Consider the following 121896-nt stretch of genomic DNA (forward strand, 5'->3'; position numbering starts at 1 on the left):
TTGAAGCCCAGGGACATAATAGGACTTGGACTTGCATGTGAATTTTGTATTTGACATGCTTTCAAAACTACCAGTGTTGTTACATATATATAATTGAGTGGCTTTGTCTTTCCACAGGCCCAATCTTATTTTCACTTTACTAGGTCATCTGTGGCTAAGGCTTGACACCTACCAAAAATCCAGAATATACACCTGTCAAAACAAGACAATGGCTGTTTCAAGGCTGTTTGTAGTGTCCTATCTTTGCATTTATTTTTTGAAAATAGCTTCCAGTAGTCCAGTGCTGAGCAGTAGCTTCACTGCTCTATCTGGCAACATGACACATGCTAATTCCTGCCTGACCTGGGCCACTCTTGAAGGACAAAAAGGAGCCTTTGCCTCAAACATATGGTCCCATCTTGTACCTTAAAACCACTTATAAAGCAAGGTTCATCTTGACAACGTGTAACTCTTCTTGATTAGCAATGTGTTAACAGTCTCCAGACTGTGTAAAGGAAGCTGTTAAGTTTATTCATCTAGAATTAACAAAGTTCTCCCTACTATTTTTCAAATACACTGAATAGATAATAAAATGGTATTAATAATGATAGCTTTCAGTGGATGTTTACTATGCTGATTATTAGTTTATATGGCAATCATTAAATATTGAGTTCTATACATATTAATTTAATAATCATTCAATAACAGTATGCTTCATATGGCTTTGATTTCCCAGTTGAAAATTCAGAGAACAGAGATCATTATGTAAGGTAGACAGCAGTTTCCTGAAGGCCAGAGCCATCCTTTGGCATATCCTTTTAGCATAGCACCTAGGCTTTTTGGCAATGGATAAGCCAGGCAGATGGGCACCTTGACTTCTCTCACCACAGGACTAAAAATACCAAATGCCTGGCTCGGTTCCAGACTCTTTTGGGCTTTCAGGGGCCATTTGAATTCAAGAAAAAATCATACTTGGCTGGAACAAACAAAAGAAAAATAAGTCACTGGTTTGGTTCTGCCAGAGAGTACCAAGTCTCAACTAAAGCATTGTATAAAGTTTTAGATCACTATCCAAAATAGATTTATATTCTTTTTGATGACATGGAAAATAATGCAATTGTGGTGAATTTTTTTTTCCCATTTTGGTCTGTCACATATTTGACTTTTCCAGAAGAGTGCTAAATCCAATTCACATTTCCGTTTTCATAACAAATAAGTGACCTCATTTATTGCTGTGAGAGGTGGAGCAATATATGCGGTAATAAAAAGTTTCATGGGATAGCTTTTTTTCTGTAACTATTAGGAGGCACCTAATATGGTAATTTGAATATAGCAAAGACCCAAAGTTTCATAATTTACATTATTAGTGATAGCAAAACAGTACTACTTTCAAACTAATTTAGATTTCTCATTTCCAAAACATTAAAATATTTGAAATTTAAAATTAATATATCCATACACAATAATTTCCTTTTTTTAAGATTTTTTTTTTAATTTATTTGTTTGAGAGGTGGTGTTACAGACAGAGAGAGGGAAAGAGAGAGAGAAAGGTGACAGAGAGACAAAGAGAAATGGCCATAACAGCCAGAGCTGGGCCTATCCGAAGCCAGGAGCCAGGAACTTCTTCCAGGTCTCCCATGCAGGTGCAGGGGCCCAAGTATTTGGGCCATCTTCCACTGTTTTCCCAGGCCATAAACAGAAATCTAAATCAGAAGTGTAGTAACCAGGACATGAACAGGCGCTCCATATGGGATACCATGCCACAGCAGAGGCTTAGCCCACTATGCCACAGTGCCAGCCTTATAATGCTTTCAATGGCAGAGAGGAGGATAAAATAAATGTTGATGTAAAAAAATTCTGTGGTTACCACAAAGTGTTAACTTTAGTTATTTATTGGTTCATTTTTATCTTTATATTGCTTATATTTTCTAAAATGAACATATTAAAGATTTACAAAACACAACTTATTCATGTTGTGAGTTCAATATGACATAAGAATTATTTTCTCAGGCTATAATGGGAAGAAAAGTAATACTAAAAGATCTCAAAGCTTTGGAAAATACAACATAATTACCTATAAATTATACATAAACTATAAAATACAAAAAATGTATTTTATATAAAGTAGGTATGTAAATTCATGTTTATTTTTTGTTGTGTTTAATCAAAATTATTTTATTCCCATTATATTATAAACTCATACAAACCACATATTCTGGAAAGAATACCAAAAAAAATAGCTTTAATTATATAAAGCCTTTGTGTTTAAGGAAAGCTCAAGGTAATTTACATGTGCTACTTCTCAAAGGCCATGAGACACTGGAAGTAATAGTTTTCATTTTAGGGAAACTAAATCACAAAGTCATTTTTTAAAAATGTGTTAAATAGCTCACAAAGTAAATGAAAAGAAAGACTATAATTTAGTTCCTACTGCCATTCCACCGATTAGCTGGACTACTCAGACCTGCCTCTATGGACAAGTTGAAACAACAAACTAACTTAAAAATTAAAACAAGTTGAACAGGATAAGTTTGCAAGCAATATACCAGTGATTCAGTATAATAATACCCAACAGCTAGATTGCTTTGTGTTGTTGGTACAGTGTATAACTATTCATTAACCCATGCTGCATCAATGATGGAACCATCCTTTTAATATTGATCATACAGAACTGATCATTCAAAAACACTATACAAGTATAATGAATACAGAGTCAAATAAAAAACCTATAGTCAAAAATGTTCAATGCCTTCCTCCAATCAAGCCTCAATAAAAAAAAAAAAAAAAAAAAAAAAAAAAAAAAAAAAAAAAAAAAAACCAGGATAAATATGTTGGAATGCCAAGCATTGCCATTCTTCCCTCATTATTTTCAGTAACCCTTTTTTTTAATTTTATTTAGGTTATACAAGTTTCACATATTTCATGATACTTCCCCCCAACCCTCCCTCCCATCCAAGCTTCTTCCTCCTCCCTCTCACATTCCCACTCTCAATTTTTACAAAGATCTATTTTTAGCTTACTTAATGATCATATAGTTAACCCTACACCAAGTAAAAGAATTCAACAAATAGTATGAAGAAAAAAAAAAAAAAAAAACACTGTTCCTCAACAGAACAGACAAGGGCTATAAACAATCATTGAATCTCAAAATGTCCATTTCATTTCTAAACATTACATTTTAGGTACCTCAGATCAGCGAAAACATGATATCTGTCTTTTTGGGACTGTTTATTTCACCAAGCATAATGGGTTCCAGTTACATCCATCTTGTTGCAAAAGACAGGATTTCTTTTTTTTTTAACAGCTGAGTGGTACTCCATAATGTACGTATACCATAATTTCTTTATCCAGTCAACATTGATGGACATCTAGGTTGCCTCCATATCTTAGTATTGTGATGCAATGAAAATGGGGGTACAGATAACTCTTTCAGATGCTGATTTCTTTTGGCAGTAATCCTTCTTAAGGTACCATTACATCCCTGTAAGTAACTGACAGGACTGAAGAGATCCTAAAAAACTATTCAGTTTGGGGCCACAGCTGCTGCATAGCAGGTAAAGCCACTGCCTGCAGTGTTGGCATCCCATACAGGCACCGGTTCCTGTCCCAACGGCTCCACTTCCGATCCAGCTCTCTGCTATGGTGTGGGAAAGCAGTAGAGGATGGCCCAAGTCTTTGGGCCCCTCCACCTTCATGGGAGACCCAGAGGAAACTCCTGACTCCTGGCTTTGGATCAGCGTAGCTCCAGCCATTGCGGCCAGTTGGGGAGTGAGCCAGTGGATGAAATTCCTCTCTCTCTCCCTCTCTCTCTCTCTCTGCCTCTCCTTCTCTCTGTGTGTAACTCTTACTTTCAAATAAATGAATAAAGCTTTAAAAAAGAAAAAACACTATTCAGTTCATCCAATTTCCTTTAGAGTAGATAGCATCTAAACTTAGCCTAAACTACTTTTTTCTTAGCTTTTTCATTTTATTTGAAGGGCAGAGAGGCAGAGACTGACATACAGATATGGAGAGAGATCTTCCATCCACTGGTCCACTCCCCAAATGTCACAACTACTGAGCTGGGCTCTGCCAAAGCCAGGAGCCTGGAACTCAATCCAGGTCTCTCATGTGGGTAGCAGGAACACAACTACTTTAGCCATCATCTGGTGCCTCTCAGAGTGCATATTAGTAGGAACCTGGAATTGGAAGCAGAGCCAAGACTAAAACTCAGGCACTCTGATATGACATGCCCTGAGTGGCATTTTAACAACTGTATCGATGCCTACTCCCATAAAATATATTTAAAGAAATTTTATCTTTAAAGATCAATTCCAAAATTAAAAAGAACTAGGGAATATAATGTTCTTTTTACAATCAACAATGTTACTCTCTTCTCTTTGCTCATATACATAAAAGCACTAGATTTAAAATAATAATAATAAATCAAACATGATCCCCTGTAATATGCCAGTTTCTAGGAAGCACAAAAGAATGAATAAGTTTCCAAAATAAGTTATCTAAAGAGTCTAAAATTTATTAAATAAAAGTCATTCAGGGGGGAATGGTGCTATGGCCTAGTGGGTAAAGCCACCACCTACAGTGCCAGCATTCTATATAGGCACCGGTTGGAGTCCTGGCTGTTCCACTTGCATCCAACTCCCTGCTAATGCATCTGGGAAAGCAGTGGAAGATGACCCGAGTCCTGAGCCCCTGCATCCATGTGGGACACCCGGAGGAAGCTCCTGGCTCCTGATCAGCCCAGCGCCAGCCTCTGTAGCCATTTGGGGAATGAACCAGCAGATGGAAGATAGATCTGTGTGTGTGTGTTCACACGTGTGTGTGTATGTGTCTGTGTGCCTGTAACTCATCCTTTCAAATAAATAAATCTTTAAAAAATAATCATTTAGGGGTGGGCATTTGGCCTAGCAGTTAACCACTTGGGATGTCCATATCTCACATCAGAGTGCCTGAGTTTGACTCTCAACTCTGCTCCTGATTCCAATATGTACCCTGGAAGGCAGCAAGTGATGGCTCAAGTAGTTGAGTCCTTGCCACCAACATGAGAGACTTGGATTGAGTTCCCAGAAACTGGTTTCAACCTGGCCCAGCCCCAGTCATTGAAGACATTTGAGGAGTGAACCAGTGAATGAGAGTTCTGTGTCTGTCTGTCTGTCTGTCTCTCTCTCTCTCTCTCTGTACCTCTCAAACCAAAAACATTATGTAGGGGCCAGCACTGTGGTGTAGAAGGTTATGCCTCTGCCTGCAGTGCTGGCATCCCATATGGATGCTGGTTCCTGAGTCCCGGCTGCCCACTTCCAATCCAGTTACCTGCTAATGTGCCTGGGAAAGCAGCAGAAGATGGTCCAAGTACTCGGGCCCCTGCACTCATGTGGGAGACCTGGAAGAAGCTCCTGGCTCCTGGCTTCAGCCTGGCCCAGCCCTGGCTACTGTGGCCTTCTGAAGAGTGAACCAGTAGATGGAAAATATCCTCTCTCTCTCTCTCTCTCTCTCTCTCTCTCTCTGCCTTTCAAATAAATAAATAAATCTTAAAAAGAAAAAAAAATTATTTAACATTTCTCAGCCAGGTTCAAGATATTCCTACTCCTTATTGTTTACCCTGTGACTAGGCAGAACACATTCCTTTTTCCAAATGAATAAATCACCTCTTCTCTTGGAGCTTAGCTTTCTCCCTGGCAAGGTATCACATAGGACAGCTGTTATATTGCCAGTGTAAAAGCAAGCCCATCTGATCTAATTACAAAACATATGGACAGTCTGGAACCACACTTTTTGAGACTCCATATCTGTAAAGAAGGAAACAGTAAAAAAATCCTTTATTGGTAAAAGCTGTGAACAATGCCATGAATGCAAATTTTGCACAATTTAAACAAGATCTATTTCAACAAGCCACCTTTAACTAACTTTAAAGTGCATGTTTTATATTCCCAAGACAGAATGAAATGGAGAAAGAACCAGTTCTCTCTAACCTCTGGTGAAGAAATCAGTTAAATCTTCCCTAAAAGGACCAAATCTTAAATATGTCATCCTTATCCTATATCTAAGACTTGTCAGGCCTCAGGAATAGTCTCCCTTCTTGAAAATTATCATTCACTGAGACTAAGCAAGTATCTCTGATGTAGATCAAACTTGCTGGGTCAGCAACAGAAATTACCATTAAATGGCCCTGGGTAAAATCTGATTTGATCTCAAATAAGTAAAGGCTTACCAAGCTTACCATAACTTTGTATACATTTTTCCTCCCTTTATTTTTATGACTATAAAATTAAAATTAGATATAGCCAAAAAACTTTAAAAATTCAGAAAAACACAAATAAGGTAATTAAAATTGCCTATAACCCCATTACTTGGTCTTAGCCAATTATTTTGGCATGTCTTTCCTGTGTTACATTACTAATTATAATATAAGCATTTTAATGGCCGCATAATAGTTCAGAGAGTGCCATAATTTCTTTATCATAGGATTTCAGTGAAGAATTTCTATTTCAAAAATTGTTACTGAAAGAATAAACCCAATATAAAAATCAGAAGAGAATAGAGTTGATTATAGAGTCTGGATGGTGATATGAGTGTAAGAGGTTGAGTGTTAGGTATGGAAGGTATACAAGAAGGTTTACTTAGCCTCTCCAGTCTCTACACTAGCTCCCAAATCTGTCTGAAAAACAAACAAACAAACAAACAAACAAAAAATCAGGGCTGGCCTTGTGGTGTAGCCAGTAAAGCTGTTGCCTGTGATGCAGGCATTCCATTTAGGTGCCTGTTCATGTCCTGGCTGTTCCACTTCCAATCCAGCTCCCTGCTAATGGCCTGGGAAAACAGCAGAAGATGTCCCAAGTACTTGGGTCCCTGAACCCATATGGGAGACCCAGGAGTTCCTGGCTCCTGGCTTCAGTCTTGTTCAACCCTGGCCATTGTGACAACTCAGGGAGTGAACCAGTGGATAGAAGACCTTTGTTCCTCCCCATCTCTCTGTAACTCTTTTAAGTAAATAAATCTTAAAATACATACACACACACACACACACACACACACACTTCTAATCTCTCATTTTATAGATGAAAATTAATTGCCCAAGATTATCAACCTAGTAAAAACTTTGGATCTCATATCTTACTGACATGTGTTCAACTTTTCCAACTTAGCTACTCTTTCTACAAAAGTCAACAGCTGTTCATTTGTCTATTGTTGCTCTTTTTTTAATTAAAAAAAGTAGAAAGGACAAAGTAATATAGCAAAAAATAAAATGAATACATGCAATATACTATATCTCAAAGAGTTCCATTTTCCCTAAGTAGGTTCCAACATTACTATGTGCAAAGGAGTAAAAAAGGAAAAACATTCATTTCTAAACTAAAAGGAAAAAACCCTATGATTGCATTATTTTTCTCAAGAACATTCTGTATGTCTAGCGTAACTACAAATCATTTCTTCTTCACTTACTGAATCACTGTTGAGAATCTATTTTGGACCAGACAGGAGGAAACAAAAGACACAGATGCATCTGCCTTCATGGAGTCTGTAAGCTTGATAGGCTTGGGCAAACTAATACTTTTAACTTTACGAATTCTAGTATTTGCCATGGGTAAGACAGGGATAATAATATTTAACTACTGCGTTGTCTAAGAATTAACTAACTCAGTGTATATAAAAACAAAATCCTCGGCTAGGTAATCAGGTATACAGTAATATTAGTTAATGTTAATTACCTTCTTTGCCAAAGTGTTAAAATAACAGACTGGAAATGAGAGATGGGAAAGTACTAAGTCTCTTAGAAAATACTAAGCATGCTAAATTGAGACAATAAAAGGTGAAGTAGCAACTTTAGATAATTCCAAAAGATTCCTACACCAAGAAAGGAGAATATTTCAACATGAAGATATGAAATTTACGATAGCCCTCTCAGTAAGTTTCATGGTTCACTTTATCTCTGTCACAATTTACTTTCAATTACTACTGGGCTCTTTCTAAAATATTCAACTCAGTGTAGTGCTTAGGACAGAAAATATTTTTTTAATCCTCTTCTCCAAATACCATTTTTCCATCCTTTAAATATGGGCAAAGATTCACACTCCACCAAATAAGCTTAAAGGACAACAGTTGGAAACGCAAAATATCAAATGTGAAACATATCAAAATTTTGTAAAGATTTGGTCAATATTCTCCAAGAGAAGTACAGGGGACAGAAGCTAAGCCTTTTTTCCACTCATGTAATACCCAGAAATCCACAAAGTATGGAAGGTAAAGTCTTCGGATTTTTAAGAGCAGTTTGTGAACTCTAACACAATGCACAATTGTTAATTATTAGAAGCACTCTGCTCATTATTAACCATAATTATATTTCTACAGGGGAATTCTGTCATTCAAAAGATCAAACATTTGTTTCTCAACCAAATTAAGCCTTTTATATTGGTAAGCATCCCAAATCCACCTACCAACAGAAACAACTCATAATTTTCATACATAGAAAAAGAAATCTGACACTTATTCAAAATACTTGATTTTTTAAGAGGCAGTTTTGCCCCTTGTTTTTTCTCAGGAGAAGAAAAAATAAAAAGCTGGGCAATATAAAGCAATCTCCTCAGAGCAAAAAGAATTTTTTTTTCAAAAAGAGAAAATTAATACCATGTTCTGAATATTGTGTACATGATGACATCTCCTTAAAATTGGGCATAATTATCTAAATTAAATAAGACTAAAAGCAAGTCAATAGGAAAGAAATTGGAGTCACAGAGAAAGACAAGTTTTGTTCTGAGTGCAAAGTGTTCAACCCTGTGCACCCTGATACCAGGACATCTTCAAGGGCTTTTTGTTCCTCAAGAAAGACTTCTTGGAAGAATTGGGCTTTGAGGAGCCACTGAAGGGGGACAAAGTGGTAAATTGTTAAATAGAGAGAGCAATTTGGTTCCTTAAAGAACGTGGAAAGGATGGATAGGGTAAGAATTAGAAACAAGAGAGGGACATATAGAGGAATTTAAATTGAAAAAAATGAGCAAGCAGAATGGAGAAAAGATTTTCTTATTTCGAAGAAAAAGCAATAGGGAAAGATTTCTTCTGACAATAACTAACTGTGGAACAGTGGCATTACTAACAGCCATTATTTTGACATAAATTTATCACATGTACTTAGATATACCTAAAAGAATAGTTATTTTGAGTAAATCTTTACTGTAATTCAAACACATATGTATCCAGACATAACCTTTTTTGTCACAGTTTTTTAAAAACATCTCCCTTTAAACTTCCTAATTCAGTTAGGGTAGTTTCTATAGTGAAAAACATATAAATCAAAATGTATCCTTGTAAAAAGACTAAGTGATCACAATAGAGGTACCTGTAATATAATATCAACATTAGTAACAAATATTTTCATAGCATACCTACAGAAAACAAAAATCAAGATCAAAGCAGAGAAGTATGAATTAAAGCTATTTACAACTAAAAATATCATCTAACATTGTCTTTCAGCTCAACAAGATCTTCTGTTTTATTCTCTTCTGATCTGTTAATGCTTTAGAGCAGTAATCTCGGTACCCATAATTTACTCATCAGTAAAAACAGCACTGTGATACTTTTCTTCCATTCTTTTTATAAGGGTGCCAGGACGTCTGGAAGTTAATGTATACATGTTTAGAAATGCTGAGATGAAAAGTAATGCACACTTTAATTTTATGGTTCTTTAAAAGACTCAAGATAAAAAGACCTAGTCAAATTATTTCAATGTGTAAATTTTCAACTAGCCAGAAGGCTTTCCGGCAGTCATAATTTAGAAGATTTGAAACTAATGTTCTGGAGTTTAACTATGCTGTTTCAAAAACTAATCAGACTAAGAAATTTCTATGGAAAGCTAGGCACTTGGGCCAGGAATAAGATACAGTAAATTTGAGAAATCCCTGGGCCAGGCCTTTAAAAGAATACAGACAAATTGCTCCATCACAAGCCAGAACAGAATCTAATTAATAGAAGAATAAGAGCTATAATTTAATGTCACCATTGCAAAACATGGTAAAACAAAAAATTTGAGGAGGTGGGTGAATGAATAGCATATAATGAAATGAAATGCCAGAAACAAAGAAATTTTCTCACATTAACATACAAAAACTCATATTTTTGCAAAATTGCTTCCTACTCTTCTATTTTAGGCAAGTATTTTCTTTTTTTTCCCCCCTTTCAGAGACTCCTCATTTGAAAAAAAAATCATTTATTTATTTGAAAGGCAAAGAGACAGACACACACACTGACAGACAGACCTCCCACCTACTCAACGGTTCATTCCCCAGATGCCCAGAACAACCAGTGCTGGGCCAGGCCAAACCCAGAAGCTGTGAAGTCAATCCAGTTCTCCCACTTGAGTGGCAAAGACCCAATCACTGCAGCCATCACATGTTAACTTTCAGGATGCACGTTAGCAGGGAGCTGGAATTGGGAGCAGAGGTGGGACTGAAACACAGACAGTGATATAAGACACAGGCTTCCCCAGAAGTGTCTTAATCCCTAAACCAAATGCCCAGCCCAAGCAATTATTTCTTTAAATGCTAATAATACAGATTCTGGAGCCAGAATGATTAGGTTCTACTACAGCTTGGCTTCTCTGGGCCTGGGTTTCCTTATAAAGTCTATAAAACAAGGGGTAATAATAGTACCAAACTGCTCCGATGATTAAATGAGTTACTATACTTAAGACAACTTAGAATAGCACCAGGAACATAGCAAGCATGTTTGCAGTATTCCAGTGGTCCACAGTCCATCAAATCCGATGTTAAAAGTCAGAATCTCCAAAACCAAACATTTTTCTGTAACTCATTTGTTTCATATACCTACCCTGCCCTATATACACCCGGAATCAAAACCTGACCTGATCAAATGCTACTTATAATCTCTATTTATCCCACTCAATATGCATTTTGCTGCAAAAATCTTAACGTGTTTGATTACAGTATGCTGTATCAGCTTCACTGGAATGTATCTGTTAACATTTTAAAATCTGGAAAATTTTCAAGTCTAAAATACATCCTACATCAAAGGTTTTGGATAAAAGACTGTAGACCTGTATTATCTCTGCAGCTTGTGCAGTTTCGGTTCCTTTACAGTATGTGACACCTTAAAAAACCACAAGTAATAAGACCCTGAACCTAGTAGTAAACAATGTTAGGATGAAAAAAAAATTTTCCCAATACAGCTAGGAGGACCCTATATTCCCAGAATGTTCCTTTCAAATAGAATGCATTTATAAGATTTTATTTACATGTTGGAGTAATCGAGAGTTTTCAAACTCTAAATTCTAGGGTTTGCTTAAACAAAATCTACTCTCATAATTTAGATCTAAAATAAATAATTAAAGCTCTTTGGAGAACAAAATGTATGTTGAACATGCATAGCAAATCACAAAACTTTAGAGCTGAAAGAAATCTTTGGGAACTAAATTATTCTCTGTCCCTTTCCAAACTGGTTTATCATCCATAACTCTCCGAAAACTCTCCGATATGAGACAATAATAGCATGCTCTAACTAATCCTTAAATTCTGTCCATAGGATCACCCTATAGGGAAATGTGAGTAAATTGGGAGGAGTACACTGACAGATTGGGATCTACAAAGAATTACTTAAATCTAACACAATCAACCTAAGTTTGGTAAATGTCTCTGGTTATACTTTAGAAAATTACAAGAATTTCCAAGTTGAGAAAAAAGGAAGGACCGTGCAGCACATATTTAGAAGACAAGGAAAAAAAAAAAAAAAGACTCAGCTATCTTAATGGGCTCAGTGAGTCAACAACAGAATGTGGCTGCTGAAAAAGCTACTGTGACAGGGACCAACTACATCGACAGCACTATCACCTCCAGAAAGAACACTCTGGCTCAGCATCTGGAGCATTAGGTTCAGCTTTGCTCCACGTTTTGGAAGAGACACAGAAAGACTGAAAAAGTCCAGAAGAGAGGTGACCAGGATGGTAAGGGAATTTGAAACCACGTCACATAAAAAAACCAGCTGAAGGAGCTGACTTGAGGGAGTATGATCACTGTCCCAAAATCCCTGAAGAACTGTCACTGCACAGAGAAAGCTGACCTGGTCTGCATGGCCCCAAAGGGTAGCACCAGACCGATCAGTGTAACTACAGGGGAAAATATCTCCACTAAGCCCATGGAAAGACTAAGGGCCCATCTAACCTTAAAGGTCCATAATTAAAAAAAAATCAAACATTTATATCAGTATCTTACTAATTATCATGACTCTCTAGTATCATAATATCTTCCTTCACTCTTCTTAAAATGTCCCATCCAGTCAACCAATCAGCAGAACGTTTTGCCAGGTTTGGGAAAAGAAAGTGCCTTCTTGCTGTGCAATTAGTTTCAGCTTGCAGATCAATGTCCTTGTAAACAAAAGAAGGCCCTCATTGAGGGGCAGGCAAGAACTCTCAGTTAGATCTCCAGGAAAGAAATTCTTATTAATTTAAAAAGCAGTTATAAGATTTCTCGAGCTGAATAGTATATTAGCAATAGTACTCTGTCTTTACAGGAACATTGAAACTAACAAATTCCCTACAGCCACCCCCAAATGCCAGGGAATTCAACTTTGCAAGCCAAACTTGCTCTCAAATTGAAATGGAAGCTTTCCCTCTGTTGTCAAAAAGAAATGTTTACTCTGTAAAGTCCAACAGAGCCCTGAGCTCAGGCAGAAAGTCTATACTTGACCATATCATTGGAAAGCCAAGACTGGGCTTACCTATGGCTGTCAATAAGCCTCCAAAATCAGTTCAGCTTCAGGGACCTAGGCACAGGCAACCCAGAGTTTCTTATTCACAGAAAAGACAAACTATAGAATATTTAAAACACAGGAGAGCTTCTGAAGTTGGACAACCTTCTAAAACTTCTGTCGCCCGAAGACCACCACAAACCAAATTTTATGTTAGTCCATAGAAGTTACTAAAAGCCTTGAACAACAGTTCAGATGACAAATATTAACAAATACAGCTTTATTTTAAATCAATTTGGATTCTAAAAAACTTGAGTCAAAGTTTTAGAGACTACAATGAATACATGATGGACTTAACAAGAACACATTCTTCTCTGTTTTTTAAAATGAATCCTAGAAGCAAGCTAAGTGTTCATAACTAGAGGATTGTTAAATAAATTAGGATACATTCTTACTATGGAAAGTGCAAATATTAAAAATAGGAAGACCAGACACCAACCACTGACATTAAAAAAGTCCACAATATCTAGTTAAGTGAATACAGCAAGTTGCAAAACAATATGCATAGAATCATTCATTTTTATTTAAAAAAAAACTATTCAAACTGTTATGTACATGCTTACATATATCCAGAAAAAAAATGTTTGAAAAAAGATCCAACGAACTGACAGTAGTAACTCAGGGACTGACTGGAACTAGCAGGCAGTGAAGGAGTGACTTTCACTTTTTCCTTTGTGGACTTCTGATTGTTCGTATTTTTGAAAGAAAAGGTTATTTTTGCAGTTTAAAAAAAAAAACAATACAAAAATAATGAAAGTTAAATAACATCAGTTAAACAGATTTACTTATGAGATATTAACCAAAATAAGTAATACTGCTGCTTAAATGCTACAGTGTCCTGAAGCGCCAGAAAAACCTAATTCATTCTTTTTCTATTATATTTTACTAAAACAAACAGAAATAACCACAAGTCCCTACTAGGTTTCTCAAACACTTTTCAAGCCACACAAACACAGCCCTTCAGAAGCGTAGCTAACATACAGATGGTGCTTCCTCTGTACCAGGAGCTGTTCTAAGCACTATAAATGTGTAAGCTTAGTTAATCGTTAAAGCACTCCTATGCGGTATTATTACCTCCATTTCACAGTTGAAGAAACTAAGGCCAGAGAAGTTAAATGACCCGCCCCCAAGCTTACGTAGCTCATAAAGGACAGAGGTAGGATGCAAACCTAAGAATGAACCCGAGTCCACATTCTTCAACCACTATGTTCCTGTCTCCCGAGTGACATGTCAGTCTCTGTAAGAAAGTCAAAACGGGTACAGGTAAAACCTTGCTAGCTACTAGACTCCTTGAAACTAGAAGAGATGCAAACTTGGCCCTCCGTGGGTGAATAATTCACATTCCTGCTTATGTCACTGCTAGGCTCCAACCCAAGGTGCAAGACTGTAGTGAGGCTCATAACCATGTGGGAAAATTCTCTACAAACTCAATTATAGTCTATACCTGACTCCCAGTAAATCACTGAGCCCAAGAATTAGGTCAGAGATCCAGCTAGACAACTGGCTTGGACTAATCTGCTCTCTAACTCAAAGCAGAACTCAGAGACTCCGGCTGAAAATGTTGTGACAGGTGAGTCTTATTTGTTTAGTTCCAGGCCCATCCTAGACATAAAGGAGGAAAGAAATGGAGTTGTCTCTAACTTCTCTTTGACTTCAACCAGCAGAAGGAAGAATCCCAGAAACTGGCATTTCTCAGCATTCGTAAAATTGCACACGCCACTGTAAGGGGACAAAAATGGCCACCTTGCTTAACTTGTGTTTTTGTGCAAACACACTGACCCTGGGAGTGACAAGAGAAACAACAGGGTGCATGGAAGGGATTTAACCTAATTTATAAACCAGCTCAACCCAGATACACACCTGTCCCAACTGACCTGCCGAATCCTCCCGTTGGCATGGCAACCATGGTTTACAAAGCCTTTGTTATTTTTTTTATTTGGGGCCTCAAACGGTCTGTGCTACTGTTTGTAAACAAACCCTCCCCCCTCGATATCTCTTCTACTTGTCACACACACCCCTGAGATGTACATACACAAGAAGAGATGCACTAGGAAACTGGGCTTTGGGAGGAACCCCTGATTCTCCGGTTTTGACCTCTGGGTTGACGGAGGTGCAGTGCTGGCTTCCAAACTTCCCCTAATAACCCAGGCGGGGAGGCTGCGTGAGTGAACGGAACCCAAAAGTTTGCGCCCATCCCAGGTCTCTGACCAAGGCCAGAGAGCCCTGCGGGAAAGAGATGCGACGCCTTTCACTCAGCAGCCGTCCCCTCCCGAAGGAGCCAGCCCAGGGGGGACAAAGCGTTTCCATATTGGGGTGGCGGGGGGGGGAGGCTAGGTGGAGCTTGGACCTCCCATTGGGAGCCCGATTCTGGGGAGCCTTGGGGGGCGGGGGAGGAACGAGAAACAATCGATTCCAGCCAAGCGCCTGATCCAGATGCCGGGAGCGGGGTGAGGACCGGCAGCGGCCGGGGAGTGTCCGGCCAGTGAAGCAGGAGGCGGTGGGACTCACCTGGGGGAGGCGGAGAGGGGGCCTCGGTGGCAGGTGGGGTGGGTGGGACGCCGCCGCCGCCGCTGCTGCTGGGGAGAATGGGGGTTGGGGTCCCGGGAGTGGTCGGCGCCAGAACGGTGGTCGCTACGGGGGTGGTCGGCACCCGACCAGTAGTCGCAGAAAGGGTGGTGGGCGCTGGTCTGGTCGGCGCCTGAGGGATGGTCGGAGTGCGTTCCCCCGCCCAGGGGGTGGTCGGCGAGGGGCCGACGGGCGCCTGGAAGGTGGTGGGAGCGGGTCCGGCCGTCGTCTGAAGAGGGGTGGTCTCCGGAGACTGGGCTGAGGAGGTCGCAGCCTGGGGACTGCGGGGAGATCCGGTCGTCGGGGCCTGTGCCTTAGAGAAGGGCTGGCTGGGCTCGCCTCGCAGCCCCGGGCCCGGCGACGCGTCCACCTGCCCCTCGGCCCCGCCGCCACCGGTGACATTCCCCACCGAGGCTGCTGAGGCGGCGGCGCAGCACAGCAGGGCGAGGCCGCACAGGCTCGGCAGGCTCCTCATGGCGCGCTCGACTCCGCCATTCATTCATTCAGCCAGTCGGTTGGTCAGTCATCTTCTCCCTGCAATTCGAACGAGAAAGCCGCCGCAGGCGCCGCCGCCACCGGGCGCACCATCGCCACCTCCCTCTGACAGGCGGCCGGCCCCGCGGGCGGGCCCCAGCGCGGAGGGAGCGACCGGGCCGATCGCTGACAGCCCGCCCTCCTCGATTGGCAGCAGCGCCCCACCAATGAGAGGCCACGCCAGCTCACGTGACCCAGCCTCTTTGTAGCCTCGCGGACCAATCAGAGAACGCCGAAGGGAGGGGGCGGGAAGTAGGGCGGGAGGAGGGTGGCGCGAGTCCCGCTCCAGCCGGCCGGGCTCGCTGCGGCCGCGGCTTTGTCTGCCCAAAGAGCGGGGCGAGGGCCTCGGGCACCGGGCGCAGCGGAGCAGACAAAGGACGTGCCCTGCGAGGCAGACGCCGAGCCAAGTCGTCTGCTCCATTAGGCTGCGAGCGCGACCTGGGGCGGGGAACCCGCTGGAGGGGGCGTCCCCGCCCTCCTGAACAATGGGGCGCCGGCGCCGCACCCCAGCTCGGGCTCGGGCTCGGGCTCGGGCGGGGACAGGACTGGAGCCCGGCGATGGGCGAGGACGACAGCAGCGAGGGTGGAAAGGCCAGAGTTCCACTTCTCTGACCGAAAGAGCCTGGCCTCGGCCCCGCGAGGTCTGACGTGCTGTTCCCATTTCAAGGATAGGGAAACTGAGGTCCCTGCTGGGACCAAGACCCATACCCTGCCCAGGCACCTGCTGCGCCAGGCTGGACTTTGAGGTCTGGAGACCCTCCAGCAGCCTGGAGGAAACAGACTCCCATGCACGCTTGACCCTAAACCCCGGGAAGGTTAGGGTCAGAGGTGACCGGACCTCAGCTTCGTGTCTCTCGCTGAGTGCTTTTGCGGCCTGAGCGCAGTTTTCTGCAAGGACACCCCCTCCCCCACTGAGCTGTTGTAAGAATTAAGTAATGTACGCAAAGGGTTTAACCCAGTGCCTGCCCACGGTGGCAAGCCCTCATTAGAGCTAACTACTCTCAGTGGACTGTGTCGGGACAAGCCTAGGGTTAGAAAGCAGCCCCAGGCCACAGCCCTGCTGGATCCCCAGAGTCTCCTGCCTGCTGCTACGATCCAGGTGGGGCTGATCGAAGAGCTTGACCCTGTGACACTGAACCCGGGACGAAGCTGGAAATCGGGCGCGCAGCCTCCTCGCACCATCCGCCGGGGACCCAGAGCTGGGTCAGGCGCTGCAGCCCTGCAGGGCGGATTTGACATCTGACGGGGCTTAATCGCAGCCCCACCGCCAGCCCAGCCCTGGCTTCCCCCTGAGATGGTTGTTTTCCATTAGTCACTGGTCTCTAACCAGACCGGCAGGATGAGATTTGTGTGTGAACCTGTGCAGTTCATGAAAGCATGCATTTATTTGCTTGCGTGAGTAGTGGGTGGGGGAGGGTATGTATGTGCTTGTGCGTAAAAGCACAAACATGTTGGTGAGGCTGTGTGTCTGAGTGGGAGCTTCTAACTCCTTTAAATATTTTGTTCTTAATAATCTGGGCGTGTGTCCTGGTGTGTGTTTTCTGTGGTTTGTGCATGTGTGGTTATCTATGGGTGTATCTTGACAGGTCTGTCTGAGGATGTAAGGGGAGGGGTGTGCGGGTGTTCTGGTTGCTAGGCCAATGTTTAGCAACGATCAACCAAGATTCTGTTTTTACTTTTCTGAGAAGGGGAGCGGGGTGGCCAGATCATGCCCCCTCCCCATATCCTTTTGCTCATTCCTCCTGACCCTTCACACCCCAACCCAAATGCCACATCCTCTGAGAGCTATTCTGGGATTGCAGAATGGGAACTAGTCTCTCCTTCCCCGATTCCTTGTTGCCCTCTGCTTATTCATTGAGTGCAGCCCTGATCCATCAATCCACCTCTTCCCTGCCTCTTCCTAAAAGGATTAAAGATGGCTTTCGGAAGTACAATGGGATACACTGATCTGCCGGCTTCTCACAGGCTTGCATCAGCCTCCTACTAGAACTTGTGACTGATACATCTGTCTGACCCATCAGGCTGTCTCTCTGTTCTGAGCACTCATCCATGCTGGTTAAAATGAATTGAGTTGAAAAGAGATCCTGTGGAACCCATGGGAAAAACCAATGTCATTGGAGTCAGACAGAGCTGGGTGGTGACTGTCAACCACGTGACCTTGGAGGAAATCTTTCACCTCTCTGAGCCTCAGTTTCCTTGCCCATGAAATCCGGCCAATACATGCTCTTTCATTCCACTGGGGACGGAAGAGAGCATCCTAAAAGAGCTAGCCAGTGTTCGATCTGTGTAGGCTGCCATTTCTATTATGCCATTCTTGTTGGCTGTAGGGTCAGAGCAGAAACCTCTGTCCCATAACTTCCCTGTCAGGTGACGTGGGCTGAGAGTTGCCCTACCTGATATTTCCAGACGATATCTGAAAAATGCTGGGTTGGCCTGACGCTGTGCTGTATCAGAGATTGCCTGGCAGTAGAGAAGAAAAGCTGACACAGCTCCTCTGCCAGGAGAATCCCAGAGCAAAGAACACCAAGACCATGCTGAGGGATCCGGGCTGGCCCTCTGCCTCCGGTGAGCATCACCCAAGCCGGGGCTTCTACGGGGGGATGATGAGTCCATACTGTGTACAGGGAATGTTGAATAATTTTGCAAGCTACCTTAGGTGTATTAACGCTGATGCATTTCAACACTGAGTTCTTAAATTCATTGCTCTGCCTTCATCTTTCAACAGCAAGATGATTTTTAAAAATTTCTTAGGAATAACATGTTACTTTGAGTTTAAAAATTGGCAACTCCTTAAGTAGCCAGTATCACAGAAAGGTAGCATATCTGTTTGATTTGATCATATGAAGTCATTGTGAAGGAGGCAACAGAGACAGTATGGCAAATATTACTAGCAGATAACTGAGGTCTTACTATGTGCTGTGCACTATATGTGCCAAGAGCTACACACGGGTTGTTTTGTTTAATCCTAAGAACAATTCCATAAGTTAGGTACTATTATACCTTACTTAGTCTGCCAGGCTGCGTAACAAAGTACCATAGGCTGGTTGGCTTAGAAGTAACAGAAATTTATTTCTTACAGTCCTGGGTGTGGAGAAGATCAAAATCAAGGCACTGGTAGATTTAGTTTCTGGTTAGGGGCCACTTTCTGGTTCACAGAAGGCTGCCTTTCCCCTACATCTTCAAATAGCAGAAAGGTCTCTTTTAGAAGGACCCTAATCCTGGTTGTCTGGACACTGTCCTCATGAGCTAATCGCCTACCAAAAGCCCCACTTCCTCATCCATCACATGTGGAGTTGGATTTCATCAAAGGAGTTTTGGGGGACACATTCACTCTATAGCATATTATTATCCATGTTTTACTGATAAAGAAAGTAGGGTAGAGAGAGGTTAAACAGCTTGTGTCCAAGGTCACTTAGTAAGTGATAGAGCCAGAAATCAAACTAAGGCAAGCTGGTTCAGGCAGGCACCCTTAATTGTAAAGGGAAAATGCTTATTATATAATGTTAGGAGGAAAAAGAAAATAAACATAACAGCTGTGAAGGTCTGGGTATCAGAATGTTGACTGGCAGTCTTCCTAATGCCCCAAACGGCAGCTAAGGCCAGGAATCCAAAGACAGCTGTCCACCCACCCATTATACCTGGAGCCATTGGGCTTAATGAGGGGGTACAGAAGAGGAGGCCTAGTTGGAGCAGACAAGAAGCCTGGCCTTTCTCCTGCAGGCAACAGAGATGATGTAAAGGGCCCAGCCTGATTCTTCTTTGTATACTCATCACCTAGCCCAGAGTCAAACACGCAGAAGTGGCTCAGGAATTGGTTATTCTGCTAAAAGAAGTCTTCTGATGTGACATTCACGTTCCAGGAATTTTTTTCTTCTTAAAGCATTTATTCTCAAAAGCAGGGCTATCCCATTAGACAAGAAAAAGAAATCAAAGGGATACGGATTGGGAAGGAGGAAGTCAAACAATCCCTATTTGCAGATGACATGATTCTATATTTAGGGGATCCAAAAGGCTCCACTAAAAGACTACTGGAACTCATAAAAGAGTTTGATAAAGTGGCAGGATATAAAACAACACACAAAAATCAATAGCCTTTGTATACACAAACAATGCCATGGCTGAGAAAGAATTTCTAAAATCAATCCTATTCACAATAGCTACAAAAAAATCAAATACCATGGAATAAATTTAATCAAGGATGTCAAAGATCTCTCCAATGAGAATTACAAAGCATTAAAGAAAGAAATAGAAGAAGACACAAAAAAATGGAAAAAGATTCCATGTTCATGGATGGGAAGAATCAGTATCATCTAAATGTCCATACTACCAAAAGCAATTTACAGATTCAATGTGATACCAATCAAAATACCAAGGATATTCTTCTCAGATATAGAAAAAATGATGCTGAAATTCATATAGAAACACAGGAGACCCAGAATAGCTAAAGCAATCTTATATAACAAAAACAAAACCAAGGGCATCACAATACCAGATTTCAAAACATACTACAGGGCAGTTATAATCAAAACAGCGTGGTACTGGCACAAAAACAGATGGATAGACCAATAGGACAGAATAGAAATCCAGAAATCAACCCACACATCTACAACCAACTTATCTTTGACAGAGGAGCTAAAATCAATCCCTGCAGCAAGGACAGTCTCTTTAACAAATGGTACTGGGAAAACTGGATCTCCACAAGCAGAAGTATGAAACAAGATCTCTACCTTGCACCTTACATAAAAATCAACTCAAAATAGATCAAAGACCTAAATCTACAACCTGATACCATGAAATTATTAGAGAACATTGGGGAAACCCTGCAAGACATTGGCATAGGTAAAGATTTCTTGGAAAAAAAACCCAGAGGCACAGACAATCGAAGCCAAAATTGACAAGTGAGATTACGGCAACTTGAGAAGCTTCTACACTACAAAAGAAGTACTCAGCAAACCAACAGAATGAGAGAAATTATTTACAAACTATGCAACTGATAAGGGATTAATAACCAGAATTTATAAAGAGATCAGAAAACTCAACAACAACAAAACATCCAAGTTAAGAAATGGGCAAAGGACTTAAACAGGCATATTTCAAAAGAAGAAATCCAAATGACCAACAGACACATGAAAAAATGCTCAGGATCACTAGCTGTCAGGGAAATGCAGATCAAAAACACAAAGAGATTTCACCTCATCCCCATTAGAATGGCTTTCAGACGGAAATCAACAAACAACCAATGCTGGTGAGCGTGTGGGGAAAATGGTTCCTTAACATAAACTGGTATAGCCACTGTGGAAGGCAGTATGGAGATGCCTCAGACATCTGAATGCAGACTTACGATTTGACCCAGCCATCCCACTCCTGGGAATTTACCCAAGGGAAATGAATCAGCATGTGAAAGCTACCTGCCCCCCCCCCATGTTTATTGCAGCTCAATTCATAATAGCTAAGTATGGAATCAACCCAAATGTCCATCAGCTGATAAGAAGATTATAGGATATGTACACTACGGAATACTACACAGCAGTTAAAAAAAACTTGCTGTTTGCAACAAAATGGATGAAACTGGAAAAAAAAATCATATATAGTGAAATAAACCCTTCCCAAAAGGGCAAATACTACCTGTTCTCCCTGATCTGTGATAACTAGTAGAGCTCCTAAAAAGTAATCTATAGAAGTGATATTGAAACTCTGAGATGCAATGACTTTGAACAGCCCTTGTCTCAACTATTGAGAAAGTTCTTTTTTTAAGATTTATTTATTTATTTATTTGAAAGTCAGAGTTACACAGAGAGAGGAGAGGCAGAGAGAGAGAAAGAGGTCCTCCATCCGCTGGTTCACTCCCCAATTGGAAGCAACAGCCGGAGCCAGGAGCCAGGTGCTTCTTCCCGGTCTACCATGCGGGTACAGGGGCCCAAGGACCTGGACCATCTTCCACTGCTTTCCCAGGCCACAACAGAGAGCCAGATTGGAAGAGGGGCAGCCGGGACTAGAACAAGCACCCACATGGGATGCTGATGCCACAGGCAGAGGATTAACCTGCTGAGCCACGGCACCAGCCCCAAGAAAGTTTTTTCATACAATTTGTTGAACTCTTTACTTAGTATAAAGTTAATCATATGTTGTATAAAGTTAATTGAAAATAGGTCTTAGTAACAAATAAGAATGGGAATGGGGAGGGAGCGGTTGGGGGCGGGGGAGGGCAGGTACAATGAGAAGAATCACTATGTTCCTAAAGCTGTACTTAAGAAATGCATGAGCTTTGTATTCCTTAAATAAAAGGTTTCCTGGGGGTGGGGGGAAAACAAAAAAAAGAAAACAACATAAAACAAAAAACCAGGGCTATCACCCACACTTGAAAGAAGACACAGCCTCCAAGAGGTTAAGTAACTTGCCCAAGATCTGCCCGACGCCAAAGCTCAGGCTCTTGTCTGTGATCACAGTCTACCAACACGGCCACTATGCATTGCATGTAGTAAGATGTGAATCAACTCATACTGAAAGAAAGGATGCACACACACACCCCAAATTTACCCCTCCTGCTAGAGCAGCTTTTAAGGAAAGAGAAAAGGAGACACAATAATACGATAGTCATGGTTTGGCAAAAATAACTTCATCTCCCAGATTCCAGTACTTGGAAAACATGGAAACTTTCCCCCGTCTGATTTCATTGAAATAGTAATGCTGACATGGACTATTTCTAATCCTGCTGGGCCCTGGCCTCCTATCAGATGTGGCTAAATGCAAGGTTTGGCATCTTCTGCAAACAACTATAGGATTATTGGGGCCTCTATTCACAGAGTCTGCCCAGCAAAGGACAGTTACAGACAACTCACAGAAAGGGAAAAACAAATGACTAAGAAACATGAAGTGCTGCAGATGCAACACAAATTACCATAGAGCTGCAAACGGAGAGAATGAATTGCCATTCTTTAACCTTTGTTTGAGCAGAATCAGAGCTTTCAAAACTGGTAATACTTGTTATTGGGGAGGGAATGTCTCTCACTGTTTACAAAAACGCAAAGGGATACAACCTATTTGTGAAGCCTTTGAGAGTTTATACCTTTTGACTCATTATTTCACTTTTAAGAATCCACCCAAGGGGAAAAATATATGTAAATATGTACAAAAGTGTTCATCGGGCCAGTGCTATGGCGCAGCAGGTTAACACCCTGGCCTGAAGCGCTGGCATCCCCTAAGGGTGCCGATTCAAGACCCAGCTGCTCCACTTCCAATCCAGCTCTCTCTATGGCCTGGGAAAGCAGTAGAAGATGGCTCAAATCCTTGGGCCCCTTCCCCCTGTGGGAGACCCGGAAGAAGCTCCTGGCTCCTGGCTTTGGATCGGCACAGCTCTGGCCATTGCGGCCAGCTGGGGAGTGAACCATCGGATGGAAGACCTCTCTCTCTCTCTGCCTCTCCTCCCTCTGCGTAACTCTGAATTTCAAATAAATAAATAAATAAATAAATCTTTAAAAAAATTTAAAAAGTGTACATCAGAATGTTATATATAATAATGAAAACTAGAAAAATCAATACAGATAACAATAAGGGATTGGTTTAAGTTCTTTGTGCTCTATAAAATCTCTACATTGCAATATTATTCCTCTATTTAAAAAATGATATGCAGAAAGAAAATTTTTGTTATAAAACATTTTGAAAAAGTAGTTTATGGAGCCGGCGCCGTGGCACAGTAGGTTAATCCTCCACCTGCAGTGCCGGCATCCCATATGGGCACCGGTTCTAGTCCAGCTGCTCCACTTCCAGTCCAGCTCTCTGCTATGGCCTGAGAAAGCAACTGAGGATGGCCCAAGTTCTTGGGCCCCTGCACCCACATGGGAGACCTGGAAGAAGGTCCTGGCTCCTGGTTTCGGATTAGCACAGCTCCGACCTTAGTGGCCATTTTGGGGGTGAACCAATGGAAGGAAGACCTTTCTCTCTGTCTCTCCCTCTCACTGTCTGTAACTCTCTCAAATAAAACAAACAAAATCTTTAAAAAAAAAGTAGTTTATAAGACTTTGCTATGTGATCATAGTGTTGTAAAATGATAATACGTGCACAGAATTAAAGATCAAAAGGAAAGGGCCAGCGCTGTGGTACAGTAGGTTAATCTTCCGCCCGTGGCGCCGGCATCCCATATGGGTGCTGGTTATAGTCCCGGCTGCTCCTCTTCAAACCAGCTCTCTGCTATGGCCTGGAAAAGCAGTACAATATGGCCCAAGTGCTTGGGCCCCTGCGCCCGCATGGGAGACCAGGTGGAAGCACCTGACTCCTGGCTTCAGATCGGCGTAGCTTCGGCCGTAGCGGCCATTTGGGAGGCTGAACCAATGGAAGGAAGACCTTTCTCTCTGTCTCTCTCTCTCACTGTCTAATACTGCCTGTCAAAAAAAAAAAAAAAAAAAAAGGAAAAACACCAAAGCATTAACATTCTTTGTCTCTGAGTGACTACATTATGAGTATTGAAAATGTTTTCTGCTTCATATTTTTCTGCATTTTTCAAATTTTTTAAATAACAAGTAAGCATTGCTCTCAAAATCAGTAATAACCAACAACGGAACTTCTTTGGACCTAGAGATATGTCTACCAACCACATCCTTGACCTACTCCCATGGCTCCTGGCTCCTGTCTTCTTACAACGAAGGGAAGAAAGAAATTGTAAATCCACAGTCGTTGCAAAGCACTGTCCCCAAATGACAAAGCTAAATGTTCAAACCTTGTTTCAAAGTCCCTCTGATGCTAAAATAAGCCCAGAAAAGCATTTGCTGCAGTTCTTGGAGCTCTATTGAAGGACGTCATTCGCAGTGGGCACCAAGTCAAACCCTGGCTCGTCATCAATGTTGGCTGCAAAGCAAAGATTTTGAACCATCTGAGGGAGGAATAAGGTCCGAGCTTCATGAATACCTCTTCCCCTTAGTTTGCTGTAATTGTCATACGGGGGTTACTGACAGGTGCATAGCCTGCAGAGTTTTCCCAGCCCTTCTCTCATTTGAGCTCCGCAACCCTGGAGGGAAGGTAGGAGTAACTGTAGTAGTTGTTTTAATCATATCAACGGTCACCAACATTTACCGAGCACTTCGATTGTAAACATGTCACATACATTGTCAATTTTAAACTTAGACAGTGAACTAGCAGTGATGATCCCCACTTTATAGGCCAGTATATTGTCACTCAAAATAGTCCAATGCCTTGCCCAAGGTCACCACGCCAATAAATGGAATAACTGGGATCTGTAGGCATTTATTTAGACCTCGTGCCCAGAGTGATTTCCACAACTGCTCACTGTAACTTCCTCAACTTTGCTTGCTTTTTTATTGCTATCATTTTTAGGAAAGACAGTGGTTTAACAATAAAGAGTGCTGGGTTCTATCCTGATCTTTCTAGCTGTGTAACCTTGGATAATTTACTTTAACTCTGTGTGTCAATTTCTTCCTCTTGTGGATAGATCTTAACATCTATGTCCCAGGGCTCAAGGTTAAACAAAACAATGTACACAGAGTGCTGCTCCCAAGGCTGGAGTAAACACTCAAAGGACATTGACACATACCTGATTTTCTTAAGCTGTCTTCTCATAGAAAGAGTTAAGGCTCGCGGGGCAGGGGTACAATGTCCTTGAGAGCTTCTAGGTGCCAGAGGAGCAATACTTCTCACGTCCATGACCTCAGCTCCCTTGAAGAGGCTCCTCCATTGGAGTGTGTACCTATCAGAGGGCAGCATTGAGGGCCAAGAGGGTGCTTGGCAGGAGTGGGCACTTGACTCCTCTTTCTCCCTCAGGGGCCCCTGAGAAACCCCTAGGCCTTTAGAACTAAGATGCCCTTTGTTGAACTATTTTGAAGTCGCCGTATTGATTTCATGCTGACTTCTGAAGGTGGGGTGACAGGGAAACCCAGTTTTACAAGAGCACATGATTCCTGAAAAGGCTGCAAGGAGATCAGAGCTAGAAGGAGACACAGGCATCAGCTCCTCCAAACCTGTCCTTGTACAGATGGTAAACCAAGAGCCACAGGAAGAAAGCATTTTGACAAGAGCTCATCCTGCAAATGTTGACAGAGCCAGGGTCAGAGCCACCATCAGACCCAAATCATTCCTTACCGAGAAGGTGGCTGAGGGCCAGCAAGAGGCCTAAATCTACTGGCTGGACACCCATGGGCCTTTGTACATTCAGACATCTGGCCCCGGGCTCTCTTTTATGTCACCAGCTTCCCTCCCCAGGAACTTTCCTCCCAGAATCACGGAAATGGTGCCCTGCTGCCGGCTTCCAATCAATGGCCAAGACAGATTTTTAAAATAATGACAAGTCATCAGGGTCTGCTCTCAGGCAGCCGTGGGGGCCTTGGGAATGAAAGAAATCTTCCAAATTAGGCCATGTTGGTGTATGGGAACTAGCAGCATCTTGCTCATTCCAGCAGGCCCAAATTAGAACAGCCAATGAAGAGGGTCCTGGGAGATCAGGCCTCCTCGTGGGCCCGTGCATCTGAGTCCCTGTCTCAATCACTACACTGTTCTTAGGATCATCGGGTGTTTGCTGGCAGCGGGCAGTGCCCCAAGTGCAGTCAGGAATTTGGCATCGGGTGTAATCCTTAGCCGTGTGCTGGCAGCACTACTTCTTTAAGAGGCGGGAACACTGGGATCTCTGCCACCTGGTCCCCTGTTGGGGAACTAGCCTGTGAATCAGCCAAGCCAGGTTCCCAGCCCAGACTACTATCAGGTAGAAAAAGCCGGTGGGCCACTTCCAGTTGTGTTACTGAAGCATATATAAGCATATATTACCTGATCTCCCTGCTGTCTTGCTAGGAGTCATTCATTCAGCAAAAATGTATTAAGCACCAATTTAGGGCTATCCTGATGAATAAGACAACAAAAAGAGGGATTGTGTGCCCAGTGCTTACAATATGAGGTTATTTCAAAAAGTTTGTGGGCAAATGAAATTAAAAGACAAATTTACTTTGGTACAAAAACATTTGAGGGGCCGGCGCGGTGGCGCACTAGGTTAATCTTCCACCTATGGTGCCGGCATCCCATATGGGCGCCGGGTTCTAGACCCGGTTGCCCCTCTTCCAGTCCAGCTCTCTGCTGTGGCCCAAGAGGGCAGTGGAGGATGGCCCAAGTGCTTGGGCCCTGCACCCGCATGGGAGAGCAGGAAGAAGCTCCTGGCTCCTGGCTTTGGATCGGCGTAGCTCCGGCCACTGCAGCCATTTGGGGAGTGAACCAACAAGGAAGACCTTTCTCTCTGTCTCTCTCTCTCATTGTCTGTAACTCTACCTGTCAAAAAAAAAAAAAAAAAAAAAAAACTTTTGAAGTCTATGCATGGCTTTTTCATGATACACATTTTCTGGGAACTTTTTTGAAGATTTCCCATATAACAAGTAAGATCATCACCTTACCAACAGAGTATGATAAATGCCACAAGGGTGATTAGAAAGGGTGTTGTAATATTACCTTAGGGTGGGCAGGGAGGTCTGGGTATTCAGCCAAAACCAAAAGAAGGAGCCAGCTCTGGAAAACCAGAAGGAATAGTAAGTACAACTTTGAGGTAGGAAAGGCCCAGGAAGGAGGGAACAGGTGATGCACAAGAAGTGAAGGAGGCAGTGTAAGATAAGAAGACTAGAGCTTTTTTGTTTGCTTTATATTGTAAGTTATCTATTCATTTTATTTGAAAGGGAGAGAGAGAAGGAGGGAAAGAGAGGGAGACAGAGAGAGATCTTTTCATCCAATGGTTCACTCACTAAATGCCTACAACAGCCAGTCCTCTGGGCCAGGCTGAAACCAGGGGCTCAGAACTCAGTCCAGGTCTCCAGTGTGGGTGGCAGGGACCTAAGTACTTGAGCCATCGTCTGCTGCCTCCCAGGATGTGCATTAGCAGGATTCGAAATGAACACTGCAGAGTGCTTTAACTGCTCTGCCAAACGCCTGCCCCAGAGGATTGGGTTTTATTCTGAGAGCAATAGGAAGTCAGCAGAGAGTGTCGGGCAAGAGGACGAAGTGGACCACAGGGCAGCAGGACAGAAGCACAGCGAGCAGTGAGAAGGCTGACTTGCCCTGGTCTAGGGGCAGATGCAAGATCTGCTTTAACAGTGGGATTGCTGAGATCTGCTATTGGATTAGTTCATTCATTCATCGATTCAACACACATCAACTAAGCACCTATAGCCTTCTGATTCTATGGCTGGTGTTGGGGTAAATGTGGAATGAGGATCACAGTCTACTCAGGGAAACAGATCAGAATAGGGAAATGCAATGCATTTAAGTAAGTGCGTGGGGAGCAGGCATCTGGTGCAGTGATTAAGTCACCACTTGGGACGTCTACATCCCATAGCAGAGTGCCTGGCTTGTGTCCTGGCAACTCCGCTTTTGATTGAGCATCCTGCTAATGAGCACCCTGGTAAGCAGCAGATGATAGCCCAAGTACTTGGGTGCCTGCCACCCACACTGGAGACCTGGATTGAGTTCTGAGCTCCTGGCTTCAGCCTGACCCAGAGGATCAGCTGTTGCGGGATCTGGAGAGTGACTCAGCATATGGAAGTCTTCTCTCTCTCTCTCTCTCTTTCTCTGTGTGTCTGCCCTTCAAATAAATAATAACAATAACTAATACATACAGTAAATGTTAGAGAACATCTAACTCTGCTGAGGGGAAAGGACCAAAGTTGTCTTCCTAGCACAGGGGAGCCAGAGCTGAGTCTCGAAAGAAGAACAGGAATAATGAAGAGAAGGCCTTTTGGGGGTCCTGGAACAGAACTCTGAGATAATAGCACAGTAGCAATCTAGTAGCATGGCTAATACCTGGTAAAGCCTAACAATGTGCTAGGTACTCATGGGCACCATCACTGAATCCCATGAGACAGGAACTATTATCACCTCCACTTTACAAATAAGAAAACAGAGGCACAGTTAGGCTCCACTACATGACTTGCCCAGGGTCACCCCACTCACAATGGCAGAGCCGGGCTCATGCAGCTTGGCCGTGAAGGCCACGGTTAACTCGCTCACCATGCTGAAGGGCCAGCCTGCGGGACAGCAGGCGAGCAGGCGCTGACGATAGCATGGAAGGTGTAGGGTATGGGAAAGAAGGAAGTTGATGTGGCCAGTGCAGGGCACCGGGTGGAAAGAGAAATGACATGAGGAGGGCATTTTGCAAACTGTTAAGTACTGTCCTGTTATTATTAAATAACTGCCTTTTCCCTCTGTGAGATACCAAGGTTTTCTCAGCAGCATCTCTGGATTATGGTCTGGATTGTGGCTTCCTGGGGGCCTGCTGGACAAAGGCAATCTGGGAAAGGATGGGCTGCGGTGACCCTGACCCTGGGAAGCAGCAGGCTTGGGCTCCAGTCCTAGCTCTGCCCCTGATGCAAGGCATGGTTCTGCATGAGTCCCTGCCGCAGCCTGGTCTGCAGCTTCCCTGCATCTAGGATGGAAGGAAGGAGGAAGGGGGGCTCCCAGGCCTTCCCAGCCTTCACATTCTGGTGGTGTTCTGCTTCTCTAGACCAGGTGGTGACCTAAATGTCTGCCTGGGACCTCTCACCAAAGCAAAATGCCACCCTGGATAAGAGTGGCGCCTTCCAGGAGGGAGGACTCACACAGGATGGGAAGCCTATGGCCCATGTCCCCCAAGGCCACAGGTGTCCAGGCCAAACAGCTTCTTTCCTGTCCCTGCCAGGACACGGGTTTCAAGGCCCTAGTCCAGGGAGTGACAGCATTCTCCACCCTGCTTCTAAGGATGCAGCCAGAAGACACAGATGTGGTTTATATCCTGGGTGGTCCCATGCGAGTTTTCTTAAGATTTATCTTATTTATTTGAAAGGCAGAGTTATATATATATAGAGAGAGACAGAGAGAGAAGTCTTCCAGCGTACTCCTCAAATGGCTGCAATGGCTGGGACTGGGCTAGCCAAAGCCAGGAGCCAGGAGCTTCTTCTGAATCTCCCACATGGGTGCAGGGGCCCAAGCACTTGGGCCATCTTCCACTGTCTTCCCATGTGCATTAGAAGGGAGTTATACTGGAAGTGGAGCAGCCAGGACTTGAACCGGTGCCCATAGGGATGCCGGCACTGTAGCAGCGGCTTAACCTGCTGTGCCGCAAGGCCTGCCCCTGGTTAGTTTGGACAAAATCCTCAAGGTTTTCTCACTTATCCTGTTCCAGGATCCATCTTGTACAATTATTTTTAGATCCACCCCGTGGAATAAAAAGTGTCTGTCACTTCCTGTTCTGGGTTTAGGACCCCAGGGTGGCCTGCTCTGAGCTGCCACAAACACGGAGGTCTTTGGTATGTTACCCAAAGAGTCCCCACACTGCCAAAGGCAGATTTTCTCTCTGGTCCTTTGGATGAGCAGACCAGTCAGGGGCGCTGGTGAGGCAGCCTCTGGACTAGAATCAGCCCATCTTTCTCATGATGGACAATCTCGGGGCCCTGGCGACTGACAGATCACACACTTCCGTCGTCTGCCCGGCAAGAGCTGTGAATAAACACGGACGCTCTGTGAAGGCGTAAGCCACTGATGACAGAGGTCAGAGGTCTTGGTTCTTTTCCAGGCTGTCAACCAAGAAAAATGACCTGCTGAAGAGCTGGGGTCCGGGCACGAGTCCTGGCCATGAGCAGGATTCTTTTTGCTGTCCAAGATTCACTAGAAGAATCCTAGAATGTTCAAGTCAGAAGAGAACCTAAGCATTTAAGAGCTAATCCAAGCACTCTCAATCTTCCAGAAAAGAAGGAAAGGATGTATTTAAGCTTCCATGATAACTTGGCCGGGAACTCCTTTTTGTTTCTGGTGCCACATTCCAGATTCAGATGATTGGCTTTCCGCACTGAGCAAACAGCAGGTGGGCGGATGTGGTCACCAGCCAGCCAGCGCACTGGCACTGTGGGTCACCGAGCTTCACCCACAGCACACCATGAACAGCTTAGCCCAGCCTGCCACTCTCTCCTCCCTGGAGGTCCTACAGTCCACAGAGTGGCTCAGAGATAAACCAGCTCTTGGGGTGGGCAATTGGCACAGCAGTTAAGAAGCCACTTGGGATGCCTGTGCATCATACTGGAGTGCCTGGTTCGAGTCCTGGCTTCTGCTTCCTGTGAATGTGCAACCTGGGAGGCAGCAGTGGTGGCTCAAGTATTTGGGTTCTTGCCACCCATGTGGGAAGCTAGAATGGAGTTCCAGGCTCCTGGCCTCGGTCTGGCCCAGCCCTGGCTGCTGAGGGCATTTGAGAAGTGAACCAGAAGATGGAAAATCTCTTTCTGTCTCTGCCTTTCAAACAAAGTGAAAATACAGAGAGAGAGGGAGAGAGAGAGAGAGAGAGAGAGAGAGAGAGAGACTGACTTCTCTAAGCCAAGCTCCTAAGATGGGAGATGAAATGGCCTAGGGAGACCATCCCCCCTTTTAGCCTAGTTCCCTCCGTGATGAAGCATCCCCAGCTCTGTGCAGGGACACAGTACCAGAGCTCAGTGAGATCAGTGAGCTGCAGATTGGTGAGCAGGCCACACGGGGCAGAGGGAAGCAGGTGGGTCATGGGACACAGGGCAGGAGTGCAGCTGCCCTCACCCTGTCTCTGGTCAGCTCTGTCCAGAAGTTATTTATTTACTGGAAAGGCAGAGTTACAGAGAGGCAGAGGCAGGGACAGGTCTTCCATCCACTGGTTCACCCCACAAATGGCCACAACAGCTGAAGCTGGGCTGATCCAAAGCCAGGAGTTTGGAGCTTCTTCTGGGTCTCCCATGTGGGTGCAGGGGTCCAAAGACTTGGGCCATCTTACACTGCTTTCTCAGGCACATTAACAGAGAGCTGGATTGGAAGTAGAGCAGCCGGGATTCGAACCAGCATCCATATGGAATGCTGGCACTGCAGGCAGCAGCTTTACCTACTATGCCACAGCGCTGGCCCTGGTTCTTTTTCTATTGAACTAAAGTCTGTCTCTATGAACTTCTGCCCACTGGGTCCAACTTCACTTCCTGGAGTCCCACAGATCCAACACGTTCATTCCTTCTGAAGACTTGGGAGGAGGTATCCCAGATCACACACCCCACAAGGGAAGCTGTTATAGGGCAGAAATCCTGATCAGCAGCCCAGCCCAGCCCAGCCCAGTCCTGCCTGGCTCTCTCTCTTGCCAAGCTGAAATATACACAAGGGTGCCTCTGAAAGTGCATGGGAGACATGCATCCAGAAAAAACCACGCATAGCAGTTCAAAAGTTTTTGCATCAAAATAAACTTTGTTTTTCATCCTATTTTTCCATGCACTTTTTGAAATACCTTCCTGTGTCCCACTTAGGAGGAAAATGATGAAGCTGAATCAAGAAACACGAGGGCCCCTGGGAATCTTTGTCTGGAAGCCCCCCGTGAGTGCCGGCATCACTCTCAGCTCTGAGCAAAGAGCAGACAGCCTCTGCCGCCATCCCAGGGGAGGTAAGGTTCTGATTACCGAGAGGGACACTATCTGGATATACAAGATATTTCAGGAAATAGCACTAAGCATAAAACAAAGGCTGACAGTGAGATAGAAAACAAGTAGGGGGCAGGTGGTTGACACAGAAGTGAAGTTACTGTTTCGGGATGCTAGCAGAGGACCTGGGTTCGAGTCCTGGCTTCACTCCCCAGTCCAGCTTCCTGCTGCTGCTCACCCTGGGTGGGGTTGGGGAGACAGCTGGTGATGGCTCAAGTATTTGGGATCCCTGCCACTCATGCGGGAGACCCAGACTGAGTTCTGGGATCCTGACTTTGGCCTCGCCAAGCCTCAGCTATTGTGGGCATTTGCAGAATGAACCAGTGGATGGGAGGTCACACTCTGCCTTGCTCTTTCTCTGTCTCTTTGCCTTTCACATAAATGAGATAAATAAACAACAATTTTAAACACAAAGGCTCAGGCAGCATGTCACGTTCAGTGGAGTGGCTGGGAAGACCTTTCACAGGAGGTGCTCACTGCGCCAGAGCCAGGAGGCCGGCGTGGGGCAATCCAGGGACGGAGTGGTGAATGCAAACTCTGAGACAGGAATGAGCTTGGAAGAGAAAAGCCCAGCTGTGCAGGGTACCGCAAGCGAGGGGCGGCAGGAAAGGAGATAAAGCCTCTGATTGGAGGCTCTGGCCTGAGCAGAAGATGGATCATGCTGACGGTTCCACTTCCCAAGTGCCAGAGCCCCAGCACAGCAGAAATTACAGCACCGCTGTGCTGAGAACTGTGAGGGCCGGGTGCTCACATGTGTGCGGCTGGGCAGGGGTCCCTGGGACAACGCCGCTGGAACCTGCAGCTCAGATCCAAAGGGAAGCATCCATCCCAGACTTCTGTCCAGGCCAAACAGCCGCAGAGGACTTGTCTGCAGCTCCCTGTCAAAGAGTCTCAAAGGACAGAGGCAACCCAAGAAGGAAGCCGAGGTGTCAGGATTCTGGGTGCAACACAGAAGGGGCTCCTTGCCTTGCTCTTAGGGTCTTCATGGGAGCTCACCACCTTCTTCCCCAATCAGGCCAGCTCTCAGCGTCAAAAATAACTCACCCCGGGATAAAACAGCCCTCTCCTGGGAGTCTGTACTGTATCAAGAATCAAAGTCCTGAGCTGAGGGAGTACAGATAAAATTGTTGGGGGCAGGTGTTGTGGGGCAGCAGGTTAAGCCACTACTTGGAACATCTGCATCCCATATTGGAGTGCCTAGGACCAAACCCCAGCTGCTCCACTTCCAATCCAATTTTCTGCTTCTGCTCAGGTGCTTGGGTCCCTGCCACCCACATAGGAGACCCTGATGGCTTTCGCCTGGCCCAACCCTGGCACCCTGGCTGTTGTAGGCATTTGGATTTGGAGAATGAACCAGTAAATGGAATATTTCTTTCTCTCTCTCTTTCTCTCTCTCAAATTCTTTCTCTCTCTCTCCCTTTAAAATAAATAAAATAAGTAGCCAGCACTGGCAGTAGGCCTGGCCTGAAGCGCCAGCATCCCGTATGGGCGCTGGTTTGAGTTCTGGCTGCTCCACTTCCAATCCAGCTCTCTGCTATGGCCTGGGAAAGCAGTAGAAGATGGCCTACGTTCTTGGGCCCCTGCACCTGCATGGGAAACCCAGAAGAAGCTCCTGGCTCCTGGCTTCAGATAGACACAGCTCGATTCCATCGGATGGAAGACCTCTCTCTCTCTCTCTCTGCCTCTCTTCTCTGTGAAACTCTTTCAAATAAAATAAGTAGGTCTTTTTAAAAAATGAAATAAATGAATAGACTTTTTTTAAAAAAGATTTATTTATTTATTTATTTATTTATTTATTTATTTATTTGAAAGGCAGCACTACAGAGAGGCAGAGGCAGAGAGGAGGGGGGTGTCTTCCATCCGATGATTCATTTCCCAGATGGCTGCAACAGTTGGGGCTGTGCCAATCCGAAGCCAGGAGCCAGGAGCTTCTTCCAGGTCTCCCACATGGGTGAGGGGTGCAAGGACTTGAGCCATCTTCTACTGCTTTCCCAGGCCATAGCAGAGAGCTGGATCGGAAGTGGAGCAGCTGAGACTTGAACTGGCATCCATATGGGATGCCAGCACTGCAGGTGGAGGCTTTACTCGCTACGCCACAGCACCAGACCCCGTGAATAGACTTTCCAATCAATCACCTTTAAAAATAAAATTGTGTGATTTCAGATTTTTAGGTTAAATGCCTGTGTTCCACATCAGAACACCCAGGTTCATTATCTAGCTTCGGCTCCTGACTCCAGGTTTGTGCTCATGCAGACCCTGGGAGGCAGTGGTAATGGCTCAAGTAATTGGATTCTTGCCACTCAGGTGGAGACCTGGATTGAGTTCCCAGCTCTTGCTTTGATCCTGGCCCAGGCCTGGCCACTGAGCATTTAGGGGGTGAACCAGCAAATAGGCTGTGTCTCTCTCATAGATAGATAGATAGATAGATAGATAGATAGATAGATAGATAGATAAATGTGTGTAGTCAGTATTCTGCCACTCCGGTTGGGCAGGCACCTGCTGGATCAGCAGTTTGATGCAGGGCCCTCGTTGGTGTGGGGCTCCCTCCCCCATCTCTGCTGCCTTGCTAAGGTGAAACACTCATTCCTGCCCGGCACAGGGCATTTGACTCTTGGAAACTCATGGGAGCTTCTGGAGCGCTCCGAGCACTGTTAACTGCCTCTGCACAATTCCTGCCAAGGTGGCTGAGGCAGGGGTGGGGTAGCCCTGAGTAAACTGACAGTCAGAGGACACATATCAGTTGAGAATGTTCCCATGGAAAACAAAGTCCAGCCCCTTCCAGCAAGTGCTGCCTGGCTTAGCCAAGAGTGCCCTGTCATCTCATTGGCACTGCTTCTGTATTTCTCAGCAGACCAGAGTCTGCGAGCACGGACAGTCTCTGGGAGCAGGTTTGTTGTTGCTGTTGTTTGTTTATCTTTCTCCAGGATACTCTGACCTTATGTAGCAAGAGCAAGAAAACCCAGTTCCATCCTTAGGTTCCCCCAGCCCACATCTAGTGATTTGTCCTAAGGATATGCTGCACAGACTGGAAGATTGTTTTAATAAAGCTTGATAGTATCATATACAATAGCATAAAGTGGGAATTCTCCAGGTGCCAAATGACCAGAGAAATAAACAGACTCTAGCCCATCCCTTTGGAGGACTTACTAGGACAAGCTTGGAAATGACAAACACGGTGAGGGGTAGGGGTTGGGGGAGGGGCATGGCGGCACTGTGGCTTAGTGGGTAAAACGACCGCCTGCAATGCCAGCATCCCATATGGGCGCCAGCTCAAGACCAGGCTGCTCCATTTCTGATCTGGCTCTCTGCTATAGCCTGAGAAAGCAGTAAAAGATGGCCCAAGTGCTTGGGCCCTTGCTACCCACGTTAGAGACCAGGAAGAAGCTCCTGGCTCCTGGCTTCGGACTGGCCCAGGTCTGGCCGTTGCAGCCACTTGGGGAGTGAACCAGTGAATGGAAGATTGCTCTATCCCTCTCTTTCTCTCTCTGTAACTCTGCCTTTCACATAAAACAAATCTTAAAAAAAAAAAAAAAAAAAAAAAAAAAAAAAAAAAAAAACCAAGAATTAAGGGGCCAGTGCTGTGGCCTGGGAAAGCAATAGAAGATGGCCCAAGTACTTGGTCCCCTGCACCCACACGGGAGACCTGGAAGAAGATCCTGGCTCCTGGATTCGGATCCGCTCAGCTCCGGCCGTTGTGGCCAACTGAGGAGTGAGCCAGCAGATGGAAGACCTCTCTCTCTCTCTCTCTCTCTCTCTCTCTCACTGTTTGTAACTCTACCTCTCAAATAAATAAATAAAATATTTTTAAAAGCCCAGAATGTACTTTAAAAAAACAAAAAAAGAGCTAAATAAAGCCCCTGTTCATTTTGCTTTTCTGTGTTTAAATAATGTAAATAAAATAATTTATATGAAAATTCTAGTTTTTAAATATTTAATACATTCAAATATTTTATAATTATTATTTTAAAATTTTTAATTTTTAATTTAAATTATTTTTAAATATTTTAAAATTAGGGGCTGGCGTTATGGCACAGTGGGTAAAGCCAACACCTGTGGTGCCAGCATCCCATATGGGCACGGGTTGGGGTGTTGGCTGCTCCATTTATGATCCATCTCCCTGCTAATGCACCTGGGAAAGAAATGAAAGATGGCCCAAGTGGTTGGGCCCTGCATCCACGTGCAGGAGCTCCTGGATCCTGGCTTTGGATTGGTGCAGCTATAGCCATTGTGGCCATTTGGGGAGTGAATCATCGGATGGAAGATTTTTCTCTCTGTCTCTCCTGCTTTCTCTCTCTAACTCTTTCAAATAAATAAATAAATATTTTTAAATGTTTTGATTAAATATTAGGCATTAATATTTAAACAACACAAAATTGTTATTCACCTTCTTCAAAAGATAATTTTGGGGTGGATATTTAGACTAGTGGTAAAGCCATCAGTTTGGACACCCACATTCCATACCAGAGAGCCTGTGTTTGTGCCCCAGCTCTGCCCTTGATTCCAGCTTCCTGCTAATACATACCTGGGAGCCAGCAGGTAATGGCTCAAGGAGCTGGATCCTTGCCACACACATGAGACTCAGAACGAGTTCCAGGCTCCCAGTTTCAGCCAGGTCCAGCCTCAGCTGTTACAAACTGAACCAGCCCTCTCTCTCTCTCTCTCTCTCTCTCTCTGAAATAAAAAACAGATATTTTAATTAATTTTTAAAACATAATGAGTTCTTTTAACAACTGCTCATTATGCCATCCTGTGTCAGGTGACCAGCATGGAGAACTGATGGTCTGTTGAATGGAATTCAGGGATGTGGAATAGACGTGGGAGTCTAGCCTTGACCAGGACCCCACCTCCCCATGGATACCCCAAGAGTTAGGTTCTAAAACAGCACACGCTCCCGCCCAAAGGATGGGAGATCACTTTCCCAGGCAGGATTTGTCCTGGACCAGGAAAAAAAAATCCATCTTGCCCAAATGACCGGTCCTCCTACAACACTGTTCTGCCCTCCACCAGACTACCAGCTCTATGGATTCCCAGCTGCAAACAACAAACATCTACTATGAGTAATTACCGCTGCTATCATCACTAGTGGTGATGGTGGATGCAGGGCTGTGCTAAGCTTAGAGGTAAGAGCTTTATATTCATTATCTCTTTTTAACCATAACCTCAAAAAGGAGAGATTTACTCCCTGTTAAAGATGAGATAATTTGGGGCTGGCGCTGTGGCTCTGGGTAAAGCTGCCTCCTGCAGCACCGGCATCCCATATGGGTACCGGTTTGAGTATCAGCTGCTCCACTTCTGATCCAGCTCCCTGCTATTGCGCCTGGGAAAGCAGTACAGGAGACCCAGAAGAAGCTCCTGGCTCCTGGCTTAGGAGTGGCCCAGGTTTGGCCGTTGCAGCCACTTGAGGAATGAACCAGCAAATGGAAGATTTCTCTGTCTCTGTCTCTGTCTCTCTCTCTCTCTTTCTAACTGCCTTTCAAATAAATAAATAAATCTTAAAAAAAAAAAAAAGAAGTAATTGAGGCTAAGAACAGTTGAGAAACTTGCCCCACGGCCACGGATGTAGTAAGTGGTAGAGACAGTTTCAAAACAAGAGCTGACTGCTAAGCTTGAGGGCTCACCCTCAAATGAGTCCTTCATGGGGGCGAACCCTCAAGGCTTCCAGATGGGGGCCTCCATCCTTCGAGGGTCTCCTCTGGCCTTAATGCATCAGGGCAATTTCCAAAGAGCAGGCTGGAGTCAGCTGCTGTCACTCACAGCCATATGGCCTTGAAAGTGGCATTCCCAGCAGCTCACAGGAACTGGGAGCCAAGGCAGCTCCCAAGCAGAAATGCTCTCAGGCCTCCGGAAACATCTGGAAGTCCTCAAGGAGGCAAGACCTGCCCCTTTATCACCTCTCCAGGGGAGATAGCAGGCCTGCCCCAAAGGCAGGGTAAGGACAAACATACCACTTCACTTTTCCAGATAGGTCCCTGCAAACACAAAGACTCACTCCTATTAAGCTTTGAGGATTGGCCGTGTGTGCACAGACCCCATCCTGGGCAGTGGGGTCGCAGTCCAGGAATCAGAGCCCCCGTGTGCCTTGTAGGGCTTGCAGGGTGAAGGCAAGGAGAATGACAAACAGCATTTGCAATCGAAGGTGACTGGTGCAAGGACAGGGATGTGACGCAACAGGGAGAGGATGAACTTTGGAGTCGGAAGGGCCTGTTTCTTCATGTCCTGGTTGTGTGACTGCACAAATGTCCTAACCTCTCCGGGTTGTTTCCTCATCTGGAAGAAGTGTCATGTGCTTTGCTTGCATAATTACCATGAGAATTAAAAGTACATCAATACTTAGAACTGCCTGGCACGCAGGGGGAGCTCACTAACTGAGTACTAGTATTAATAGTACAAGTATGTTTGTAAAGGCTCTAGTTGGGGCATGTGTAACTGCTGTTATCAAGGAAAAACAATAGAAGGGACCTATGAGCTGGGTTTTGACAGGTGAGTAGGAGTTTGTTGACAGCTGGTGGGCGGGAAGGGTTTCCTAGTTAGAAACAACAACAAGGACAGCTTTGCGAGGGACAGTGGAATGTTCAGGCAACTTGAGGAGACCAATCAGAAGCCACTGAGACATTCTCATCAAGCTAGAAGGGCCTTATCTGGGGCAGGATGACTCTCTGAAGTCCACTTTCATCTGTCCTCTAAAGGACCATAAACAACGTCTCAGTGTGACTTCATAAACCAACATTCTTGTAAGCAATGCTCCCTGCTGCACAGCAGCCTCCACGCCTCTGATAATCCCCATGGAACAAACGAAGCTGAGAATTAGACTCCAAGCACCCAAGCCACTCACTCACCTTCTCTAGACTTAGACAGGCTTGAGTTGGATTCCTGTCCTGGCTGTCTGACCTTGGAAACTCACTAACGTCTCTGATCTGTCAGTTTTATTACCTGAAAAATGGGAATCATTATGTTGGTATGTTACATAGAAATCAACGCCCACTATCAGTGTCTGGCACATGGCAGGTGCTCTCCCCGGAGAAGGGAAAGGAAGTGCTGTCCTGCCAGAACGTACTGCGGAGTGAGAGCAGATCTGACCTACATCCTGGGGAAGCCTCAGAATATCAGCCACAAAAGACTGAAAAACGACTTCCACCAAAATGGCATCTTGTAGATATTATTCTGCACTTTGCTTTTTCCAATGAATGCCTCTTTCTTTCTTATTGACATAATTCATATATAATTAAGTTGACCCTAAAACTGAGTGGTTTTTAGTACATTCACAAGGTTGTGCAAACCATTATGCTACCTAATTCCAGAACAATCTCCTCATCCCAAAAAGAAACCCTGTACTCATTTGCAATAATCACTCTCCATTCCCTTCTCCTTCCAGTCTCTCCACCAATAACTACTTATTTTCCTTTTCTGCAGGTTTGCAAACTCTAGACATTTCATTTAAATGGATTCATATTATCTGTGGCCTTCTATGTCTAACTTCATTTACTTGGCACAATGTTTCCAACATTCAAATAGCTTGTACTGTAACTTCTTTCCTCTTTATGGCTGAATAGTAATCCATTGTATAGATATTCCACATTTTAAAATGTGTTCATCAGTTGGTGGACAATGGGTTGTGTCCTTTGGGGGCTATTATGAATAAACTTAATTCTTTTTAACATTTACATTTTGGTGATTTGATGTTGCATATTTTATTTTATTTATTTTTTTATTTTATTTTATTTATTTGAAAGGCAGAGTCACAGAGAGGCAGAAGCAGAGAGAGAAGGGCGGGGGGTCTTCTATCCGCTGGTTCACTCCCCAGATGGCTGCAACAGCCAGAGCTGCGCTGATCCAAAGCCAGGAGCCAGGAGCTTCTTCCGGGTCTCCCATGTGGGTGCTGGGGCCCAAGGACCTGGGCCATCTACCACTTTCCCAGGCCATAGCAGAGAGCTGGAACTCAACCTGGCACCCATATGAGATGCTGGCACTGCAGACAGTGGCTTTATTCACTATGCCATGATTGCGACCCCAGCATATTTAAGCACTTCCTTCTAAAGCATAGTTCTGGTCTTCCTCTAATATAAAAAAAAATAAGTTGTCACAACATTCACCTAGTCTTCCATAAGAGGTGGTAAAAACTTACCCCATTTCCTGAGGAAATGACCCAACAGAAGCAATAAGTTTTATTGACAAAGATATTATTTGCAGCAATTTTGACAGTAACACAAAATTGGGTACAACTTAACCAGTCCATAATTGGGAGCTATTTAGATAAAATGTATTGTTTGAGGAAATAGCGTGCAGTTAATTCTTAATAATTAGGAAGGCCATATAGCGATAAGTAAATTGCTAAAGATCTTAACCCAACTCATCTAAATGTAAAAGGGCATCACAAGCCCATGCTGGTTCTCACAGCAATCTGAGATGGGGCCGGAGGCACCTGCTGGGCTCAAGTCTTGTCAACTGCATCACCAAGATGAACAGAAGCCAGGGGGCCTTGCTGAGGCTGGGGGTCACGGCCAACCTGCCAGGACCTCCCGCACATGCTGTGAGAGGACCCACACAGAGTAAGGAAGACTTCTTCTAAGTGACAAGTGGCAGCTGAAGTCACAGTGTTGGCTTTGTTCATTTGTTTTTAAAGATTTATGGGGGCCAGTGCTGTGGCACAGCTGGTTAAAGCCCCAGCCTGCAGCACCTGCATCCCATAAGGCCACCAATGTAAGTCCCAGCTGCTCCATTTCCAATTCAGCTCCCTGCTAGTGTGCCTGGGAAAGCAGTGGAGGATGGCCCAAGTCCTTGGGCCCCTGTGCAAAGTGGGAGACCAGAGGAAGCTCCTGGCTTCGAATCTGCTCAGCTCCAGCTGTTGTGGCCATTTGGGGAGTGAACCAGCAGATGAAGACCTCTCTCTCTCTCTCTCACTCTCTCTCTCTCCCTGTCTCTCTACCTCTCTCTGTAACTCTTTCAAATAAATAAAATACATCTTTTAAAAAAAAGATTTTTACATTTGAAAGGCAGAGTTACAGACAGAAAGAAAGACAGAGATCTTCCATCTACTGACTCACTCCCCAAATGGCCACAACAGCCAGGGCTAGGCCAGGTTGAAGCTAGGAGCCTAGAACTCCATCCAGGTCTCCCTCATGGGTGCAGGGGCCCAAGCACTTGAGCCATCTTCCACTGCTTTCTCAGGTGTGTTCACAGCGAGCTCGATGGGAAGTGGAGCGGCCAGAACTCTCACAGGGGCTCCTATGGGATGCCGGTGTCACATGTGGAAGCTTAACCTGTTGTGCTGCTTCCTTAGACTTTGGACATCCCAACTCCTTAGGTGCTCAGAGGGTGGCTCGTACTGGTCTGTATAGTAGAAATGACAGTCATGGACCCAAGATCATCGTGATGGCTGTGGAATCAGTTGTTCGTGAAGGTAACAGGTGACCTGTTGTGACAGGCACCTCCAAAAGTCTGTGTGCCATGCTGGAGCCCCTCTCCAGCATTCAGAATCTGGGACAAGGCCGACTTCTCAGAGCATTACCTGACGTTGTACTTTCCATACAAATGTCTTTGTCAAAAGTCCACTTCTAGGGCTGGCATTGTGGTGCAGCAGGTTAAGCCACCATCTGCAATGCTGACATCCCATGTGAGTGCTGGTTCCAGTCCTGGATGGTCCACTTCTGATCCAGCTCCCTGCTAATATGCCTGAGAAAGCAGCAGCAGATGGCCCAAGTGCTTGTGCCCCTGCCACCCACATGGGAGACCCAGATGGAGATTCAGGCTCCTGGCTTCAGCCTGGCCCAGCCCTGACCATCACAGCCATTTGGGGAATGAAACGGCAGGTGGAAGTTCTCTCTCTCTCTCTCTCTAACTCTTTCTTTCAAATAAATAAATTTTAAAATAAAAATAAAAAGTGTGTTTCCTACCACAATCATGTTGACTATAATCACTGCCATTAAAAGGACACAATGTAGCAAAACCCAACTGTGAACACATAGCCTTCAAAGTATCGATATGAGAAATTCAGTCTCAACAGAGCACGTTGGTTGTGACATGGGATAGGCAAGCAGCTAGTTAGGTCTGTGGAGCCAGAAATCACTAATCACTTGCCACCCAAGAACCCTCCTACCTGTCAATCAAAATTCCTGCCTCCCATGATGTATCTGGTGCGTCACGGACCAGGGCACATACAAGATTTTAAAAAGATGGAAGATTGGGGCTGTTGCTGTGGTGTAGTGGGTTGAGCCTCCACCTGTAGCATCAACATTCCATAAGGGTGCCAGTCCAAGTCCTGGTTGTTCCACTTCTGATCCGGGTCCCTGCTAATGGCCTGGGAGAGCAATGGAGGAAGCAAAAGTGCTTGGGCCCCTGTACCCACATGGGAAACCCAGAGGAAGCTCCTGGCTCCTGGCTCCTGGCTCCTGGCTTTGGATCAGCCCAGCTCCAGTTGCAGCCATTTGGGAAGTGAGTGAATCAGTGGATGAAAGACCTCTCTCTCTCTTTCTCCCTCTGTCTGTTAAAAAAAAGGGGGGGGGGGTGAGGGAGTGCTTTCTTTCCTCCCTGGACCTCCGAAGATCTTCCACTCTCCCCACCTCTTATTCTCAGACAGATCTTCCTAATCACAGGTTTTCCTTTGCTCCCACATTTATGGACAACTCTTTGGCCCACTCATGCTGTGTATTTCTCCTTTTAAGGCAGCTGACACTCACTATCAAATAAACTTTATACCTGTTTGCACATGATCCCAGTCTCCACTTAGTATTTCTATCTCTGTGGAAGATAAGAACCTGACCTAAAATATAATAAATCCAGGGCCAGCTCTGTGGCATAGCAGGTAAAGCCGCCGCCTGCAGTGCCCGCATCCCACATGGGCGCTGGTTCTAGTCCTGGCTGCTCCACTTCTGATCCAGCTCTCTGCTATGGCCTGGGAAAGCAGTAGAAGATGGCCCAAGTCCTTGAGCCTCTGCAGCCACATGGGAAACCCGAAAGAAGCTCCTGGCTTCGGATTGGCACAGCTCTGGCCGTTGCCGCCAATTGGAAAGTGAACCAGCAGATAGAAGACCTCTCTCTCTCTCTCTCTCTCTTTCTCTCTCTCCCCCTCTCTTTCTCTTTGCCTTTCTCTATGTAACTCTGACTTTCAAATAAATCCTTTAAAAAAATAATAAATCCATTGCTCACAACCTAAGGCAGGTTATTTTTTAGTATGATTCTGGTCATGACACTTGTATTGTGATTGTGTATTTTGTATCAACTGTCACTTAAATTGTATTTATTTCAAAATTTTAAAAATATACTCATTTAATTTTTGTTGAGTTTACAGGAAGGAATATAAAAGAATATTTTGGAACATGCATGGTGGCTTCCAAGCGCTCTTCTACAAGCCTCCAATCAACTCCACAGAGTGAAATGGTCTCTAAAGTGTCCCCACTCTTAGGGAGAAGTTTGAGGCTGTACTAGTTAAGATCACAGTTATGCTACTCTGACAAAGACAGCCCAAAACACAGTGTCTCCAACATGACCAAACTTCATTTCTCTCTCACCAACCACAGCCAGGCTACTGAAGTGATGCTGCTGTGAACAGGTGCAGTCAACCTGTTGCTCTGCCACCCCCGAGGGTGTCGTCATTTGCTTCACCAAAGCTGGGTTGCTACTCCTGGGAAAGGGGAAAGAGCCAACATACAAGATAAGGAGCTCGGCCGGCGCCACGGCTCACTAGGCTAATCCTCCACCTAGCGGCGCCGGCACACCGGGTTCTAGCCCCAGTCAGGGCGCCAGATTCTGTCCCGGTTGCCACTCTTCCAGGCCAGCTCTCTGCTGTGGCCCGGGAGTGCAGTGGAGGATGGCCCAAGTGCTTGGGCCCTGCACCCCATGGGAGACCAGGAGAAGCACCTGGCTCCTGCCTTTGGATCAGCACGGTACGCACGCTGGCTGCGGCGGCCATTGGAGGGTGAACCAACGGCAAAAGGAAGACCTTTCTCTCTGTCTCTCTCTCACACTGTCCACTCTGCCTGTCAAAAAAATAAAAAAGATAAGGAGTTTATGTTTGGAGATGTCCCAGAAAATGTGCACATCACTCCCTTGTGCATCCTGTCACTCCCCACTCAATCACAAGGCTATGCCCAGCTGCACAGCAAGCTAGGAAATAGAGCTTTCAGCTGGGCTCAGTCAGGGGAGAAGGAAAGGTCTGAGGAAAGAAGTAGTCACCTGTGACAATGAATTTTTTTAATTAAAAAAAAAAAAGAAAAAAAAGATAACTGGGCAGGCATTGTGGTACAGCAAGTTAAGCCACCACTTGGGATGCCCGCACCCCATATCCAAGTGCCTGGGACCAAGTTGCACCTCCATTTCCAATCCAGCTTCCTGCCAATGTATACCCTGGGAGGTAGCAGATGGTGGCTCAAGTAATTAGGTTTCTGCCACTCATGGGAAAGACTTGGATTGAGGGCCTGACTCCTGGCTTTAGCCTGGCCTGTCCCCAGCCATTGCAGGCATTTGCAGGTTCTCTCTGCCTCGCAAATAAATAAATAAGCTTTTACAAGGCTAATCATCACAGCCTTCTTCAAAACACTAAAAAATGGAACCAACAGGAATGTCCAACAACAGAGAATGTTAAAGTCAAGTATGACCCACCCATCGTATGATGGACTGCTGCACAGGCACCAGAATCACACTCCTGATAAACATTGATATGAAAATTTTGATTACCTAAATGTGAAAAGCACATTGCAAAAACAATATATACAGTTTAATTCCAATTTTTGTGGTAAAAATTATCCAACGATATGGGGCAGCATTGCAGCACGGTGCGTTAAGTTGCCTCCTATGATGTCAGCACCGGGCACTGGTTTGTGTCCCAGCTGCTCCACTTCTGATCCGGCTCCCCGCTAATATGCTTGGTAAAGTGCTTGGGCCCCTGCCACCCATGTGAGAGACCCAGCTCAAGCTCTTGGCTCCTGGCTTTCGCCTGGCTCACCCCTGACTGTTGTAGCCTTTTGGGGAGTGAACAAGTAGATGGAAGATCTCTCTTTCTCCCTTTCTCTAATTCTGCCTTTCAAGTAAATAAATATATCCTTTTTTTAAAAAAAAGATCTTTGATATTTGAAAGGCAGAGTATACAGAGAAAGAGGGAAAGAGAGAGAGAAGCCAGGAGCTTCTCTCACATCTCCCACATGGGTACAGGGGCCCAAGAACTTGAACCATCTTCCACTGCTTTCCCAGGCACATTAGAAGAAAGCTGGATCAGGAGTGGCACAACCAAGTCTCAAACCGATGCCTATATGGGAAGCCAGTGTCACAGGCAACAGCTTTACCAGCTACATCACATGCCAGCCCCAATAAATAGACCTTTTTGGAGCCGGCGCCGTGGCTCAATAGGCTAATCCTCCACCTTGCGGCGCCGGCACACCGGGTTCTAGTCCCGGTTGGGGCGCCGGATTCTGTCCCGGTTGCCCCTCTTCCAGGCCAGCTCTCTGCTATGGCCAGGGAGTGCAGTGGAGGATGGCCCAGGTGCTTGGGCCCTGCACCCCATGGGAGACCAGGAAAAGCACCTGGATCCTGGCTCCTGCCTTCGGATCAGCACGGTGCGCCGGCTGCAGCGGCGGCCATTGGAGGGTGAACCAAGGGCAAAGGAAGACCTTTCTCTCTCTGTCTCTCTCTCTCACTGTCCACTCTGCCTGTCAAAAAATTAAAAAAAAAAAAATAAATAAATAAATAAATAGACCTTTTTGAAAGTTATTCTTAAAGGACCAGAAGAACATTCACCAAAGTGTTAATAGTGATTCTTCAGTGAGTGACACTGCTAGTGATTTTTACTTTCTCCTTTATTCTTTCCAGAACTTTTTAGTTTCATTGTAAAGACATGTATGATTTTTTTTTTATTTTTTATTTTTTGACAGGCAGAGTGGACAGTGAGAGAGAGAGACAGAGAGAGAAAGGTCTTCCTTTGCCATTGGTTCACCCCACAATGGCCGCTGTGGCGGGTGTGCTGCAGCCAGTGCACCGCGCTGATCCGAAGCCAGGAGCCAGGTGCTTCTCCTGGTCTCCCATGGGGTGCAGGGCCCAAGCACTTGGGCCATCCTCCATTGCACTCCCTGGCCACAGCAGAGAGCTGGACAGGAAGAGGAGCAACCGGGACAGAATCCGGCACTCCTACTGGGACTAGAACCCCGTGTGCCAGCGCCGCAGGCGGAGGACTAGCCTATTGAGCCACGGCGCTGGCCGACATGTATGATTTTTATAACACAGGTGTCATTTAAAATGTTGGATTTAGTGCACAGAATGCCGTGTAGTAGCAGGATGGACTCTCAGCCCTCAGCAACAACACCCTGTTCCAGGTGGGGAGAGGAAGGCCCAGGGAGGCCAGGGGACTTGCCTCAAGTGCACAACTAGTCAGAAAGGGGATCTGAATGGAGGTAGCCTGTCCTCAGGGCTGGGATTCTTATCAACATCCTGCACCAGAAAGAACAGCTTGATTGCTGGCAGCTTAGTTGGTGTTGAGGTGCAGTCAAAACAAAGTGTCTTCAAGTTCTTAGAGAACTTAAACACACACACACACACACACACACCCCACATTTCTGGCACTAATAAGGAAATAGGCACCGCATAAATTAAGTCCTCACTTTGATAGAGACAGGATATGAACCCTTGTTTCGTTCATTTACAGCATGTTTGTTGAGTACCTGCTACAAGCCACTGTGGACACACCTGTTCCTGGGAATCAGGGCATGACTCTTGCTTGCTCTTGTGGGGCTGTTTCTGTTTATTGAGTCCCTAATACAAACCATACATTTTATTGAACACCTACTACACACTGACAGTGTATACCAATAATAGCAACCTGCACTTGCTCAGTTAGGGTCTAACTCTCAAGCATTGTAACTAAGCATCATTGTCACCTCACAACAACCCTATGACCCTGGTAACACTAACCCCATTTTACAGATGACAGCACTGAGAACCAGAGATATTAAGTGGATATCCCAACGTTTCGCAATAGTCTGTGGCAGATCTGTTTTTCAGTGTATATCCTGCTGCCCTAAAACTCAGGTCCTGTTCCCAGTACCACAGCCTCACCCTCCAGCACCTCCTCATTACAGCCTAATAAAAGACCTCCGACTCAGCGAATTTGGTCCCGGTCAGACTCACTAAACTTCCTGGAATGGATCTCAGGGATATTTCATTCTCAGTACAATACCCTGTATAACTCCCATTGATGCTAAAGTTTGGGAACCATTACCCTAACCTGTAACCTGGAGTGCTATATAGTTCTTTCTCCCAGGCCCCGGGCTGGAAGTACCAAGCCTCATATTCCACTAGGGTGCAGCCTAAGCCAGGATGTCTAGATGAGTGGTACACTGTTGAAGAGTGGTGGAATCGCTGATGACATTCATTCATTCATTTGACCAAAGGTGTGGGCTTACCAGGTGCCAGGGACTGGGCTGGGCCCTGGCGGATGATTTCTGAAACTCCGGTGCTAAACAAACCGGGAAAGCTTCTTTGGAGCAGTGAGGTACATTGATAAGCAGAGCCAGAATATTTTCGGCTTTGCCCATCGCAACCTGCTTGTCTCTGGGTGAAGCCGCATGACGTGCTTTGACCAATATGGTGGAATGACTTTTGGCATTCCAGAACCCAGACCTCACGGCCTTGCCGCTTCTACCTTTGCCCTCTTGAAGGTCTCTACCACTGAGTACAGAAGCCCAGGCTGCAAGTCCAGGCAGAGAGACCCACCTGTCCCAGCTCAGGCCCCAGACAGGTGAGGGAGGCCTTCCCAGGCCACGTATCCCCAGAACAGCTGCCAGGTGACTGTTCACCCAGTCAACCCATCAAACCATGAGAAGTAACAAAATTTTGTTTTAAGTCACTGAGTTTTGGAGAAGATTATAATACAGAAGATTATAGGACAGCTGACGGAAGCAGCAATGCATAGGGGGAATTTTGTTATCTGTTCACAATTATGTTCATTCCTCAGAATCCATGGGGGATGGGTTTCAGGGGCAAATACTCAAATATCTGGGACTTCAAGTCCCTTATAGAAAATGGCATAGTATCTGTATATAACCTACACAATCCCCCAATATACTTTGTCATTTCTAGATTATTTATAATATCTAATATAGCTATGTTATGTAAATGGTTATTATACTGCATAATTAACAGGTTAATGACAACAAGAATTAGCCTGTACATGTTCAATACAGGTGTAAATTTTTTCAAAAATATTTTTTAAAAACTTATTAATTTGTGAGAGACAGCGTGCCCATGCTCTTCCATCTCCTGGTTCATTCCCCAAATGCCTGAAATAGTCATGCCTGGGCCAGGCCTAGGTCAGGCACCTAGAACTCAATCCAGTTCTCCCACTTACTTGGGCCATCACCTATTGGCTCTCAGGGTGCGCATTAGTAGGAAGCTGAAACCAGAAGCAAAGCCAGGACTTGGAACCCAGGCACTCTGATATGGGATGTGGGTATCCTAAGAGGCATCTTAATTGTTATGCAAAACAGTTGCTCCCCCCACAAATATTTTCACTCTGTGGTTTGTTGCATCCATGTATGCAGAACCTGTGGATGTGGAATAAACTATATTTACTGAGGGCCTACGATGCACCAAGTATTACATTACCCCAGGTGTCGGGGAACAAGCTAAGAGAAGCCTCCAGCCTCATGTTGGGGGAAGCTAAACCATAAATAAGTAAACCCATAGATACACAAGTCTAATCTCCTAGGCAGGTAGGTGCTGTGAAGGAAAACAAAGCAATAACTAAAGAATGATGAGCCGGCGCCGCGGCTCAATAGGCTAATCCTCCGCCTTGCGGTGCTGGCACACCGGGTTCTAGTCCCGGTCGGGGCGCCCGATTCTGTCCCAGTTGCCCCTCTTCCAGGCCAGCTCTCTGCTATGGCCCGGGAGTGCAGTGGAGGATGGCCCAAGTGCTTGGGCCCTGCACCCCATGGGAGACCAGGAGAAGTACCTGGCTCCTGCCTTCGGATCTGCGCGCTGCGGCCGGCCGCGGCGGCCATTGGAGGGTGAACCAATGGCAAAAAGGAAGACCTTTCTCTGTCTCTCTCTCTCTCTCACTGTCCACTTTGCCTGTTAAAAAAAAAAAAAAAAAAAAAAGAATGATGAATACTGGAGAAAGGGTGTTTTGGGATATGGTGGTGGTAGGAACCTTTTCTAGAAAGGTGAAATTTGAGAATAGTTCAGAGGACTGAGAAGGAGCAAAACCTGAGACGATTCAGGACAGGTAGGTTCCAGGTAAATGGAACAGGAAGTACAGAGATCCCAAAGCAGGAAAAATCTTAGTACACTCAGAATTCAGCCAGGAGGCCAGTGGGGCTAGTTTAGTGCAACATACACTGATTTGAATTTATTTGAATGTGTTTACATTTGAGTGCATTTAAAATTCTGTGTCTTTCAATTTCCCCTTCACTCAGGACATGGTAATGCCATCCACTCACATTCACCAAATACCAGCTCAATTGGATGCTGTCCCAAAGCATCTGTCAAAAGACATGTAAAAGTTCTTTATTTTTCTGGCTTTTGTTTGTTTGTTTAAATATTTACTTATTTATTTGAAAGTCAGAGTTATACAAAAAGAGGAGAGGCAGAGAGAGAGAGGTCTTCCATTCAATGGTTCATTCTGCAACTGCCGGAGCTGTGCCAATCTTAAGCCAGGAGCCAGGAGCTTCTTCCAGGTCTCCCAAGCTGGTGCAGGGGCCCAAGGACTTGGGCCATCTTCCACTGCTCTCCCAGGCTGTAACAGAGAGCTGGATTGGAAGTGGAGCAGCTGGGACTTGAATCAGTGCCCATATGGGATGCCAGCACTGCAGATGGCTGCCCTACCTGTTACGCCAAAGTGCCAGCCCCTATTTTTCTGGCTTTTGAATCAGCAAGCTACTTTCCACTTTTCTGTAGATCTTCTTGTCTTCAGTAGTTCGGACTAGTCAGTTTGTCAGCACTGAGACCCACGAAGGAAAGGGGTACGTTTTGGCTCACGGTGTTGGAGTCCAAGATCTCGCAGGCCCACTAATGTGGCCTTCGCTGAGGCCGAGCGTGGATCACACCGTGATTCTGGAAGCAGAGAGAGCGTCTGGGCTGAACTCAGTTTTATAGCCACTCCTCTCTTGAAAATGAACTAAGTTCTCTGAGGCCCCCCGACAAGGCCTACCTCCAAAGCATCACAATCGGATTAAGTTTTCATCCTCTGGGCCCACCTTGTGGAGTAGCCTGTAAAGCCACTGCCTGCAGTGCCAGCATCCCATTTGGGCACCGGTTCGGGTCCTGGCTGCTCCACTTCCAATCCAGCTCTACTATGGCCTGGAAAGCAGTGGAGGATGGCCCCAGTCTTTGGGACCCTGCACCCACATGGGAAACTTGGAGGAAGCTCCTGGCTCCTGGCTTTGGGTCAGCACAGCTCCAGCCATTGTGGCCATCTGGGGAGTGAACAAGCGGATGGAAGACCTCTCGCTCTCCCTCGCTCTTTCTGCTTCTCTGTGACTCTGTCTTTCAAATAAGTAAATAAATCTTAAAAAAGGTTTTCATCCTCCAAGTAACATCAATTTACGATGTTGGGATTGAACGGTGTGGGAGCCACATCCTATTCACAGCAGTATTCTCTTACTGTGTGCGGAACATGCTCTTCAGATCTGGACTGTCTCTACAAAGCACAGCAAATGGTTCTAAATCAGATCAATAAATTATGGAGTACTTATTCAGTTGGCAAAGTAATACTGAGTGCTTTCTTCCTCTCCCAAAATCCGTTCTGGGGGAATCACTTAAGTGAAATGGAACGGTGGAGTTGAGGGACTTGCCAAACAAAATGGTCTCTGGGGAGATACAGTCTGTCTGGAACTCCAGGGGTGGACCTGGAGCCGAGAGGGCAGAGCCTGCAGCGCGGGTGAAGAGCTGATGAAGGGGGCAGGGAGGACAGGCTGGAGGACAGGCCTGGAAGGCCAGCTACTGCCTCCCCCAGGGTGTCCTCTTGGATAATCATTGCCTACCCCTTCTCCTGAGCAAGCAGCAGCAAGTTCAGCTCAGCAGGGAAGAAAAAAGAAGAGAAAAATGAAGAGAGATAGAGAGGACTCCCCAGAGAGAGTGGCTCTTCCCAGTGCTGCTGTTCCTAGAAATTCAAAGGAAATTCCTGACCAGAGGATGAATTCCTTCCAGAAAGGTGGTTCTGTAGAGCCTGGGGGTCTACGACTCTGGGCTTATTCTCTCCTCTTCCCCCTAAACACCACCACAGAGAGCAGCTCCACCAGGGAACCCGGGCTCACAGACCAATCTAATTAGCCAGCTGAGGAACGCAACACAGCACAGGGAGGTAGAAGATGGTGTCCACATCTGGAGCAAAAGTGCTGGCCTCAACCAATCAAGGACTGCATGGAAATGAACTCAACACAGCAAGGAGTGGAAAAATGTACCGCAAGAATGAGAAATCATGTTTACCACCTGAGTGAGGGCTAATGAATGTAAGGGAAGCTCCCCATATCTAAAAGGTTCGACTTGATGAGTTTTGACCTAGTGTAACCCCTGAGAAACCACTGCTACGATCAAGATATGAACTCCTCCATCACCCAGAGCTTCCTCCTGCCACTCTGACTCGGTCCATGCAGGCTGTTGTTTTTTATTTTTTTTTTTTTATTTTTTTTTTTATTTTTGACAGGCAGAGTGGACAGTGAGAGAGAGACAGAGAGAGAAAGGTCTTCCTTTGCCGTTGGATCACCCTCCAATGGCCGCCGCTGCAGCCGGCGCACCGCCATGCAGGCTGTTGTAACAGAATACGAGAAGGGGTGGCTTATTAACAACAGAAATGTGTTTCTTACAGTTCTGGAAGCTGGGCAGTCCAGGATCAAGGTGTCTGGTGAGGGCCACTTCTCTGGAGACAGTCGTCTTCTCGGTCCGCAGAGGGTCAGTGAGCTCCCTGGGGTCTCTTCTGCAAGGGCACCAATGGCATTCACGAAGGCTCCACCTCCCTCAGGCCCCACCTCCTGATGCCACCACCACAGAGATTAGGACTTCAGTATCTGAAATTTGACAGGATAGATTCAACCCAGAGCACCCTTGCAATCCATCCTTCTCTCCACCTCTGTCCCAAATAACCACTGATCTGCTTTCCATCACATAAAGAATTTTGTATGGATAAAATCACCTAGCTTACATTCTTTGTTTTCTGGTTTATTTCACACAGAATAATTTTGAAGTTCATCCATGTTATTGATAGTTTTTCCTTTTCATTGCTGAGTAGTATTCCATCGTATGGATATACCTCAATCTGTCTATCCATTTATCTGTTGATAAACATTCAGGGGGGATATTACAAATAATGCAGCTATCAGTATCTATGTACATGCCTTTGTTTAGATGTGTGTTTCTATTACTTTGGGGTAAAAATGGTAGAAATGGAATGGCGAGGTCCTGTGGTACACCTTTCCAAACCGGTTGTACAATTCTGCATTGCCACTAGCAGCGTATGAGAGCTCCGGCTGCTCTACCTCTTGCCAGGACTTGATTAGTTTTCTCATTTTTTTTAAAAATTTGTTTATTTATCTGAAAGTTTACAGAGAGAGGGTGAGACAGAGAGAGAGAAAGAGAGAGAGATCTTCAATCTGCGGTTCAATCCCTAGATAGCTGCAACAGGCATGCTGAGCCAGGCCGAAGCCAGGAGCCAGGAGCCAGGAGCTTCTTCCAGGTCTTCCACATGGCTGACAGGTGCCCAAGCACTTGAGCCATCTTCTGCTGCTTCTCCCAGGCCCTTAGCAGCCAAGACACAAACGTATAGGATGGCAGCATTGCAGGCAGTGGCTTAACCACTATGCCCCAGCTCCGGTCCCAGCACTTGGTTTAGTTAAATCGTTAATTTTAGTCATACTATCCAATTTGTACTGGCATCTCACAATTTTTGTTTGCCTGGTTTACCTTAGTCATTCATGTATCTTCTTTTGTGATGTGTCCGTCCCAATCTTTTGTGTCTTTTAAAATGGAGTTGTCTTTATTCGTGACTTATACAAATTATTGATCTCTTCTGCATGCAGGTCTCATCTGCTCTCTGTGTTGTAAATATTTGCTCTCAGTCTATAGATTGTCTTTTTCTTTTCTTTATTTTATTTTATTTTGACAGGTAGAGTTATAGACAGTGAGAGAGAAAGACAGAGAGAAAGGTCTTCCTTCCATTGGTTCACTCCCCAAATGGCTGCTACGGCTGGCACTGCACCGATCCGAAGCCAGGAGCCAGGTGCTTCCTCCTGGTCCCCGATGTGGGTACAGGGGCCCAAGCACTTGGGCCACCCTCCACTGCCTTTCCGGGCCACAGCAGAGAGCTGGACTGGAAGAGGAGCAACCGGGACTAGAACCCCGCGCCCATATGGAATGCTGGCACCGCAGGCAGAGGATTAACCAAGTGAGCCACGGTGCTGGCCCCACCTTTTTCTTTTCTTAATGGTGTTTTTGGAAGGGCAAAGCTTTCTCATGTTGATACGGTCCAATTTGGAAACCTTTCCATTATGGTTTGTGCTTTTTGTATTCTAGTTTTAAAGGATGTGCCTATGGGGCCAGCACTATGGCGCAGCAGGTTAAAGCCCCAGTCTGTGGTGCTGGCATCCCATATGGGCGCCAGTTCAAGTCCCAGCAACTCCTCTTCTGATCCAGCTCTCTGCTATGGCCTGGGAAAGCAGCAGAGGATGGCCTAATTCCCTGGGCCCCCCAACCCACATGGGAGACCTGGAAGAGACTCTTGGCTCCTGGCTGCAGATCAGCTCAGCTCTGGCCATTATGGCCATTTGGGGAGTGAATCAACAGAATGGAAGACCTCGCTCCCTCTTTCTCTCTCTCTCTGTAACTCTTTCAAATAAATAAACTAATTCTTAAAAAAAAAAAAAAAAAAAAAAAAAAAAAAAAAAAAGATGTGCCTACCCTGGCACTGTGGCACAGCAGGTTAAAGCCCTAGCTTGCAGTGCCGGCATCCCACATGGACGCCTGTTTGAGTCCCAGCTGCTCCAGTTCTGATTCAGCTTCCTGCTAATGAACCTGGGAAAGCAGTGGAAGTAGAAGATGGCCCAAGTCCTTGGGCTCCTCCACCAGCTTGGGAGACCTGGAAGAAGCTCCAGGTTCCTGGCTTCAGATCAGCGCAACTCCGGTCATTGCAACCATCTGAGGAGTGAACCAGCAGATGAAAGACCTCTCTCTCCATTTCTCCCTCTCTCTGTAACTGTCTTTCAAATAAATAAAATAAATCTTAGGGAAAAAAATGTGCCTACCCTTAGATTGCAAAGATTTTCTTCACTATTTCTTCTAGTATCTAGTCTGTAATTTTTTTTCAGTTAAATTTTGTATATGGTATGAAGTAAGGATTGATGTTCTTTTTCTTCCCACCCAATTGTATATCCTGTAACTGCAGCGCCACACATTGAAAATACTCTCCTTTCGCTGTGACTTGGCAACTTTGTCAAAAACCAATCAATCATGTGGGAGGGGAGATGGGGGAGCGAGGGCTTCACCATTACAGAGCCTCCTCTGAAGGGGATGAAGGTGCTCTGAGGTTTGATAGAGATTGCACAGCACCGTGAATGTGCCAGAGGCCATGGAATCACACACCATCAAATGGTCCACTGGTCATTTATGTGAGGGTTTATTTCAGGGCCATCTACTCCGAACTCCTGATCTTTGCATCCATCTTTTCCCAACACCCACCTGGATTTATGGTATATTTTGAAGTCAAGTAGGGCGAGTCCTCAAACTTCGTTCATTTTTTTAGAAAGTGTGGCAGTTCTTCTCATTGGAGGATAATGTATAAACATACCTAGTGTCATTGATAGAAAAACAGGACACTATCGCTTTACACCTGTTTCGTGGCAAACACACATGCACACACAATAATGACAAGCGTTGACAGGATGTGGGAACACAGTCATTGCGGGTGGGAGAGCAGTCACACTGAGCATCCTCACACAGGTCAGAGGGGACATGCGTGACATGTCCATCACAGGCTGGTAGCAAGGAGTTGGAGAGGCCACCCCGCTGGTGGGCAGGTGCCTGCACTGACCACTTCCCAGGGAACTACTGTTACTGGAGAACGGCAGGGTCCTTGTCTTCACACAAGAAAGAATTGAGGCGTGAGACAGAGCGTAAGTAGAAAGCAAATAGCAAGGTTTATTAGAACAGGAACAGGGACATTTTTTTTTTTTTTTTGACAGGCAGAGTGGACTGTGAGAGAGAGAGAGACAGAGAGAAAGGTCTTCCTTTGCCGTTGGTTCACCCTCCAATGGCCGCCGCGGCTGGCGCGCTGCCGCCGGTGCACCGCGCTGATCCGATTGCAGGAGCCAGGAGCCAGGTGCTTATCCTGGTCTCCCATGGGGTGCAGGGCACAAGCACTTGGGCCATCCTCCACTGCACTCCCTGGCCACAGCAGAGAGCTGGCCTGGAAGAGGGGCAACCGGGACAGAATCCGGCGCCCCGACCAGGACTAGAACCCGGTGTGCCGGTGCCGCTAGGCAGAGGATTAGCCTAGTGAGCCACGGCGCCAGCTGAACAGGGACATCTTTAAGAATGGATGGGCACCTCTCTAGACAGAACCTGAGAGAGAGTGCCCAGTCGCTCAGACTGGGGGAGAGCGGGGTTACATGGTTGAGTGGAGAGAGTACACCTGGCTAGGCCAGGCAGTGCCTCAGCATAGAGGCAGAGGGCAGAGCACACAGTCTGGTTGAGGCCAGGGGTTTTTAAGGGGATGGGTCTTGTCTTCCCACATCTTCTCCTCCTGAAACAAAAGACTTTTTTGGAGGTAAATACGAAAAATTCCTATCTGAGATTTCCCCCTGAAGTTATCAGACAGGAGGAAGCCTGGCTGGCGTCTACCCCAGTTAGAGGAAGGATGGGCAGGACCCACTGGAGGATCAGGATCTGGAGCAGGATATTTTAAATGCAGATACTGGACTGCAGCTGGAAGATTATCAGGCAGAAGGGATGGGGACCCCCACCTGGCAGGTTGTCAGGTAGAAGGGGCAGGGCAGGATGCAAATACTGGGCTGCCCTGGAAGATTATTGGGATGACTTTGAGATGCATATGCTGGACCTAGATGTCAACTCTTCAGGCCTTTGTCACACACACATAAGCTCATATCTGACTTCCTACCTAACACTATCACCTGGAGAGACCACTCCTCAGGACTGCTGGGGAGTCTGAGGAGGCAGTGCCCAAACAGCAATCAAGGTGGCTGACCCTCAAGGGATGTCCCCCTTTCTCTGCCTACACACCCATCAGCCGAGGGAGGCACCAGCAGGAGCTGGAGGGAGGCAGCCGAGAACCCTAGCATGGGGGCAAGAGAAACTTGGACTGGAGCTCTCCCCATAACCCACAGCAGTGCTCCACCCAGCTCCACGATGGTCCTCCTCGTCCTAGTTCCCAAGGGATCGTCACTACTCTGACTCGAACACACCAACCTGGTAATGGCATCTCAGGCTGGAGGAATGGGTCCTGGCGCTTGGCCCCTGAGGCTGGAGACAGGGTGCCTGGCAGACAGCAGGAGCTCAATACGAATGCTGCTCTAGCACCTCTCGGACAAACCTTGCTGCTCTAAGCGGACTTCCCTCTGCTAAATCAAAACCTATCTTCCCATAACTCAGGGAAAACTAGTTAAGTCACTGTCAAAATAAAATTTTACAGAGCTTGAAAGGAAAAATAGCTACAGAATAAACACACTTAGAATGAAAGAAAGCACTTATAACCGAAACCAACAGTTCTCTATTCAGCCTCACTTTCGACTGGCTTCGCTGACCCCACCTCCACCTCTATTCCTAAAGAAAAACTTCTACTGTGATTTCTTCCTTAGGAATTTCGCTGCATGGTCCATATTTTGAGGTCTGCCAAAGTAGTGGCCACTCCTCCATACACATCTGGTCTTAATGTCTAAAAATGTTTTGTTTAAAGATTTTATTTATTCATTTTTGAAAGAGTGACAGAGAAGGGTAATTGATCTTCCATTCATTGGTTCACTCCCCAAATGGCTTTTGCGGTCCGAGCAAGACCGATCCAAAGCCAGGAGCCAGGAGCTTCCTCTGGGCCTCCCACATGGGTGACAGAGACCCAGGTACATAGACCATCCACCACTACCTTCCCAGGTGCACTAGTAGGGAGCTGGATCAGAAGTGGAGGAGCTAAGACTCAAATCGGCATTCAAATACGGGATGCCACTGTCGCAAGCTGCAGCTTAACACACTATACCACAACGCTGGCCCCAGTGCTATTAATTTTTTAAATTAAAAAATTAAACTTCAGGTGAAGTACAAGTGATAATCAACTGAATAAATTAATAAAAATACATACCTGAAAATATGTTCCTTAATAGAAGGAACACCATTTAGGGTGTGAACCAGCAGCGGATAGAAGATTCTCTCTCCCTTTCTCTCCTCTTCTTCTGTCACTCTGTCCTCCAAATAAATAAAATCTATCTTTAAAAAAAAAAACTTAATAGCCCTATTTTGTTCCTCTTCCATTTCTTTTCAACGGTTATTAACACTGCCACTAGCCAAAATCACAAAGACTTACTTTCTCTAGGCTGGATCTAATTTTTATTTCTTGAAAAAATAAGCAAGGGGGTAGAAATACTAGGCCCACAGGACCCACAGGTCAATTAAAGAGTCTTGTATTGCCTTGTCTTCTCTATGCAAAACAGTTTTACAAAATTCCAGTATTACCTGCTTGGTTTGGTTTTGTTTTTAAACCGTGTTGGAACAGCTCTAGAGCTTTCCCCAGTTCCGAGGGGAAGACAGGTTTCTTTGTAGTCTACTTCAAAATTGGGGGGAGGTGTCCTGATCCTTTTTTGTAATATCTCCTGAGGCAGAAACAAATCCCAGTAAGTATTCCTGGACTTCATCTCAGGCAGGTCAAACAGGCAGGTCTTTCTTTGCTCTTGGGTAGCTGCCACGAACAGCAACAAGGCACAATTTGGGGGCTAAAATCGCCCAGAAACCTTGCAAACACCCCCACAGCACATTTGTTGTGATGATGTAAAATCTATCTTTCCAAAAAGGGTACCCATCTATTTTTGTTTGATTTGAGAACAATCACAGTTTATGTCCATAAGTCCCTAAGAAACGGGAGAAAACATATGCTGGGGATCATGAAGTTTTTGATATTTAATAAAAGGATTCATGAAAATATTTATGAAAAGTGGTAATTTCCCTTTAAAATAAATTCAAACAAAAGAATAGTGTTTCAAAGTAAAACACAAGTATTAAGTAAGCACAAATGATAACAATTGTATGCTGGTATTGGAATAATAAAGGTTTTGGAAATATTGCTCTAGTTCATTAATTCATGTCACAAATATTTGTTGAGTAGCAGGCAAAGTTAGGTGAGTGCAAAGCTATTCAAAAGTTCCATATCATAGAGCTCATGGAATGTTCCATGAAGACAGGTCCTTTTTAAAAAAATCAAACACATTTTTTTTTTTAATTTGGAAGGCAAAGTTAGAGAGAGAGAGAGAGAGAGAGAGAGAGATCTTCCATCTGCTGGATCTTTCCCCAAATGACCACACGATAGCCAGGGCTGGGTCAGGCCAAAGCCAAGAGCTTGGAACTCCACCCAGGTCTCCCTTGTGAATGGCAATGGCACAAGTATTTGAGCCATCTCCCACTGCTTTCCCAGGCACATCAGTAGGGAGCTGGATTGGAAGTGGAACAGCCAGGACTCAGACTGGTGTTTATATGGGACGCCAGTATCGCAGGCAGTGGATGAACCTGCTGTGCCTGCCCTATGTGGTCAGACCCTTAATAACCACCTAGTCCAATTCCCTTCCTCACTCACTTTTACTGTCAGGGAAGCTGAGACTGAGAGAGCAAACAATGCACCTTGCTTGTGAAATGAATGAAGGAAGCCTGCCAGTTCTCCACCCAGGGCATCCATCACTATGTCTTCATCCCTCTGGAACCTGCCCTCTGCGGTCTGCTCCCTGGACTGTCATGAAGGTTCTGATCTAGCTCTTAGGGGAAATCGCCTTAGGAGAAGGGCTGCTTTCTATTCTCATCTCAGATTTCAACTCCTGTGACAAATACTGGTCAGTCTCCTGCCAGATGTACCCGCCCCTCCTTCTCTTTGAAGATGCTGCACCAGTGTCCATTGGAGGGAAGAATGAATTTTTATTTTAAAGATTTATTTATTTAATCAAAAGGCAGAGTTAGAGAGAGGCAGAGAGAGAGAAAGAGAGAGAGAGAGGTCTTCCATCTGCTGGTTCACTCCCCTGATGGTCGCAATGGCTGGAGCTGTGACAACCAGAAGCCAGGAGCCAGGAGCTTCTTCCCAGTCTTCCCACATGGGTGTAGGGGCCCAAGCACTTGGGCCATCTTCTACTGCTTTCCCAGGCCATAGCAGAGAGCTGGATCGGAAGAGGTGCAGCCGGGTCTCAAACCGGCGCCCATATGGGATGCCGGCGCTTCAGGCCAGGGTGTTAACCCACTGTGCCACAGCGCTGGCCCCATTTTTTTTTTTAACTTTTATTTAATGAATATAAATTTCCAAAGTACAGCTTATGGGTTACAATGGCTTCCCCCCCATAACGTCCCTCCCACCCGCAACCCTCCCCTTTCCCACTCCCTCTCCCCTTCCATTCACATCAAGATTCATTTTCTATTCTCTTTATATACCCCATTTTTTTTTAAGATTTATTTATTTATTTGAGAGGCAGAGTTACAGACAGTGAGAGAGAGAGACAGAGAGAAAGGTCTTCTTTCTGTTGGTTCACTCCTCAGATGGCCTCAACAGCCAGAGCTGTGCCAATCTGAAGCCAGGAGCTTCTTTTGGGTCTCCCACGTGGGCGCAGTGGCCCAGCTATAGATATTTCTTGGAGTCAGACATACCATTTTGATCCTAAACCTCAAATAATTATGTTGAAAACAAAAGAAATTGAAAAGGGGCCAGCACCGCAGCTCACTAGGCTAATCCTCCGCCTGCGGCGCTGGCACCCTGGGTTCTAGTCCCGGTCGGGGCGCCGGATTCTGTCCCAGTTGCCCCTCTTCCAGTCCAGCTCTCTGCTGTGGCCAGGGAGTGCAGTGGAGGATGGCCCAGGTGCTTGGGCCCTGCACCCTATGGGAGATCAGGAGAAGCACCTGGCTCCTGGCTTCGGATCGGTGCGGTGCACTGGCCACAGCGCACTGGCCGCGGCGGCCATTGGAGGGCGAACCAACAGTAAAGGAAGACCTTTCTCTGTCTCTCTCTTTCACTGTCCACTCTGCCTGTCAAAAAAAAAAAAAAAAGTAAAGAAAAGAAAAGAAAAGAAAAAGGATGTTCACTGTACCCTCTTCTCAGTTTTGTTGTGACACTAAAGCTGCATTAAACGAAGTCTTCAAAAGAAAAAACGAAAAAGAAAATAAGATATCCATCTACAGAGGGGAGACTGCTGGGAAGTACAAGCACATTCCTTAGGGATCGCAGGACTGTAATGATAGCTCTGTGTTTTGGTCATTGGTTTCTACCAAATTTCAGCCATACTATTGGAGTCATTCACCATGAAGAAGTTCAAGTGCTTATATTGCCTGGACTGCCTGCCTGCTGGTAGCACTTCTGTCTAAAGAGCAGAAACGGTTTCCATGGTGACAGCAACAGCTCCCCTTTGCACACGGCTGATGGATGTGGTGTGTGAGATTCCTCAGGACCACTGGCTCAGGTATGTGTCGATTCACTGAGCCAAGGCAGGAAACACCACCTGCATACCAAGGCTTGAAATCAGATCCCGAGTTCCTTCCTGGATCCTTCCTCTGAGTTTACTGTGTGCATTTCACCTCTTTGAGAGAGCAAGTGCAAGAGTATTCTACAATTTACTCAAAGCACAGAGAGAGGTGCATCTCTGGGTGTTCCGACTGGGATGAAATGCCAGCTGCGGCAAGTTTTGAGAAAGAGCTTTGCAGTACTGCATCATTAAAGGGCCAGAGCGGGGCTGGTGCTGTGGCATAGTGGGTAAAGCCGCCGCCTGCAGTGCTGGCATCCCATATGGGTGCTGGTTTGAGACCTGGCTGCTCCACTTCCTACTCAGCTCTCTGCTATGGCCTGGGAAAGCAGTACCGGAAGGCCCAAGTCCTTGGGCCCCTGCACCCATGTGGGAGAGCTGGAAGAAGCTCCTGGCTCCTGGCTTCAGATTGGTGCAGCTCCAGCTGTTGAGGCCAACTGGGGAGTGAACCAGCAGATGGAAGACTCTCTCTCTCTCTGCGTCTCCTTCTCTCTGTGTAACTCTGACTTTCAAATAAATAAAATTGTTAAAGAAAAATAAAAATAGAGGCCCAGAGGGAGTCACTCCATGGCCCATCACGACCTACTCTGTCACTTCATCCTGGCATCCAGGACGACTAACGTCAGGGTCAGCTCTCAATGACAGTGTCCATGGAAATGTGCACAGGAGCCCGTCTGTGCTGCTGAACGTCAAGGAGATTGTGCTGTAGGTCAGGCACCAGGGCTGGAAGCTCATGGCGGGGGAGCTTAGGCATTTACGGTTGGATGGTGGGATTTTCCTCCTTAAAAGCTTTGTCTTCTGGCCGGCGCCACGGCTCACTAGGCTAATCCTCTGCCTTGCGGCACCGGCACACCGGGTTCTAGTCCCGGTTGGGGCGCCGGATTCTGTCCCGGTTGCCCCTCTTCCAGTCCAGCTCTCTGCTGTGGCCCGGGAGTGCAGTGGAGGATGGCCCAAGTGCTTGGGCCCTGCACCCCATGGGAGACCAGGATAAGTACCTGGCTCCTGCCATCGGATCAGCGCGGTGCGCCGGCCGCAGCGCGCTGGCTGCGGCAGCCATTGGAGGGTGAACCAATGGCAAAGGAAGACCTTTCTCTCTGTCTCTCTCTCTCACTGTCCACTCTGCCTGTCAAAAAATTAAAAAAAAAAAAAAAAAAAAAAAAGCTTTGTCTTCGCCAATAATGTCTATCTATAAATCTTTAAGGATCTTTCTGGAAGCATCTCCCTGGGGCGAATGTGTGCCAGCCTCCTTGCACAGAGCAAAGCCCATCAAAGTCAGTGAAACTGAAGAAAATGTTGGTTGAGTTAAAGAAAGTTGTTCTCATTTGCATGCACAGAGACCTGGAGGGCTCTGACCCCTCCTGTGATGGGCTATGATGTCGCTTTCCTTGACCATGGCAGGAAGCCCCTCCAGAGGACTGAAACAACATAGCAATTGGGCAAATCTTAGTCAAGTCTGGATCTTGCACTGAGTAAATTGTACTCAACACCAAAAAAGCATTCCCAGATTTCCCCTTTTGAGAGAAAGAGAGAGAGAAAGAAAGGTGAATTAACTTTGACAGGAGGTCCAAAGTCAGGTCCAGATGTTTCCAAAGATAACTGGCTCAAAGTCACTTAAGACAACTAAACCAAAGTCCAGAGGCTCTTTTCAAATGCATTTACTCTGGGTGGAAAAATCCCCAGAACAGAGAAAGTCAGCAATTTGAGCAGTTTCCTGGCAGCAGCTTCCACTGGCTTCCATTTGGGAAAGAGATAATCGGGGCCTCAACAGGTCTTTGGAACATCTATATTTATGCATAACCACTTCAAGGACATGTTCCCAAAACCATGTAATTGGAAATATTTTATATATTTTTTTCTTTCTGTCTTTTGCATTTTTTTTGAAAACAAAACTTCTACATTTGAGACTGAATAAGAACAATCACGAGATACTTCTGCAGGAAAGCTTTGTTATAGTCAAAGATCTCAAAACCACTAGTGAAAATTTTTGGTGCTCAAGACATTAGATGTTTGTAAGCAGGTAAGTGGTGTCTACTTGGGGGCAGTGCTGTGGTGTGACGGGTTAAGCTGCCACCTGCAACACGGGCATTCCATGTGGGCGCCTGTTTGAGACTAGGCTACTCCACTGCCAATCTAGCTCTCTGCTAATATTCCGGGGAAGCAGCAGAAGATGGCCCAAGTGCTTGGGCCTCTACACTTAGATGGCAGACCGGATGATGCGCCTGGTTCCTGGCTTTGGCCTGGCCCAGCCCTGGCCATTGTGGCCATTTGGAGAGTGAACCAGCAGATAGAATACCTCTTTCTCTCTCTCTCTCTCCTTCATCCTCTCTCTCCCCCTGTACCTTTGCCCTTATGATAAACAAGAAACCTTTTCTTAAAATATTGGTATTTATTTGAAAACTGTGTGGAGTTTGAAAGCATATTTTTTTCTTTTGTAAATGGTTTCACAATATTTCTCTAGGGTGGCACTGCTGGCATGCTGGGTGGAAGGATTCTTTGTTATACTGGAATATCTTGTGCATTTCAGGAAACTTTAGCATCGCTATGCCTGGACACAGAATCGTACAGTGATTGGGGTCTTGAGGGAGACACCTGCAGGCACTGTTGGCAGGCACTCGGGACACAGAAGTGGCATAGCCCCCACAGGGAACTCGCAGATACCTGACAGTTCACTTCTGGAAGGTGCCCCGGCACACCCTGGCTGAGTCAGCTAACCAGGTCAGGAGGGTGGAATTGCGCATGCCTGGTCAGCGGGCCCTGCAGTAGGAGTCGGAGGTGGCCCCACCGGTGTGGGGAGAAAAGACTGCTCCACAGAGAAGGGAAACGGCTCGGCTTTGTCTCTAATAACAAAATGTTGGATTCACCTTTGATCGCTAACAAAAGTGTTTTTGTTTTGATTTATTGACACTGTCTGTTTATGTCTTGGAGATGCAGAGAGACAGAGAGTTCCCAATCCCTGGTTCATTCCCCACATGCCCATGATGGCCAGGGCTGGGTGAAGGCCAAAGCTGGATTGGGAATTCAACGCACGTCTCCCATGTGGGTGGCAAGAACCCAACTCCTTGAGCCACCACCACTGCTTTCCAGGGTCTACACTGGCAGGAAGGCAGTGTTCTGGAGCAGGAGGCAAGCGTCCAACCCAGGCACTCTGATGAGGGACAAAAACATCTTAACTGGTGTCAACCGCGAGGCCAAATGCCCACCCTACAAAACAATTTTTAAAAACCTAAAATGCTTTTATTTAAAAATGCCACAGTAGCAGATCTCATTTGGAGCTGCTGTTTTTGCAGGATCTGGATGCTGGGCAGATGTGTGGACTGCGAAGAGGGCTGCAGCTGGAGCTGTAAAGTCTAGCCTGGGCTTAGTGTTGCAGGTATAGAAATTTTATAGCTTGGTTCCGAGTTGATTAGAGTCTAAGATAGGTGAGAATAAATCTAGATTTTTCCCTCAATCCAAATCCTTTGCCAGAGGGTTGGATGGTTAAGCACAAGAATGGAACAAAGAAAGTTCAGGGCTACTTTATCCAGGTAGAATGAGAATACTGAGTTCGCTGGGCACCAAGACACGGTGCCTCTTTCCCTTAGCTAGTCCATTCAGACCCTCAGGTCAACCCACCACATCCTCTTTCCAGATTCTCCGGTGGACCAGGTGAACTCTGCACAACCCGGATAGACTCCAGCTTCCCATCTCCTTGGGCTACCCATCCCCAGGTTACCTTTCAGGGTATGGACACTTTCAGACAGCTCTTGCTTTCATCTGTTCTGTTACAAGAATTGGTACCTTCACATTACATGATTCCAAAAGCTAACTTTCGTGTCTGTTTTACAGAGGAGGAAACTGAAAAGCTGTGAGAAGTGAAGTGACTTCCTGCATGCCGGGACGGGTACCCAGGCCCTCTGCACCACTGCTGCCCACACATTCATGTGCACATGAATTACCTGGGGATACTGTCAAAACTCAGATTCTGACCTGGGAGGTCGGGGGACGGTCCCAGATTCTGCATTCCTAATGGGTTTCCAAAATGCTGCTACTGCTGCTTTAGAAACCACACATTGAATGGTGAGTCTACACACCATGCACCAAAAGCATCAACCCTCCTAGGTTGGTGTTTTATTTGTAAAAAATGTTTATTTATATTTATTTGAAAGGCAGAGTTATGGGGCGGGAGATGAGATCTTCCATTTGCTGTTCGCTCCTCAAATGGCCACAACGGCCAGGGTTAGGCAAGGCCGAAGCCAGGAGTGTGGAACTCCATCCTGTTCTTCCACGTGGGTGCAGGGGCCCAAGCACTTGGGCCATCTTCTGCTGCTTTCCCAAGCACATTAGCAGGGAGCGGGACCCAAAGTGGAGAGCTGGGACTCAAACCAGTACCCATATGGGATGCAGTATCACAGGTGGTGGCTTAACCTGCTGCACCACAGTGCCGGCCCCAGGTTGATATTTTTTAAAAATTGTTTTATTGCAAACTAAGACACAGATACAGAAAACCAAGGAAATCAAATGTGTAGTGTAATGAATGATTGTAAGGTAAACACCACCCCAGTCAACAAACAGGACTTTGCTATCCAATCCAGAAGCCCCCTCCAAAGGCCCCATCCCGATCACAGCGGCCTCCCTGCCCAGCAGATGAGGCCACTACCCTGACTTACCAGCAGTCTCTTCTTCGCTTTTACATTTTTTTTATTTTCACATGTTGAGAACATCTATCACTAGACCCCCATAATCTTGCCTGTATTTCAAAAGGCCTATCTTTTAAGTCTCTCTGAATCTGAAGATTCCTCCTCCATCCCTTCTGTTTCCTTACAAAGTATCTTTTGAAGAATTCAAACCACTTAACCTGCAATTCCTGAGTTTGGAGTCTGCAGGCAACACTCTCACTGCAGCTCAACATACTCTTCTGTCCTTCGTTTTTCTGGCAAACTAATAGCTCGATTCAGAGGACAGGTCAGACTCAGGTTTGGTCCCTCTGGCAAGGCTGTAAAAGGTATTTGGCAAGATGATAGCAGATATGTAACATCGCGTTGTCTTTCTGTGGTCTTAGCAACTGCTGATGCTTAATGCCCATCTCCTTATTCAGCGCACCTGCAAAGCAGTGACGGCCTTTTTATTAATTTTCCATTTATACTTGGAATATTTTATTAAGAGATACTTCCCAAAATCTGCTATGTGGATGTCCAAATAATCTTTTTCTTTTTCTTTAAAGTTCAGTAAATGTAATAGAATGTTCTAGTGTTGGTCCTCCTGGGTTTATATTCTCATGGTATACTTTCAGTAAGTAGTTTCACTTTTTTTAATTTCAGAAAAGTTTTCTTGGATTCTATCTTTTAGCATTTGTTCCATTCCTCCCTTGCTTTGTTTTTTTTCCCTATATGTTTGATCTTTGCCTGTCATAAATATTTATCAATTTCCCTCAAATGTTATCTCCTCATTCCCTTCTTTAAACATATTTTTCTTCTCCCCATATTTTTACCTCCTAAGGCATTATCTGTGCTACGTTTCATTCTTATGTTCTTTCTCATTCAGTCTTCATTTCCAAAAGAATTTCTAATTCCTTCCTGAATTATGCTTCATGTTTTAATTTTCACAATTCTGATTTATGCCATTCTTTCATGGCTAATATCACTTGCTTAATGCATTTGGTTTGTTTTTAAGTAAGTTAGAGCTCTCATTGTCTATGTTACTCTGCTCCCTCTCAGTCCTTTTTTTCTTTTAATAACTTTGCATGGAATTTGGCCTTGATGCTTTTCTATGCTTTTTTTTATTTGAAAGGTAGAGTCACAGAAAGAGAGAGAGAGAGAGAGAGAGAGAGTCTTCCATCCACTGGTTCACTCCCCAGATGGCTGCAACAGCTTTAACTGAGCTGGTCTGAAGCCAGGAGCCAGGAACTGCTTCCGGGTCTCCCACGTGAGCGCAGGGGCCCAAGGACTTGGGCCATCTTCTACTGCTTTCCCAGGACACAGCAGAGAGCTGGATCGGAAGTAGAGCAGCCAGGACTACAACTGGCGCCCATACGGACGCTGGCACTGCAGGCTGCAGCTTTATCTGCTACGCCACAGTGCCGGCCCCTCTAGTGATTTTTATGTGAAGTATTTTCCTGACTTTTTTAGAAAGAGGATACTTCCTGGCCGGCGCCGCGGCTCACTAGGCTAATCCTCCGCCTAGCGGCGCCGGCACACCGGGTTCTAGTCCCGGTTGGGGCGCCGGATTCTGTCCCGGTTGCCCCTCTTCCAGGCCAGCTCTCTGCTGTGGCCAGGGAGTGCAGTGGAGGATGGCCCAGGTGCTTGGGCCCTGCACCCCATGGGAGATCAGGAAAAGCACCTGGCTCCTGCCTTCGGATCAGCGCGGTGCGCCGGCCGCAGCGCGCCGACCGCGGCGGCCATTGGAGGGTGAACCAACGGCAAAAGAAGACCTTTCTCTCTGTCTCTCTCTCTCACTGTCCACTCTGCCTGTCAAAAAAATAAATAAATAAATAAATAAGAAAGAGGATACTTCCAGGCAAGACTTCGAACCTTTACAGAGCCCCTCTGACATTTTCAAGTAGAGTTTAAAAACATGGCAGCCTGCTTTCTGGGATTTCCTGCCTCTGCGATTCTTTCCTGGGTCTAGGCCATTCTTTGTTTCCTTTCTCTAGTCCTTGCCCTGCTCAATTTTTACTCATCAGAGTTTTCCTCAGTGTGTGTGTGGGGGGGGGGGGGGAACTGTCTTCGAAAAGGGCAATTCACAGGCTCAGTGCTATGCGTAGCGGGTTAGGCCACCCCTGAATTCCAGTATCCCGTAAGGGCACCAGCTCAAGTCCTGGCAGCTCCACTTCTGATCCAGCTCTCTGCTAATATGCCTGGGAAAGCAGAGGAAGATGGTCCAAGTCCTTGGGCCCCTGCACCCCCATTGGAGACCAGAGGAGGCTCCTGGCTCCTAGCCATGGCCTGGTCTAGTCCGGGCTGTTGCAGCCATTTGAGGAGTGAACCAATGGATGGAAGATCTCTCTGTCTCTCCCTCTTTCTCTAACTCTTTCAAATAAATAAATAAGTCTTTAAGAAAGAAAGAAAGAGACCAATTCATTCTCAAGAGTGTAAGACGGCTGCAGCACTCCAGCCCTTTCAGGTGTCTCCTGTCCAGTTAAGACGTCGGAACCTCTCCCAGCTATTCAGTGAGACCCAGTGCCTTCCTTGGGTTGTCCTGTTCTCAGGCCTGTCTTGAGCTGTCCCTGTTTCTCTCCTCCCTTTCCTTTCACACAAATGTTCTTGTGCAGCAGGTGTTTTGCCCCAATTGCTTGTATCTCGGGGTTCACAGGGTTACCCCATCACTAGTTTTGTTGTTAGTACTGTCTGGGGTTTTGGTTTTGCTATTCAGTTGCTGTTTTTATGTAGAGATTGGGATGGATTAAAAAGAATGCAGCCACCACCAACTTTCGAGGTTGAAATTTAGTGATTTTTGTCTTCCACCTCTGGTAGCGCCTTACATGTTCCTACAGTGATGATAAAGACCTGAGCAGTGTCACGGCGTCTCCAACCATGCACCTGGGTTTGTTAGCTACCCACAGCTAAACAGAGCAGCAATGTATGAGATGTCTCTCTCTCTGGAATTCTACTTATGGAGGGTTACTTCCTCTGTGAAACTTTGGCTGTCACTCCTAAGTAAAACTCTCTTGTGTTTCCCTCATTACACCTCTTGGGTTCTCTGTGTGTGCTACCTCAGAGAAACAAAGTCACAGAAGTAGGGGCCATCCACAATTTCATCTCTGTTGCTCCAGGCCCTACAATACCTGGCATGGAGTAGGAGCCTAATTGATACTTCCTGAAGGAAGAGATTTGAGTTAAATGATGCCTGCATCTGGATTACATAACCAATATTTTTTTAATTATTCTCTTTTAAGATTTATTTATTTGAAAGGCAGTTATAAAAGCAGAGAGAGAGAGAGAGAGAGAGAGAGAGAGAGAGAGAGAGAGAGAGGTCTTCCATCCACGGTTCACTCCCTAAATGGCCAAAATGGCTGGAGCTGTGCTGATCCAAAGCCAGGAGCCAGAAACTTCCTCTGGATCTCCCACATGGGTGCAAGGGCCCAAGGACTTGGGCCACCTTCTACTGCCTTCCCAGGCCATAGCAGAACTGGATCAGAAGTGGAGCAGCCAGGAGTTGGATCGGCACCCATATGGGATGCCAGCAATGCAGGCAGCAGCTTTACGCACTACGTGACAGCATCAACTCCTAAATTATTCTTTTAATTTATGCTGAATGTAGGAAACTTAAAAAACACAAAAAAGCCTGTCAAGCATATTGACTTATTGTATGGCTCAGCTTTTAGATACTATAATAAATGTCTGAAAGAAGCTAACCTACAAAGGAAAAGGCTTATTTTTGCTTGCAGTTTTGGAGGTTCACAGTCCAGGATCAGGTAAGAACCACTGGTTTTGTTGTCTGATGAAGCCGGCGGATGGTAAGGGGACAGTGCGTGCAGAGGAAGGATCACATGGTGCACCAGGAAGCAGAGCAGCTGGGCCTCACCCAGGCTTTTACAACCAGGCCCCTCTGAGAACTGCCTTCCAGGAGCCAGCCTCCATGATCGAGGGCCCTCCCCCTAGACCCACCTCCTAGAAACCCTAATTGGATTAAGTTTCTATTCTTTTGGTAGTATTTTGACTTTGGCATTTAACTATCTGTATGCATTTGGGAGCCAAATCTTGTTCAAACCATAGCATTTATCTTACCCTTAAGACATAATCGTCGGGGCTGGCGCCATGGTACGTTAGGTTAATCCTCTGCCTGCAGCACCGGCATCCCACATGGGCGCCAGTTCTAGTCCCAGTTGCTCCTCTTCCAATCCAGCTCTCTGATATGTCCTGGGAAAGCAATAGAAGATGACCCAAGTCCTTAGACCCCTGCACCCGTGTGGGAGACCGGGAAGAAGCTCCTGGCTCCTGACCGGTGCAGCTCCAGCCACTCGGGGAGTGAACCAACGGATAGAAGACCTTTCTCTCTGTCTCTGCTTCTCACTGTCTGTAACTCTACCTATCAAATAAATATATAAAATCTTTAAAAAAAAGACATAATCGCTATTAGCCTTTTTGGTATGTTTAATTTCATTTGTTTCTATGCATGTTTCAATCACTTAATTTGAATCATGCTGTGTGTCATTTTTAATCTTGTTTTTTCCACTTATATTTTACTTTTTACTGATTATTCTTATATTTATATTCTTATGTTTATTTTTACTGATTATTCTTCAGTAGCATTATTTGGTAGGTGTGTATTGTTCTAGAGAATAAGGAAACAGTTCCAACACAAAGCTGGAGACAATTCTAAAATCGGGAAGTGTACTCTGCCCGCTGATGTCTTTACACGACATGCTCTAGGATAACTGGAAATGAGGTAGGAGACAAGTGTAGTACTAGAACACATTCAGAGGGCTGTAACGTTTAGTACAAGAAAATTCTTGGTATAATTAACATTTTCAACAGCAACAGAATCCAGCTCCAACTCATTACAAGATGCAGTTCCCCTATGTTCCACTAGGTGGCAGAACAGGTTGGAGAACAGTGGTGGGTCTCAACCTTAATGCACGTAACAATCACTCATGGGGCTCCAGCCCCTAAGTTTGGTTTATTTGACTTGGCAATGATTCGCATTTCTAACAGGTTTCCAGGTGATGCATGTTTGCAGAAAGAGAACCACACTTTGAGAACACTGGATTATAGGAAGCCAAAGTAGACTAACCCAAGACCCATTCACTCAGCCATCCATCTGTTCATCCTCTTCTCTAGTACAAGGAGATAGGTGTAAGTGGAGGGAATGAGACACAGGTCTTGTTCTCAGGACACAGTCCAGCGGGCAAAATAAAAGAAAATAACTTAGGTTATTACTTCTATTTTTCTCTCTCTTCTGACACAGACTCCATCAGTGTTAATTTTGTTTTTCTGATCCCGTCAAATAGGGTTCAAGCCTTGTGCTCTCAAAGCTTGAATGAACAGTCCAAGAGTCATCTCATATGGCTAACCCTGCCGAACTAAAAATGCAGGAATGTTTTCTATCCTGTAAAAGCTTCCAGATGGGAAATCTCTCTGAACATGGAGACCTGCCTGCGATATAAAGTCACCCATGACAAACCCCTCCCTGACTCTGCATTAATGAGTAAAGACAAAACACCAGGATTACACGTGCTGGGAATCTGTACCATGCTGTCTTCTGGATTAATGCATTTTAAACTTTAACATATATTATGATTAACTTGGGGAAAATCTTCTGGTTATGATCATCCATATTTTCCTTTAAACATTATTCATCATTTGTGAGTCAGTTCTATTAGGAAAAAGTTTCAATTAAAAACATACAATATACTCAGTATCGCTGACTAGCTCTACTCTTCAGAACTGAGTCTCACTAGAACTACTTAAACGGTTATTGCACAGTTTGCATATCACATTAACAGCACGTAAATAGCAACTGCCTACAGTTTTGACACAAATCCTTTTTACGTAATGGAAGGAAACTATAAAACATGCCTTGCGTTAAATTATTATTTCTAAATTAGTGGTTTCTTGATTAGTAAAATTTTATTTATGACCATAATTTAACTAAACCAATGTTTCCACAAGTGTTTGAAAATGTAATAAAAAATGAGGAAAAGATGCAGAGTTAAAAATAAAAACAAGTGGAGCCAGCACGGTGGTGCCGCCTGCAGTGTCAGCATCCCATATTGGCGCCGGTTCTGGTCCCGGCTGCTCCTCTTCCCATCCAGCTCTCTGATATGGCCTGGGAAAGCAGTAGAAGATGGCCCGAGTCCTTGGGCCCCTGCACCCACGTGGGACACCCAGAAGAAGTTCCTGGCTCCGGATTGGCGCAGCTCCGGCCATTGCGGCCATTTGGGGAGTGAACCAATGGAAGGAAGACCTTTCTTCTCTGTCTCTACCTCTGACTGTAACTCTACCTCTCACATAAATAAAACCTTTTAAAAAAAATTAAAAAAATAAAAACAAGCAAATGTTAAATATCAATAAAGCAACCTTGAAATATATTCTTTATACCTATTAAATTGGCAAAAATGTTTGCAATAACAACTCAAGGGAAGGACATTTAACCTAGTGGTTAAGTTGGCCAGTTAAGATACTCATGACCCATACCTGGGCTCAACACCTGGCTCCAGTTCCTGTCCCCACCTTACTGCTAATGCAGACCCAGGATGGCAGCAATGGTGGCTCAAATATTTGGGTCCCTGCCACCCAGATGGTAGTCCTGGATGATGTTCCCAGTTCTTGGCTTTGCCCCAGCACAGCCTTGGCTATTGTGGGCCTTGGCGGAGTGAACCAACAGATAAGAGCTCTGTCTCTCAAATAAGTAATTAAAAAAAAAAAGCTCAAATGATAATGTGGTGAAAAAAATCCAGCACTGTGATTGTAATATAAATCAATGTAAACCATCTAGAAAGCCACATGAAAATATGAACCAATAGCCATAAAGGGTCCCTTTTGAGCCACAGAGGAGTATTCTGGGACACCAAAAATGTCCTATCTTGACTCTGGCTATGGCTGGACAGGTATTCACTGTATTCAATAAAGTGTTTTCTACGCACTCTCTGTAAAGAAAAATTCTTTGCTTTTACCAGTAAGTCTTCTATTGAGAACTTGTTCTAAGGAAATATACACAAAGTCTCTACAGCATTATATAAAAAGTAAAACTGGAAACTACCTAATTATCCACCCAAACAGGAATGGTTTAGCAAATTACAGTAATAAAGGAATATTACAAAGTATTATGGTAATTGTAAAGACTTAAAGCACATTTCTGACAGCATAATACACACCAATGATTTGCAATCCTATAACTACACACATGTGCCTAAGGAATAGAACAGAATATTCAAAATCATGATGAAGGAGTTCTGGGTAATTTTCCACCTAAGTTTTTATTATTGTTAGGTTATCTTTACCGCAAAGAGAACAGAACATGTAGTTAAAATGCAAAGGACAGGAACATTCCACTGGCAAGGACTATTCACGTCTAATCACGCTGTGATCATCAAATCTTCTACACTAACGTATACAGAACACTTTGGATGTTTACAGAGGATGGCAGAGCAGAGAAGTCTGACAGGAAGAGCTGTGCAGAATTAGTCTTTGATTTTGCATCTGCTATTATATTCTGAATTTTCAATACCTTGATTTTCCCATAAATGAATTTTATTCCAATCCACATACCCCTCAAGACAGCCTGTGGAATTTATTGAAATATTAAGAACTCAGCATCATTGAGTTCCTACTCTCAATCTCACAGTGTTACTGGGGACACTAAGTACTCTTCTGAATTTTGGAAAGTTCATGGGTCAATGGTGAAAGCCAACAGTCTGTCAACTGCAAAAAGTACCACCTGATGTATTGCTGAGAGAATCACACGGTTGACCTTCCTAGACAAAAACACCTGGTCAAGACAAGCAGGGGATGGCGGTCAGCAGAAGCTTCGAAGACAGTGGAGTTCACTGATGGAGGGGACATGCAGGACTTCGGATGAGGAGCGGAGGATAAGTTCCAAAGTCCAAGGGCAACAGAGAGCCAGCAAGAACTGTCTGCCAGAAGGGGTGGGCTGGGACTCCATGATGTGAGGAGAGGGAGGCTGGACAAGCCCAGTCTGTTGGATCAGGAGTCAGAGCTCAAAGGAGCGGCGGAGGAGACCTCGCGGAAGCAGGGTTAAGAGGATTTTGAAAGGTGCACACAGACAGTAAGGAAGCCAGCAGTTGAGGTTTGCAAACGCTTGAAACAGGGAGGGAATGGAAAGGCAGACGGGAAAGGCAGGAAACGTCCAGGTCCACCAAACCTCTCAACTTGCTACTCTCCTCTAAGCACTGAGTCACTGTTCCAAGCCTCAGTTTTCTCATCTGTAAAGCAGGAATGATGATCTGGCCTATGCTGTTGGGGATCAAGACTAAAGGACCACATTTAAATGAAGAAGGAAGGAAGCTGCTAGTGATGTGAATCAAGGGGGGTGGGGGGAGTGAGAGGAGACAACTCCAAGGTCTGCAAGCCGCAAAGCTGCCTCCTCCACTCCCACCCCGTCTGCATCTATTCATGGAGGTCTCCAAGACTCTTTCCTCCCTCTGTGCTTGTAGATGTACTGCCTCCTCTCCGGTCTCCTGCAGAAACTGTTACACCTGTTGAGTGTACATGACAGAACACGCAGACAGAGTAAAAGAACTGTCAGTCGTACCAGGAGCAGTTCCATTTCAACACATTCCAAACACACGTGCTTCTCAAAGTCCCTAAACTGGTTGGGGGGGGGGGGGGGGGATCTGAATTTGTTAGGAGAGAAAAAAGCAAGAAAAAGTCTTAACTGCAAAATATACTGTTAAGGAAATGAAGTTTTATTACAAGTACAATGAACTTGGGCTTGGCTAACCAGCGTTGCCTAATTAAGGGAATCTGCTTTAACGTACAGATGATTTATAGTTAGCACAATCACTCATGGGTGAAAGAATGTTTCTATGATGCATGAAAATAACTTCTCATCACAATCACTCCACTATTTGCCTAAGCAATCCCCTCTTCCTCCCAGCCCACAGTTCCGATATAAACTCTCCCTGTCTGTGAATGTCACAACATACATCAAGTTAGTGAGGCATACAGTTCATCAGAACTGTACCATGCTGCTCTAGTGCTGGACTGGGAAGAGACCAGCTTTCTGGACCCGAGCATTCTCATCAGAAGGACTAAATCTAAATTGGTGAATCGGTTTGTTCACAACGTAACAAGGACACCAAGAAACTATGAGCATTTATCAGCTGAATCAATAGTCTGCCAGGTTTGCCTATGCAAAAGCACAATTTGGGGGCACATTTCTGAAGAGAAGTAGCTGGATTCTCTGAGCTGCAATAATTGAGTTCACACTGGTCAAGACTGAAATAATTTCAAGCAATTGAGTGGTTCTAAGGAAGACTGGAAACACAGACACAACTTGAAAGCAAAACACCTTTTGCACTGAGCATGATCAGTAGGCCTTCCTAGGCTGATGGGAGACTCTCCAGTAATCACCTGAGAATTCATTCTGTAAAAATTTCACTTTCCTAGAGCAGGTATAGGAAACCTCCAACAGGAGACACTGCCCAACACGGCTAGTGGGCGTTCTGTCAAACATGCCAACTCGCTACTCATCAGGCACTATTAAGCCATTTTGGCAGGAGCACCAGCACAATAATGAGCTTGGAAAGGCTGTGTCAAGGGGTCATTCCTAAAGGGTCTTTCCTCCTGACAACTCTGTGTCCCTTAGGGCAAAGATGATGGCGCACCCTCCCCCAGACGCATGGGTGAGCAGTGGTCTGATTCTGCTAGCTTCCCTACAGAGGAAAGGGAGGGAGGCACGGAAAGCTCTAAGAATGGCGGTGAGAAGAGTCACCTCTAGGCTCCCAAGAGGCTGCCGGCCTTAAGAAGCTGGCTGGGTTTGGCCAACGCAGTGTGTAAAGTCAGGCTCTACAGTCTTCAGCTGTTTCCGTTAGGGCAACATGCCTAACCTAAAAAAGATAATTTCCTCTCATCCAAAATAATACTGTTTCCAAAGGTGTTTCTTCTCTGTTTTACAAATGCAGGTATAATTATTCTCCTAGAAGCAAATACTGCAGAATGATCACAAAATCCTCTTTCAAAGTTTACTGAGCATTTTAAACGGCGAGAATGGAGTAATTTTTGAATTATGAAAAATGAAGCGTAAACCTTAGAACTGAATAGCAATATTCTCCAAGCTGCACTTTTGCAAAACCCTGTGGGACCTCTTCAGTCTGGCCCTTCCATTGGAGCACCTCTCTTTATATTTTTCTGAACAGGGTCTACATGGTCAGGGTAGGGCTGGATTTGACTACTACTAGCCCAAATAATGGAGCCAGAAGAAACTACCTTCCTTTTAAGGGGAACAAAGTCTTCTAAAAACCTCAAATCTATTCAGGGCTCCAGCAACTCTGTCCTAATTTTGGAACCTGAAGCTGTTAGGGCATCCTTTACAGACCTGCGAGCAGACAGCCCTTCATGTCCACCACACCACAATGTCATCCAATAAATCTAATGCTTGCAAACATGGACAGGGTTGATGTACTCAAGACAGAATTTTACAGAACAAGAATATTCATGAGAGGCAAAGGCAATGCCCTCACCCCTGAGCTAAGGAAGCCAATGTCAGCAGGTACACGACAGTCCCCAAACTCAAGGAAGGAGAGTAAGAACTACCAACTTCCCTTCCTACTCCTCTGCCTCCCCACTTTGCTCTACTTTGTCAAAAAGCTGACCTAGTTTTCAAATTTTTTAGAGAAGCTGGCAAGGGTATGAATAAATCCAGAATTTATAAAGCAATTTCATTAAATGGAAATGATGGCCTCTGTGGAGAGGAATCAAAGCTAGGACTCCAACCACTGCCTCACGGATTGCTGTCAAAATCCAGCTGCGTCAGCACTCTCTGATGACAACTTCCAGGCTCACCACTGAAACCGAAATGGGACATACCACCCAAGTTTCAAGTCAGTCATTGTACAAAAAATTCTTTCCACAAATGACTATAATTACTCGCCCTTTGAAGCTATTGGACACACCTGAAAGTGAGACGTGGCTATGTGATCATTAGATCAGTAATCTCAGTTATCTGCTCAGGCTGGGCGAAAACAAGAAAGTCATTTACCCTCATCACTGCCTGAGGTCTCCCAGGGCTCCTGCAAAATAGATTCCAGCTGCAATTCTGGTTTCATTTCTTTCTTCTTTAAAGATCTATTTATTTGAAAAGAGCAATAGCAGAGACAGAGGGAGAGATATTCCATCCACTGGCTCATTCCTCCAAAGGCTGCAACAGCCAGGTCACAGTCAGGAACTAGGTACTCCATGGCAGGGGCCCAAGTACTTGGGCTAGCTTCTGCTACCTTCCCAGGTGCATTAGCAGGAAGCTGGATCGAAAGCAGAATAACAGGGATTCAAACCAGCTCTCAAATATGGCATGCCAGCTTTGCAAGCCGCAGCTTAATCTGCTACGCCAAAACGCCTGCCCTCCTGGTTCCACTTCTAAGAGGACGAAGCAGAGCTCATTCACAGAACTCAGTGTGAGGTGGAATAAATCCAGATTTGAGGGGCTTGAGGAAGACATTCTTTCATCGAATCCCCTTGGAGTTTCAACATGGACGTTAACTAGACCTGTCCTGGAAACAGCCAGATTCTCTAACACCACAGCACTCAGAGGTCCACCATCAGGCTCTATGGGAATGCAGATGCTGGGAGAGCTGGGTCCCCACTTTAGAAGTCTGCAACATTTTCAGATCTGCCCACAGTCCCTTTTCCCAACTATAAACAGGTATGCTTGATATTGGAGACAGCAAGGAGGTAACTCATGTCCCCAGGCCAAGGCTGCACTGAGCTTCCAATTCTCACGATCATCTTTCAAACTACTTTCTTGTTGGTCTGTGAATGAAAAATGCCTGTCCCCTCACTTGCCCCTCACTCTCCTTGCAACACAAGAGGCTACCACTTCCACAGCTGCCCCCTCTTCTCTCTCCTAATGTTTATGACATTTCCACTGCTGAACCGCAATTACCTAACTTTATGTATTTTTTAAAGATTATTAATTTATTTGAAAGGTAGATTGACAGAGAGAGGAAGCGAGCAAGAGAGATCTGCTGGTTACTCCCTAAATGGCAGCAACAGCCAGGGCTGGGCCAGGGTGAAACCATGGGTCTCCCACATGGTGGCAGGGGCCCAAGCACCTGAGCCATCTTCCACTGCTTTCCCGGGCGCAGCAGCAGCGAACTGGATTGGAAGCAGAGTAGTCAGAACTCAAACGGGTGCTCCAACGTGGAATGCCAGAACTGCATGTGACAGCTTAACCCACTGTGTCCCACACTGTTCCCAGAATTACCTAATTTTAGAAGACAAAGGTGGAGGACACAAACTGGCAGTCCACTGACATGTTCTCCTTAGTTTAACTTACGGAAAATTGTCTTCAATCAGTTGTCAGCACTTTTAATATCAGGGTATTTCCAATAAAAATCTGGATTTCTAGCTCCTCCTGAAAAAAACCCAGAAGACGTGTGAACACTGGGCTAGCTTCTGCCATGATGAAATAGCTACAGCCAAGGAGCCGCTGTCAGATAAGTGCTCCAGGGCCAGCACCATCCTGCTCCGGCACGTTGCACTCACTGACCTCGCCTGCCTGGCTTTTTATGCCCTTGAGTTTGTGAGTCCTCATCTAGAACAATCCCTTCCCTTTAAAGATGAAGACAATGGGGGTCTGGGGCAAAGGAAGCATGTAAGGAGGGTTCAGGCATCTTCCTCTCCAATTTGGCACATTGCTTCCCTATAGAACCATGATCCCATCAGCATTTCTGCCACCAATTGCTTACATTTTACATATTCTAAGTGGAATCTGATATATTCTTTAAATTCCCTTTTATTCTTTTCCATAGGATTGGATTTCCTTATAGATAACAACTTTCGGATCTGTGATTTCATTTAAATATTACATGCAGCCCAAAAGAAACAATTAATTGATGAGATCAAACTGCACTATCGACTTTTGCACACTTCAACAGATGCAAGGCTGGAAGGAACTGCAGAATCACTTAGCTTAACACTGGGCTGTACAACAAGGAGGAACTGGGGGCTCAGCGAAGAGATATGGCTGAGGTTGCAGAGTTCCTAGGTAATAGCCAGTCTCCAATTTTCCAGCTCAGTGCTCTTTCCACTGTACCATGTCACCTCTGTGCTGTCACCCAGGTTGTTTCTACAGGGAAACAAAAACTATATAACTCTAAATTCCAAGAAGCGGAATTTAGAATGAGTTATTCACCAATTTATAGAACTGGACTTGCACTGGGAAGCAGGCTTTCTTTAGAACTGGTATTTGCTGGAGAATTTATGAATGCCACAGGACTTGGGGGTCTTCGTTAACACTGGCCCGTATAAAAAGCTAAGCCCCACGTGAGAGAAGTTGTTTTAACAACATCATAGCACCTTCGCTTCAACTTCAAAAGAAAAAAAGGCTACAATAAAAAGCTTTCATAACAGACTAAATGTGATTTTATAGGCAACCAATTAGCAGATTAATGAACCATTTAACTTTCTTTACTTAAAACCAATATTCCACTCAATAAAGATGAATCCAAAATGCATCCTCTTATGCTGATCAACATAAGTAAGTACAAATGAAGTCAATGGTGTATCCCATTAGCATGCTGCGTTGTATGTCCATAAAACAAGCCCTCCCCCGCCCCAAGCCCTGGCCCCTGGCAAACACAGATAAATGATTGTGCACTGCGTGATGATACCATTAGGTGAGAACTTTGGTTCATGCAGTCGGCTGCCATGGAGGTTGCACCCAAAACCCACAGCCCCGGCACCCAAAGTCAGTCAGCGGTGGTGGCTCATGGTGTCAGCCGTGCTCCTTCCACAACACCAGGTGAATACTGTGGTCAGGCATGCTGGTGGCAAAGACCAAGCCCGTGTCATTGTGCCCGTCTAGTCCATTCAGCCAGGATGCTTCGCCTGCCAGAAAGCTTGAGCCTCTCTTTGATTTCCTGTACTCTGGCAGAGGCCAGCGGCTAATCAGGCTCTCTGTCCGCAAATCCATGATGTACAGGTAGCGGTTGTCAAACAGCAGGGCAAAGATATCTCCGAAGCCAAGCAAGGCCAGGTTTGCTATCTCAGGAGTCTTGATGACCCTACAAGGATGAGAGTTAGGGATCATGAACCAGAAGGCAATTCTGCTTCTGTTTACGTCACTATAATCTTCGCTGGAGACATTTAAAATCAATACAAAATTCAAGCAAATTTAGAATTAAATGACAGTTTTTGAGAAAGAAGAAAATGAGGACAAAAAGCTCACTTACAAATTTGGGGAGGGGGCCAAACAGCCATCAAATCTGACAACATATTAAAAAAAAAAAAGGTGATTGTTTTGTTTTTAATTGGAGAGGCAGAAACAGAGAACTCACATCTACTGGATCACTCCCCAAATGCCTGCAATGGACAAGGCTGGGGACCAGGCCAAAGGCAGGAGGCAGGAACCCAACGCAAGTCTCCCACATGGATGGCAAGAACCCAATTTATTGGGCCATCGCTGCTGTCCCTCAGGGTCTGCAAGCAGGAAGCTAGAGTCAGAAGCCAGAGTCAAGAATGGTACTCAGGCACTCTCATGTAGGATGCAGGTATCTTAACTGCTAAGCTAGTATCTACCCTGAAAGGTAGTATCTGACAAAAGTTTATAAACAAAGCACGAAAACATCCGACCAGGCTGGAAAGCTCCTTCAGATTATCCAACTTAACATTCTCACGTCCAAGATGGGAAAATCAAAGCCCAGCTAGGGTAATAACTTTAGCTAAAGATTCACAACTTGTCAGACACCAGTCAGAACCAGAATGCAAGAATCAACTCGTATTACAAGCTAAGATGACTTATTCATTAAATCCTAGAATACTAAAACATCCCATCCCAAAGCCCAGCAACTGAAGTGCCAGTCATCTCAGCAGGCAGCAAACAAACGGGTTTCTGCAAAAACAGCAAAGCTGAAAAAATTCAGTTCTCAAAATAATTCAGAAACACTTATTAATAGTAGATTCCTAAGAACTTGTTAGAGAAAACTAGGGGAGCTGAGAGGACATCCCTAACCTTCACGGGTTGGCAATGACAAGGGCACAAAATGGGAGAGACTGAACCAAACACCAGCATACATGAGAAAAGCAAACCCAAAACCCCCTTAGTTTCTGTTGTCTGTGCCTTTAGCAAAGCAAAAGGTTGACAAGAAAAGCTGATGTCCTCTTGTGGGTATTAGGAAAAAAGCTACAAGGTAAGCAGAATCCAAGAGTGCTCTGCGATCATGTGGTTGGGCTCCTGTGGGAAGGAAGGAAGTCAGCCTAGTTTTTCACAAGGACACTATGAAATTAGTGTACATCCAAGACTCAACCAGAATGCGGAGGGCCTGGCGATCAGGACAAGTAAGGAGCAGCTGAAGGCTAATGCTGAGAGCAGTGAAGGATGCAGGGGCAGGGCAACTACGCAGGATCATTACTTGTGAACGGTGCAGGACGCATGAGACAAAGGCCAGACGTTACAGGCTCTAGAAGACAGGAACCAGCATCAAATGAAAAGGATTACAAAGATTTCAGTCTGACACTAGCAAGGGAGGGGACTTTTTTTTTCAACAAACATTTACCTAATGTGCCAGGCAAAGAACATCACAGTTATTAACAAGTATCTTGGTACTCTATACTTTGTGTGTCTTTGTGGGTGCAGTCTGTTGAAATCTTTAGTATTAATTGAAAATGAATCATGATGAAGAATGGGATGGGAGAGAGAGTGGGAGATGGATGGTAGCAGGTAGGAGGGAGGTTATGGAGGGAAAAGCTGCTATAATCCAAAAATTGTACTTTGGAAATTTATATTTATTAAATAAAAGTTGAAAAGAAAAAAAAAGTATCTTGTAAACAACACAGTGAGGCAGAGGCATTTATCCACTGTGACCAGTGAATGAACTGAGGGGACAGTAAAATGTTTTGCCCTGGCCACAAGGCGAACATGAAGCAGATTGAGCTTTGGAGCCCAGACCTGTCAGACTCTGGGACGTATGCTCTGTGGGACGTGTGCTCTGTGGGACGTGTGCTCTGTGGGACGTGTGCTCTGTGGGACGTATGCTCTGTGGGACGTGTGCTCTGTGGGACGTATGCTCTGTTCTCTACATTTAGCTGCTTCCGATGAGGAAGGCAGAGAGCATCTCCAGTTGAGGTGTACAACTCTCTCCTGAATGGAGGGATGACTGCACAAATAAATGGATTCCAACTAAATACCCATTTTCTGAGAGTTACACAGGTTGAGTGCTGGTTGGGCCTGAAAAGGAGACGTACAACAGTCTTCTCACTGAGACTGGGGCGGGCACAGCACACCGCTGTCAGCAGTGAGAACGTACTCAGCACAAACACTGCAAAAGATACAACAGCAACACCAAGGAGTGAGCACGTCATTCTACCTTTTATCAGCTGGACCTGGAAGAGTACCTTTTCTCTTTCCAGAAGAAGAAATGAAACTAGGAATTCCAGAATGAAGAACACTAAAGGCCTCTTGAAATTTTACAAATTTTCTACCATAGGCAGGTGTTTCTCTTAACACTGATAACTCCAGAAAAGAATTGTGTGGTACTGAGAATATCAAGAGAAGTATAAATTTTAGGAAACTAAGAAAATGATTAACAAGGGCTTAAAAAGCAGATCATAGGCCAGTGTTATGGCATAACGGGTAAAGCCAACTAGAGTGCTGGCATCCCATATAGGCCCAGCTGTTCCACTTCCAATCCAACTCCTTGCTAACGCTCCTGGGAAAACAGCAGAAAATGTTCCAAGTACTTGGACCCTTGCACCCACATCAGGGACCCAGAAGAAGCTCCTAGCACACAGCTTTGGAGTGGCCCAGCTCCAGCTGTTGCAACCATTTGGGAAGTGAACCAGTGGATCAAAAATCTCACTTTCTTTCTCTCTCTCTTTCAAATAAATAAATTTAAAGAAAAAAAAAGATTAAGCTCATTTTCCTAGATTGAAAAAGGAACTCTTTTTAAAAGAGGTAGATGGGGCCGGCGCCGCGGCTCACTAGGCTAATCCTCCGCCTAGCGGCACCGGCACACCAGGTTCTAGTCCCGGTCGGGGCGCCGGATTCTGTCCCGGTTTCCCCTCTTCCAGGCCGGCTCTCTGCTGTGGCCAGGGAGTGCAGTGGAGGATGGCCCAGGTGCTTGGGCCCTGCACCCCATGGGAGACCAGGAAAAGCACCTGGCTCCTGGCTCCTGCTATCGGATCAGCGCGGTGCGCCAGCCGCAGTGCGCCGGCCATTGGAGGGTGAACCAATGGCAAAGGAAGACCTTTCTCTCTGTCTCTCTCTCTCACTGTCCACTCTGTCAAAAAAAAAAAAAAAAAAAAAAAGAGGTAGATGGGTACGTTCAAGCGTGACATTAATCCAAAATCAATCACTGAATTATAATATGCACAGATGCACTAGGCCCGATCCCAGGGACAGCAGTAGGTTGGGATTAAGCAAGCATAGGGGAAACAGCGGTTCTAGCCACTGTGCTCCAAATAAGTTCACAATCAGTAACTCCCTCATCATTTTCCATTTGGATGATTATGTTCATTCATTTCACAAATATTGGGAACATGAAGTATGCTAGTCATTGCTGGTATCAGGATTAGGTAGTGAAGAAGACAAACTGAATTTCCTCACCTACAATCTGTCAAAAACAAAATCTATTGCCAAACCCATTTCTCTATTTCCTCACCTGCTCATTGGCCCAAACTGCTCAAGCTAGGAAACAGAGTCATCACCCAATTCTTCTCCATACTTAAATCCTAAATTCAATCACCAAGCTCTACTGACTACCTCCTGAATTTTTTTTCATTTTTTTCTCCATTATCATGCTTTTGCTTGCCGTATTGCCAACAGCTTTCTCCCCAGCTACTCTTAGAATTTTTCAATCAGCTACCTTCACACTAAATCTGATGCTACTACCACTTTGTTTGAGCTTCTACACCCAATGATGCCTCCATACTACCCTCTTACCTCCAGCTACACTGGTGAATTCCTCAAATACACCAGACCCCTTCACCTCCAGGACCTATGAACAGAACAGTCTTGGTCTACAATACTGCTCACTGCACACCAGCTCCTGGCACTTAGTTAAAGGCATACATTTAAAGGTCAACCCAAATAGTTCTTCCTCTAGGAAGTATTCACTTACTTCACAAACAATATGGGCCGTCAACATACCCTGCACTAGGTACTTACTACCAAACCATTAAAAATAATGCACTAGCTTGTGGCCAGCACTGTAAGTAAGTAAAGCTGCTGCCTGCAGTGCTGGCATCCCACATGGGCGCCAGTTCAAGTCCTGGCTGCTCCACTTCCAACCTAGCTCTCTGCTATGGCCTGGGAAAGCAGTCAAAGATTGCCCAAGTCCTTGGGCCCCTGCACCCACATGGGAGACCCGGAAGATGCTCCTGGCTCCTGCCTTCAGAACAGCTCAGCTCCGGCCACTACGGCCAATTGGGGAGTGAACCAGTGGATGGAAGACCCCTCTCTTTCACTCTCTCTCTGCCTCTCCTTCTCTGTGTAACTCTTTCAAATAAATAAATAAATCTAAAAAAAATGCACTAGTTGTTCAATGTCAGCCTTCCTTCATACTGGTTAGTCATTTCCATGTGCTTACTAATAAGTATTTCTGTCACTTCCCAATGCAGAAATAGACAGGTACTAAGTATCAACTAATAAACAAAGCAGTGGTATAACAAACACTACAAATACAAATTCCTATAAGAGACCAAAGGACACTGGGAAAAACCAACTAGAAGGTATGGTAAGCCCTCTATCATCAATTTAAAGCAGGATAAAATTGGAAACACAGAAAACTGGGTGGTTATGGGTATAAGAATTAAGACTAGTGAAGGAGGGCCAGCACTGTAGTGCAGTGGTTTAAAGCCCCCGCCTGCAGTGCTGGCATCCCATATGAGCACTGGTTCGAGTCCCAGCTACTCCACTTCCAATCTGGCTCTTTGCTATGGCCTGGGAAAGTAGTAGAAGATGGCCCTCATTATTGGGCCCCTGCACCCATGTGGGAGACCTGGAAGAAGCTCCTGGTTCCTGGCTTCAGATCAGCTCAGCTCTGGCTGTTGTTGTCATTTGGGGAGTGAACCAGCAGATGGAAGCCCTCTTTCTCTAACTCTGCTTTTCAAATAGGTTAAAAGAAATCTTTAAAAAAAAAAAAAAAAAAAAAAAAAAAAGACTAGTGAAGATGAACAGATTCCAAAGACTGAAATACAAACATGTTGCAGAAGAGATAATACTTTTGATAAGCTTGTGAATCCTTCGACTTTGACCAGATTAGTACTGTAAATAGATTGCCCAGCTGTGCAGTTAGGCTCTTGAACCTAAGAAATCTTGCGTGCTGTAGTAAAGAAACCTAGCTCAAGGCTGGTGCTGTGGTGCAGCTTATGGCTGGTGTTGTGGTGTAGCAGGTTAAGCTACTGCCTGTGACATCAGCATTCCATATGGGTGCAGGTTCCAGTCCTGGCTGCTCCGTTTCCAATCTAGCTCCCTGCTAATGCACCTGGGAAAGCAGCAGAGGATAGTCCAAGTGATTGAGTGCTCCTGCACCCAGATGGGAGACTCAGGTGAAGCTCCTGGCTTTGCTATGGCACTGCTATGACCACTGCAGCCATTTGGGAGTGAACCAGTGGATGAAAGCTCTCTCCCTGTCTCTGTCTCTCTCTCATGCTAACTCTGCCCTTCAAATAAATAAATCTTTAAAAAAAAAAAAAAAAAAAAGTTTGTAGGAAAAAAGAAAACCCAGCTCTAGTTCAAGAGATTGCATCATTATCTCAGACTTACTGTGCAACATGTTGTCACGTGTGTTTTGCTTCTTTTCCGTTAGCTTCAGACCTTAAGCAGCCCTATCTGGTCCTAGCAACTAAGGCCAGAGAACTTACAGCAGGATTCAGAAGAGGCTGGTTTACATTTGAAGGAAAAGAAGCAGAGATAAAATAGCCCCTTTTCAAAGAAAAATAAAATCTACCACTTCTCACCAGGAAACAATCTTGCAGACTTGCCAGGTAAAGTTGGCATATCCAAATACTAAAAACTAACAAGAGGGGCTGGCACTGTGGAGTAGCAGGTAAAGCCACCACCTGCAATGCCAGCATCCCACATGGGTGCTGGTTCGAGTCCCCACTGCTCCACTTCCAATCCAGCTCTCTGCTATGGCCTGGGAAAGCAGTAGAAGATGGCCCAAGTCCTTGGGCCCCTGCACCCACGTGGGAGACCTGGAAGAAGCTCCTGGCTCCTGGCTTCGGATCAGGCCCAGCCCTGGCCATTGCTGCCATCTGGGGAGTGAACCAGCAGATAGAAGACCTCTCTCTCTCTCTCTGACTCTCTGTAATTCTGCCTTTCAAATAATAAATAAATAAAGCTTAAAAAAAAAAGAAAAAAAAAAAACTGACAGAACTTTTACCCAGGACTCTAGACTCTCTATAGGTCTTTCTTAGCAGTAAACATACATGAAAAATGTAGGTGCAGGGTCAAATTCAAACTTTTAGAAACTCTTAAGCATCCAACAATTATGATACCTTTACCCTACTCTCTACCTTCATGCCCCTCCTTTCCAAAATTTCAATTTAAAAGTAAAGCAGTATCAACCTACAAAAAATGTGGTTTTTCCTATGATGATTACTTGGATTTTTTCTTTGCAAAATATCAAGTTCTTCCAAGGGATTCTTTTCTCATATTTTGGGGTCCTTGATTTCCTGGGACATTAAGTACACACCTCCCAGATAATCCAGCCAGGAATGGAGCAACGTTAGACTAAGTGAGATACAGAATGTAGGGCAAGGCCATAGCCCCATCTTGGCTTCAGTTTCCAATCTAAAAAATGAAGATCTTGGACTGATGTTTTCCAGGTCTGTTTTTTTTTTTTCTCAAGCATAATCATCAATCATTCCTAGAAATGTTTCTGACAGCTCTGAAACCTGACTGTTCAGAAATGTTGGTCTGACTCCAGAAGACATGAATGGGGTTCTAACTTTGTCAACAGATGGGGCCTGCCAAAATTCTGCTGGCTAGTAGGATCAGATCCCATTTAAGCTGACCTCAAACAGTCACATTAGAAAAAAAAAATGGAGAGAATGTCCCCCAAGTCAGCATTTCCTGACACGCTGTGGAACATTAACTTTCTGAGCTTTTGTGAGTTGTTACTGCACATGTGCACCACAGGTACGACATAGAGTAGGATAAACAGATTCAAACAGGTTTCTTTACGGAAGCTTCCAGAGTTATTAGTAATGATCCGCCAGGTGCCATACTAAGCCCTTACACAAGCATTTCATTCAATGCTCACTTTATAGATGAGAAAATTGATGCACAGAAGGATTAAGAAACTTACACAACATCACACAGCTCATAAGAGATGGTACCAGATGTTAACCCATCATATAGCACTGGCTTCCATCAGCCTTGAATATGCCAGCAAACACTGCCAATCTCCAAGAGGGGTCTATGTTGGGTCAAAAATCACAAAATTATTTGTCCACAGACCTCTCATTTCTTTGGAAACACTGGAAGTTATATTTTTCTCTAAGTACCACTACTTTTCAATCAGTCAATAAGAAAGCCACTTGATCCCTAGATCCACTGAGGTTGACCAGGCTTGCATAACAATGTAGAATTTCAACTGACTATGAAGAGAACTTTAAAAAAAAAATTAGAATTGGAAAAGATCAGGAAGATCTGTCATCCAGGCCCCTCATCTTCCCGAAAAGCAAGTTAAACCCTGAAAGGGAAAGTGATTTATGACTCAGAGTAGGGGAGGGATTATAACCTAGATATTTAGCTTCCAGGAAACAATCCTTTGTCATTTGCTTATTGCCTCTAAAACAAGTTTTCCACTGTGAGATGCTGACTTTAAATAGACTGGCTTATAACTGATGCAGTAAATATTTCCTAAAAGCAAGCTGTTGGTTGGTACATGCAAATATTTAGTCTTTTCTTTACTACTCAACAGCCAGCATTCAAAGATAAAGCATAAGGTACAAGGAACATTACCTGAGGATATCATAACTGGCAAAGTCCCACTGGTAGAGACCTAGTGCTGAACTACAGACAATGTATTTGCCATCAAAATGAAGTCTTGGCTGAAGGCAGATACTTCTATCCTCAGAGACAGATAATGTCTTTAAGCATTTGCAGTTGATTTCTCTCCCAATTGGCCAAATCTACCAAAAAAAAAGAAAGAAAATGAGAAAAGATAACAGATCACACCACCAACAGAAAACCTTGCCTTAAACAATGTGGCCTGCATTTGCTGAAGTCAGATACAAAGTGCAGCATACTGGGAACATCACAGGTTTTAAAGCCAAAGATCACGTATTCAATTCTTGATTCTTCTGGGTAATTTGGGTCAAAGATTTAACATTCCTGAAGCCCAGTTCTTGCGTGAAGATTAAAGCCTACCGCATGGATTGGTTTGAAAGATGCAATAATGGGGCAGGCATTTGGCATAGCCACTAAGATGGCACCTGAGAGGTCCCCATTGCATGTCAGAGTGCCTGGGTTGGAGGCCTCCCTTGTTCTGCTTCTGATTCCAGCTTCCTTCTAACATACACCCTGGGAGGCAGCAGGTGCCGACGACTCAAGTACCTGGGTCTCTGCTACCCACGTGGGAGACGTGAATTGAGTTCCAGGCTCCTGGCTTTGGCCTGGCCCAGTCCTGGCTGTTGCCAGCATTTGGGAAGTGAACCAGAGGATGGAAGATCTCTGTCTCTGATACTCTCTCTCTCTCTCTCTCTTCCTGCTTTTTAAATAAATAAAATCAATTAAAATTTTTTAAATAAACAAAGAGGCAATAAGAACATATATAAAAATTGTGTAAACTCTTTGCAAATTGTTTCAACAAATGGATATTTATGGTTTCATAGCTTAAGAATTGAGGAGAGCAGGAAGTATGTGTCTTAAGAAAACAGTAAGAATAAGTTGAAACAAATTTCTGTGAATTTCTTTTTCATTTACAAATCATAGTTAGAAACTGCATAGGATACAGAATTAGTGAATCATATCCTAGTCTTTTTTTTTTTAAGATTTATTTATTTGAAAGGCAGAGTGACAGTAAGAGTGAGTGAGAATGAGACAAGAGAGAGAGAGAGAGAGAGAGAGAAAGTATCTTCCATTTGCTGGTTCACTCTCCAAATGGCCACAAGAACCAGGACTGGGCCAGGCTCATGCCAGGAACTCCTTCCAAGTCTTCCAAATGGGTGACAGGGACTTGAGGCCTCAGGCCATCATCTGCTATTTCCACATGCGTGAGCAGAGAGCTGCATCAGAAGCAGAGCAGCCAGGACTCAAATTGGCATTCCAACATAGGATGCAAGCACCCCAGGTAGTGCCTTAAGCCGCCCTAGTCATGTTCTATTCTGATGGATTTAAGACACTGGACTAAGACATTCTCACTTTCCCCTGTGGAGTATTCTCTCTTTGCCATGTCATTTTAATTTTCTTAATAGTCGCCAGTTTTTCTTGATGGGGCAAATTAATAGAAGAAAAAAAAAATCTGACCTTGATCTCGTATTTGTCTGCGCTTAAGAGGATATAGTCTCCAGGGCTATGCAACAGAGATTTGACTTTGCACTTCTGCAAAACCACCTGCAAATATAAACATCCATGTTACAGAAACATCTGTTTAATGGTCTTCTATAGTGATTTTCATTTTTTTAATTAAAATATGAAAATGAGCTTGAAATGACACAGTACTGTAGAATAGCTAAACTATAATCCCATTACTAAATTTCTGTTATTAGCAGTATCTACAAGTATCCAATACTGGCAGCATTTAACCTTACCTATAATCTGGAAGAGAGAACTAGTAAGTCATATATGATGGGCACACACCCACTCATCTCCCCAGACTACAGTATAGCTCCAAGGGCCTTCTTCCAGGTCATCAAATGTTCCAAGTTCTTTCCTATCCCTAGCCCTGTACACATACTGCACATTCTAAAGCACTCTTTCCACAGCTACCACCTTTTCGATTTTTACGTCTGTACCTTCTCAAAAAGCTTTCCTTGAACTAGTTACTCTCACAGAAATTAACACAAATTGTAATTATATCATTTAAAATCACTGTTTAATAACTATTTATCCTCCTAGACTAACATCTGTAAGAGTAAAGCCTGGGTATATTTTTCTAGCTCCTGTATCCTCAGACCCTCAAGTTCAAGGAAATGCATCACATGGCACAGTCACTATTAATGCTGCATGTGAGCCCCACAATAACCTTTGGAACTAGAAGACATCATGATATTTTGCTACAGGTCTTGTAAACTTTTCTTAGCCTCACTTCTTTTTTCCAAGACTGAAAAGCATTCTTTTTTTCAAAATGGAAATTGCTTTTCTGATTAAAAGACAAAAATGTTCTTCCAAAAAAGCACCCACAATCTCATCAGAAATAATCTCCTTAAAAATACTGGTGCATAGCCGGCGCTGTGGCTCAATAGGCTAATCCTCCACCTTGCGACGCCGGCACACCGGGTTCTAGTCCCGGTCGGGGCGCCGGATTCTGTCCCGGTTGCCCCTCTTCCAGGCCGGCTCTCTGCTATGGCCAGGGAGTGCAGTGGAGGATGGCCCAGGTGCTTGGGCCCTGCACCCCATGGGAGACCAGGAAAAGCACCTGGATCCTGGCTCCTGCCATTGGATCAGCGCGGTGCGCTGGCTGCAGCGGCGGCCATTGGAGGGTGAACCAACGGCAAAGGAAGACCTTTCTCTCTGTCTCTCTCTCTCACTGTCCACTCTGCCTGTCAAAAAAAAAAAAAAAAAAAAAAAAAAAAATACTGGTGCATAAACACATTAAAAATGTTCAGATATCATGGGCATTTTTCCCTGTCCATAAGTCACTCATCGATTAAACTACTGAGACCTTCTACATGCTGGTCACTGGGGTATACCATCAAACTTTGTGATTATGACTATTCTGTCTTAGGATTAATTTCCACTTACAGGGTAGTATTCACATCCCCCACTTCCCACCACCCACAAGAAGTCTGCCATCAAAGAGATGTCTTCTCAGTCTTCCTACCTTGGTGACCCACTCCGTGTGCCCAGTGAGTGTGTTCAGGCATGTCCCAGCAGATAAAGCCCATACTTTCACAGTGAAGTCTGCAGAGCCGCTCACCAAGATATCCAGTTCATCATTGTAGTCCACGCTAAACACTAGTACATACAGATACACAAAATTAAAACACATGCCTCTGTCAGTGGTAAAAAAAAAAAAAAAAAAAAAAAAAGAGTTCAATAACATTTAGTCTCCCTAGCTTCCCAATTACATAATTTCCCAACCAAAGCCACTATAAGAATGGGACTATTCCATTAGCAATTTTATGATTTAAAAAATCCATTTCAAATTCTTGTTACCGGGCTGGCATTGTAGTGTAGCAGGTGAAGCCATTGCTATATGGGTACTGATTCGAGTCCCAGGTGCTCTACTTCCAATCTGACTCTTTACTAATATGTCTGCAAAAGCAGAGGAAGATGGCCCAAGTGCTTGGGCTCCTATCAACCACATGGGAGACTCGGATGGAGTTTCAGCCTGGTCCAGACCTGGCCGTGCAGCCATCTTGGGGGGTGAACCAGCAAATGGAAGATCGATTCTCTGTCTGTGTCTTTCTCTCTCTCTCTGTCTCTCCCTATCTGTAACTCTGCTTTTCAAACAAATAAAGCTTTTAAAAAAGAAAAAAACTGTTGCTATTATTACAGATTATTTTAAGCTTGGAACATTCCAGAAACAATACAATTTCTTGTATTTGTATTTGCTTTCAAGTAGGGCAAAACCAGTACTGGAGATATTGGTATCCCTTCTCAGGCCTGCCTGCCTGCCTGACACTACACAAAGCTATCTACTTTATGCAGGAAAACAGAATATAACTGGCCCTGCTCAGATACGCACTGACAGTAAGACAAAACATAAAGAATATAAGTTGCAAAACAGTACCCAGACTCAAGAAAGGCCAATGTAAAGAGAATCAAAGGGGGAGGGGGAATCTCAAAGGTCACACTAAGGCATTCACTCAAAACAGTGGCTCAATTTCTTTATGGCTCTATCCCAGCACCTAAGTTAGTGTCTGCAGTAGAGCCAGTACTCAAATACTTGTTTTTAAATGTCTGTCGGGCTCTACAGGAACACCAAGGACGCAGAGACAATGATACTGTTCCTTTCTTTAATTAAGGAACACACTCTAAGTTAGGGATTGAGGAGGGAGTCCAGAAAAAAATAAATGTTTACCTCTTGCTAGGGGAACACCAAGGAGAATGACTAACTCTGCCCAGGGGTATCAGGGAGGACTTCAGGGAAGAGGCAATAACGGTGATGAGCCCTGAAGGATGAGCAGAGTTTATCAAGAAAAGAAAGAATACTGCAGGTAGAGGGGTCAGCAAAAACATGGAGTTAAGATAAGCGGCAGCAATGTCCAGGGAACAGCAAGTAGAAAATTTTTTAGATCGAAGTTGATCAGGAATAAAATCACTAGAAGTCATGGTACATTTTGACACTGTGGAATACTACACTCTGTAATATGTAAGTTCCATACTAAGCCATACACCTTCAAATGTCAATCTCTAAAACCAGCGATTGGTAGCAGACAGCAAAGACTAAAGCTGAGTTTACATTAAAGAATATTGAGTACTAGGCACATAAAGTACAAGAAACTCAAGACACAAGGGTAAACAAGCCAGGCAGGGCCCTTGTCCTACAGAGCTACAGTCCGGGAGGAATCGGGATTACCACCCTTATTTGCATGATGGGTGTTCTGGGCATCTTACAGCAGAGGGCCCAACCTGTTCACAGAGGACTGTTCACAAACGTGATGCTTAAGAGTGGAGACTGATTCTCAGAGGCTAAAGCAGTGGGCAAATGCAAAAAGAAGAAGGGAGCTGCAGCACAGAAGTCTGGGAAATAGCTTAATACGATTTCCACACAAAGCTCCAAAATACAGGAGAGAGAGAAGTTCAAATCTCAAGGCTATATTAAAGAAGTCAGTTCTCTGCAAAATAAGGCTCCTGTATATTTCTTAGGGACTATGCAATCATCTGTTTATCTCTAGGTGGTTACCTTTTAATCAGATGTTAATCAAGCTCCAACCAGATGTAATCTATAGACCACACAACCTGGGAACCACCATCACTCCAAAGGATTTTCTGCTTTAATTCCACAAATAAAGTGGTCTGAATTTACAAGCACAGGACTTACTCAAATTTGGAGATAGGGAATCTGATAAAAGCAAAGATGACTGACTGTTCAACATTATATAAATGAAATAGGAAGGAGGGAGAACTACCCTTCCCAACGTAAGAGTAGATAGAATTTGTAAATGGGCCAGGAGGGGAAGAGCAAAAGTGGGGAGAGCATCCCATATACGACTAACTGGAATAAAGGGAGCAACTGCAGTGCCTGAGGAAGAAGAAGGGGGAAAGACGGGATAAATGGAAAAGGAAAAAAGTTTCACATTCTTGGCCTATGGCTTTAAAGATGAGGTTAGAGCAATTTTAAAAACCCTTGAAAAAGGGCAACCCACCCGCCCCCGTGTGCCCCCGGAAGTGCTGGGTCCGGGCTCCAGAACTCCACTCCCAGCACGCCACAGTGTTGTCAAAGGAGCCTGTCACAAGCTTCTGCTCGTCAAACTTCACTGCTGCACAAGTGTGGGTCTGGATGCCATAAACACATTGCCCTGTGCTCACATCCCACAGCTTTGCAGACAAGTCATCTGACCCTTCAAGAGAAAAACAGGGAGGTTAATAAGAAAAGGCATATTAAAAAGACAAAGTCAATCTTCAAACCAAAGTATTCTTAAAAGAGAACATTAATGGTCACCTTTTCCAGCACTTTGACTTTATGGCTGAGAAAACCAAAGAACGAAGAGTCCCAGTTGCATGACTTGCTAAGTCATGAAAACAGTGTCAAATGCACTGAATGCACTGTGGGGGCTGGCATGGTGGTGTAGCGGGTAAAGCTGCTGCCTGCAGTGCCGGCATCCCATATGGGTGCCGGTTTGAGTCCTGGCTGCTCCTCTTCCGATCCAGCTCTCTGCTATGGCCTGGGAGGGCAGCGGAAGATGGCCCAACTGTTTGGGCCTATGCACCAGCGTGGGAGACCTGGAAGAAGCTCCTGGCTTCTGGCTTCACATTGGCCCAGCTCCAGCCTGGCTACTGCAGCCATCTGGGGAGTGAGTCAGCAGATGAAAAACTTCTCTCTCTCTCCCTGCCTCTGCCTCTCTGTAACTCTGCCTTCCAAATAAATTAATTAATTAAAAAAAATCAAGACTTGGGGGCTGGCGCTGTGGCGCAGTGGGTTAAAACCCTGGCCTGACGCGCCGGCATCCCATATGGGCACCGGTTCTAGTCCCGGCTGCTCCTCTTCCAATCTAGCTCTCTGCTATGGCCTGGGAAAGCAGTAGAAGATGGCTCAAGTCCTTGGGCCCCTGCACCCACATGGGAGACCTGGAAGAAGCTTCTGGCTCCTGGCTTCGGATCGGCGCAGCTCCAGCCGTTGCGGTCATCTGGGGAGTGAACCATCGGATGGAAGACCTCTCCCTCTCTGTCTATACCTCTCTCTATAACTCTGTCTTTCAAATAAATAAAATAAATCTTTAAAAAAAAAAAGGAACAAAGATATAAAGATTTTCAGCCACATGTGCACTGTTAGAGGTAACATAAAAAAAAAATCAAGACTTGGTTTTAATTAAGTTTAAAATCCTAATAACTAACTCATGTCTCACAATTTACCTTTAATAAAACTCAATAAAGAAAAAGACATCGGTACTATAATAAAAACATAGTACCCTAGGAAAGCACTAAATCATCAGTTTTCTAAAAGCTGAAAAGACTTCACAAAGTCAGCCACAATTCCACCTTTCATAAAGGGCCATTGTTTCAGAAAATGAAAAATAGTTACCACTTATGAAAGAGCTTGAACACTGAAATGATGAATGTATTTGTCACCCTGCTATTTTGTAAGACTTGGCTGGTGATTCTCAATGGACAGGAGAGATCAGAACCATGAGGGTTCTTTTATCAAAACACACAAACAGGGCTCTAAGAGAATTCTAATTTAGAATCTAAGAGATTCTAATTTAGGCTACCTTAGGTAGAATCCAATAATCTTAAAATTTCCAGGCTACTCTAACTCATCAGTATTTTGAAAATCAATGGTCTAAAACAACGCTGCCCAACAGAAATATAATGCACACCATATATGTAATTTAAAATGTACTAAAAAAGTGTAAATGAATGAAAATAATTATCTAAGTAAATGTAAAAAATATTATCATTTTAACATATAATCAGTATAAAATTTATTGAGAAATTTTATATTCTTTTACAATCTGTCTTCTAAGTCTGGCATTTCATATTTCACATCACAAGTTGGTTTAGCCACAGCTCAACTATTCAAAAGCCACAGGGACCAATGGCTACCTCACTGGATAGCACAGGTCTAGATAGTCTGCACAGCAAATACGAGGAGGGGATAAAAAGAGAAAAGGCCTCATGAAACTGAACAGTCCTCATGTACACGTTCTACAAACACGAATGCAAACATGCCTTAGAACAAAATGAATGCAACTGGAAAACATTACACTTAAGTAAAATAAGCCAGCCCCAAAAGGACAGATACCACATGTTCTCCCTGATCTGTGGTAACTAATAGAGCACTTTTTAAAAGGTAATCTATAGAAGCAAAAATGACAGCTTGAGATGCAATGACTTTGAACAGTCCATCTTGACTGAAGAACATTTTTTTTCATACTATTTGTTGAACTCTTTAATTAGTATAGAGTTAATCTTATGTACATAAAGTTAATTGAAAATAGATCTTAGTAAAAAATAAAAAAATGGAAATGGGAGGAAGAGGAGGAAGAAGCGTGGGAGTGCAGGTAGAGTGGGAAGAATCACTATATTCCTAAAATTGTATTTATGAATTATATGATGTTTGTATTCCTTAAACAAAGGGTTTCTGGGAAGGGGGAAAGAACATGCCTTAGAAGCCAGCACGACTGGCTCCTCAACTACACTTCTCTTGTTTTTAGTATGGAATTGTTTGAGGAAGGAATTTCGAGGTTAAAAAAAAAAAAAAAAAGAAAAGAAAAAGGAACAGTATATACTAGAAGTTGGCAAAACTTCCATAAAAGACCAGACGGTACCTATTTCGGGCTCTGGAAGACACAGTCTGCTGAAATTACTCTGTTCTGCTGGATGTGGTCCACAGTCTATAGCTTGCCAATCCCTGGGTTATACCTATTAACCTTCCTACTATGCATCTCTATATATTACAAAAATACGTGTGGTCAATTAATAAAGAACTTCTAAGGATCGAGGATTATAGACAAGGTTTGTCAAAATGCATTGCCTAAAACATGAACACTGGTTATAAAAACAGTTCAGTCTGACTGTGAAACAGTGACAAAGTCAGGCTGGAGAACTGGGTCAAGGGGATGTTTAACCAGACCTTATTTGCATTTCTGAAAGATCACTGCATCGTGGAAAATGATTTGGGGGAATGGCAAAACTGGAGGCAAGATGGCTGGATAAACTAGGGGAAAGGATAAACAAAATGTGGTATACGCCTATTTGTACAACACAACATTATTTAATCTTAAAAAGAAATGAAATTCTGACACACGGTATGACACAGAGGAACACTGAGTATATCAAACTAAGTGAAACAGGCCAGTCACAAAAGAACACTGCATTATTCCACTAACATGAGGTTCCTAGAACAGATGAAATGCAGACAGAAAGTAGAATGGGGGTGGTCACTGGCTAGGGGGAGGGTGACTGGGCAGTTAAGTATTTATGTGGTACAGTTCAGTTTGGGAAGATGAAAGAAGCTCTACATGGTTGAAGCTAATAGTTGCACGATGTACTTAATGACACAGACAGCACACTTAAAAAGGACAAATTTTATAATGCATGCTTTACCACAATTTGGAAAAAAAACAAAACATACTAGGAAGAAATTTTCCAAACTAATTATTTAACTAGTTTATACAGGAAAATGTTGTCAAAAACAATCAGGGGGCCAGCATTGTGACGTAGCAGGTTAGGCTACCATCTGCAATGCCCGGATCCCATGTGGGCGTGGGATGGAGTCCTGGCTGCTCCATTTCTGATCCAGCTCCCTGCTAATGTGCCTGGAAAGGCAGCAGAGGATGGTCCAAGTGCTTGGGCCCCAGCACCCACATGGTAGACCCAGATGAACATCCTGGCTTTGGTCTGCGTTGTGGCTATTTGGCCATTTGGGGAGTGAACTAGCTGATAGAAGATCTTTCTGTTTCTCCCTCTCTCTGTGGCTCTACCTGTCAAGTAAAATAAAAACATCTTAAAATAATAATAACCAGATTAAGTTCCATTATTCAGGGGGTACAAGTCTATTCCTAATTGGTAATCACTTAGCAGCCACAATTCTCAACCCTTTTCTGGCTTTACGTTGACCTCTCCTCTGGACTCCCACTTACCGCATCAACCAACTCAACTTGTTTTCAGAGGCTGATGCAGTCTACAGGTGATGGACGATTCAATAAATGTGGACTTTTACATTTCATGAGAAAAAAAAATCCTCTTGAAAACAAAAGATGAGTATGTACAAAGATAGACAGGAAAATGAGCTGTAACCCAAATGGAGCAGGCTATCTTATCAAGTTTAAGTTTAAATATTTAACTAGTAGAATAAGATCTCAGATCTCAGCTCTCAACCCCCTCTCGGAAGCACCGGCCTCTGCTGACCAAATGAATATACATCACAGTGCCTCTTTAACAGGCGAGCCTCCTGCTCTAGGTACTCTTCATCCCTGTTCTGGTCCCTTCACCTCTCTCCTTGGTCTAAGTATACTCTTCAAATAGCTCTATTCTCTCCCATCTCTAAATCTCCTTTTAAAATTTCACTGTTTCAGCCACAGCTGGGATGTGACTGACTCCTAAAGCTTTCTGTCTAGCTCTGAATATTCCAAGCCCAGACCCGGTATTGCTAAATACTGTGGCGTATCCACTTAAATATATAGAACAGGCAACTGAATTCAGTTCATCCCAACTGAACTCCATCTACCCTCTCAAATGTCTTCATTTTCTTTTTCTTCTTTTTTTTTTTTTTTTTTTTTTTTGACAGGCAGAGTTAGACAGTGAGAGAGAGAGAGAGAAAGGTCTTCCTTTAGCCGTTGGTTTACCCCCAAAATGGCTGCTACGGCCGGCGCACCGCGCAGATTCAAACCCAGGAGTCAGGTGCTTCCTCCTGGTCTTCCATGTGGGTGCAGGGCCCAAGCACTTGGGCCATCCTCCACTGCCTTCCTGGGCCACAGCAGAGAGCTGGACTGGAAGAGGGGCAACCAGGACAGAATCTAGTGCCCCGACCAGGACTAGAACCTGGGGTGCTGGCGTCGCAGGTGGAGGATTAACCTAGTGAGTCACGGCACCTGCCTCAAATGTCTTCATTTTCTAGTCTCGTTATTGGAACTGCTATCTTCCCAGGCTATTATTTTCTTAAGGCTAGAAACTTTAACCACTTCTGAAATCTCTCTTCCCCTTGCCACACTAAACCACTGCCAAATCCTGTCAATTCTACTTTAACAGCTGTTCTATTCCACTGCTCCCTTTTAAAACCTCTGCTTCTACTATCCTAACTCTAGACCCCTCTTTCCTAACCTAAACTGTATCAGGCTGAGAGTAATTTGAAAGCTCAAACCTAAGAGGTTCTGAGACCTCTCTTAAGAGGTCTCAATAAGAGTCACATCAACTCCTTAGAAAAAAATTTAGAAATGTGTGGAGGTGGTTTCCGTCGTCATGACGATGGAGGAGGGAGCATTACTGGTAGCTACTGGGCAGAAACCAGGAATGTTGGATACTGTGTACTATCTCAGCACAAAAAAGAATGGTTTTGCATTTTATATGACTTCCTGATAATTATGCCAGATATTCATAAGTATGGAGATTATTTTTAGTTATTTAAATCTAGAACCTGTCCCACAAAGCATATTTGTAGTGTAACTTCGTAATGAATTTTTTATGACTGCAACTGCCAGATAAATTGAAGGTAATTGCTTTGTTGGCAATTTTGTGAAATTTTTCACGCACTGGGAAGATCATATCACTGACGGTTCTTTGACACAAATGCAGCATGCATTTATAACTGTCAAGTTCATGATGACAGCACACATAAATGCAAACATGTGATTACTTCATGTCTTCTTGTATATCCAGGCTTAGCATCACAGTTTTAGATGTGCACGTAGTATTTTAATTACAGTCCTCTTATTTCTCCTTGGTACCAGAGTTTAGGCATTATATTGACTTTTAAAATGTGTTTTGTACAGATAACTTATTTCTCTGAATAGACACTATAAAAAGTATTATACAAAGAATTGGATCTGACACAAGTAAGAAATATTGGTCTACTTGAAGTAGAAAGCTCTAACCCTGAACCTTTTTCTGCTCAGAAAACTTTCATGACTCTTTTGCTTACAGACTGTCCAAACTCATGTTCCCAGGACTCAAGACACTTCACAACACAGCCTATTTCTTCAGATTACATTCCAAGACTCCGTGATATTCGAATAGTCCCACTAAAATGAATTCTCTCTACTTTCTTCCTACATGTTCCATGCTTCTTAGCCCCTTCTATGCCTTTGCCTTTCCTTCCTATCAGAAAGCCCATATTCTGTATCTCAGCTCTCTAAAAACTATGCAGTGCCTCAGGCCCCAACGTAAACACCGCTCACGTTTCCCAGATGGAAGAAATTATTCCTTCCTCTGAACAATCACGTGGTTTTTATTCCATATAATTTAACTGCATCATTTTAGCTCTTGTATAGCTCTTGATTTTATTATTCAACCATAAATCAGAGGTCATAATACAGCAGCTTACAGGTTGAACATGACTCAACCACAGTATTTTTAAAGTATCATTAATATTTAAAATCAATACAAGAGTACTTCAAAAAGTTCATGAATATGGAATTAAAAAGATAAATCTATTTTGGTGCAAAAAATTTCTGAAACCCATGCATAGTTTTTTTCATAATCACACTCAAGAACCTTTTGAAGATCCATACTTTAAAAAAAAAAATCTGACACTTCGCTTAAAAATTCAAATTTGGCAACTCTGAATGTGAAACCCACATGACACGACTTCACTACAATGAGGCGGCAGCTACACTCTTTAGAAAGCCAGGTGTTTTCTGCTTTGCCACAATCCACACAGAGACTTTCACCCAAGGAAGGTCACATCCTGATTCCAATGTATACGTTCTCTAAGGAAAAGAACTGCTGTGATCCATCTGTGTGTGCCCTCATATTGCCTTCCAAATGGTAAGCATTTCATAAATACTGAGTATCACAAGGAATAATGAGTCCCTTTCTCAACATTTCATAAACTGCAGAAGAGGACTAGCTTAATCTGTACCATGTCAGTCATTCACATTAGCCGTCACTGTCTCTGGTAAAACTTTCTTACTATTTGTTCAAGGTACTAATCTAAGTCACTGTAAACTTGCTGCCAAATTCAGGATTTCACAACTAAACCACAGTGAAAATTCAAGCTCTTAAGAAACAACATGACACAAAACATATGTAATTGTGTAACAAGTACTTCTCTCACAAGTCAAGTCTCAGGGTTGCTGCTATTAGAAAATTAAATCAATGCTTTAGATCATTTTCAATAGCCACAGCATAATTTTCAATATGAAAACCTGTTGAATTCACTTAGAATAAAAATAACACACAGGTCCATCTAGAGAATAATCTTAAAACAAAGGGTAGACTCCACTTATTGTAGATACTAACTTTCCAGATAGAGAATTCAGTGAACATTTCCTATTTACCTCTGTTCCAAGTTATTATGCTTTATGGAATTTCAAAAATGAAGTTTGATGAAAGAAGAAAATAATAAACTAGAAGTGGTCCTGAAAACAATGAGTCACCTGCCAGTATGTACCTGAATGAGAAAGAACTCTAAGCTCCAAGACAATATTGCATCTTAATCTTAAAAGAAAAACACCTGCCATAGATCATGAGGCGAAAAGGACATGGAAAAGTCATCACAACTGGGAAAGTACATCGAAGTACAGACAAATAGATACTGTTCTACTAATCAGGCTCATAAAACAGAGAAAATAAAATACATATGGAATGAATTCAGGATGACAAACCATGCAATGCCTTAGATAAATATTTATTTTAGAAAACTGGTAAAGTGTATAGCATTTCAGAGAATATACTACCACATGGGAAAATGTACAATTTATGAACAAGTAAATGCAATTTTTAAACAATACTGAGAAATCACACAACTCTTAATTAAAAAGATTAAGACCAGTGGGATACTCTAAGGGATAAACAAATTATTCACGAGCTTGCAATGGGCATGGCATCAATTCAATCTACCTGGAAAGGCCGCTACAGATAAAACCATTCACTTCTGGATCTGGTGATTCTACTTTTAGACTTCTGACTCAAATAAATAATTTAAGGGGAGAAAAGAGTAATATAAACAAAAATATTCATAAAAATGCAAATAACTTGAATATGTACTAATATGGAAATGGGTAAATCATGATGATATATTTACATAAAGGAATAGTTTAGATTTATTTTAAATGACAACTATGCAGTTTAGGTAATACACAAACATTTACTAGAAATTATCTTAGATGAAAAAAGAATACCACATACCTCTATATATTTGATGCAAGTAAATAGGCTTTGGGATCATCAATAAAATTGCCTAGGACTATTCTAAACATTGCTTAAGAATTACTTACATTGCCTGTCAAAATAGATTGCCTAAAATGTGGGCACCGATTATATGTAGAAATCCAAGTCCATTCTAATTGCAAGATCACATACTGAATTCTAAATTTTAATAGTTATTACACATGTTATGTAATGCTTGCTTTTAAAAGTGTACAAAGTCAAACAGCAAAAGCTCCAGGGCTCTCACCTGTACAGAGAAGTCCATCTTTGTAGTAAAGTGCATACACTCTGGCACTGTGTCCAATTAATGACGAGGTCTCAAAGGCTTCATGGTCCTCCAGTTGCTTCATTCTTAAAATAGCCTTCAAATAAACCTTCTTCCAGTGCAAAGCGTCCTGAACAGAATCATCTATCTGCCAGCCCAAATTTTTACACGCAGTCTGCCACACCTCTGTACAGGCACTTATCACCTTATTCCACTGTTTAGAGACGAGGCAGCATGTGAGTAAAGTCTGAGGATCGAGCCATTTTAACAAATAAAAACTGAGCTCCAAGGGAAGGAGTTTGAGGAAGTCCCGCTTGAGGAGGGTCTCCAGGTTATTGGAGAGATGCCTGAGCTGGACTGCCCCACTCAGACTAATCAGGTGATCCAGAGTTTCATTTTTCTGCAAGTCCGTCAGAGAAAGAAATGTAACAGAAATGTTATCAAGCCATGTCTCAAAGTCCTTTCTCTCCATAAGGTTATGGAAAAATTTACCTGTGGCACATCAAAATATTGTATTAGTTCTGCTCAAAAAGACCATTCAAGCAAGACTGCTAACAAACGAAGTATTAAAAATTAGTGTAAAAAACTTGGCATTTCAACTCAGTTACAATTATAACTTTACAGTTAATACACTACATTTATCTGAAAATTTTCCATGCACATAAAAAACACATTTGAGAAAACACACTTTAACAAATCATGATCTTCAAAACACCAATGTTTCTGTTTGACTTGTTCCTTAGAAGCCTATCACATGCTACATGCACCTTTACAGTAAAAAATTTACAAAGTACACATTCATGATGAAACAGTGTGATCTATAATACATCTCCCCCATCGAAACCATTATAAAACTATTTCCTTAACAGATTCCTTAACACATGCTATTGGGCACTAAAACACAAAAATAAGCATTGGGATGTGCAACCAGAAAAATTAAGTCTCTGGATCAACCCTCTAAGATATTAGTTAACTTGTGAGGCACAATCACACCTGTCACCATCATCACAGAGATGACTACTTGCTTTTGCAGTAGATGCTCAGATGACAAGGTCTGGGGAAGAAAACTAAGCAGCTGAACTAAGTGATATGCCTCTGGTATTCTGGTTCTTCTACCTCCTTGATGACACCGCCAGTTAGAACATGAATTACCAAGTTCTTACATAGTCCATTTTTATATCACATGAACCGGTGATAATTCTTAACCATGTGCCCCAAAGAGTCACGAGGGTCCCAAAAATCTGCACAAATAAGGCAAATTAATAATCCCAATGCTTGCAAAACAACAACAGCCAGGTATCATCATCTTCATTTTGCAGATGCAAAATCTATAGGTTAAAGTAAATGACTGCCAACAGTCACAGAGCTATTAAAATAGGGGAACAGACTGGAAGCTAACGACTTTAAGATCAATACATGAAGCTGTCTTTCTGAAGTCAGTGCCAACAGGAAGAACCAAAACCTGGTAACAGATCGGGGGTACCATGTCTATGTGATTATACCAGTTTCCCTTTAGAAGAGTGACAAATTGCTCCAGGACTAACCAGAACAATATTTTTTTAAGTATCTTGTATTAGTGTCAACAGGTGTCAACTCACTCTTAACAGTAGGAACTAAACTTAACGAAAAGAGAACAAAAAATAAAGTAAACCAATATTGTCGCCGGTGCCGAGGCTCACTAGGCTAATCCTCTGCCTTGCGGCGCCGGCACACCGGGTTCTAGTCCCAGTCGGGGCACCGGATTCTGTCCTGGTTGCCCCTCTTCCAGGTCAGCTCTCTGCTGTGGCCCAGGAGTGCAGTGGAGGATGGCCCAAGTCCCTGGGCCCTGCACCCGCATGGGAGACCAGGAGAAGCACCTGGCTCCTGGCTTCAGATCAGCGCGATCGGCCATTGGGGGGGGGGGGGGTGAACCAACGGCAAAAGGAAGACCTTTCTCTCTCTCTCTCTCTCTCTCTCACTGTCCACTCTGCCTGTCAAAAAAAAAAAGTAAACCAATAAATAAACCCATCTTCCCCAAGACTGGTCATGTGTTGACAGATGTTAATGATGGGTGATGGGTACACAAGGGTTATTCTCTTTACTTTCTTAAGTTTGGACATTTCCATGATTTAAAAAAAAAGAAGAAAAAAAAAAAAAACTTTGCTTCCAATCTGATTATACAATGTCTTACAAGACTGTCAAACTGATTAAAAATTTATGTTTAAATTAATGTGGAAAAGGAAGATAAATTCCTCCTCAGACATGTCACCTAGATCACCTAGGTCTACACAAAAAAGCAGCATTTCATCTTCCAACTTGTTAATATAAAGTGAGTAAAAAATCACTAACTTTCCACTATCAAATCTGGCAAGAACATTCTTGGACAGAAAGCATTCTGATTTATTAGGAGAGGTAACCAGATCTTCCAATCACATCATCTGCTATTTTGTACGTTCAGTTTCTGGAACTGTGACTGGACTCAAAATTAATACTCTGGAAGCCAAAGGGTTTAGACTAGAGAGGAGCTATAATTTATATGAAGCGTTTACTTGGCTGCCAAAAAATTATCAGTTCTCGACAAGTTTTCTCAAGTTATCAAAAGATAACAAGCTCCCTCCTTCCTCTCAATCCTACCAGTCTCTATAACATTTCTAGACAATTTCTTTTAAAATAATCACAAAATAAAAGAGCCATTTTCTGTGGGTATCTGCACAATGTCATAACAGCTAATTAATACTGACCAATTAAAAACATACACCAAAACACTGGCCCCAAATCAATTTTTATAGAGAAAAGTGTGGAAAGCATTTGCCAATTCTCACACACACACTCACTATGACACACATCTGTCATAGAAATGTTTAGTTATTTAAATGGCCACAAGACAAAAACACATATAAAACATTATCATGTTCCCACACTCATCAATACCTGAGAGACATCCTACAACATGCAAGTTAATATGCCCATGGCACCTCTGAAAATTATGGGACAAACTTTTCATTGGTCACCAACCATTTCTGATTACTCTAACTTACAAAGCTTTTTGTCCAACTCTTTTTTTTTTTTTTTTTACAGGCAGAGTGGACAGTGAGAGAGAGAGAGACAGAGAGAAAGGTCTTCCTTCTGCCGTTGGTTCACCCTCCAATGGCTGGCCGCCGCGGCTGGCGCGCTGCAGCCAGTGCACTGCGCTGATCTGATGGCAGGAGCCAGGTGCTTCTCCTGGTCTCCCATGGGGTGCAGGGCCCAAGCACTTGGGCCATCCTCCACTGCACTCCCTGGCCACAGCAGAGAGCTGGCCTGGAAGAGGGGTAACCAGGACAGAATCCGGTGCCCCGACTGGGACTAGAACCCGGTGTGCCGGCGCCGCAGGCGGAGGATTAGCCTAGTGAGCCACGGCGCTGGCCAAAAGTTTCAATCAGTAGTGTAAGAGTTGGACAAGCTGGTGCCGTGGCTCACTAAGCTAATCCTCCGCCTAGCGGCGCCGGCACACCGGGTTTTAGTCCCGGTCGGGGCGCCAGATTCTTTCCCGGTTGCCCCTCTTCCAGGCCAGCTCTCTGCTGTGGCCAGGGAGTGCAGTGGAGGATGGCCCAAGTGCTTGGGCCCTGCACCCGTAAGGGAGACCAGGAGAAGCACATAGCTCCTGGCTTCGGATCAGCGCAGTGCACTGGCTGCAGCGCGCCAGCCGCAGCGGCCATTGGAGGGTGAACCAACGGCAGAAGGAAGACCTTTCTCTCTGTCTCTCTCTCTCTCACTGTCCACTCTGCCTGTCAAAAAAAAAAAAAGAAACTGTTCAACCGTGTAGGGGTAGTTTCCCAGTTCTTCATCTCTATTTTGAAAAAGGTATTTCAAAAGAAGAAGAATAGGTCCTACAACTCCGCAGAATGCACTATTAAATAGCGAGTGGGTATTTAGCTTAGCAATTAAGATGCCTGCATCCCATATCAGAGTATCTGGGTTCAATTCCTAGCTCCAGCTCCTGACTCCAGCTTCTCATTAATGCAGACCCTGGGAGGCAGTGGTAATGGCTCAAGTAATTGGGTTCCTACCACTCGCATGGGCCAACAGCTGGATTGGGCTCCTCACTCTGGGCCAGCCCTGGCCTTTGTGGGCATTTGGGGAATGAACTAGTGAATGGGAGCTTATGCTTTCAAATTAAAAAGAAAAAGAAAGATTTTTTTAAGTCACCAAGTTTTACTCTTTTAAAAGAATCAACTAGTTTTGGAAGGGACTTTGGTGAGGTCACAGATCTAAACTGAACTCTCAGAGTCTCTAGGAATATCATGTACTGGTAGCACATGGTCCCCAGGGGGGAGCTCAGGAAATGGGATTTCAATTCAGTGTAAGAAGGAGCTTTTAAATCATCAGAACTTCACAACAATGGAGAAGCTGCCTCCAGAATGGTGAGCTTCCCATTCCTACGAACAGTCAAGACTGCTGGATATGGAGACAGAACCAGACAAACGAAAATGCACTGCAGTCAGCTGAACCTTTTACTGACTAAGCTGCTTCCTGTGCGATCAGGGGCATGCTCACGCACTTCTAACCTTCGCCTGTCATCTGTGAAATGGAAGCTGTCACTCAACTCCAGCTCTGTGAGAACCAGCAATAAGGCAGGAATCTGCTCAGCACAGTCCCCAGTCCAGGATAACTGACATGGTATTTGCTGTTAGCTTTATTACTAGGAATACTTGGCAGGCAAGCTTTCTGTGACACTGAGGCTGGATGGGTCCCTTTGAATCCTATGATCTTATGGCAAAGTTTCTCTTAAAAACATCTAGAAGAAAAACTCACAGACTCAAACTTACTGGGAGCATAATTTTACAACGAAGGGCAGTTACTGACTTGAGGCTATAATTTCTCACTAAGTGCCTTTTTCTCCCCCCTTACCCACATACCCTGCTGTCTTGACCTTTTATTTTTCCCCACCTCAGACTAAACATTAACAATAATAACAATCACAGAGCTCTGAGGAAGTGGGTGGAGCTATGAAGTCTCTTAAGCTGGGAGATGAGAGCCTGAGTTTGGTCTCTGATTCTGCCTTTAACTCATATTTGCCCCCATAGGCCAGTCTCATATTTATATTGGTTTTAAAGATGGAAGTACTACTCATAAACATTATCTCATTTAATCTTCACAACCTTGTGAAAGGGATCAATACTAATGCCCTAACTAACAGACGGGGAAACTCATGGCCTAAGACGTAGAAGGGCTTTCCCAGAGTTGCACAGGATATAGCAGGCGGCCTAAGGGCCCACCCTCCCAAAGCAAAACAACACAGGGCCTACAACTCCAGGTCTTATCAGTGACATGACATTCTCGGCAAAACCAGGTGAATGTCTGCACCACCACCCCCACATTCCACCAAGGCCTGGCCTGGTGAGGAATGAAAGCAACACATCCGCAGCTGTCAGGAAGGAGGCTTTATCTTGCCAATCTTTTCATATCAAACATAATCACTTACATAGCACCCAGGCTTTGAAAACCAGTATACACTCTCCAACTTACATACGCTTAAAATACATTTTGGATATTCAAGAAACCCTTAACACTGGTTACCTCCAGAGGGAAGTGGAGAGCTGAGGAACAGGGATGTGGGGTCCCTTTTGATCGTACACTATTTTGAATTTAAAGCCACGTGAATAAACTCCCTAAAAACAGCCTCCGGTTTTAAGAGGAACCTCAGACAGCTGGGAAAGAACACAAGTACGAGTTTAGATTGTAAAATACGGGCTCTGCAACTCCGCTTTCTGCTGGGTGACCTTTGGGCAAATCACCCCACCGATCTGAAGTCCACTTTCCTCACTTGGAAAACGTAGCCCTGAACAGCACTACTCACAAGGGTTTCCGGCAGGATTAAACAGGATAATGCAGTAAAACGTTTAGTACGGTTCCCGGCACGCTGGAAGCCCATGATAAAAGCCAGCTACCGCTATTACTTAGCACCGATGTGTTCTTTGCCTGTGCTCACGCAGCACCCCACATACACACCTGTTTCCATGGCATACCCACAATTATGGCGCAGGCCCTCATATTAGTACGCCGCTCTGTACCTCATAAACCATCTCTCCAAGCTTCCTAATCTTTCAAATTCCTGGTAGCCCCGGGCATCATTGTTAACTCCTCTCGCAGATAAGGAAACTGAGGCAGGAGGAGGCAGTTAACTGTGAGACCCAATTTCCCCATCCCTTAAGATGAACTCCACATCCCTTCAACCCCTTCGTCGCTCCCAGGCCCTCGGCTCCCGGAGCCGTGTTCCGCGCGGCACTGACCTGAGCGAGTGCCCCGGGGCCTGGGACCTCGCGCCGGGTTCACACCGACTAGGCGCGCTCGGGCCGCCAGAGCCTCGCAGCGGCCGGGTCCGCTCCGCAGCCATGGCGCCTGCAGGGAAGAGAAAGACAAACAGCCCGAAGCGCAGCGGGTCAGCAGGGGCGCGGACACTCGAGATCCCCCCCACCCCGCCCCGATCGGCCCCGCCTCGTACACAGACCTGGCCCTGCGGCCGCCTTTCGGGGTCCGCAGCCTCACGGGGGAGCGGCTTCCGGTGCTGCCTGCGTCATCTCCGCGCGCCCCTCCACCCCGCGGCGCCCGGCGGAAGTGGCTGCACTTCCGGCCCCCGCCCGAGGCGGAGGCGGGAGAGCCGGAGGCGGGAAGGGAACGCGCTTGGTCAGGCTGGGCGTGAGCCGTGGTCTCACGGTGGGTTAGAGCTGGTGAATACTCCACCCAAGCTGGCGTTCGTCTGCAGATCCAAATTTGCTCGGCTCATTTTAGCTCCCTCTGCTCTGGAGCCGCCTCAGCAGCAGTTTTTATTATTATCCTCACTCTGAAGTGGGAACGGTGACTCAGGTTAAGAGACGCGTCCAAGTTCAAACATTATTGGGTACCTACTGTATCCCAAACTCTGAGTAGCGAGAAGAAAGCGGATAAGCAAATGACTAAGCCAGGTACGGTGCTAAGAAGAAACGTAAAGCAAAGCTGTCGAGCGGGGTCGAGAGACCGGGGAGGAGAAAGGCAGGCAGACTGTGTAGGTTTAAGTCACAATATTGACGCCATGGCAGAGCCCACTGCTCGCTTTCTCAGTCTCGGTGTTTTCCTCCTAACGGTTGTAGTACCCTGCGAATCTCATCCTTCTGGGATGTTTAGTGTCAGAAACTCAAACTACCAAACACTCCTAAAACTACACTGCAAGGTCGTGATTATCATTAGTCCCATTTTTAGAGATGGGTAAACTGAGGTCAAAAAAGGTTTAGACTGCTTGCCTGAAATCCTAGTGACTGCTTATCATAGGATTTCAACTTAAAATGACTCAAATGCCTGGGTTATCTTTGTCACTCTGTGCGGGCTCATCAGCCACATGCATACCCACTCACACAAATGGCACAGGCGTGTCGTACCAGTCCTGCCCCAGTAGGACTTCCTGGCATTGATGGGAATGTTCACTCCCACAAACATGAGCCTCTTCTGGCTGTTGAATGCTGGGTAAGTGCCTACTGCAATGGAGAAACTAAATTAATTTCATTTAATTTAAAAAGCCATGTGTGGTAAATGGCTTACCATGTTGGAAAACATAGTCTAAATTTATGGACATAAACATGTAGAGCCTCATATCCAGCTAGTAGTAGGGCACAGCCAAGGTTCTAAGCACCTCAATTCTCTCATCAAGAGTTCTTGAAATAAGAGAAATGCAAATTGACTTTGTGGGGTAGAAGCCGACTATGGTGCCCTAAAAATTAGGTCTCAAGAGAGCAAATTTGACTGGACAGACAACAGGACGCCCCTGTAGACTTCAAAGCCAGAGAGTGACTAATGAAAATAATGTAAGATATTTGGAAGGCATAGATTCAGAGATTGGATAACCTCTATGACAGGGAAGGCAGTAAAGGAAACCAAACACACGTATCTCTTTGCAGCAAACTGTCTCAGCCCCAGTAGTGTAGGAGTTTGATGAATCAAACTGAAAGTGCCAGATGTGACTGCCCCCAGTGATAATATTGTTTGAACCTCTCTTAGGCAAAGAAACCAAATTGTAAAATGAAGCTCAAAGATCTAGAAGCAAAACTTATAGCTATAAAAATTAAGAAATTGCAAACCATGCATAGATTTCATGTTTAATTAAATACTTACAAGACCCATTTTATTGTTAAATTTGGTATATGTAAAAATTCCCCTTCATGTTAATTTTTTTATAATTTTTTTATTTGACAAATAGAGTTAGACAGTGAAAGACAGAGAGAAAGGTCTTCCTTCCATTTGTTCACCCCCCCAAATGGCCGCTACGGCCGGCGTTGTGCAGATCAGATGCCAGGAGCCAGGTGCTTCTTCCTGGTCTCCCACGTAGGTGCAGAGGCCAAGCACTTGGGCCATACTCCACTGCCTTCCTGGGCCACAGCAGAGAGCTGGACTGGAAGAGGAGCAGCCAGGACTAGAACCCGGTGCCCAAATGGGAAGCCGGCGCCGCAGGCGGAGGATTAGCCAAGTGAGCCATGGCACTGGCCCGTTCATGTTAATTTCCTTTAGGTTAAATTTTTCCATTTTGTAAAAATTTCCAAGTTTGCAGGATGATTGTTTAGAAAACAGAGCCAACTTTAAACTTGAGGAGTTATTATAACCCAAATAAGTAGAAACACTGCAATGAATGGCAATTAGGAAGTTCAACATGTGAAAAAAAATAAAAAACGATGAACTGTAGCCTGGCATAATAGAATGCTAGTATAACTGTTTATATGACAGGAACAAGAAAATATGCTGAATGTTTTTTATTTATTTGAAAGGCGGAGTGACACAGAGACAGAGATATTCCATCTGCTGGTTCACTCCCCACCTGGCTGCAACAGTCAGGGTTGGGCCAGGCCAAATACTTGAACCTGCTGCTTCCTTCCTGGACACATAAGCAGAAAGCCGCATCGGAAGCGAAGCAACCAGGGCTTAAACCAGCACTCTGGTATGGAGCTGCTGGTGTCACAAGCAGTGGCTTAGCCACTGCACCACAGTGTCATCCCCTGATGTTTCTTTTCTTGAAATAAACATACAGGAAAAAATAGTGTCTAGGATGATTCCAACACAGACTTGTGTATACTCCAGGAAAATAGCAAACATCGAGTGCTTACTTTTTTAAAAAAAGATTTATTTTATTGATTTGAAAGTCACAGTTACACAGAGGCAGAGAGAGAGAGAGAGGTCTTCCATTCGATGGGTTCACTCCCCAGATGGCTGCAACGGCCGGAGCTGTGCCGATCCGAAGCCAGGAGCCAAGAGCTTCTTCCTGGTCTCCCACGTGGGTGCAGGGGCCCAAGGATTTGGGCCATCCTCTACTGCTTTCCCAGGCCATAGCAGAGAGCTGGATCGGAAGAGGAGCAGCCGGGACTAGAACCGGCGCCCGTATGGGATGCCGGCACTTCAGGCATGGGCTTTAACCCACTGCCACAGCGCCAGCCCCCGAATGCTTACTTTTTGCAGTTCAGGCTAAAATGAACAATATGATGGAGAGGGTAGGGTGTATAACTTACAAGTGATTTACTAAAGTTCTTGTGTAGCCTGTACCAAGAATTCAGGATGGAGCATATAGCAGACCTCACCATGTGATGTATCTTTGGAGAGAAAACAATGCATCTGCTAGGGATGGCAAATAGTCCTGATATTTTTACATGTGCATCCACCAGGGAGCAGACATCATTCCATTTAAATAATTTCAGATTACTTAATTTCTTGAGATGCCGTCCAAAGAAAATGTGTATGATACTTCCATTTGTGTGATGAAGCTGCAGTGAGGTGACCCAGGTGAACTGCTCTTTGAACTCCCACACATACTGTACCAGGAACTCAGCATAAAGACAAAGGTTCATTTTCATGGTGTACACGAGGTTGGAAGCTTTTGAAGCCATTTTTTCTATTCTTTGTTCTGGATCCACTGTAGCTGTAACATGATGAGCGCTCACGTTCCTATGTAGTCAGCAGGTATTCTGAGACAAAAGCTCAGGTTGATTGGCCAGAAACCCTATCCTTTAAGTTTGAAGTGCCAAGTACTTTACTGCAATAGCTGTTTGTACGGAGTGATCCTGAGCTACACTGAGGCATCACTTGGTATCCAAAGCCCAGAAATTGCTCACCGACAGCATGCAGGTAAGTTTCTGATTGTTGAAACATTTGATAGCTGCTAAAATAGACTTTAAGGCATCTAAGTTCCTTCTATGTGTAAATCATCAGCACTGAGAGAACAGACGTTCAGATTATAATTGTCATGGCTGATCTTGTTTGGCTGGTTTTTTCTTTGCAATGGACACGAGAAAATAAAGGTAGAAGTCAGAATTCTCTGATAGTTTAGAATGAGCTTTGGAATCTGACTGATCTGCAATCAAATCATGGCCCTGTACCAACTCCTTACCCACTATGTAGTTTGGAAACTAAAACCTTTGGATGTTCAGCATAATTTTGAACATAACCTGTCTGAAAAGGGTATTACCAATGCTAAAGGAATTAAGGCCTGGCACAGAGCAAGTGCTCAGTAAGAGGTAATTCTTGTTACAGGAGGTTTTGTTGACCAAAGCTCCAATGAATACAGATCTCATTCCTCTGTTGTTCCCTAGCCCTGTTATATTACAATTCCCCCTGTGCACTTCCACATGGAAAGTTTCCATCTCCTTTGATGAGGTTCAGTAAGCTTGGCACAGGTCCATGCTAGATCTTTGAAGAGGTGCTATGCAGATAGCAAGTACCTAAGCATATTGACAGGTCAGATGGAGTAGGAGACGCCATTAAAATGGACTCTGATTTGGTATTAGATTAAATTGGCAAGTCATACTAGAAGTATGTAAATGTTTGATAGAAACCAGTGTTCAATGGCCAACAAAAGCAATCACTTCATGGAAAAATCGACCTTGACCTTTGTAATTAGAGAAGAAACTGATCCAGCTGCTCCAATTCAGGGAAGTACATCACATATTTTATATATTTTTATCACAATCATGGCAGTTGTTGTGTCCACATGCCTATATCTGATTCTTCTATGCCTCTCCAATACCTAACTTAGTGGCTTGAATGGGGTAAGGAGTTTTTCATTCAACAAGCAAGAAAACAACTGACTGACATTTTACTTAGTGTCCATTTTGTACCAAACACTGGACTCAGAAGAGTAGGGAAGAAATATATGAGTGCTGTCCTGGAAATTATGACCAAACAAAAGGGACAGTAAATAATGACAAACATTTAAAATAGAATAGACTGCTACATGCTGTTAAAGGTCTATATAGGGTTCACTGGGAGCCAAAACAAGAATGGAGATGAAGCTTGAGTGACCATCTTTTTGTTATGACCATGTCCTTTTGTTATTTAGGTGACATTCTGTAGACTTCGGACTCACCAATGGTGCTTCATTCTGTTTAATGTCATCCTATTCCATGCCTTGCTTTTTGGGGCTGACTTTGTGGAAGAATACTTTCTGCATTCTTTGCCTCATGTAGATATGAAGGTTCTTGAAATCAAGGATAAAGCAAGAAAATTGAACATGGAGCCCCTGAAAAGTAATCTCTCCACATACTACATTCTAAACCAGCCGGAAGTCTGTAAAGGGAAGAACATTTTTTTGCTCTCTCTTATTTTTAGTAGCCCAGGAAATGGAACAAGACGGGACCTCATCAGGAAAACCTGGGGTAGCATGACCAGTATCCAAGGGCACCTCATTATCACACTGTTTGCTTTGGGAATGCCTGTTTTGGTAACAACCCAGAAAGAGATAGATAAAGAGTCCCAGAAGAATAATGATATTATTGAAGGGATCTTCTTGGACAGTTCTGAAAACCAAACCCTGAAGATCATCGCAATGACACAGTGGGCTGTGACTTTCTGCCCTAATGCCCTATTCATTCTTAAGGTTGATGAAGAGATGTTTGTTAACCTGCCAAGCCTGGTGGGCTATCTTCTCAATCTGAAAGAACACCTTGAAGATATCTACGTAGGCAGTGTTGTCCATCAGGGCACACCCAACAGAGACCCTCATCATCAAGAATTTATCTCTCTTAGTGAGTATCCAGAAAAATACTACCCAGATTACTGCAGTGGTGAGACCTTTATAGTGTCCCAAGAAGTGGCTCGGATGATGTATGTGGTTTTCAAAGAAGTCCCTGTAATGGTGCCTGCTGATGTGTTTGTAGGAATTTGTATGAAATCCATTGGCCTTATTCCCATCCACAGTTCAAGATTTTCTGGGAAAAGACACATCAAATACAACAGATGTTGCTATAAGTATATTTTTACATCCTCAGAAACTACAGATGCTGAAATGTCCCTGGCATGGAAGGAAATTAATGATGGGAAGGAATGTACATGGCTTGAGACTTATTATGGGCTCATTTCCTGCAAACTTCTGACATACCTTGACAGCTTTAAACATTTTCACATGAGCACCCTAGAAAACAATGTCATGTATGTTGATGATTAGGGCTTCTTTATTTTCTTTATAAGGTCATTGGTTTTGAATTGCCATTAACCCTGTTATGGAAAGCATCCCTCTGTTCCCATGTTTAATGTAGTTTTTCTGGATCTTTAGTGATACTTAGCAAAAGCATAAGATATTCTTGTGCTCTGATGCATTCACTTTTATTGAGAGTTCATTTTAAGATGTTTAAGTTGGTGCGACATGATTCGTTTCAAAATAAACCCTTCTTTCAGAAAAAAAGAATATTACATTTAATTACAACCAATTCTTATTTCAAACTGACAGGCAAAAATTGTATATACTTGTGGTATAAAGCATGAGGTTTTGACCTACTAATATGTGTAAAATCTGCGATGGCTAAATCAAACTATTTGGCATATTTAAATCATGAATTATGAATATCACTTGAAATATGAAAATTATGAATATCACTTCACATGCTTATTATTTTCATGGTAAGAACACTTAAAATCTACTCCCCTAGCAACTTTTCAAGCATGTGATATATCACTATTAACTGTCATTACTATGAAATATGTTAGGTAGCCCGAAGTAATTCCTCTTGTCAAACTGAAAGTTTTTGTCCCTTGACCTACACCACCCCACCCAGCCTCTGGTAACCATTTTGCCCTCTGTTTCTGTGACTTATGATTTCAGCTTTTTCATTTACTGTATATAAATGGGATCACACGGTACTTATCCTTCTGTGCCTGACTTACTTTACTAGTATGGTGTCCTCCAGGTTCAGCTTTGCTATTGAAAATGGCAAGATTTGGCCGGCACCGCGGCTCACTAGGCTAATCCTCCGCCTAGCGGCGCCGGCACACTGGGTTCTAGTCCTGGTCGGAGCGCCGGATTCTGTCCCGGTTGCCCCTCTTCCAGGCCAGCTCTCTGCTGTGGCCAGGGAGTGCAGTGGAGGATGGCCCAGGTGCTTGGGCCCTGCACCCCGTGGGAGACCAGGAAAAGCACCTGGCTCCTGGCTCCTGCCATCGGATCAGCGCGGTGCGCCGGCCGCAGCGCGCCGGCCGCGGCGGCCATTGGAGGGTGAACCAACGGCAAAGGAAGACCTTTCTCTCTCTCTCTCTCTCTCACTGTCCACTCTGCCTGTCAAAAAAAAAAAAAAAGGCAAGATTTTCTACTTTTTAAGCCTGAATAGTATCTCATTACGTATGTATACCGTATTATCTTTATCCGTTCATCCATAGATGGACACTCAGGTTGATTCCACTTATCTTGGCTATTGTGAATAATGCTACAGTGAACATGTGAGTGTAGATATCTTCACATTACTGATTTCATATCTGTATCAGTGGGATTACAGGCTCATATAGTCATTTTATTATTTTTCCTTTAAGAACCTCCATGCTGCTTTCTACAGTGGTTGAACTAATTTATGTTCACAGAAATAGCATGCGAGGATTTCCTTTTCTCCACAACTCCACCAATACTTGTTATATTTTGTCCTTTTGACGTAATCCTTTCTAACAAGTATGAGGTGATATTTCTTGTGGTTCAAATTTATATTTCCCTGATGATTAGTGATACAAAACATTTTTCCATATAATTTTGGCTATTTGTATGTCTTCTTTTGTGAAGTATTTGTTCAAGTCCTTTGTACGTTTTTTAGTGGGGTTATTTGTTTTATTGCTATTGAGTTGTGTAAGTTCCTGTTTCTCTTTGACAGTTATTTTCTCTTGTTCTGTAGGTTGTCTCTTCAATCTGTTGATTGCTTCCTCTGATGTGCAGAAGCTTTTTAAGTCAATGCAATACCATTTGCCTGTTTTTGCTTTTTGTGCTTTTGGGGTCATTCCAAAAGACTTGGCCCAGATCCATGTCAAAGAGTCTTTCATTTTTATAGTTTAAGGTCATGTTTAAACCTTTAGTCCATTCTTAGTTATTTTCTTCTGGGTTGTGCAATGAATGTTTAATTTCATGTAGATATCTTGCATATATATATATATGTATATGTATATATTCAGCTTTCCCAGAACCAGACAGAAAAAAAACTATCCTTTCCTCATTTGTGTATTGGCATCTTCATAAAAATTAATTAATATGCCAAGACATGTTTCTAGGCTCTCTGTTCTGATCCACTAGTCTATATGTCTGTTTGCTTAAGGTTATTTATTTATTTGAAAGTCAGTGTTACAGGGCTAGGAGAGAGAAAGAGAGAGATCTTCCATCTGCTTGTTCATTCCCCAGATGGCCACAATGGCTAGGGCTGGGCCAGGCTGTAGCCAGGACACAGGAACTTCATCCAGGTCTCCCACATCAGTGCAGGGGCCCAAGCACTTGGACCATCTTCTGCTTTTCCCAGGCCATTGCCAGACACTTGGATTGGAAGTGGAACAGCCAGGACATGAACTGGTGCTCATTTGGGATTCTGGCATTGCAGGCATTGGCTTTTCTCACTATGCCACAATGTCTGTTTTTATGCCGTGTTGATTTCCATATCTTTGTAGTAGCTTCTCAAGTCAGATAGTGTGATGCCTCATCCAGCTTTGTTCTTTTTGCTCAACATTGCTTTGGTTATTTGGAATCTTCTGTGCTTCCATAATGAATTTTAGGACTGTCTTTCCATTCCTGTGAAAAATATTTCAGAATTTTGATAAGAATTGCATTGAAACTGTATATTGACTTGGGCATTAATTATTCCAGTCAATAAAGAAAGAATACCTTCCTTGTGTCTCCTTCAGTTTCATTCAACAGTTCTGAAATTTTCAATGTATTGATATTTCACTGCTTTAATTAAGTTCATTCTGATGTAATTTTAGAATCTATTATAAATGGAATTGCTTTCTTGATTTGTTTGGGGTAGTTCATTATCAGTGTATAAAAACACTAGTGATTTTGTATATTGATTGTGTATTCTGAAAATTATTGAATTAATTTATTCTAAGTTTTTTTGGTAGAGTCTTTAGAGTTTTCTATATATAAGATAATCTCAGCTACAATTAGGGACAATTTAACTTCCTCCTTTCTGATTTGGATGCCATTTATTTCTTCCTCTTACCTAATTTCTCTGACTAGGATGTCCATCCAGTGCTCTGTTGACCAGAAATGTTGAGAATGGGCATCCTTTTTTGTATTTCTGATCTTAGAAGGAAAGTTTTCAGTTTTTCACTCTTGAGTAGGATGTAGCTGTGGGTTTGTCATACATGGCCTTTATTGTATTGAAGTACATTCCTTCCGTACCTAATGTGTTGAGTGCCTTTATCAATAAACGATGTGGAATTTTGTCAAATACATTTTCTTCATCTATTGAGATGAGCACATGGTTTTTGTCCTTTCTTTAAATTCGATATATCATGTCTATAGATTTGGTTGTGAGAAATATTCTCATAACTCAGAGAAATCTAACTTGATCATGGTGAATGATCCTTTTGATGTGCTGTTAATTTCAGTTTGCTAGTATTTAGTTGAGGACTTCTTCACCAGGGATATTGACTGTAACTTTCCTTTCCTCTAGTGTTCTTGTCTGACTTTTGTATAAGGGTAATATTGGTCTCAAAAATGAATTTAGGATTGTCTTCTTTTTTTTTTTTTAAGATTTTCTTATTTATTTGAGAGGTAGAGTTACAGAAAGAGAGAGGGAGAGACAGAGAGAAAGGTCTTTCTTCCACTGGTTCACTCCCCAAATGGCCACAGTGGATCCAGCTGGGCCGATCCAAAACCAGGAGCCAGGTGCTTCTTCCAGGTCTCCCACATGGGTGCGAGGCCCAAGCCCTTAGGCTGACTTCTACTGCTTTCCCAGGCCATAGCAGAGAGCTGGATTGGCAGAGGAGCAGCTGGGACTAGAACCGGCATCCATATGGAATGTACCCACTACACCACAGCACCAGTCTCTTGTCTCTCTAATTTATTGGAATTTTTTTAATTGGAATTTTGAGAAGCACTGACATTCATTCTTTAAATGCCTGGTACAATTCAACAGTGAAGCAAACCATCAGATCTGGGGCTTTTCTTTAATGGGAGATATTTTATTCTTCATTCAATCTCCTTACTCAATATTGGTCTGTTCAGATTTTCCATTTGGTCATGGTTTACTCGTGGCAGCTTTCATGTTCATGTACAGCAGGCCATGAGAGGGTGTGGCTTCGCCACTGGGCCTGACTGTGTCTTGGGCTTGGGTGTTGGTGTTGTGGTTGTTCCCTGGGCCTATGCTCCGAATAGCAGGGGGTCATAGCATAGCAGCAACGTGGATGGGGATATGAAGTGCCTTCCAGGTTGCTTGGTCCCGGGAGGTGGGAACTGCAACTGCTTGACTGGGGAGTGTGCAATGGCAGCAGAACTTCAAGGATGGAGAGATGCAGTGGCCTCTGGCCCCTGGCCCCTCGTACAGGCTGAACATTAACAGTACCTCCAGTCTCAAGATGACTCTGCAATAGGAGCTTGGAGTCTTGAAGTCTTAGAACCAGAGTTTGCAGCGTGGGCATGTGCAGCAAGAGCTTGTCTCAGCAGTCTGGAGTGCAAACTAGCTCAGTTTGGTGATGGCTGTGATGTCAGATGTGGGTGGGCTGAACACAGGCACACAGCCTGTCTGGCGTGTGGGCACTGTCAGAGGGCTGTGGGTCCAGGGCCTGTGAAGGGTTGGGAGACATGGTGATTCAGTTCCCAAAGCAGCTCAAAGGCTCAGAAGCTGTGTCTGCTTCCCTGGCAGGAATGACTGTTGATGACCCCAGTGGCAAGAGAGGTAGGTGTCTTCTCAGAGCAGGTCACTAAGGAACAGTGATATTGATGGCCTTTGCCTATCCTGTTTGCTCCCAGCCCTCTCCCCATGTCTCAGGTATACCAGTCTCACCAGCAGTCCTTTCTGTGTGGATATTCCCCAGTTACTGTTTTCTCACTTGTGTCACTGCAGATTCATTAATGAGCCCTTCAGCCCTCATGTGCTGTTTTGGGTTGTGAATAACTGTGTATGTTTGTTTTGTTTCTGGGAATATGCAGGTTGGTGTCTCCTACCCACCCCACCCCTCATCTTGGTGACATCCCCTCCTGGTTTCTTTCAAGATACCTTCTTCACTGTCCTTCTGTATTTCAGAGTTAGAAGCTAAATTTATACACCTCCACATTTGGTCCAGATGCCTGTGTCACAGACAGATGATGGGCTGTCTCTGATGTTTGAATTCATTTACAAGCATTTGATTCAGCACCTGTTCACAAGCCTGTGGGGGCATGAGTTGACTTTCCCCATATGTCACCACAATTCCTCAATGCCTTATTAAAGGGATTGTTAATATACAGCTTTTGGGGGAAAATTTTTACAAATATCAAAACAAATCAAGCATTCTACATAACTTTCCAAGTCTCCAGGGAGGTGTGGGCAGCAGGACAAAGTGCTCTTAACCTGGAATCAGTGGTACATCCGTGTATGTAGTACACATTTACAGGTAACCTAACCATTCTGCATTCATCTACCTAGGTTGATTGTCTGTGGGGTTGCTCTCAGGAGGAGCTGAGCAAACTTATGGGCAGGGGGATCTTGCTGGTGTCCATTCCCACAGAGCTCCCAGCCTGGGATGTTGCTCCAGATAGGGTGTGGACCTCATCAGCATCTGCGATGTCTGTGATCACACAGTCACCCTCCTCTGCCTCCTCTTCTGTGTTTTCCCAGAAGTCATCTATGTCCATGTGCCTGTGCTTCTTTGTGAACTGAATTATGTACATGCTGCCTGCCAACCTCCTCTTCCAAAAATGGGCATTCCCCAGTGGGCCAATGGTGTGAATGCCAACACTGTCCTCTGTGTAGACCAAGAGGAGCACCCTTGTGTTCTTGAAGCTCAGGGAAGTCAGGACTGAAAGGATGTGAATGGAAGTCCCTCTGATAATGTTGGATCCCATTTGCTTTGCTGCCCCCTCTGTGTCTACTTATCAAGAGCAGGGGTACAGCTCCTTCCAAACACTTCTTTCCCTCCTGATACCAACCACCCACACTGAATTCTCTGTCATCCCCAGGTACCTTGGGTATCTGGTATGGTACAGGTAAACCAGCCATCAAAACTTGCAGCACATGCACATACCCCAGAATGGGCAGCAGGATCGCACCCTTCGGTGCCTTCCCCACATCAGGAGGAAAAGGCTCTCCAGATCCTCAGACTTGTCAGACACTGCAGAGCCCCAAAATTCACAAGAGTATTCCAAAGTCCAAGCCACCTCACCGTGGCAGAGTAGACCTTCTTCTATCAGACACAAGTGTCAAAGTCTTAGTTCTCTTTATATTAGTGAGATTTTTAAAAAAAGATTTGTGTATTTATTTTGAAAGGTGGCATAATAGGGAAAAACAGAGAAAGATCTTCCATGTGCTGGTTCACTCCCTCAAATGCTTGCAATAGCCAGAGTTTGGCCAGGCTGAAGCCAGGAACTTGGAACTCCATCTGGGTCTCCCGCCTGGGTAGCAGGGTCTCAGATACTTGGGCCATTCTCTGTTGCTTTCCCAGGTACATTAACAGGGAAATACAGCAGACAAGACTCAAACCAGCGCTCTAATATGGAATGCTGATATTGTGTTTTTTTTTTTTTTAACTGTGCTATGGAAATGTCATTACTCAGTGAGAGCAGTGGTGAATAGTTTTTGAGAATGCTCAGAATATTAAGGAGATACTACATAAGGAAGCTTTTTAACTAAATGTTATTCTTGCTTGCAAGCAGGAAATATTTACTAGTTTGGGCAGTGGAACTGCATTTAATTTAATATTAATCATCTTGCTTATATTAAGTCGTCACTAGTGTCAAGATGGCTTTCTAACTTTCTGTGAAACAAAATGTTTATCAAGTCCTGCTTAGCAGTGCTTTACAGAGTGGGTCCAACAGATTCACACTTCATGTCAGGACATACATTTTATTAGTTTCCTGGGAATACCATAACAAAGTACCACAAATAGGAGACCTAATGGAAATTTATTCCCTCGTGTTTTTGAGGAGAAAAGGCTGAAATCAAGATTCTGCAGAGTCCTAGAAGGGAGAAGTCTCTTTTTTTTTTTTTTTTTTTTTTGACAGGCAGAGTGGACAGTGAGAGAGAGAGACAGAGAGAAAGGTCTTCCTTTTGCCGTTGGTTCACCCTCCAATGGCCACTGCGGCCGGTGCGCTGCGGCCGGCGCACTGCGCTGATCCGGTGGCAGGAGCCAGGATCCAGGTGCTTTTCCTGGTCTCCCATGGGGTGCAGGGCCCAAGCACCTGGGCCATCCTCCACTGCACTCCCTGGCCACAGCAGAGGGCTGGCCTGGAAGAGGGGCAACCGGGACAGAATCCGGCGCCCCGACCGGGACTAGAACCCGGTGTGCCGGCGCCGCTAGGCGGAGGATTAGCCTAGTGAGCCGCGGCGCCGGCTAGAAGTCTTGTTTCTTATAGCTTCTGGTGGTTGCCAGAAATCCTTGGCATCCCTTGGTTTGCAGATGTCATTTCAATCTCTGCCTTCATTGTCACAGGGCCTTCTCCTGCATGTCTGTGACTTCACATAATCTTCCTTCTTTGTGTCCAGATTTCCCTCATATAAGAACATCAGTCCCTCGATGAAGGTCCACCTAAATGCTGTCACCGTTACTTAATACATCAGCAAAGACACTCCTGTTTCACCAGAAGGCCCCATCCACAGATAGCAGGGATTAGGATGTGACCACAATTGAAGTCACGGTACAGCTTGGGACTTGTATGATAGCTAGACATTACATCAATAGGTTCAATCCTGTGATTCCAGGAATTTTAGATGTTCCCACTGCAATATACCTTGAAAGTAACCTGCCATGCTTGTTAGATCATATTTTGGGGTGTGTTACTAAAACATACTGAGTCAAATTTATATCCAAAGATCAACCATTGCAGGGTTCATGGCCTACCTGAGATAGAGTAAGTATCTAGATTTGGCACATAGCAACTGTTCAGTAAGAGGGAAGAGGCAGCATTTCTGAACATATATTCTGGGTTGGGCATTTGGCCTAGTACTTAAGATGCCAGCTGGGACACTTGTATCCCATATTGGAGTAAGTGGGTTTAAGTCCCAGCTCTGCTCCTGATTCTGGCTTCTGACTAGTACATATCCTGGGAGGCAACAGTTGTAGCTCCAGTAGT

General features: G+C 44.4%; 3 protein-coding genes across 11 annotated transcripts in view; 1 reads left to right on the forward strand and 2 right to left on the reverse strand.

The window, feature by feature from the left end:
* Positions 1-15948, reverse strand: part of MEGF9 (multiple EGF like domains 9) — a 114021-nt gene extending 98073 nt beyond the window's left edge. The window contains exon 1 of the mRNA XM_002720506.5: positions 15238-15948. Coding sequence (XP_002720552.1) covers positions 15238-15793 — 556 coding nt within the window. The 5' untranslated portion in view covers positions 15794-15948. The remainder of the gene's footprint in view (positions 1-15237) is intronic.
* Positions 15949-21887: 5939 nt separating this feature from the next.
* FBXW2 (F-box and WD repeat domain containing 2) lies at positions 21888-108029 on the reverse strand. Of its 8 annotated transcripts, XR_011381742.1 has the most exons (13): positions 107893-108029; positions 107675-107783; positions 101406-101915; positions 92998-93192; positions 90507-90640; positions 88991-89077; positions 87485-87654; positions 57897-58033; positions 57526-57650; positions 54897-55005; positions 52034-52234; positions 36775-36909; positions 21888-34387 (listed from the first exon to the last, which is right to left on the reverse strand). XR_011381742.1 is itself a non-coding variant. In XM_070056131.1 (8 exons), the coding sequence occupies exons 3-8, from the start codon at positions 101506-101508 to the stop codon at positions 79292-79294; spliced, it is 978 nt and encodes a 325-aa protein (XP_069912232.1). In that variant the 5' UTR covers positions 101509-101823; positions 107675-107783; positions 107893-108029; the 3' UTR covers positions 78922-79291. The 8 variants fall into 8 exon arrangements, 4 of the variants coding, with proteins under 4 accessions (XP_069912232.1, XP_002720550.1, XP_008271602.1 ...); XR_011381745.1 differs by lacking the exon at positions 57526-57650 and having other exon boundaries at positions 21888-25525; XR_011381743.1 differs by lacking the exon at positions 57526-57650.
* A 136-nt stretch (positions 108030-108165) lies between these two features.
* On the forward strand, positions 108166-119184 carry B3GALT9 (beta-1,3-galactosyltransferase 9). Of its 2 annotated transcripts, none has more exons than XM_070056150.1 (2): positions 108166-108346; positions 112732-119184. In XM_070056150.1, the coding sequence occupies exon 2, from the start codon at positions 112861-112863 to the stop codon at positions 113833-113835; it is 975 nt and encodes a 324-aa protein (XP_069912251.1). In that variant the 5' UTR covers positions 108166-108346; positions 112732-112860; the 3' UTR covers positions 113836-119184. The 2 variants fall into 2 exon arrangements, with proteins under 2 accessions (XP_069912251.1, XP_002720518.2); XM_002720472.5 differs by having other exon boundaries at positions 108166-111521; positions 112732-114591.
* Positions 119185-121896: the final 2712 nt, after the last annotated feature.

Source organism: Oryctolagus cuniculus, chromosome 1 (assembly GCF_964237555.1).
Source record: "Oryctolagus cuniculus chromosome 1, mOryCun1.1, whole genome shotgun sequence".
Lineage (NCBI taxonomy): Eukaryota > Metazoa > Chordata > Mammalia > Lagomorpha > Leporidae > Oryctolagus > Oryctolagus cuniculus.

What these genes read in the sequence shown, in the direction of transcription:
- FBXW2 (XM_002720504.5), bottom strand. Translation starts at nt 101,895, where the DNA reads ATGGAGAGAAAGGACTTTGAGACATGGCTTGATAACATTTCTGTTACA. An exon ending in CCGGGGGCACACGGGGGCGG is followed by an intron (nt 90,641 to 92,997) that starts GTGGGTTGCCCT and finishes TGTATGTACTAG; the next exon opens with TGTTTAGCGTGGACTACAAT. An exon ending in GCCAGTTATGATATCCTCAG is followed by an intron (nt 79,581 to 87,484) that starts GTAATGTTCCTT and finishes TCATCCTTGTAG; the next exon opens with GGTCATCAAGACTCCTGAGA.